The sequence below is a fragment of the Chiroxiphia lanceolata genome, chromosome 3 (assembly GCF_009829145.1).
Source record: "Chiroxiphia lanceolata isolate bChiLan1 chromosome 3, bChiLan1.pri, whole genome shotgun sequence".
NCBI classification, from domain to species: Eukaryota; Metazoa; Chordata; class Aves; order Passeriformes; family Pipridae; genus Chiroxiphia; species Chiroxiphia lanceolata.
Genome location: NC_045639.1, coordinates 102127100 through 102271278, shown reverse-complemented (window position 1 = coordinate 102271278; position 144179 = coordinate 102127100). Strand labels below are relative to the sequence as shown.

Here is a 144179-nt window from a genome sequence, read left to right as displayed (position 1 = left end):
AGATATATAAAGGAGTCCTCTTTTCAGCAGTCCTGGGACATGGAGGATTCTTCTTTCAAATCACAAGATAGGAAGATTTAAGGTGCATTTTCTGGTTATCTCATGCTATTTTTCTTAGGAAATCAGCTTCACCTGCGAAGCTAAATCTTGAGAAAAGAAACATGATCAGTTCAGAAAAAAAACCAAACCATCACTCTGTGACAACTCTTATGAGTCTGTCATGTACCTGTAATTTAGTGTCTCTCAGAAGGACCCAGATGATGAAATACAGAGATTGCAGAAGAGCATCAGCTTGAACTTCTAAACAAAAGTTTGGGGAAAAAACCCTTTAAAATACAAATAAAGTGCAGGTAAAGTTAAGATGGAAACCTAAAGGCTGAATTAAAAAAAAATAGCAACAAACTATCTAAAAACAATCTTATGCTTTTTAAAATAAAATCTCTGGCTTTTGGAACTGCAGGTATGATTTTTGATGCTTGTAAATAATTGCTATGTAAATATAATATTCATGGCATCTGCTTGTCAATAATACCAGCTCTTTGTTAAACATTCATATCTTCCTGTGTTCCCCGCGGCAAGTATGCAGACAGTAGAATGTGTGCTAAAAGTGGCAATTCAAATGTTTCTGTTAGGTGCTGGATTTAGCTGTGGCAGGACAGCTGACCGGATAGAAAGCCTTGGACAGCAAAGCCTGCTCCCTTTGAAGCTGACACCTTAGTACGGCTATTTGTCATCTCCTTTCTGCTAAACTTTTTGATGGTCATAGCTCTTGGATCAGATGAGGGTGTTCATGGTCTAACACTCTCCAGCACACACCGCCACACTGTGGTAACTCCTCCACAAAGTCCTCCTGCAAAGCTTCACCCAGAGAAAACAACTCTCCCTTTCTTTCCTCACCTGGGGCATTGGTTGGGCTCCAGACTAAGCTGCAGATTAAATCTAGGCAGTCAGAACTTACAGCCAGCACCTCACCCATGTTTGCAGGCTTGTTTACGACATGAACTCTGTGCAAAGAACTTCTTGAAACCCACTGGTAAGATCTAGCCCCACAGAAGGTTTCCAAATGTCTAATTATCTCATTTAAACCTCCTTCTGAAATACTTTATTTCTAAATTATGAAGAGGTTTAATAACAGCTTTCAGCTTCATTAACTGTTTTATATACCTGGAATTAACAAAACCCACAAAAATCTTGATTAATTGCCCAGCAGTGTTGTCTGACACAGGGTAGGGTTTATACCAGTGTTAAAGCCTTTCTGAGAAAGTGGATTTTTACATGTGGTCAACGTCTACTTTGTGAAAAAACAGAAAACGGATTCTATGCTGTATTCCTCCTTTTCTGAAAAATTTCACAGAGCAGTAATTTGGCTGAAGAGTGCAGCGATGCGTTCAGCTAGAACGGAACCCTTTAAAACTATGTGAAAACTGCAGCTTGACAGTATTTCACACATATCTATCCAAGGTCGGAATTTAACATAATAGCCACACTTTGTTAACAAACAGCTCTTCTTCTGATGTGGAAATAGCATGAGATGAGTTTTAAAATAGAGCAGCACCAGCGATGGCTATGCACATGGTTTCTAAAGCTTTATGCTACTGCCCAACACCCCTGCATTTGAGATGTTCAGCACAAGCTGGATTCCTTCTTAAATAGTCTGTTTTACATGCAAAATTCTGAACTTTTCATATTCAAAAGCCTTGTTCCAGTCAACATACATTTGGGGGGGGGGGGGAGGACAGGAATGGAAAATGAGCCAGTAATGTACTGCCACTAGCCATTTGGCCAAACTGACCAACCCATTTAAGAACATGAGTGACTTCCAAGGACACCCAGCACACTGTTAATGTTGAAATTTTAAGACATTTTCTTTGACAAGAAAGTGAAGATAAAAGTAGCAAGACGTCAAAATGAATGAATTGTGAATTACCATTTAATATTTCAGTGAAGCGACATATGAATAAAGACAAGGGTGCCTTGCTGCTAAAAATAACCTCTTGTTTTTAATGCTGATCTGCAGCTGTAATGAAAGTGTTCAGCATTTTTCAACTCTATCAATTTTTAAATCCAGCAGGTTATGTCAACCTGAGAGAAGAAAAACTCTCTCTGACTTTTAGACAAAATGTAATTTCTTTCTAACTTACTTTTGATTTTGGAAACTAAGTATATCCTCCAAACCAAAGGCAAATCAAAGGCAAGCTATCACCTTGGTATTATGCAAATCATGGAGCAGTGAAGAGAGCCCCTGGGAGATAAGAAATACTTAGTGTTAGGACCACTTCAAAGAGCGTAGGATCATCATTCTGCTCTATTGTACAAGTGGCTTTTCACATGTAAATCTGCCATGATTAAATTAATATTTGTGAGCTTAACTCTGATCCTTTCTCCTTTACTTAATGAAGGACTAATTCCACTGAAGCTGAAGGAATTACATACGTGACTGATCCCAGAATTAGGCTCCATACATGGTTGGGTTGACTTTGATTTTTTGGGGGTCTCTGTTGAGCCTGCCCTCCCAAAGCTTTCCCTTCTTCCACAGAAGCCCCTGCAACATTAAAAGGTTGGTTAAAGTGAATTTACCAATGGGAAAACATGCATTTATATTTCGACTCTGGTAGAAAGAACGTCTTCACTCAGGAGCAAAGAATATAGCAAATGTCATATTTCCAACAGGCCATTGACATTTTGGCAACGTTTTTGGCACAATTTGGTACAGTGCCCAAATATATTTGTCACTGCTAAGTAGTCTGTTCCAAAAATTTTGGAAAAAATAAATGTCTTAGGCACAGAAAAGAGAGAGAATGGAACAATATAAGGGAAAAGTGAAAAGAAAGGAACTGTGATATCTTCTTTGAATGACAAGTAAACTTTCTGTGTCTTCACTGCAAGAGAAAAAAGAGATTTGTGACTGAGAGGCATTTCAAAGGACCTGTCACAGCACAAAAATCTAGCAGAGACAAGGCATAGGTCTCTGATACAGCTACTCAAGGCAAGCTTTATATCTTTATCTCACTAGTTAACAGTGAGATTAAAAAAACCCACAGTGCCTTGTATCTGCAAAGACTATGTGTTAACACAGCTATCTTGATGTCAAAGAACATCCTTGGTTTTCCATAAGAATAGCTATGAGACCAAGTACTTTTAAGCATTCTATCAGGTTATCCAGCTATATTATTTTTATAGGCTGAGGATTTACCAAGCAGATACTTCGGAACATAAACTTGGCCTGCAGGGTAGAGATGAAGTAGAGGTTTTGTGGCAAGTTCATATTTGTACAGTTCTTGTCCTGTCTTCTCCAGCATGCAGCAACTGTTCACACCCCTAAAAAAAGATGCCAAAATTCACTGTCTTGCCAGATAACTCTCATTTATTCTTTCTGTTCTTTTTCCTTCACACCCCACTACTTTTCCAGCACCCATGCTGTAGCTCTGTAAATAAACAACATAACAAAATGACTTTTATACTCAGGCTTAAAGAATTTCAGTTAATAGATGTAATTAGATGTAATTATACATAATATTGACTAGATTTAATTCCAGAGCACAGCAGTCTTGTTATCCACAGGACCAGTTCAAGATGAGCACAGTATCACAGAATCACAGAATCAAGTTGGAAGGGACATCTGGAGGTCATCTGGTCCAACCCCTCTGCTCAAGCTGGACTACACAAGGTACAATTGCTGAGACCATGTTCAGATTGTTTTTGATTATCTCCAAGGATGGAGACTCCACAACTTCCTTGTGCAACCTGTGCCAGTGCTGGATCACCCTCACAGTAATATAGAGGTAGCTCATTGAGAACCATTTATTGGCCCTATGGTCAAAGGACGACTTCTGCTTCCAAAAGATTATTCAGACCTCCTGGAACCATGACAGCTGCGATGGAAGGTTTTTTATGACAAATGGGACTTGTTCCCAGTGTCCACCGTGAATTATGGATCTGCAGGAGTCAAACTGGTCAGATATCTATATCTACAGAAATACGTGAAACTTTTACCCTGTATTGTAAGTCCACAGCCATTACTGTGCAAAACTCCTAGTTGTCCTATGGAGTTTCAAATTCCTACAGGTTTAGAAAATTGAACCGACTCTAGGACTATTTTGACTAGAAAGGCTGCTTAGGCACTTCAGACTCCTGTAGCTACCGATATGCAGGCACAAAAATGTAGTTATCTCAGTCTTGATCTGAATCCCATCCCACCTCTGTCCACTTCTCTGGATCCCTTTCCCCACCCACGACGTGGGGCGGCCCAGTTCTAGTTCCATTTCCATCTGAGGAACCATTCCGATGTCTTGAAGGATGGGGAAGGGGAACTCCAGGGGTTTCTTCAGGGGTTTCTTCAGGCCCTGAGCCTGGAGGGGAGAGGTGCCCTCCCCTCCCCCCACGCACGTGGCTCCATGGCCAGCACAGAGACAGCACACCGGGCGTGGAGAGGAGGCAAGAGAGCACTTCCCCTGCAAGGAAAGACTGAGACAATTGGGTTTGTTCAGACTGGAAATGAAAAGGCTTTGGGATGACTTAATTGGGATCTTCCAGTCCCTGAAGGAAGCCTATAAGAAGGATGGAGAGAGATTATTTACAAGGGTATGTAGTGATACGGCAAGGGAGAATTGAAAGAAAGTAGGTTTAGATTAGATGTTAGAAAAAAATTCTTTGTTGTGAGGCACTGGAGCAGGTTGCCCAAAGAAATTGTGGATGCCCCATTTTTATGCTCTGGATTAAGCTATAAACTGCCCAGAGCGGTTACATTTTTATTTAAGAATTTTTAAAAGCCTTTTCGTTTGTTATAACCTCTAATTAGCATCCAGAGAAAGAGTCACACACTCTTCTCTAAGAGAAATTCTTTTTAATTTAGTGAGAAAAATAAAATATTTTGGCAAAAGGTTTTTACAGGAGTAAAACACAACCAAGAAAAAAGCATTTCACTGAAACATTCAGCACAAAGACCCATTCCACAGGAAACACCCACTAAAAACAATCCATGTACCACCTTTAGTAAAACACAGTTCATTGGTTTACAGTTCATTACCCACAAGAGAAGGAAAAGAGAAAAGAAAACAGATTAAAAGGAATAAAGAAAGAGAGAAGAAAGAGAGAAGGAGAGAGAGAAAGGAGAATAGTTACTGACAAGATTAGATGATTCTCATGGTGCCAGCTGGAGAGGGAGAAGAGAGACAGGAGAGGGAGACTGCATGGAGCCTCATGTATTTATAGAGTTCAGTTTTCCCTCCCAGGCAGGATATCCAGTCAGTGCCTTCCAGGCCAGAGTGAGTTGTGCTGTAGCAGTCACAGGCTGCAGGGGGGTGGTGTGGGTGGGCTACCAGGCAGGTCTGCCTTGACTGACAGCCCGGCTGCAGGGCTTGCAGCTCTGCCGTGTGCTCTGCGTGGGCTGCAGGCCTTGCCTTCATCTCTGCCCTGTGCCCTCAGCACAGGCCTGATGTGCAGGCCTTACCATGGACCTGCAGGTCCAGGCTCAGCCCTTCCCCACATGCACACACACTCAGTGAGTTGGTTCCGACCCATTTCAATAATTCAGTGAGATTCAGATCCAGGATCTCACACCCATCCCCGGAAGTGTTCAAGGCTAAGTTGGATGGGGCTCTGAGCAACCTGGTCTAGTGAAAGGTGCCCCTGCCCATGGCAGAGGGATTGGAACTAGATGATCTTACAAGGTTCTTTCCAACCCAAGCCATTCTATGATTATATGATTCCATGATTCAATGATTACATGATACTGACCCTACTGTCTGCTGGGAAGTAGCATGACATGTGCCACAGCTTAGTGAAGAACTAAACCATAGGGTCCATGACCTACCCTGCATGAGGGACATGAGGAAACTCTGTAGCCACTAACACGGGGACAGTTGCTGAGCAGAAATAGAAATGTGTGTATTTTTTGAGAAACGGAGGTACAGAGATCTCGGCTTTCATTGCAGAAGCGCTAAGAACGGGATCCTGGCAATTATGTTCAATAAGTAGTTCGGGGAAAGAAAGCATTGATTCCCTAGAAATTCCTGATGCTGGTCAGCACACAGTTCTGAGGCCAGCATCCAGCTTGTCCATCTGACACCTGATATTATCACAGAAACAGTGTTAGGCAAGGTCCCACACCCATATTACAAATGGGCCCCTGCTCATACCTGGAAGACCCCACTTCTCATCAAGTCCAATGGATGTGTGTGTACACAGGGAAATCTGGGGCTTGGCACAGGCTCCGGCTGGCACATAAGGGCAGAGGAGGTGTGCTCAGTGGGCTGATACTTCATCCCTCATCTCTTCCTCAGAAATTTCATCCTCTTGAACACTTGAGCAAAGTTTTGCCTTACTATAATAAGTAGATATCTTCAGTGTTTTCTTCTTAGCCACTGCCAAGTGCTTTTAATACCATCTTTCTGTTTTAAGTGAGCTAAGGAGCTTATTTATCCCTAATCAAATAACTGCAGCTTTTCCAGGCACAGGAAAGCTAAAATTCAGTGATTTCAGGCCATCTACAGAAACATCAACAAAATCTGAATTTCTTATTATTGAAATTATTCATTTTATCTGAATGTCACTTCCACTTATGTTAGTTTTGATCTGGTTGGGAAAGTGAGCAGCTATTGAGGCTATTAAGCAAACATTCCCTGAATCAAAACAATTGGCTAATTACTTCTAGACACATATGGGGTTTATTATGCATGAATTAGTTACTAATTCATCCATACTGCATTTTAATATTCAGCTAGCAAGCTCAGATTGGTTTTACAGAAACTTTTGTGTTTTCCCAAATTGAGACCTTTGCTACTTACTGAAGAGTTCTAAACAGTAAATAAATATTTAATGAGATCTTGGGGAAAACATTCTCTTTTAACTTGTTTAAAGAAAATAGTTTATTGAACAGCAGAGTAAAATCAAAGCTGAGCCATGTTCTCCTCAAACTCAGCCTGGAGCCTAGGAAAAAAAGAAAATGTTGCTTTAACACATAATGTAATTTGCTGGTGTCAGAAGTGAAAGGGCTGCCAGAGCCTCAAGCCAGCTAACTCCGATTGCTCCCCACTGCGAAGGGCATTTGATCATCGATCACGGTGACTCACAGGATGCATGCAAAAGAAATGAGCCATGTCATGGTCTAACCCCACCCAGCAACCAAGCTCCACACAGCCACTCATTTACTCCCCCACCGGCAGGATCGGGAAGCAAATTAAGAAGGGTAAAAGCAAGAAAACTCATGGGTTGAGATAAAGCCAGTTTAATGAAGAAAGCAAAAGATGTGCACACAAGCAAAGAAAAAACAAAAGATTAATTCACCACTTCCCAAGGGCAGGCAGGTATTCAGCCATGTCCAGGAGAGCAGGGACCCATCACACATAATGGACTTTGGAAGATGGATACCATCACTCCAAACATTCCCTCCCCTTTTTCCTCCTTCTTCCTCCCTTTTATATACTAAGCATGATGTCGTATGGCAGGGAATATCCCTTTGGTCAGTTTGGGTCATCTGTCCCGGCTGTGTCTCCTCCTAACCTCCCGTACATCCTCAACTTCCCTGCCACTGTGGCAGTACAAAAAGCAGAAAAGTCCCTGGCTCTGTGCAAGCCCTGCTCAGCAATAACAAAAACATCTCTATATTATAAACCCTGTGTTCAGCACAAATCCAAAACACAGCCCCATACTAGCCATGGTGAAGACAATTAATTCTACCTCAGCCAAAACCAGCACAGCTATGTCTTTAACTAGGAAGAAGAGTAGGAGGATGGGGACAGGAGGTTAAGAGAAATCCTGTCTCTCTACATCTATGGAAGAAAACCAGAGCTATGGGGTTGCAAAAATCAAAGTGAGAAGCTCAGTCTGGTGCAGCAGAGGAGTGGATGGCTAGGAGATAATTCCCATTTGCTTTTATTATAAAGATACTGTCTTCATTGTTAGAGAAGAGCAGCTATAAATTTTCTTGCCATTGTCACATAGAAGCATGATAACAATGGTAAGGAGGAAATGATTAATAAACCCTGGTTTTTTGTAGGAAGTCAAACTCCTCAAGAATTCCTGCTGTAGCATCTTTACTGGAAACAGTTAAATCCAGAAGTAGTTCAACAGCCATAGGAGGAAATGCAGGTCATGTCTTCAGGTACATCTGGTAACTCTCACCAGCAATAAAACACAGGATACGACAGCACCCCAGGCCAGAGGAGAGCTGGGTCACACAAGTCCCTCTCAGCACTGCATGAGGAGGCAGTTGAACTGCCTCTGCTGTGCTGTGGGGCAGAAGCCCCCAGTGTGGGATTGGCAATAGTGCTGATGTAGGGCATCCCATTCTCCTTTACCATGGGGACATGGGGATGGTTTTGCCCCAAAGCAGCCTTGTACATGTGACCTGCTCCATCTGCAAGACTGACCACCAACACATCGACTCCCATACTCCTCAGGTTCACTGTCTCTCCAGGGCTGTGCTTGCTGCAGTCATGGGACGATGGAGAACTGATTTGGACATTTATTACAGGGGAAGAAGAATGAAATCTAATGAATCAAAATACAGAATTTAGGATACAACTTCTAACAACTTGACAAACCTGACAATGATTTTTTGTTCCTGTTATGGAGCCTTGAAGACCATTTATGTCATTATTTTTATATATATGCACAGATACTTAAGGATTTTCTGTATCAGAACTTCTCCCTTGAGGACACAGTGCCATGTGATGAGTCCTTCAGTGAAAGAGCCAGTTTATGAAGGTCCTGTGTAAATCTCTGCCATGGCATGCTGCCCATCCCTGTTTCAGAGGTTGCCTCGTTGGTTACAGTGACACAGAATCTATGTGATCACGCTGTAACTCACACCTTTGAAACTTTCTAGTTTTTCACAAGTGCTTTTGGGGGTGACATCACCTTGCAATAGTGGGTTGTGCAAAAACCAGATGCCCCTTAATGCAGCCACCCAAATCCCGGGGATTTTGTGTATGATGAAATTTTAGCTCCTTCTGTCTAGCCAATGGTGAGAAACAGCACTTCTGAGAAGGAATCCAGCCCTGTGTCTTTGGATGAGACAATCTCTGGAGATGCCTGCTTCTCTCCAGCAGCATATCCAGAATGACTGTTGTATGCTGATATCAGACCAAGGCTGGTTGAGATAACGTCCACTCAGATGCTTGTGGAGAGGGCACAGAGGGTGGAGCTGCATCCAGAAACAGACTGTGAGTCATTTGGTCTGATGTGGGTATAACTTCTTCCTCAGGTGTTGTCGTGGGGATAACCCTGCTCAGCTTTGATGGCACAAATCTCAGCTGGAGGTCTATAGCCACAGAAGATTCTGACTGCAGCAGACAGTGGCCTGCAGCCTGTGCCTGGGAAAGAGGGCCTCTGGCACTAAAGCAGCCCAGTCACACAATGTGGTGCAGCAGGTGGGTGTCTTACTGTGCTCTGAGGCAGTGCTGCCTCTGGGTGCCTCTCCTTCAGATGAAGGTGCACAAGAATAGGAGCATCTTCTCAGTGGAGAATGCCCAAGACTCGCAAATTGTTCCATATTACAACAAGGGAAAACATTTTGAAATTTCCCAAGCAAAAGAAAAGGACAAAATATATTTGGGATCAGTGGAAAAATATGTTCTAAATATATCACTTCGAATTTTATACTGCAGGAAAAATGCTACATACTTAATGGTGTCTGCTATTACAATGAACATTTTAATCTAGTAGTCTAGATTGCAGTCTAGCATCGTAATGCACTGATTAAGTTGCAATGAAATGTTTTGGCTTCTCCTCATTGTAAGTATTAGAAAAACTGATTTGTTCCCATAAAACATACTTTCAATTAAACAGCATTTTTCATTGCAGGATCATTCTTTAAGAATTTTCAGGTAGCTTTACCTGTGACAAGAAGGACGCATGGATTACAGATGCTGCTGGTCTGAATTTGTCTCCTTTATAAACATATTTCCTGCACCACACTGGATTTGCAGATAAATCTTTTTTCCCAGTATAAAATAAAGCAGAAAAAAAATTCAGATTAAGAGAGATTATTTTAATCTTAGAACTGTTAGAAAATAGATTGATGTGTTGTCAGAGTGAAAAAGAGACCCAGGGAGTGAAAGCTAAGGCTGAAAATGTCAGACTTAAAATAAATCTAGCCAGGCAAGTTGAATTTCAAATTGTTCCATAATGCTACCATGACACTCTGAGCAATAATTAAGTTCTCTATTGTTTGCATTCAGCAAAGAATCTTTTAATATCCTGCAATTTATCATTCTAAAACTGCATAGCAATATAATCCTCTCCATTCTAAATAGAGCTGTAATTGTTAAAGAAATGGTAAAATGCATTGGTAATTCACCCCAAACTGCTGGCATCATTATTCCTGGGACATGGTTTGGTGATTTTTGATAAGATATTGAGATTACTTCATTAAGAGGCAAAATCTGAAGAATTACTGAACAGTGAGCAGAACTGAGATGCTCAGGCCCCCTATGAGAAGGTTTGGGGTCTCTTTGGTCCTTTTCCTTTAAGCACAGGGTCAAGGTCTGTTCTTGGTTACACTGGTGGATGACTGTGTTTATTTTAGTGGGTTATCCCAAGAGCATGCTGGTATAGGTAGAAGCAGAACTGGGCCTGTGCAGCAGCACACAGACCAGCTGCGCCTTCCTTGCCACTCATGGTTTGTGGAGTTTGGAGCTTGTTACCCCAGCTGACTGCACAGGTGAGATCAGTGACTCTGTCATGCTGAGGCAGCAGGTGATATGGAGTCATCCTCACCCAAGTTTAGACATTCAAAGTTTTATATTTTAAATTTTAGGTTTGCCCCAAAGCTTACAACTTTCTTAGGTCTTAAAACTCCAATGTAAAGCTACAGCACTTCTTCAAAGAAGGCAATGCTCAAGTTAAACAGCTTCTGGCAGTTCCTTATTCAGTTGTTCTGGACCAAGAGAGAAGGTTATCATCTCTAAAGCAAGTCATTCTCCCACTGCTAAAATTCATTCTCTCTTAATGCATGCAGATGAGGCGTGTCATTTCATACCTCCACAGAGGTGAAAGTCTCCTTCGTCCCTGTTCATACTGAGCTTCATCAGTTTCGGTGGCAGAGACCTCCTGGTAGCTTTTGTCATTGATCACCACGTGGTGCCCCTTCTATCAGGAGGTACTTTTTAGGCTGTTCCTCTTGAATTTTTTTTCTAGATGTGAAAACCTTTAAGCTGAGAACTAAGTGCTTCATCTGCATGGCTGGTGAATGAGCACAGGATGACAAATATCCCAGAACAAGGCAGGGAAAAAATGTGAGGATGTCAAAACCAGGAGAAGCTGCTAATTCCCAGATGTAGAGGACACAAGCAACCCACTGATACACAAGGCAGGGGCTTCTCCCCAGTTCCCACAGCATTATTTCTTTTTCAGAAAGTGGCTGCGTGCAGGCAGTTGCCCACCACCCCATTTCACACCCTGGAGAGCTGAGCCAGAGTTTTTTCAAATGCAGCTGAAAGCTGCAGGACCCCTGTCCTCAGGAGGGCCCCCTGATATCTGAACAGAGAATGCACAGGAGAAAGGGGAAGCACAAAGCTGCCCTCACACAGCACATCCTCTGGTCCTCTCCTGGGCATGAAATTATCTGTAGGCAAATTTCCAATAAATATCTCAAGAGACAGGGCCTTCAGAAAGGATCTGTGTGTGGAGAGTGGTGGAAGAGAGAAATCATGGGGCAGTGAGTGTTAGGGAAACAAAATAGGTAGCTGCCAAAACTTGAGATATCTGAAAATATGGACTATGGAAACATAGTGTAGTGGGTTTCTGTGGCTAGGTTTTGGTAGAGGAGGGGGCTATAAGGGTGGCTTCTGTTAGAAGCTGCCAGAGGCTTCCCTTGCCTGGCGGAGACAATGCCAGCCAGCTCCAGGACAGGTTTCCTGTTGCTGGCCAAGGCCAAGCCAGTCAGGAGCAATAATAACGCCTCTGTGATAACATAGTTAAGAACATAAAGTTATTGCGTAGCGAAAAATTCCAGCCAAGGAAGAGTGGAGTGAGAACATGTGAACAACAAAGTAGACACCAAGGTCAGTGCACAAGGAGGGGCAGGAGGTGTTCCAGGCGCCGGAGCTGAGGCCCCTGAACCCCATGGTACAGACTATGGTGGGGCAGCTGTGCCTCTGCAGTCCATGGAGGACCATCAGGGTGCAGAGACCCCCCTGCAGCCCATGGAGGAGCCCTTGCTGGAGCAGGTGGATGCATGAAGGAGGTTGTGACCCTGTGGGAGGCCCAAGATTGAGCAGGGTCCTGTCGGAGACCTGTGGCCGTGGAGAGGGAAGCCCAGGCTGGAGCAAGTTTTTCCCTGGTGGGACTCGTGGCCCCTGTGGGGCACCCATATTGGTACAGCTCATTCATGAAGGACTGGACCCCATGGAGGAGTGACCCACGGGACAGCAGTTTGGGAAGAACTGTTGCCTGTAGGATGGACTCACTCTGGAGAGGTCCATCAAGGACTGTCTCCCATGGGAGAGACCCCACAGGAGCAGAGGAAGGAAGGACTCCTCTCCCTGACCAGCAGCAGAAACAACTGACTGCAACCCCCATTCCCTGTCTCCCTGCACTGCTGGGATGGAGAAGGTAGAATTTTGGAAGCAAGGAGGGGTGGGGAGAAGGTGTTTTAAAGATTATTTTACTTCTCCCTCTTTTGCTCTGACCCTGTTAGTAATAAATTCAATTAATATCTCCACTTGGAGTTTGTTTTGCCTGTGATGGTGATCAGTAAGCGACCTCTCCCAGCTATTATCTCCACTCATGAACCCTTTGCTGTTTTTTTTCTCTCCTCTGTCCAGTTGCAGAGGGAGAGTGAGAGAGCAGCTTTAGTGGGTACTGGGCATCTGGCCAAGGTCAACCCACTACACATGGTTAAGATAAACCATAGTATTTTTAACACAGAGCTCAGTGAGTTGGAGAAAAGAACCTTTGCTTTCCTCACTGGGGAAGGAGAACATAAAAGAAATGAACTGTGACAACAAAGCAGCACATAATTACTTTGCCTTATTACTCTGTCACCTTCCTCTTTCCCCTCAGCCCTCATGAGTCATCACTCATCCCAGTGCCAGTGTCACAGATCTGCTAGTGGAAACCACATTCTGCTCTTGGGGCTAAGGACCAGGTTCTCCTCTGAGCCAGATAGGAAGAACAGGGAATGAGCAAACAGCTTCAAGTATCCTTGTCTCCCCTCCTTGGACCTTGTATGGTATGGGGAAAGAACTGAGTTGTGTACAGGCAGAGAAACCAAGGGCAGCAGCTATCCAGGGTGGCTGCAGTGCCAGAATGCAGGAAAACCAAGGAAAGGCAGTTAACATTAATGAAACTGTATGAGTATGCAGGGTTTTTTACCTCTAAATTTCCCCACATCCAGACTCCCTGGGTACTATGCTTCCAAACTCAAGCTCCCATTTGTAAGTCATTTTACTCATTTCTGCAATTATTTTTTTCCAGGAGGAAATATAGAATTGTAGGGAAAAAAAGCTCTAGGATTTTGGGTTCTTTCTCCTTAATTCCACAGAATTTACCAGACACATTAATTAATGAGATCAGGGACTCTAATAATTATTATTATTCTTTCTCAATATTGTGTTTGAAAATATGAAGTTCACTCAGACTTATTATAAATCTTCATCTGCTCCTACCTAACCATCAGTTTAAGGACACAAGCAGCACAGGTAGGTAAGATGCAATTTCCCTCTGTACATTTGTAGTACCACAGGTTTCTGAATCTCAGCAGTATCAGAAAGCTAATTCATCTACCCATTTCAAAAGCTGATTTATTACCATCTCAGAAAGAGAAGCAGCATTGTTAAAAATGCACGGTAATTTGCTGCTCTTAAAATCAGTCAACCTCAGCCAGCACTGGCTGTTACACTGACAGTATAAAAACATAAGCCTGCCCACTACACCAGCTCCAGCATCGTTGGCTGCAATCTCATCAGCCCAGAGACAAGTGTGAACATTGCCAGCCGTGTCCCCATGGAGTTCACAAAAATCCAGCTAAGAGTAACTTGAAGGCAAGCAGAGAAGTATTTAACATTTTCTTAATATCTTTCAGAGATGTTCAGAGGAACTGGAGGCTGAAACCCTGCAAAAAAGGGCAGCTACAAGCTGTTAGGATGATAAGAGATTGACTTCAGAGGGATCATGGGAACTGTTTTTGTTTTGAGTGGCTTACGGAAGGAGCTGGGAAAAGGAAGGCGGCTTTCTGCGCTGTCCTGTTTATCCCAGGGGAAATGGGTTGAGCCAGTGCTGTACAGCACTGTCCAGCCCCACCACTGTGAATCCCTGGTCTCTGCGGTCACAGAGACCATATTTCCCAGTGCCTCTTCATTTCATGGGGACACCTGAAATAAGGGACCTCTCTGATCATGGCTTTCTGCAGATGAAGATACTGAGTTCTGTTAGTGGAAGCAGTGACTTGGTATCTAACGTAGGTTGCAAATGTTGTTAAGCCTTGGGTTCAAACGGTAGAGTCAGATCACCCAAGCAACATGCCCTCAGATGACAGGCCAAAATCATTAAGATGCTTTTAACCAGGACAGTCTGCCAACTGTGATACACTACTGAGCACTGCTCCATGGCTGTCTTCTCTTAAAGTGCCTTCCTAACAAAGACATTGTGAAGTCTCTTGCAAACTGAGGTCTGTTGTCTTTGCCATCATCTATATCGATGAACTGAACAATGACAGAGCCCCTCATCTACCCCTAAAGCCAACAGTTGGTTGGCATCCTTAGTGCTAAAAAAATGTGTGTGACCACATCCCAGTTGTCTACCAGGAGAAGTCTCTGGCTCATGCTACTTTTCAGACCATGCCCAGGAATCCTTTGGGAGAGTTCTAGTTCATCTGGGATTAAATCATGCCATGTTTTTCTGTGCAAACCCATAATAATCAAGTTTAAGGGTCTGTCCCTATTTCACTGAATAGTAATTCAGATAGTATCTAGTGTGCATCTGTGAAATCTTAGCATTGAGTGGGGGTTATGGTACAAAAGTACTAAGAACTACTCTGGTAAGGGATCATTTACTGTTTCTTGAAAGTTGCAAAAAATCCAAAATATAGACCGTAAAATCATCATGTTCGTGTTTTCAGTGTGAGTCTCATCCAATCTCTGGCTGTTATCCTAGCCTTTACTCTGAAGTGAGTTTACTGTAAAATAATGGGTTTGGAGTCATCTTTCTGAATTGTGAGAAGCCAGTGAACGTAGGGACACATAACTCCTCACAAATGGTCAGAATTAGCTAAGGAGTTGTTCCTATTCAATCAAGGAATAAAAATCTCATATGGCAGCATTCCCCAGGGGTAGGGGAAAAAATGAAAAGGAAGAGTAAATTTTAAATATTTTTTTGTGCATTCTCAAGGAAATTTTAAAATATAGAAAATTTAGGGGAGTCATACTGTTGATTTTTTTCATGGTTTACTCTTTCACTGAATTTATGGTAGTTATTGGTTAACTATTCTGCATAGGTACCAAAGCACCATGGTGATGCCTGTGGCATAGAAGCCAAGATAAGGAAAATGAATTTGAGGCTGTGGCAGATTGAAAGGCCTATTGTTCTGCTATGATATCATTGATAAAATAAGTATTATAACCACGGCATTCTTGCTACAGGGATCCATCCTTCCATGAACCCTCAGGATAGTTAAAAACCTTCAGGGCAGATACACTTTCCTGTTAGCTCCAGTTTTTAGAATATTTGTGTATAATAAATGGTTATGGTTAAACTCTGAACAAAATACCTAATCAGTGCCACAACTGCATTTATGCTATCTCAGAACAGTTTCCCCCAGACATCTTCATTTTAACTATAGCAGACATTTCTCTAAGCAGCAGCAACTGGAAGGCTTCATCTCATTCATCTTTGTACTCCTGATGAATTAAGTCTAGACTACCAGTCAGGAGGTGGGGGAGAATCTGCCTCATGCAATTATCTGTATTTAAAAAGTGAGTGTAGACATTAGGACTAAACAGCAGGAAAAGGCTCTTATTCAGACTATGCAATAAAGGGCAATTACATTTGTGATTTGAGTTTCTTGTCTTTAACTTCATGAGTCAGCTTTGCCATTACTATTACCAGACAGACCAGTGGAAATATTTTGAGTAGCTCACTTCTCCTTCACTTTATGCTGAATTGGACAGCCCCCAAAAGAAGTATTCTTAATTTGATCAGATACTAAATGAGGTTTCAGATTTTGTCCATGCAGGAGGCATTAGAGCCAGCTGATTTTAACAAGAGTTTAAAAGGGGCTTGACTCAACTCCACTACATTTGTTCCAGTTAATGATGGATGTGGTTTTGTTGGGAGCATTTAGATTGACCATATGATCTTTGCTTCAGATCCAGCCAGGCTCAATTTACAGACTGTTTGTCCTTAGGAAAGCTACATTTGTGCTGAGCAAAAAGACTGAATATTCAAAAAGCGTTTCCCTAGGGTGTGAATGAGGAGCTATTTGGCAGGAATGAAAGTGGCAGCCTGGGAGCCAAGGTCTGTAAAAATCTTGTATCTGAATGCTCTCAACCCTCTGATTTCCAGGAGTGCTTTCACACACAACCACAAATGAAAAATATTTTGTAAAGGAGAAGAGGGAAAGTGAAAAAATTCCTACCAGTATTCATGTTACTTTTATTAAGTAGAAGAATTACCCTGCAAGGATTGGATTCTGCTCTCATCCTTATTTTGCATCATAAAATGCTATGACTTCTGTGATCATAGAATCACAGAATGGTTTGGGTTGGACCTTAAAGATCATCTAGTTCCAAGCCCTCTGACATGGGCAGGGATACTTTTCACTAGATCAGGATGCTCAAAGCTCTGTACAAGTTGGCCTTGAACAATTCCAGGGATGGGGCATCCACAACTTCTACAGATGACCTGTTCCAGTGCCTCACCATTCTCACAGTGAAGAATTTCTTCCTAATACTTAATCTAAATCTGTCAGTTTAAAGACATTCCCCCTTATCGTATCACTACAAGCCCTTGTAAAAAGTCCCTCTCCATCTTTCTTTTAGGTCTCTAAGGTGCTCTAAGGTGCCTCCAGAGCCTTCTCTTCTCTAGACTGAACAACCTCAATTCTCTCAGTCTGTCCCCAGAGCAGAGGTGCTCCAGTCCTTGGATCATCTTCATGGCCTCCTTTGGATCCACTTCAACAGGTCTACATCCTCATTATGTTGAGGACCTATGAGTTAGATGCAGCACTCCAGGTGCTCATGTGTTCCAGGTGGGGTCTCACAAGAGCAGAGTAGAGGAGCAGAATCCCCTCCCTTGCCCTGCTGCCCACGCTGCTTTTGATGCAGCCCAGGATACAATTGGCTTTCTGGGCTGCAAGTGCACATTGCTCTTCTTGACTTCTGTGATGATGTCCACAAATCATGTCCTAACTCAAGTCTCTCTGATTTAATAGGAATGTTTCCACTCTCTTCAATGGAGCTATTACAGAGAGAAATGTAATAAGCAAAGCTAAGACTTCAAAGTCTGTATTTAATTTACTGTCCTAATAACATTGCTTTGCTGTGAAAACTGAGGACAAAGATCTCAATCCATTAAGTGAAATCTTCCGTTAGTATTCCTATGCCAAATCAAAATCAAACAGTTCAGTTTAATCAATGAAAAGCAGACTGATGGGAGTGGTTAAAACAAATAACTTACAGACATTCACCTTCTACAACACAGAGAAATGTCCAACAAGAAGTTACCACCAAAACAATTTGCTCCTGAGGTACTACAAGAACTCACTGCACATGAGCTTAAGGGTGCTAACAACTACTAGGAGGTAAGACAAAATCCTTACAGGCTCAGAGTAAATGGCACTGTCTATGCTGATAGCCAGGCAGATTGCACAATGTGCATGATCCGTACAGCAGATTGCTGTTAGAAATTGCATACCAAGTGCTGGCAGCTGTGGAAAGCATTGCCCAGTGGGAATTAAGTACAGAGAGCAAAGTTGGGCTGGTTCATCTCTTCTCCCATGTTCTTCGAAGCTGCAGAAGCTATCCCTGGAACTCACCACAGCCAGAAAATAATATTGTCTCACAATATGGGAAAGCCACTTTTCTATATTCCTTGGCAAAGAGATGTTTCATTCAAGTGACTCAAGGTACATGTGTTCCTAGATCACTTGGGATGCAGCTGATGTTCTTACATGCATTTTGGAGACATCCCATTCATGAGACAATCTGATAAAACTCTGAAATATGCTGAAAAAACCTTCACAGAACCCACTATCGGCTTTCAAAGGAGTGTTTGCTATCAGTCCCACCTCAGCCACCACAGCTCCCACAAGGATTTTGGCATAACCAAAAGTGTGGCCAGAACAAGGTCTGACAGCCTACAATTGCTGTCACAGGGATTCTACCAAGTTTTCATGCAAGGATGGAGGAGAAGTATTTCTACCATTTCTCCATTTGAACAGCTGTGCAAGGATTGGTACATCTGTCCTCGTGTTTCAGAGCAAACTTCTGGCCCTCACATTTGCCTTGAACAGAAACCATTCTCTTAAATCCAAAGAAAAAAATTCTGGTCTTCTGAATCTGTGTATCTGTGAAAACGGAGGAGACCTATATACTGTGTGGTTTACCTACTTCATGTGTCATCCTACCACATAGCTGGCTCTAAGACCTGCTTAGAAGTGTGAAAAAATGGACAGGCATAAGACATCCCTAAATAAGACATTCTGAGGCAGGGAACAGCAACCCGTTCTAACTATTGGTTAGAAAGATACTATTTTCAGCTACCAGTTATAATTAAACAACTCATTTTCCTAAGGCAGATTAAGATCACAAGATTCCTCCAAAAAAGAAGGGTTTAGTTTTTAATTAAGTTGCCAAGGAGCTGCTCTCTCAGCCAAGCCTTTGAGATCATGAGTTTGTGGGGTCGGTCTGAGACTGTCAGATATGTCCACATTTCATGAGAAAAACTATATACTTTAATGAAGACTTAAATGAGCAGCATATTACGTATTTAATCTCTTATTTTCCTGTTGTGTGTCTTTGGACAAATAAGTAGCAGTTATTTGGCTACAGATGCTTGGAATTATGATGGTCTACTGTGAGTCATTATCTCTCAGAGGACATTTTCCCAGTGATAAGGAGCTAAGCAGGAGCACAGGTAAGGGGAAGGACTCCAAGGTGACTAGAGGGGTCTGAGAGGAAAGAGAGACAGGATGGCAGTCAGGGAAGAGCACAAATGGGCCTCTCCACATGACCTGTCCTTCTGGGACCAGCTCTCCACTGTTGCATCTCCAGCCACCCAGAGCAGCCACCTTGCACCTCCCTGTCACCTCCTCTCTCCAAAGATTGGGATCCCATGGACAAGCTATAACATAAAGGAGGACCATACCCCACATCACTTCAGGAAGGGCAAAGGAAGCGACACAGACAACTGCACAAACCCAATGTCATTGGTGTCTGCTGATGTAATGTTAGTTTTTCTCTTTCTCCCCACTCATATCCTACCCTTCATTATTTACTCTGATTTTATTGTTCAGATCTCTAATTGCACTATTTTCTAAAGCATTTGTCTCATAGTCAGTGAGCTAAACAAAGATGTGTTATGTGGCATAGTACTGCTGCCTTGAGCAGAACTCAAATAAGATGGGCTCTCTTACGCCCCAACAATTCTTCCTTTTCCAGTAATGTTTAAAGTATGTAATGATGTGTCAGATAATGAGCTACCTTATTTGACATTTGAGAAATGCCATTGTTATGCTTCCTTGCGTACTGCTGCAAGAAAGGCAGCAGTCCTGTGAAAGCAATATGCTGAAATGCAGCTCAGTGCTGCTCCAGCCCATGGGGGCTGTTGGGACCACCCCCAAACGCTGCTCAAAGCCCTCACACATGGCAAGGAGGGTTGAGGGAAGATTTGAAGCACGTATTAGAGTTGTTGTGTAGGCTGAAGTTGGTGAGGGTCAGAGAGGAGAGGCTTACCTGCCTAGAGACTAGGTTTGTACAAGGTATGGAGAACACAACCAAATGGAACTGGGGTATTTCTATCTGTAATTACCAATTTATTTTTTTTTTCCTTTTCCTAAGAGCAGATAATACACTGCAGCTCCAGTTAGGCCATAAAAAAAAATCCCTTCATTATTTCCAAGAATCCCCTAATTTTTCTAAGGAAGAAAACAGCACTCTCTTAAATATATGTTGTCTTCCAAACCCCAAATGAGCCTTCACCCTTTACTGATAATCCAGTCAGTCTCTCTACTTCACTTGATATCTTTTTTCCTCCTATCTCCTCCCATGCTTTTTTCAGTCCCCTCCATCATGTAGCTAATATAGCTCTGATAGCAATGGCAACTAAGGTTGCCAAAAGTGATGACAGTAGTCAGTGCATCCAACAATCTCTAAAAGTGGCAGGGGGAAAGGAGGGTTTTCTGCTTTCTCCTTATCTTAGTATCCTGAGTTCACCATTGGGTCTGCCCAGGGATACCCTGTGACTGAGAAAATTCAAAACTCGGACTTTGCAGATAAGATATAATTATAAGGCTTTGTGTGAATTTGCTTGTATTAGAACATTGAAACTTCAGAGTGAAGACTTTTATCTCTTCATTTGTCTTGGTTTATATCTTATCCATGTTTATATAGGTTTTTTTCTGTGGTAGTAGCATTAACTGCCAGGAAAAAAATGCTACAGAAAGAAAAGGCATTTATTTTCCTAGAAACCTTTTACACTCAACTGTCTCCCCCTTGGCACTCTGTTGGGAAGTGGGACAGCTTGATTTATTTAATAACCCCTGTGTAGTCTGTGCATTCCTTTGAAGTTGTGTATTTCTAATACTTTCTATCTCTAAATAAAACACCAAACAAACTCACCACATAAAGTGCATCCAGTCACCCTCTGAATTTTAATGCTCCATTTCTGAAGTCTCTTTTCTGCCCCATGGATTTTTAAATATATGATGGTATTATGTAACTGGAAAAAGACATGACTCAGTGACAGCTAAAACCACTTAAGCAGTCATTTGCCTCCAGACACAGAAAGCTTGTGCAAAACTTGCAAAGCACTGTTCTGTGTCTACCGACTGTAAAAAGCCAGGGAATTAAGTGGCATTCCCTGACCTAAAGCTTATTTAGAAAGAAAGAAAGCCAATCACATTTAAACCCTTAAAAATGAGAGGGCTACCTGAGTCAGATATCCCTGTAATTCAGCAGTGTCTCCAGAAACAAGAAGGTGCCCAGAATTGAAATGTGTATACATTTGATATTCTCACAGAATCCGTCAAGCAGGTGTTTCTCGAGTTCCTGAGAGGCTACATTCAGACAACTATGTTTAATAGTTTCTGATGCAGCTGTCCTCTACTAATAAGTATAATCCCTTTCTGAAGCCCTTTTCCCCTGCTGCGACCATGAGGTCCTGCAGCATTTGGTTCTACAACTCTGACTGTGCTGTAGGAAGACACCTCTGTGCAAGGCACCGGAAAAAGTCACAGCAGTGACAGCTATTTTTTGTAGCATACCCCTCACCTGCCTTCATTCATAGCTTTCTGTTCTCTTCTTCTGCTATACCTTCTGAGGTTAAGGGAACATTTGACTCCACTGGTTAACCCTAGGTGCAGCCAGTGTTTGAGTTGTGGTGACATCACTGTTCCTACAGCACCTAAATGATTATGTGTTTTGTTCTTAGTAATTCCTAATGTTCCCTTCACCTTTGAATGAGATGAGCTCAGTTGGTTAAAGCATGGTGTTAATAACACCAAGGTCCTCTGTTTGATCCCCATACATTCCCTTAACAGTCGGACTCAATGGTCCTTGTGAGTCCCTTCCAACACAGAATATTCCGTGAAACTTGAATGTCAGTGTTTCCCTGAATGCCATTAGCTAAGTCAGGGCCTGTGGCTCTGTATGTTTAGCTAGGGCCAATTCCTGCCCTGTGCATTACTTGCAGTCACTGTCACAGAATTTCACCTGTCATTTTGTTGTCAAGTGAGCCAGTATCATGAAGTCCTCATGGCAAGACGAACTCTAGACACTGAATCAAAAATTTAAGTTTAAAACAAACCAACTTTTCCTGCTGAAGTGCTGAAAATTAGAGAAACAGCAGGATGAAAGCACACTGCTTTGCAGCACTTCATCTCTGAAGGAGCTGCTGTTCAGCTGCCTGCTTAGTAGCACAATTTGCAAATCCCTTTCTCTTCTCAGATGTGAAATTTCCCATCCTGCAAAGGATCCGTGTTCATATACTTCCCAGGCTGTTAACACGGGCCTTAAGAGGGGCTTAAGTAATGCCTAAATTTTATACTGGTCTCAAGAAACAGAGCATTCAGCAAGTCCATATTTGCTCAAGAAGCTAGACACTTCTGGAAGAAACTCCTCCTGTATCCAAGACAGAGGGCAGCAGCTCCACAGAGACTCTGGCTGACACCACAAATGCTGCCAGTTGCTGTAAGCAATCTCCACAGCTGCAACCTGGCAAATGGCATGTGGAGCATCCTGACAAGGTTAGACTGCAGGAGCCCTAGAAGCTGACCAAAACCCTGTGCTTTCAAAAAAAAGTGCAATAAATAAAAAAGAGGTCACATTTTTGAGCCACGCTAGTAAGAATAATAGCCAGATGAATATTGATTTGTGTGTTAGTTAATTATTTAAAAAGTTGACACTGGAAGATATAGTGCTATCCATAGCTGAAGCAGAAAGAAAAAAAAAAAGATAACGTTTCTGTATGCAGCCATAAATCCCAGGAACTACAGACTCTGGCAGCTGTAATGGCACTAAATTTTTAAGATGGCTTTAGAAGTTAGAGGCTCTACATGTGGAAGTCGGGTTCTATTTAATTATTAAAGCCTTTGTGGAGTAATAAGAAAATGGAGTGATCAACCAGATATTTAATAGTGCGCAGGCACTGGGACATAAAACATACTCAATAAAATATATTTAGCCCTCTGTATGTGTGTGCATATTTATATGTATGCTCACACACTTTAGAAAGCCCATAACAGTGCACATTCACAGCCTACAAAGGAGCCATTTCACTTTCCAGCTTGTGCTGGCAATCAACTTTCCTATGATTAGTGTTCAGCTCTCAGACACTTCTAGGCAAGGAAATTAATAGTGAACAGATCATAGCCCATACCCATGCAAGTAAATAACCTTTATACTTTTCATGTGTAAGGAAACACTTTTTACAGAAAAACGTACTTAGTGTGACTCATGGGAATTTAAATTCAACTACTTTTGTATCTCGATGACCACTGGTATATTTTTTTTCTATCCACTTTACAAAAGTATTAGGAATATTAATTAGATCTCAGAGTAATGTTTGCTAATTGACCTATGTTACAGCTTTAGAAAGCAATTTTGTGCACTTAGTTAAAGAGACTGAAAATATGAGTTACTTAAAACACAGGATTCCATCTGCAGAAGTGTTTGTCTGTAGCGTGTGAGTTTGTGTTTTATTTTCTGAGGTTGACAATGAAGAAGCAGCTTTCATTTTGGTCAGAGGTGAAGTGCAGTAATGCAAATCTTCCTTCTTTTCCACAATACTGTTCAATTCCTCTGAACTTAAACATTCTAAAATTTTTAATTTCGTTATGATTAATTATATAACTGTAATTTTAAATAACATGACACAAATATTTATATGGAAAAGTTCAAAATGCGAATAAGTGAAATGGCTGCTTTTGTTCAGAATTTAATTTGGTTTCTTTCCAGCAAAGTAAATTGAAAATTTTCAGTTTTTCTTAACCTTTCTTTTTTTTAGCTATTACTCATTTCAGTCTTTTTAATCAAAAAACTCTAGTTCCATAACATTTTAACTAGTTTTATTAAATCTTTTAATGTACATCTCATTTGACTAGATCTAAATAAATTGCTGAACTAACAAAAAGACCAGAGATCTAAGGAAATTGTTTCCCTGAATCTAATTAGACACACAGGCTTCCTCTGGAGGTCTTCAGAGACATCCTCCTCTCCACTAAGTACTTTCTGGAGAGACCTCACTCAACTTTCATTTTTAAAAGACCGGATTATACAGGGTACTCAAAGCACACAATAATAAAGTCACAGTCGTAACGACTGGAAAGTAATTGCGCAGTGGTTATTCCAGATGCTTGTATAGAAATACATATTAAAACCCCCCAGATAAATAACATTTACTAATATTTCCTCTTATTTATACCCAGAACTTGTTGCATCAGCTCCACAGCAGTAAACCCTTGTTAATTACCTGTCTCCTCCATGCTGCTGTGAGCAGAGGATCACTGCAGTCTCTTAATAAATGGGTTTCAGCCATACCTTAAACCATTGTGATAAACTGAGAAAATGATTCGGGCTAATTAAAAGAAAATCGTGTGAGGTCAATATGACCTGGAGAGAGAAAAGAAAAACAAATCATAAAACTTAATTGGGCCCCTGTAAAATGATAAAACAAGTTATCTCCCTTTTACCTTGTGTAAGATTTATAGTGAAGAAATTTTGTTTAGTTAGCTAGATAATAGCACCTTTCTTAAAAATTTATAACTTTATATAGATAACAAGCAAACATCTGCTGAATGTCTGACTTGACAATATATTATGGATACTTATGGATAATATTCTTGTCTAAGAAAAAAGCATCTGTTGAATGTCTGACTTAATAATGTGTAATGCTTATGTATAATGAATATTCATGAATTAGTTGGAAATAAATGTAGAACAACTGTCTTCTTTGGGTGTGACAGGCACTGGGAGTTGTTGAAACCCCTCCCTGATCACTCAGCGCTGAATTTGCTTTTATCATATAATAAATTCTAATTGGAAATCAAGTGACTCTGGGTTTCTATTTATCACACCATGGACTGTACATCCAGGATATGGTTTCTTCATCCTGCAATATGAAAGCTAATTTTCATATTTTTAAGAATGTGCCTTGTGTACATGCTAAGATATTTAGAGGTCATTGGGACTTCCAAAGCATCTAAGTACTCGAAATTTTCAGGAATTCATTTCTAGTACCAAACAGCTCCTACACGACCTTCACAGCTCCCATCTGCCATGTTAGGCAATGAAATGCTGGTTAAAATCTTGCTAAGGAAAACTTTGGCCCAGAGCTGACTTTTCAGCCACCCAATTTAACGTAATTATTGTGCCAGTACTGTAGTTGATACATCTTCCAAGGTACTGATAGAGGTGAGAACCCATTCTTGTGACTAGCTGCCAGCCTGAACACTGGAAGTGATGGTGTACCATCAGCATAACTTCAAATGCCAGGCAGAAATAGCCCAAACTCATTAGTGTTGGGCTGACCTTGAAATTTCTAACTACCGCTAAAACAAACTCCTCCACCCTAACGAGCACTGGGAGATATTATTTACCAAGGATGTTTTGTGATTTTTTTCCACTGTGCAGCAGTTTTGCACCAAGGAGAGCACTGACAGCTCTCTCAGCAGGAAGGCTTGAGCAAAGCTTTAGACCCTGACTCATATTTGCAGGTGGATTCACACAGGATGGCTGAAAGAGCCATTGCCCTACTGCTCCCAAGGGCTGCTGCCCACAGAGCAGAGCAGCCTGGTGGCACGTGTGTCCCCCCTCGTGCACAGCATCGCCCTGTGTATTGACATGGCATGGAAATGCAGGCAGTTGGCACTAGTACATCAGGCTGTGACTCATGGCCTTTGGAGGTGGACAAGCCTCCTGTTCAGCTTCTCCTTCTCCAGGGATACCAACCACTGCAAGAGGAGTGGTGCAAACAGTGGGAACGGCTACAGCTATCCCTCTGTGAACAAGGCAGCAAATGCAGCTGGAGAACAGGCAGGCAGGGATGTAACAGCTACAAGACGTCAGAGACATGGCTAAGAGTAGGTTTTTAAAAGCAGCATTCCTCAGAACAAGTCAAACGTTCCTGTAGGATTTCTGCAGACAATCATATGGATTTCTGCAGACATTCAAACTATTGGTGCTGGCACACTGTTGCTCAGCCTCTTGAAAAAAAAAACAACACAACCCCCTCCACACAGGTCTGTCATTACCTTGCTCATCAAAGCAAGAACTGTCAAAGGACCTGCTGAAAGGAAACGTACAAGTATATGTCAAGCTTGTACCAATTTAAAAAATTGCTCATTGCCTAATTCATTAAACAGTAGGAAGTAGAAATGAAACTTTAAATTTAGCAGAGATGCTACTGCTAATTATTAACTACAGTCTCTCATTAAGCACTTGCCTATCATTCTAATGAACAGTATGAACAAAAGAGGATAAAATACAATCTAGTAATCAAATTGAAACCTAATGATATCCAATTGAACAAGCATGTGGTCATTTTATCAAAAGATCAATTGGTGGCTTTGTCTTGCTATTGCTAATTAACTAGGGCCTCATTGCTTGAAAATAGTGTCAATTATTCCTGTATCACATTCCTTACTGTCACAAAGAAGGAAGGCATTGTACCTGGCACTTGAAAAAGCACTGCCACAAGATGTAGCTTCATTTGCTATCTTTGTACTACTTTATTTCATGAGGGACAATTATCTTCACAGGACAAAATCTCCCCATGTGATTGAGTTTTGACGCTTCTCATGGCCAAAGGACTTGCTTTGTGTAGATGTTACATGATTTACCATTCTATTTGCTGGATTCAAAAGCAAATCTGTGCAACTCTTATCTGCCACACTCATCAAATATAAAAGGTAGATCAATATCCAATTGCTCTGTCCTGGTATTGAGCAAGTAATTTAAAAATCACCTATTCACAGTTGTGTTGAGGCCAGTGTTTCTCTCTCTGAATGATGAAATTGTTAAGGTAAATGCTGCCTATGTGGAACTCAGGATAGTAGCTGAAGGTAATGTTTGCAGCTGTCACCCTTCCCAAGAAAATGCAGATTATAATGGCACTTTTTTTTTCTGTGAGACTTAAATTAAGCTGGATCAGATCTCTTCTGTGTCTTTCTCAGTTTTTCTATCTAGTTTTGCAAATCTGAAGTGGATACTGGGGAAAAGGTAAACTTTGTGATCTCTGTGACATCCTGCTATTGCCTTGGCTAAACTCAAAGGATTCCTAGGAAAGAATATTCAAATTTGAGCTTGCATCTAAAAATACACAAATGGCAACTGCCTTCCTCTCAAATCCATTCCTGTCTCCTACCATTTAGAAAATCAATTACATATTATCCCAGTGTGAGAAACCATAACAGAGTAAAAACTGTTGGATTTAATTGATGTAATTTTAGATGTTGGAAAGTTAGTTGCCTGTCTGTCAACTGCTCAGCCATGATCACTTCACAGTCAAGAGGCAGCTGCAAAGGGCAATTCATTTGATCCATCTCAGCCTGAGAGAAACTGTTTTCTGGAAAAGCCTGGTTTTGTCCACTGACAAAAGAGTGTCTCTGGTAATCAGGTTTGACTCAGTCATTTTTTAGACAGATAGTTAAGTAGAGATGAATGCCACCTGACATGCCACCTTACATCCATCATTCATGACATAAAGATAACATTACATACTGATATCATTTGCAGTATGTAAGAAGTCTGAGTTTCAAGTCTGCACAATTATTTTCTAGGCTGCCTCTCTGATTAGTACCTCTGCACTTGACAGGAATGAACGTCCTTCGATTCTCCTTCACTTTTCAGCACCACTGAAGTACACCAGTATTTGAATCTGGGTTTCACAATATATGGGCATTTTAACAGGTAGCTTTAAAAATCCCCTATCCTGCATTGCTTTGTTTTGCAGTTCAGAGTGCACCGCAATTCAACGCTTCCTGCAGTTAATTAATGGTTATCATTTTTCTTTGCTCCAGACGTTCATTTTAAGACAGATCCAAAATGGCTAAAAGAGGACTTGAAGATGGTCTTTTCTGAAACAGATTGTTAATTAACCTTCCACTTTCCAGTGTTTGTTAAAACCTGCATTGCTCTCTTTGCTAATTCCTCTTTCTTAACCTGCCATTTAAGCTTGTGTCCTTGGCCCTCAGATCCAAACCTTCATCTTTCTTGATCTTGCAAATGGGTCAAGGGGCTGGTTCTTTAGTTCTTTGTATCCCAATTCCAGACTTGGCTACAAGGAACATTTTGAAGGCTTCTGTGAACTGTCAGCATTTTCCCTGTTTACTGCCCCTCTCCTTTATTATCAGTGAATTTCAAAGGTTTATTACTACTGTAACACCTTAATGTGTATTAAATTTTGTGATTGTCTAATCAGAATTAGTGATTTAGTACAAAACTATCCAAACGGTAACATTCTTCTTGCCAAGACAGTTAAAGGACTAAAAATAAATGAATCTGTCTTCAATTGTCTATTACAGAAAGATTACCTGTGATAATGCATTCCCAAATTATGGTATTCCTATCCTTTCCTCTAACAAGGAAGGCTGTCCTAGTCTCCCAATCTGTTTCAATGTTTAAATATTTTCTTGAAACACACTGTAAACAATGCAACACAATGCCCACCAGACTCTTTCCTTCAGGTTTTGTCCCCCCTCTCCCTCTGGCAAGCACTTAGATTTGCACCCCTTTCTACCTGGCTGCCTTCATCTAGCACAGTTTAAGCTGTAACCAGTCTTGTCACTGCTGATCTCATCACAGTCTGATCTGTTAGCTTGTGATTGACTTTACCATGCTGTCCAGTGCCTTAGGTAGCAGCTTATTGTCTAAGACATATTTGAATGTGTTTTCCATTTAGCCTGAAAAGACCATCATAGCTTTTCATCTCTAATTACTGTGGAATAATACTCTGTTCGGTTCTAGTCTGACCACATTTGTGAGTAGCAGTGTTCATGTACTAGGTCTGGAAAAAACATTAATAAAAAATGTCAGTGATAAGAAAACTGGACAGTAGGATTATAGAAACAAACCTAGGTATTAAAGAGTAGGACATTTACCTTTTGAAGTGAGTGGGAATGTCTTCATGGCTGTCAGTGCCTCTCTGCAGTAGGGACAAGATGACAGCTCCACTTACACCATGGTCTTATCTTTCTCCTTGGCCTCAGTGGCCCTACTTACAGTTGAACACTATGACTACCATCTGCTCCTCCAGGTAGGAATTTGCCTGGATTAATGCAGGTGGTCCTCCATCTGAATCAGCTGCCTGTGCTGCCATCATCAATGGCATGTAGAAGTTTTAGGCTGTGATTCATCTGATTTATTTAGATGCCTGCATTAAGATGATATGAATCACATCTTAAAACTGCCTGTCTCACTACAGAGCTGAGAGTGACAATGATTTAAATGTATATAGATATATTGTATATCTATACTCAATCAAACAAACACCTGTAGAAGTAACATCTATACTAATATTGTAAACCATATCAGAGCCAGCTGGCAGGAGCAGACCAGATAAATGCTCTCTCCTCCTCCAATAAAGGATGACAATGCATGACCTGCCCACTGGAAAAAGCCCTAGCCTGGAATCCCTTCTCAGTTCTCACAAGCACTTTGGGGATGTGCTAGTTGAATGAGACCAAAACCATATCAATGACTTTTCAAGCAAGTTAACAGTGGGAACAATCAAGTTCCCAGTCCTTGGTCCACGGCTTGGCACTCAATGTATATCCCCAGAGTGTCATAGCTACTTTTTAACAGAATCCTGACACCATGTTTCTCCCTCAGCTTTAAGTGCTAAAAAGACTCGTGATCAGGAGATACTCGTAAACGTATTGTTTCTCTTTTCTCAGGACATCTAAGAGTTTTCAGGATCAACACCTTCTCATAGACTGTATTGCTTTGTGGAACTATTCTACCCTGACTGGAGCTTTCCTGCCCACACTAACTTGTTGCCTGCTTACCCTGCCCACTTACTAATGAACCCTTCCAACCCACTGTACAAAGGAGGAACGGCTTCAATAGAAGGGGTTCAACACCCTCTCTTTTTCATCCAAAACAACATAGCTCAGTACTTAGTTTCCCTACACGAGACATGAGTCTGAAGCTGTTCAGGCAAAGAAAATAAAAGAATAAATAAGCTCCCCATATCCTGTTTTATTGTTTTGGCTGGACTGAGCTCTACAGGGCATCTATCAAATCTGCAGAATTATTGAGTCTTGGTGGGACATGAGTATGAAATAAACAACTCTACGCAGCCCTGCAGAAACCAAGGTTCTTCTGGCATGCATAGAAGTCTCCTCTCTTGCTTATACTGTCATAGAAAACTGAGCTGCCTGCGAAGCTCAAACAACTACGTGGAAGTTTTGAAGATTTAGGTCTTTGATACCCAAGATCCAGTTTAAGTTGGTTTTATGCTCAAGGGTCTCAGTCATTTGCCCAATAGAGAAAGTGTCATTTCTTTACGATAGTACAAAAGGCCAACAGGAATCTTAAGTATATCTTAAAGATATATTTATAACTCTAGGGTGTCTACCTTCCAACAAGTTACTTGGCTATGCCTTGAGAGTGGATGTGATCTTAGGCCACTGGTTAGACAATCCCATGTTAAAACAGTCTTTATAATGATTTATCAATTTTTATATTTTGATGTTTGCAGGAAAGATAATCTGAACATATCAGATATCTTGGTGCAAAGTAATAGCTTTATTTAAGGTTGAAAAAGAAATCAATCCTCTTAATTCAAAACCATTCCATTTTCAAACCTTCCTATCCATGGATAGCTCTGGTTCCTGGCTCAGCTGTGGAGTATCAGTCACTAATATGTGTCCTGGTGCCCTCAGGGTTCTGTATGGATAAATTCATTGTGATGATTTTACTGGTGAGCACTTCTTGGCTGAGGGGTTTTTTCCCTTTTTATGTATGCATTGTACTTTACTTGTTGGTAAGTGCAAGTAGTATGCTATGTGCTACAAAGAAGTTTTTCTTGTTTTGCTTTAAACAATGAAGTTTGTACTTATGATGTATATTTGCCATGTGCAGTGCAGACATCTTTTCTCCACAAATGATGCTAAATTCTTAGTTTAGAGACAGTCAGTAAAATTAATTCACTGTTATAAGTCCTGGGCTCCAGGGACTCAAGTCACTGTTGCATATGTGTTCTAGAGCAACACTGATGCAACCAAAAGATTCATTAAAACCAGTTATCTAACTATAATCTGCATTACAATAAAAAAAAAAAAAAGAGGTATCTCCCATGCTTTCAAAAAATTTGAGGACTCTTTTGGCATGAATTCAGATGCATTCTTAATCTAATGGGGGTGCTCAGTCAGTGCAGTCAAATACAGGAACAATGCCAGAGACATCAAATTCACCATCACCTTTGCACAGAGTTCTGCAGCTTCCCTGTGCATTTTAGAACAGAAACAACTGACCTGAGAGCCACATCCTCCAGATCACAGTCAGGATGCGAAGCAGGTCTGGAAAAAGCTGTACTTCTGTTTTGTTTTACTGCCTTGCTTTGTCTGGAAATGATAAACTTGTATTAAATATTTTAAAATATGTTCCATTCTTACTCAGAGAGTATAAATCCGATCTGTGTTCAAATGGACGGAGTTACTCAATTTTAACCCTGTATAATTACTATGTCAACTTCCAGATAACACAGTAAATATGTTACAAAGCAGTGATCACCTGCCAAAGCCGTCAGATCTGGAAGAGGCACTAGCACAGAGATACCAGGATGCTCAATCCATCTATACAACTCTTTGCTCGCTGGCCAGGAGTACCGCTGCCCTCTCCCATCTTGTTTCCGCTGATGACAGAGGAAGGTCTGGCCAGTGTGATGTGGCCATAGCAAAGCACTTGGTTTAATGTCCTGCTCCAGCACTGGGGATCAGGCACAGGGTGGCCCGTCAAGCACTCTCAGACAATTCCACTCACAAGTTTTATGTTCCCTGTTATTCCTTCCCCCATTTCTTGTACCCCACTCTTGTACCTCCCTCTCTCCACCTCAGCCCTCTCTCAACAAAATCATCCCTAAACATTTTCTTCTTGATACTATTGCTTAGGTCACCTTGGACATATATAGTGTTGTTGACATGGTTCTCTAGATACTGATGGACTTTCCCAAGGACCCCAACAGGCCACCAATACTCCTCAAAACATCCCTCCATTTATCTGTGAAGCTTGGCCATTTCTCATGTAGCTCCCCCAAAACAACCTCTCCGAAATCCAGCTTTCCCTCACAGTGTGAGCTGTAGCTTTTGTCAGTCTCTCACATTGCCAACTGCCCCATACAGAAATTTCTCACATCTCATCCTGTAGATTTCCATATCCCACTCAGGCAGCCTCACCTCAGGCCAGCATCCAGCCAGTGACCTGCAGTTCTAACAAAGTACATTACTCACAGAAAGGTAAGCTCATCTTGGGCCAGAAGTAGCTGGTAATTATTTATTACATTTTTTGATGTTCATTGCTGTTACTATGAAAGCTCAAGGCTATCTCTCCAAGAAAATAGTAATATTCCTCTCCAAATTATGTGAAGTCCTTTGTTAAATTAATCCTCAGCCACGACACTGTTCATTCTGTATGTTTACCTGACATGAATCCTAGACAAATTTTTCTCTGCTAGGAAAAGCTCAGATTGGGGAATCATTTTCTTTCTGACAGAGCAGAGCAGCAAGTTCATAGCCTTTGTTATTTTGAGACCTCTCTATCCACAAGAATTTCTCCTGTGCTGCCCTTGCTTGGCCTCAGGGGATTTAGGAGTGAAAAGTCAGGATTTAGCCTCTGCCCTACTAGAAACCACTTGTTCTTCCACTTCTGTGGCTTATCCCAGGTGCAGCCTCAGCCTGTAGCAGCTTACAAGACTTGCACTGACCTGTCTTGGGAGGTATGAACAAGGAACAGAAAGTAAGACCAGGGCAGGGAGATGGAGACAGTGGTTACAGCCAAGCTGCCATGATGACTCTTTGCCCACCTGCCTCAGCTAGAGAGCTCTCTTCCTTGGCTCTTCGCAGCATGAACAGGATGAAGATGTTCTGAATGACATCTCTTTATTTCCTTGTCTTCAGAGTCTATATTAATGAGATATGCAGATCAGCAAACCAAAGTTAATTATTTTCTGACACAAATTAGGGGAGATGAATCACTAATTATTAAAGCAACTTTGAGGTGTCTCTTTGCATGGCTTATGTAAAACAAAGGGGAAAGTGACAGCCTCACACAGCTCTGGTGGTGCCTGTAACACTCCTGAGGAAGCAGGAGTAGATATTTCCACAAGAATGTTTCACAGCCACCAAAATCATAGAATCATAGAATGGTTTGGGTTGGAAGGGACCTTAAAGATCATCCAGTTCCAACTCCCCTCCTGTAGGCAGACATCTTCCACTAGACCAGTTGCTCAAAGTTGCATCTAATCTGGCCTTGAGCACTTCCAGGGATGGGCATCCGCAACTTCCATGGACAACCTGTTCCAGTGTCTTAAAAAAAAATAATTTGAGTTTTCTGCAACAGAAGGTTTCCAAAACAACTGAGGAGTTTTCCATATGTGGGCGAAGTATCTGGAGGAGCTGATATTAGCCACAATGGGCAGGAATCACAGAATATGCTGAGTTGGAAGGGAACCACAAGGATCATTGAGTCTAACTCCTGGCCCTGCACAGAACCATCTGCAAAAGTCACACCATGTGCCTGAGAGTATCATCCAAATGCTTCTTGAACTCTGCCAGGCTTGGTGCTGTGACCACTGCCTTAGGGAGCCTGTTCCAGTGCCCAACCACCCTCTGGGTGAAGAACCTTTTTCTAATATCCAACCTAAACCTCTCCTGACACGACTTCAGACCATTCCCTCAGGTCCTGTCACTGGTCACCACAGAGAAGAGATCAGTGTCTGCCCCTTCTCTTCCCCTCACAAGGAAGTTGTAAACTGCAATGACGTCTCCCTTCAGTCTCCTCTTCTCCAGGTCGAACAGATCAAGTGATCTCAGCCACTCCTCATACAGTTTCTCCTCAAGGCCCTTTACCACCTTCATTGCCCTCCTTTGGACACTCTCTAAGAGCTTAGTGTCTTTTCTTCTATTGTGGTGCCCAAAACTGCACAATATTCAAGGTGAGGCCGCACCAGTGCAGAGGAGCAGAGTGGGACAATCCCCTCCCTCGACCGGCTGGCGATGCTTTGCCTGATGCCCTCCTGGCTGCCAGGGCACTGCTGACTCATATCCAACTTGCCATTGACCAGGGCCCCCAGGTCCCTTTCCGTAGCACTGCTTTCCAGTGTCTCATTCCCCTTGCTCAGAATTCATCTGCCTGAAGGTTCAAAATGTCATTCAACCAGGTTCCTGGTATAGCCCCCAAACAGAAATACATGACTTCCCTGACCTGTGTGAAATAAGCAGTTTTCTCTCTTAACTACAGAGGCAGCCTAAGATCCCTTCATCATTTACATAACTGTTTGACATGGAAGTCAAGCAGAAAACTCCCATGCTAGATGCTTCCTTTCGTGCATTTATGCCCTGGGCTTTTCTAATTACTCTAACAAATGGCTTTAAAAATATGGATTAAGTGGTTTCAGTAAAAAAGTTATTGGGTTTCGTGTAAGGTAAAATGTCACATGGAAGTTTTGTTTCGTATCTCGTCTCGTGGCTCTAGAAGTCATGGAGGAACTATGCCTAATGTGAAAAAACAAGCTATGCTGAAACCTTTATTTGTATTAATAAACTAAGCTGGAGGTGTAGGTCTGGATACTTGATTTTCTAGAGTGGCTACATCATTAGAACAATCCATGGTACAATTTTGTCCGAGGTTTTGCTGTGCTTACCAGTAGCAGTATAACTGCAGTATATCAACAGCCCAAAGCATTGAAGCCAAAAGATTAAGATTTTGCTGTTAACCGTTCTGCTGTAATTACATTGAACTTGATCAATTTGGTGGCAAAAAGAGGAAGACTAGCCTTATATGTTTAAGGCTCAAAATACAACACAAAACTAATCATAAATCATTCTCCTTTGTGAAACCTAGACTCTGGATTTTGCGTTCATTATTGGTGTTACTGCTTTCATTGTCAGTAGTGTACAGAAAGTGCCTGGGGTAATCTGGGCAGGCAACTGTGAGAGCAAAAAGACAGAGGTGAAAAGGCTCAGAGGTTCAAACACCGGTTCTAACAAAAGTGATATTTGCCCAACTTACACCTTGAGTCCTAATAATGTGCACTTGTATGCTGACTTTTCACTAATCACACTGCCATGTTTGGCCAGATGGTATGATTATATTGTTTATTTCTTATGAAGCACCTCCAGAAGCTAAGAACGTAAGCTTGAAACTTAAATGATAAAGGTAGGCCTTTAAATCCATCTGATCTATCTACTGTATTGCTGGTCTGTTAGTGTGATTTCAAAAGAAGCTGCAGCTATGCAGGGGCTGTGAAAAATAGGCTTCTCCTTGATGTACTGGAGCCTTGGCCACTCCAGCTTGAGCACAGTAGATCTTGTAGCACCTAAAATCATAGTCAGCCTTTTCTCCTCTGCCCTGAAAGCTGCAAAGCTCTGTGAAGTTCAAAGTTGCCAATAAAGACAAAATCAGAATTTTGTGAACAACTCTGACACTCAGGTCTCAAGTAGTTAAGTGTCCTTGAAGTTTACTTCAAGACTGTATTTTCTTCAATCAGTATTGAGAAAAATCAGCAAAGTATATAAATATTGTCATGGTTTGACATAGCCCCAAAATCCAATTCCCTAGCTCCATTCCCCCTCCCACATCTCAACCCAATGTGAGATGGGTTTTTCCAGACGAAACACAACCAGACTCAGAATGGGGGAAAGGGAATATATTACAATGACTGTACAAATAAATACTATAACACATTATACACACGGTCACAACTATCTCTACCATGACATATAGTATTTACAATGGATCAGATCTCTTCTCCCCTCCAAATAAAAGTCCAGGAGGGAAAGAAGGACAGATCCCTTCCAGTCTCAAAACAGGAGTCTCTTCTAAGGCAGCAGGTCTCCTCATCTCATGTATGCAGCAGTAACTGGATTGTTGTAGCTGGATCTCTGTTCAATATACACAAGGGGGTCTCCAAGCCCCTTGGCCCGTTGTCTCCAAAACGAGGGTCTTTCTCTTCTGTGGACTGCATAGCAGGGACAAGCTCGCGTCACCACGTCATACCACGAAGCTCAGGGGTCTTCATGGCAGTCCCTTTCCTCAGGGGATTCAAATTCCTCTTTGCAGAGCTCTGTGCTCTGTCTCAAGGCAGCGGGGGGGGGGGGGGCGAAGCCCTCCTCCACATTCCTTTGGCTGTCCCGGTCCAGCTTCAGGACGCCTTTTGAGCTTCTCAGCTCCTCTCTCTCTGGTGCTGCATGTCCAAGACTCTTCTCCTTAATAGGAGTCCATGTGCCTCCTTTCTCGGAGGTCTCAAAGGAGTTTGGGGGGTCTAGGTAAGTTCTTACCCCCAGAACTCTGTAACTCTGCTGCTGACTCTCTTTTCCTTGGCTCTTCTTCCAGGAGTTCTTTCTCTGGTGCTGCATGTCTCTGTTGCTCCGTCTTATCTCTTCTGGCTCTCTGCCACCGTTCCTCTGGTCAGTGCCGGCTGCTGCTTTCTCCGGCCGCTGCCCACGACGGAGAAAACATCTCCCGGCATAACTACAGGCACCTAGCCCAGCTTTACGCTGTTCCAGGTCCCTGCAGCTCCCCCAGCCTGGGGTTGGGGGTCAAAGCCCCCCTGTGGGGCTTTGAGCCCCTTCCTCGTGGCTCTACAACATGGCTACTTCTTCTAACAACCAAAACTACAACTCTTCTCTTCCATTTGCTTGTGGTATGTTTACATTTTGCAGGAGCGCCCATTGGACAGAACTTCAAAACTTCCACCCCTTGGGGGTTACCACTTTTCTTAGCCTCTGGGGGAAAACAAAATTCAAACCACTACAACATCTCACCCAAGTAACTCTCATAAGTGATGAAGAATGCTGTGGTCCTACAACTTTATATTTCACAATTGGAATACAGACCAATTTTGGTAATTACATGTACATGAACCTTCCTAAACGGATAGTATTCCCTCTGAACAATGAAAAGATGTTCTGATCTGATCACTGACAAATAACACTTCTCAGTTTCATAAGTCCTCCTTCTGAATCTCTTAGCATCCATATAGGACCCTGTTATCTTTAAACAAATGTCCCTTAACATTTAAAAAGCCACTTGCTCTAATTTTAGCAATGTTGCAAGGACATGTTCTTGCATTCCCCTTCATTACCATGTTGCCAGCCTCCTAAATTAACATTCAAGATCCTATTTCCCTGTCACAGACAGAGTTGACAGGAGAATTCACAGGTTTTAATTTGAAACATTGCCCTGTTCTCTGCAATTAAGTTTATTTCTCTAAGTTGGGTGAGAAGAAAAATGTTAAAAATGGTAGTTGTGGAGTCTTCACTCTTGGAAATATTCAAAACCCTGTCTAACATGATCTTAAGTAACTTGCATTGGTTAATCCTACTTTGAGCAGGGGTATTGGACTAGAAAATCTTCAGAGGTCTCTTCCAACCCCCACCATTCTAACAGGGCTGGATCCTTAAAACCCCCTCACAGGGAGACAAAGGACCATGAGTAAATGCTAATGAGTGAAATGCAGTGGGACAGTGACGCAAGAGATCGAGGTCACCATCAGCTTCTGTGGGTGCAAAAAAGCTTTTCCAAAACTATCAAATATTCATGAATCTAAGGAAAACCCAGGAGACCTGATGAGTACTCAGTAATCAGAATCCTTTGGATGTTCTTTCATCACAATGCATATGAACCAAACCACCTTGTCCACCTGATCAACTCGATCACCTTAGATACCTGACTGGTAGGGAGGCTACTTGGACGCATGTGTCTTGGTGCTTGAGATCATGCAGTTATGAGGATGGGAGAAACTGGCCTTTTGAAAATAAAATAACCTTTCCTTCCATATAACATCTGGCTTTGAGCTTTATAATATTGTTTCTACAATGGTGTATCATTATTTCCTACAATGACTTGCTGCAATATGAGGCAATGAGAGCTTTTTCTTTTACAGAAGCACTGTAAAAATCAGTGCACAAATTTTAATGTATCATTTTCTCAGCTGGGATAAATTAATACTGACCTTTGTTCATTTTTAAACTGCAGTTGTCTGCTTGTCTAAAAGATATGGACAAGTTCAAACAGGAATTAATCTGGTAAATCCCAAGGACCTGTTTTAACCCAGGCTGGTCCAGACTATCAGAATGAATCCCTCTTGCACTAAAGTTGATGGCTACATCAACTTACGAGTACTCAGTTAAAAATTACAACACAATATGTCTAGTTCTGCACACAAGTTTCAATTTTAATGGTCGCAAACAACGTAACTCATCATGTTAATGCAGAGCTCCAGCTAATCTTACTTACATTATCTTCAGTCAAAATCTTAAGGACTGTAAGACTCACTCCTGTTCACCCCTGTTTATTCTTCTCCTCCTTCCTTGATCTCCAGCACACATCACCTTTAGGAACAGACTGTTTTGACAGTACCAACAGTACAGTGATGAAATATGCTACATATCAAAGGTAAGCAGCACCATCTGCCAACTCTTTCAAAGCACTGCAAGGAGCAGCAGATTCAGACTGAACCAGGCAACTCTGTGGTAGAAGTGGGTGAGAAAAGGAAAGATGATATTCCCCACACACTCCCCACTTCTTTATAATGTCCTACAGTAAAGATACCTGTTGTATGCCATTGAGTGAGCCCATGATTCAAACTAATCAAGAATTTTTGAAATGCACTGAACTACAACATACTTTTCTGAACATTTTGGTTTGTTGCAATAAAAAGAAAATAATTCAAAGTAATAGGTTAGTTTAATTTAAAGACTTTTGAGGAAATTTTTCTAAGGTCCAAGATGATAAGAGAGAGCACAGGCATTCATATATAATCAATATTCTCTTGTCCTAAATGATCCTCTATTTTTTCTCCCAGAGAATCTCTAAAACAGGGCATGGGGGGTGTCTCAAGACCATCCATTTCTATTCCTTCCCTCCCTCTCCCTCCATTTGTCATATCCCTCAGACATGTCCCCTTCCAGATGTGTATCTGAATGAACATGCCTCCCTGCACAGGAACAGAGGGCTAGAGACTTTTCAAATATTCTTTTATAAAAAACTTCTGGGAAGCAATGCTTTTTCTGGTAGTATACAAGCAGGTTAGTTACGAAATAGCCTCCTCCTCTAAGGAGGAATTGCTTCAAGTTGTCATCCATGATTAAAAAACAAAAAAAGGAAAAGAAAAAGGTATAAACAAGACAGTCCTCCCGACCTCTAAATTCCAAAGAATAAGCATGTGCCACAGCTCTTGTCTCCTAGATAGACTCTTTCAGTAGTGGGAATTAGCTTTCTCATGGATGACATGTTTTAATTAGTGACAATAGCAGATTGACTGAGGTGAATAGAAGGTAAGTTACTCCGCAGACTTGAAAATTCTAGCACAGAAAACATGTGGCACAGTCAGAACTGGAATTCAGCAGGATCCAAACATTAACACAAGGCAAACAGATGTCTTTTCAGATGCTTAATACAGATTTCACATACCTCTAAATGCCATCAGTTGAGTCCAGAGAGAGAACCGGCTGGTGTCCGGAGATGAGGTGTTTTGATTACTTGCTTGTCACTCATTTGTCACTCAAATCAAAATTGCCAAACTCACAAGAAAGCTGAACCAACATATGAAAAATAAAAGGGCATCACTCCAGAGAAAGCCTGTATTCCATGTGTTAAACCAACAAGTATAGGCAGAGGAGCAGCACTGAATTAAGGCTCCAGTTGGTTCTAGTCATATAGCATACATCAAGTTTTTTAAATACTAAATAAAACAGAGGAGTAAAAAATACACATATGTATCTGGGATGACCAGCTTCTGGCTCATCACACAACCAGCCCGGCCAGGCTGGCCAGTGGCAAGACAAAAGGGACTCCTGCAGTTTTCATGGTGGTTCTCTGTTGTGTTGCAACCTTGCTCATGCTCAGTATCTCTTTCCATGGGAATTCTGCAAATTTACTATATTGAAATGGTTTTGTACTGGAAGGACTCAAATGAAACCGGCTGTTGTTCCATTTTAGCACCTTTCCTGGTAAATTCTGTATCTGTCACATCTTGTCTTTGTCACACGCACAGAGCTGCCAGACAGACGTGCCTGCACTGTAGCCCTCACCATCCGTGCACTCACAAACATGAGCATGTGGCCAGTAAGACTAAGAGCAAAATGGAATGCACAGGAGAAAGTTACAAGACCCTTTTACAAGAGAAAAGCAATTTCTTAATCTGTTTTCCACTGTAAAACATATACATATGTTTTTCTTGATACTCATTACCTTGATAATGAGTAACCTGCACTATTGGTTCTGGGGTTTGGGTTGGGTTTTATTTTGTTTTTAGGGGGGATTGTTGGGGTTTTTTTTGGGGGGGTGGGGTTGGTTTTTTTGGTTTTGGGAGTTTTTTGGTTGGTTGGGGGTACTTTATTTTATTTTGCAAGTTCACCAAGTTTTGCAAATTCGCTGGAACTCAATATACCTGTCCATGCCCACACAAGTCTATTACAATTTTTTTTTGTCAGGGATTCACCAGCTAAAGTGAATTAGATATGCTGATTTCATCCCTGTATCTACATGTTTTTTGGCTAGTTGCTCAGCCTAGTGTTGGGTGCTGAGAGACAGAAACAATCCAGAGCTGCAGCTGAGGTGGAACTGGAAAGGGGCTCAAAGCTGGAAACTGGAAAGCTCAAAGCTGCAGAAAGATCTATTCCATGGTGAGTGTTTAGCTGGAGGAAAGGCTTGGGTACGTTGTCCTGCCAAGGATTACAGTTCAGTTCAGAGCCAAGAGATAAACTCAAAGCTACAGCTGCTAGAGGCTGGAAAGTGTCTTTCCAAGTAAAATTAGGGCTGATGCCAGAAGCCACTTTGGAAGAGTGCCATCAGCCCTGCTCCTGCAGCTCTGGGCTTTCTCTCAACCCACCACTGAGGTAAATGACTGGTATTACTAGAGCTCCTATCAGAGGAATACCTAGTCCCTGACTAAGCAGGTTCTCTGGTCTATGGCTTGGCTTATTGCTAGGGTCAGGATTAGATCTGAGAGCAAGAGCAAGACCACAGCAAGAGCAGGGCTGGAATACAACAGAGAAGGCTGCAAAAAGCATCTTCCCTTGGATATGGTGTAACTGGGAGAAGGTTTGGGAAACCCTGTCCAAGGGACACTCTAGAATTAGGATTAGGTTTAGGGTCAGGTTAAGAGAAAAAGTCAGCACAAAACTACAGCTGTAGGAGGACAGGAAAGTATAAAACAAACTAAAGGCTAATGCCCTAAATCTTCTCTTAAGGAATATTTAGTCCACAGGAAGCTCTTAGCTTAGGGGTAGTGTGGTTTTTTCTCACCAGAACTTTCTAAACCTCACTAAAATCTTTTGATTTAAGAGTGATTAAAGAGGTTGTGTACATCAGCAGCAGTAACAACATGTGGAGGTAATGTCACAAAGGAGGTAAGATGAAACAATGTTGATTAGTGACAATTTGTTACAACACAGTGTCATCTGTAGAGTGCATTACGTTGTAGTACTGTCAGAAGTCTCTGTTGGGTTATAAGCACACAAAGACACACACACACACCTACAAATGTTCTGCTGAAATCTCCATCAGCTAAAAGCATCAGAGCTGCCACTGAAAGGAACATACGTGCCCTGGTCTGTGAAGGGCACGTAATCTTACACAGAGAAATGACACAGTGGCATCTAGTGGATATCATTGCATTAGCAGAAGGTCTGCCCTTCTGCCCTTGTCTCCAACACAGAGAAAACCCCTGTGGCATCAGGGGACAACCTCCAGGCTTGGCCATTCTCAGCAGCTCTTCCAAAAAACAGCTTTCATGAAATTGTCTTTAATTTCTTCCCACATCTCTTTCATCTGCTTCCACACATTCTGCAAAAAAAACTTCCTTGATCACCTGAATATTCGTACTACACATATATTTGTCATCTATTTTCATTACCTAGGATATAGATCGTTCCAGTTATTTCTCACCTTGATGCCCTTCTCTAAAACAATTTCAATTTATTGTTGGGATTTTTTTTAGGAAAGCAGTTCCAATTTTTTGTCATGGTGCAAATAAAGGCAGGCTTATATATTTATTCAGCTAATGAGAGGATTTATGTTGCCCATTAGCAAATCAGTCTAAGAAATTACAGAAGAGCAAACCGCTTGGTAGTAACTGCCCTACACAAATTTTTCCAACCCCATCCCAAAAATAATCAAATGCTTAATGAAAGATAAATAAGCATTTGAAAAAATAAAACAACTATATGAAAGCAGGCCAGAGAATCACCCAGCACTGTACCTTGAAAGAAAACAGTAACAGCAAAAAGCAGATACCTTTCCCCAGCACAGTCTCCGCAGTCTTATTCCCCACCCTTTTGTGGTTAGAGGACTTTCTAAGACAGGATAACTTTGTCCAGTCACTTTCTTAATTAATTTAAATTTTTAACCATTTAAAAAATACTGCAGTAAGCAGTTCAATATTTTAATTACCCACAGAAAAAGTATGAATATTTTTGGGGTTGAGTCAATCACCTATTTTTTTATATTTGTTGCTTCTTAATGACTAACTCTAGTTCTTGCATTAAACAATAAGCAGCTGTTCCCTGTCCACTGTCTCCATGCCACTCACAAATTAACTCCTTCACTTTTACTGTAAGTTAAAACAAATCTTCACAAGATGACACAGAACAGCTTCCTACCATCTGTTAGTCTATAATGTATCAGTGTGTTGCCCTGTTAATCTACAATGTATCAGTGTGTTGCTAGTAAGGCAAAAAATCACAATTTTTAATCACTTATTCTTCATCTGAATCATGCCTCTCCTGGAGTTATGTGGGAGCAGAAACTAGCTCAGCTTTTCTAATTCATATGATATCTTTACTTTTGCTTTATGTTTGCTGCTAGCCAGAAATAACTGAACAAAGATTCCTCCTCTGTTGAAGCCATGGGAAGCTTGCCATGGTTTGTAGTGGGTTCAGGGTTATACACAGATGTATTTCTAAGCTCTGATGGCTCAGAAAGCCAGAGGTCTGAGCCAGTCTCCCAGGTAGACTGGCTTACAGTTCCCGAGCCAGTTCTCGGGAACTGGCTTCTCAGTTCCCGAGAATCTCATTGACTTTGCTTATCATTCCCATAAGTCTTTGACCTACTTCTTCATACTTAGCAACTTCTTTCAGAATAATACTGTCTATGGATCTCACTGATGAACTTTATTCCCTGAGTTCCTGATCCTGGTTCTAACAATATATGTTTCCATCCTATTGCGACTTTGTCTGTACTTTCTACAACGTGATGGCCAATATTCAGGGTGTGCTTTGAAAAAGATGTCTCACTTAGTTTAGACCTGTACCATTTTTTTGAGTCTGAGTTTCCCTTCACTGTCTTTTATCAGTTTTCATAGTGACCTATACATATTCCTGACTGTGCAATATTTGAGCCACATGGAAAAGTCTGTGCCTTAACAAGACAAGGCAGAACAATCACAGTGGACATGCAGCCTGCTGACCAACCAAAAATACAGCCTCCCATTGTGCAGAAATACTCTGGTGCAGTGTACTGCCATCCTGGACTGACCAAGCTGAAAGGAGAGGAGCAGGACAGGGCTGCAGCAGTCTGTTCCATCAGCCAGCACCCCCAGTGACACAGATACTGCTAGAGCTGGCTGGGTGTCCAGGCTCCCCCTTCCAGCCAGACTGGCTTCCACCAACCTGACACAAAGAAACTAGTAGAGATCTACATCTATAAAACCTATTAAATACCCTCCTTCACTGTCACACTTTGTATTTTCCCCCTCTTTTTACAGTTTCCCTTGGTGTACATACAGTGCTGTATTTTTCAACTCCCTCAATATCTGCTTTCTCTTAGTCTTTTTCCGCCACTCTTCTCAAATATCCTTTAAAATCAACACTTTCAGAAGTTCCACTATAACACAGGCAAAGCCAGCCTGGCATTATGTGATGTGTTTATCAGGGTTTAAGACAAACTCTCCAGTTCTGGAGTAAAAAAGAACCAGTATAGCCCAGAAGAGCAAAAGAAAGAAGGTTTCTATATTCAATGACTTGTTAAAGCAAGACACCAAGAGGGGAAGCTGGGGTAGACTCATGAGCTGTATGTGAGATATCTGAGAATGCAGATTTCTGCAGAAATACATGTTTGTAACAAGACTTATACAGCTTCAGCCTTCCAGGGACAACTAGAAGTCACTTGATTGTTTTCAGACTTATTTACATTCCCTCTTATACATTCTGACAGGACTTTTAAGTCAGGTCTGTGGCACTGGCTCTTAGCTTTTCAATGGGCTGATGCTTTGTCTTTCTGGAGTGGAGATGTGGCCATAGAGACACTGCATACACATGCAGTGCTTGTCTAGCAGAGTTACAGTGATTAGCTGTGTCTGCAACTACACACAGCTATTAAGCAAAACCTCTTGCATGGTAAAAGCTGACTCATTGGAAAGCCTTGCACAGAAACAGTTTGTCATGCAAAAAAAAAAAAAAAAAAGCTTTAACCATGTTAGTAATGCTGTGTTAGTAATGCCCTGTTCACTGCACAGGGCAGATGGCAGGGATGGGCCTTCTGAGAGTTAGTTAAGACACAGCAGGTGATCTTCACAATCGAAGTTAAGTCTGGGTGCTCAGGGTCATATTTAGCTGAGTTCCAATACCTTCAAGGATGAAGATTTAAAAATCTCTGTGCTCCAGTGCTCAGTCACTCTCAAAATGAAAAATGTTTTCGCACTACCTAACGAGAATTTCCCTTGCTGCAATTTTCCTTGGTTGAAACATTTTCCCTGGTTCTTTCTCAGGACAGGCATAGTGGGAATTCAAGCTGCAGGACTGAGGTTCTCCTCACCAAGAAGAACAAGCTGTGCTCATGGGAGTTCACAGTGAGCTCAAAGGCCTTTATATACAACAGCTCAACTTGTATGTCATACACTCAGATCAAGCCTATTTTTCTCAATGAAAGACAGCTATGGTTACTTTGTTACAACAGGTTTTTCTCCTTGCCACAGTGGTGAAATAAAACAAACCAGTCATTGAACTGAAAAATGAAAAGAAGCTTACTGGGCTTCCATAACATTAGGTATATCCATTACACTTGTCTTTTCTTGACAATCCCAAGGCAACTTGCAAAGTACCAGACAGTCTGGCCTGCCATACAACTCTGAACGACCTAGTCAGCCCTAAGATTCACAAACAGACTGTACTTCCATGTTTAGCACAACAGTGAGGCCCATCTGCAGTAATGTCAATTACCTGGAGGTATTCCTAAATGATTCTGTGGTCTGGGGTACGGGCTTCTCCCCACTAAGTATCATGTTACTTCCTGAAAATCTTACTAGTTCAGTTGAAATGGTTTTATGTAATTTTTTTTCTTTTAACATGGAATGTTCTGATACATCTGTCAGAAGAGATGCTAAGCATTTTATTTAGCTGCTGAAAATGCTGTTTCTGTGCTGCCAAGCCTTGTTAGATACTTCATGCTAGAAGGTTTAAGGGATTGTCAAGAAAAGATAAGTGTAATGGATATACCTAATGTATCTTTCCATTATTCCCTCCTGTATGTAGCCATGAGTCACGTGAGATTATTTGCCAGTAATATCACAGAATTTCACGCTGCTCTGTTGAGACTCCATCACTATCTTCAGTGAGATAGTACAGCCCCATGCAAACTCATTACAACCCTTCATGCATTTTATCTGAAGGCAGCCCATTTATCACAGAGCCTGTATCATTTCCCTGTTTCCATTGTTATTTATCACTCTACTAATATTTGTCTGGGTTCAGGTTTTATCAACACTATCTTATGTGTATTTCCAGAACACACATAAAAATGTTGAATTGCTCCTGATGTAGAATCGTTTCCTGTAGAAACTCACTAGGAATTTAAAAAGTCACTAAAGATCTGTCTTAAAAGCTTCTAATTCTGCAACAACTACTTTAACACATGCTTTCTGATGCTACAGAAACGTTAGATGCAGCCATCCAACTTACTGTTCACACTTGTGAAAAAGAAAACACACTGTCCATATGCAGCTCTTTCTATTAGCCATTCTCCCTCTCCAAATTATCAATTTTCTCTGCTAATTTGCACACCATTAAACTATTCTTTAATGATTTCTGGTTTTGAGAATTTTATCCGGAGCTAATGTCATGTTAATTGCTCAACAGTGCCCTGACCTGTCATGTTTACTTTTTTCATCATACTAGTGGAACGTAGGAGACAGTTTAGAGAAATACTAATTGATGGTCTGCAAAGCAGCTCCTATTTGCTGTAGGAGTCAGTAAAATAAGAGACATGTTTTATCTTTAGGTCTAGGAAGTGCCACAAACCTGAACCTGCCTGCTCAGGCTTCTTGTTTACTGATGGAAATGCCAAGATGTCAGTATTTTGTAGGCATTATGATTAAAATTTTATTCCATGAGCCCGTGTTCCTCAACCTCTGAAACAACTTGAGGATGAATATGGCTCCCTCTTCTCACCGCGGTGTTAACAATTCCATGCTCTGAAAAAGCAGGACTTGAATGGTACTGAAAAGCGCTGTTTGTGAGCATGAACCAATGGGGGTGTGAATGGGGGTAAAATTTTTGACCACTACAGATCCAACTGCTGAAAAATTCTAGTTCAATGATACATGAAGTCCAGCTACTACTGCTACACTTAAAAATTCACAGCTCACCTAATCGTGTACTCCTAGCTCTGCAAAAGCCTGCCTGGATCTTTGCCCACCAAGCTCTAGTGCCCACCTTCAGTGTGCAACCATTGCGGGTGAGAGGGGCGCATGTACTACCAGCTTTTCGAGGCAGCTATTTTCAGAGCTTTTGAACTGGGATGCTGGTTTTTCATACACAATAGCCATATACATGCTGTGCTGGTGGACCCAAACTTTCCAAGCCTCTGTCGGATGCAAGCAGGTTACTCAGGGTTTCACGGCGCTTATATCAGGATGCACCAGCCGTTCCCTCCCCCTGTTTGCATTTCCTCAGTCTGCAGCAGTCCCAGTTGAGCTAATTTTTACTTTTACAGGGGAGCTTGCAACTGGAAATTTTTTTTCAAATATAGATGCCTGCCTTGATTTTCGCAGTGAGACCATGTAGACCGCCCTTGAGGCTTATGTTTGCACTCAGAGGCAGTAGCAAAGCTCGGGAACCGAACAGGACAAACCCCTGGCCTGCCTTCCTTCTCCCTAAAGGCCTGTGCGGGCTTCGGCCCAGGCCCGATCACCCCTCAGCGCTGAGGCGTAGGGGCTGGGGCACTCTGGCCAGGGAGAGACTCTAGGAAACTGCTACAAGCACGCCGAGACTTTTTTCCTCAGGACACCAAGGCTCCCCCCTCACACCTCAGGCAGACATCCACACTCTGCAGGCCCTAAGACCCCGGCTTAGCTCCAACCCCGCCCAGCCCTGACCCCACCGCCCTCCTCCTCCGCCCCTCAGAGCCTCCCGCGGCCCCCGCGCGCCGCAGCGGCTGACGCGGCCGCCCTCCATTGGCTGCGGCGCTGCGCGAGCGGCGGCGTGGCCAATGGACGGCGGACACGGCGGGGCGCGTGGAGAAGGAGGGGCGGGGCGCGCGGCGGAGGAGGGGCGGGCGCGCGGGCCTCGGCGGCGGCGGCGGCGGCGGCAGCTGAGAGTGCGGGGCAGCCATGGGGGCGCGCGGCGCGGGCCGGCTGTGGTGGGGTAAGAGCCGTGAGGGGCCGGGGAACGGCCTGAGGGGGCGGCGGGACACGGAGAAGCACGGCGGGATGTGGCTTCTTTCTCCCCAGCTTCACGGCCTCCGTTGCGGTGGGGGGAGCGGGGCCCGGGGCCGTGCGGGTCACGGGCGGAACGGGGAGCCTCCTGAAAGAAGCCTGCAGCCAAGGGGGGATCGGCCTGTTCTCCCAGGCAACGAGCGGCGGGACAAGAGGACACAATTTTAAGCTGTGGCAGGGGAGGTTTAGATTGGCAATTAGGAAGAAATTCTTCACAGAAGGGCTGATTAGATGTTGGAACGAGCTGCCTAGTGAGGTGGGGGAGTCACCCTCCCTGGAGATGTTTAAGGAAAGACTGGACGTGGCACTCAGTGCCGTGGTCTAGTTGACATGGTGGCCTCTGTGCCGAGGGGGTGGGGGTTGCTCGGTACGTTATCGGAGCGCAGACGGGGAGATACTAAACATCCTAAAGGCCTAAAGATCCCAGCAACAAAAAAATATAAATAAAACGGTGGTTATTTCTCATTCTGATAAATAAAAAACCCGCTTTGATTTGAGTAAGCGGCGGTGTTTTGCCTACCTGACTGCCCTGCCCTGGGGTCTGGTGCTGAAAGGGGCAGCGAGAGAGCGCTGACCGAAGGCAGACGGAGGTGCCTGTGAGGATCTGGTGTTCCCCTGCCCCTGCTGCCGCATCTTGTGTGCCGGGGGAATCGGTAAACGATTCCCACTCGAGCCCCTCGCGGAAGGTGCCGGGAGCGCTGCCCGAGGCCGTGTCTCGCCGGGCGCACGTGTGCAGGGATTTGTGAGCTCCGGCACGCCGAGCGCTGCTGGAGGAGGAGGTAGTTGAAGGAGGAAGTTCACAGAATAATCACCATCATCCCGTGACAAAAGCTTTTTTTCACGGATCTTCAGAGCTGCAACTTTGATGTTCAGTGAAGACGAGTAATATCAGTATGGAGCTACCTTAGTTGGTTTAATAACACTCACGTCTGTGTGATTTGCCAGCATTAGAAAACAACATTTGAAATCAGATTATCTGTTACTTTTTGCCTTAATAACAAGGACAGACTTGAATTTTTCTGGCTTAGATGCTTGTAGGAAAATGATCTTTTTCTTTACTAAAGATGAATCAAACCTTGAACTGGTGGCATAACTTTCCTTTCTATAGTGAAACATTCATGAGTCATAGTTTAAAAAAATACAGCGATACGTGACTAGGTGCATTTCACCATGTGCTTTCTTTTGTGAGTTCTCTTTAGCAACTGTTTTCGCATAAGCTAGAGCTTCTCTGTTTGAAGGGACAGTAATGGCTGAGCGATTCAGTCTTCTGAATGTATTGTGCCAGGGATTCCCTAAAAGGTGATACCAAAATACACTGATTTCAATTTAATGATCTCATTCCATCTAGAGAAGGTTTTTGCTCTCGAGAGTGACTGTAACATTCAGGGAGCTTGTTTTCTTACTCTTTCCCAGCAGCAGCTGCTACTGTAGTCACCGTACAATGCTGTGACAGCCACTGATCGCCTTGGAAGTCAGTTGATCAGTGCTGATGAAGTGCTGTTTGTGTATGGGTATACTGAAGGAACAGAGCCAATCTACATGTAAATCTAGTGCTGGAAACCGATAATGCTCACCCCAAAAGAAAAGGGTTGGGTCCTTGTGCTAGGAGAAACCATAAGGAAAGGATAGTGGCGCAGTGGGTTGTAGTGTGGCAATTCAGTCCTGATCTCTGCTTGAGTAACCTGGAAGATGTTGTTTTTGTCAGCTTCTCTCAGCTGCTGAATAGAGGTGATGGAACTGGCTCTTCTTGAGTGGGGCTGATAAACTGTGGGTGATGCTGTGCAGTCTGTGTACCATGTGCTGTAGAGTTTCTGCATCACTGAGCAGTGTCTTCCTCTCACATTCAGTCTTATGAGATAATATGTAGCTTCCCATACAAGTTATTAACCACTTGCAGCAAAGCTATTTTTTGTCTGGTTCTAACTTGGGTGTCTGGGCTCTTACTCCCCCCAGTCTTTAGTGGACTAAGAGAAGTCTTTTGCTGGGTTGATTTTGTTGCAAAGATGCTTGTCATTCCTCATCAAATCATCTCTCAATCTCTCTGACTTGGTAGAAGGAAGGATTACAAGATTTTATGTACAAAGTCTCAAGCAATAATAAGTTCCAAAAATGATCAGAAGTACGAAGTCATAAGAGAAAGCAATTTCCATGTATCTTTTCATGTCATATTTTAGTATTCTCAGAGTGCTTGAGTTGTTAACCAGAGAGATTCACCTGTCATACAATAGAGAGAAATCCATGGTAGACTAAGGTCCTCATGAGCAAGAATGAAGGAACTCATTACGCTACCAGTCCATCAAGTGCTCATCCTAAAATCAGTGTACCTGTGCCAAGCCCAGCTGGGACAGTCCTGCATTATGCGATCCTGTAAAAAAAGTGCTTGATTGCCTGCTGTGCAAGAGGTGTGAGCAATTGGCTTAGGAATTTTTATGTGGGGAACCCTGCAGAAGTTCTGGTGGTGTGGTACCAGTAGGAGGTAGGGTAGGAGCTCTGACGAAAGGTGCTCTGGAGAGCCATAGCAGGAGTTACCTAACTCCAGCTAGATTTAGGCACAGAGGTTATATTACATGGTCCTGTGGAATCGTGTTTGAAGTGAGGAGGGAAAGCATATATCTTGGCTTAACTTCCTTTTATATGTGGTCAGACTGGAATCCCTTCCCACCCCTGCTGATTTGCAGGGCGTCGGGAGATGATTTAGCCATGGCAACAGGAGAATCATAAATGTTGAACAGGAATGCTGATTGCTTTGCTTTTTGTTGTAGGCACCGTGAGCTGCACTTTGTTCCTGGCAGTTAATGGTTTGTATTCGGCCAGTGATGATGTGATAGAGCTCACACCAACTAACTTCAACAAGGAGGTCATTCAGAGTGAGAGCCTGTGGCTAGTGGAGTTCTACGCCCCATGGTAAGAATTATAGCTGTGTACTTGCTTGCTCTTACACAGAGGAGCAGCCCAGGAATCTGCTGCTGATCAGCCCAAGGTTTCATTCACTTGTTGGCAGCACAGTTGCTGGTTTGGTGGCTTCATGACTAGCAAAATAACTGTACTTGGGATTCTTGTTTTAAATGTCCTCATGAGGGAAGAAGGCTGGAACTTGTTTCAAGTTGGCAAACAGGGTCTGATAACAAAATCTTATACACTTTACTACTTCAGTTTTTCTGATGAAATTAGTATTAAAAGTGACTGATTACAGTGCAGTAGCTAAGGGAAAAGGCCCCTCACTTGCATGGTTCTGAATGTAATTCTAATGTGAAAGCACAAATCTGAATTCACACTTAGAATTTACACTTTCCATTGAAAAATACTGGCTTTGTGCATGTTAATTTAGCATCTCTCTTAGTCTCCTGTCCTACTCATGTCCAGAGCATGGAGTCTCTTCCATTTAAATTCTGGTGATATAAAGAATATATATCTTGTACAAGAGGATCTTTGTACAAATCCTCTGTGATATTGCCATCCCAAAGCTCCACATTCTGGAGAAAGTGGCCTTTCATTGCAACAGCCTGACTGTGTCTGGACCGAGAGGTTTAGGGGAAGGCTTGCTGTGCCTCTTCTAGTGTTGCAGTTTATGGGCAATGAGAAGCTTTACTGAACAGTAGCAATGAAGTGTAGAACAGGAAATTGGCAGTTCCTCTCCTTGCAGACTTGTGATGATGTGATTATATGCTGTTCGTTTTCTCCCTCAGACACCTCCAGGAATTGTGCCACAAACTCTTGCTAGTTAAGAAGTTACCTCTAGAATAATTTTTTTAGGCCTTATCACAGGTCCATTTTAGCTTGCCACAAGCAGACTAGTGTGCAAATCTGTATTTTCATGCTCACATTTGCCTCTGTTTTGGGAAGGACAGGTAGCTATTGAGATATTTGCATATACGTGTGTGTGCGCGCATGCACTTGTACAGTGTGGAGGTTTTTGAAGCCTACGTGATGGTGTGATGTTGTGACACAGCCTCTTCTCTTTATGAGTAAATCTTCATTGTCCCACAGTTTGCAGAGTGACTGTGAAATAGTTGTCAGATCTGAATGGCAATTACTGTTTTTTGTTTGTTTCTTTTTTTCTAAAAGGTGTGGTCATTGTCAAAGACTAACCCCTGAGTGGAAGAAAGCAGCAACAGCTTTAAAAGTAAGTTTAACCTTTCAAATGTGCTTATGGCAGTGGATTTAAGAGAGTTTGGCTGTTTGCCATCTGACTTGGGAACATGGAGGTGGGATTTGGTCCTTAAAACCCTTATCACTCTAATCATACTTGTCCAGCCAGAGAAGTAGTCATTCAGGCACTTAAAAAGTCAGGATTTTTGTTTGGTTGGTTTGGGGTTTTTCCTTTATAAAAGAAGACAGTAAATTGTGGAGGAAGCAAGTCAGTTCTGTCTGTGTGAATTCCCATTACTGTTTTCCAGAACTGAAAACAGCTTTGTAAGCTGTTGGGGATGAGTATTTCTTTAATTACAAAAAACTTGGTCTTGTAGCGATTTGCTGAATTCTTGTCTTTGTAAAATATATATTCCCCTTCTAAAAAAAAAAAACCCAAAGAGACAAATCTCCAAACAAAAAAAACCCCAACTAAATAAAAACCCAAAGAATTTAAAATTTAGTTAGTCAGGCTGAATTAAAAAATGGACATATATTACATGTTCTGTAATTTAATGCTTTTGGGGGGAAGTACCTCTCCTCTGGTGACAGTTCTCTTAACAGTCCTATTAACTGTCCCTCCCTCTTCATCTCCTCCCCCTCTTCTATGCCCCCAGCAGAGAGTGTAAAATATGTTAAATCACTTTAGAAGTCTTGTCTTAGGTGCTGTTTCTTGTTTTGTTTCTGCAGGGTGTAGTGAAAGTGGGTGCAGTAGATGCAGATAAACATCAGTCCTTGGGTGGACAGTATGGAGTCAGAGGGTTTCCAACTATCAAGATATTTGGAGCCAACAAACATAAAGCAGAGGACTATCAGGGTAAATGTGATGCTGTATTACATGTTACATGCCTAAAAGCTTCCCTGAATACAGCAATTATGGTAGCTGTTAATGATGTCTTGTGTGGCATTTCCTCCTTGTCTAGTGCTTATAGTAACTCAGAGACAGATGGGTGGGACTGGTTTAACCAAACTGTGTATGTCTTAGCATGGACTAAGAGTCCCACCTGCAGTTCATAGTTTTTGGAGGTTGATAGAAGTTCCAAAGAATTATTCCTTTCTTCCTATTTATTTGGATCTTGCCACAGTCACCCCTCATCAGATAAGCTGGGTTGCTAAAACGTGTGGTGAAGCAGTCCTGCTTCTTGTGCTGAAGTCAGATGTCCCACCACTAGGACTGTATCACTCATAGCACAGTCCTGCTTTTCCTGAAAAATCATTAGGGTGAGGGAGTACTGTTTGTAATTAAGTTAGAAGCTGACCTTAAACTGGCCTTTTGGTGGTTTAATCACTTACTTTGCTGCATTGCAGGTGGCAGGACAAGTGATGCTATTGTTGAAGCTGCTCTAAGTGCTCTTCGGTCCCTGGTGAAAGAACGTCTTAGTGGCAGAAGTGGAGGATACAGCTCTGGGAAACAGGTATTTGAGGGAATGTGTGTTTGTTTTTCAACTGGAGACTGTCCTGTACAGGAGGTCAGAGCTTGTGCCCCTGATTCCACCACAGAATAGTTGAAGTTGAAAGGGACTTTTGCAGGTTTTCTACTCGAGCCCCCTACCCAGTGCCGGGTCAGCTAAGCAGATTGCTCAGGGCTGTGTCCCATCAAGTTGTGAGTATCTCCTAGATCTAATACTCCATGCAGACTGCAGTCTCTGGGCAACCTGTTCCAGTGTTTGACCATCCTCACAGTAGAAATCTTTCTCTTGTATTTAAGTTAATAGAATTATAGAATGTTATTTCTTCTATTTCAACTTATGCCCTTTTGTCTCTTGCTTTTGCAGAGAAGAGCCTGTCGTTTTCTTTACTTTCCTTCACCCTCTCATCACATACCCTTAATCAGCTTTGCTTAACTTGCTCCAGTGTGTGCATTCCTCTTCTACCGAGGAACCCAGAACTGGACCCAGCACTCCACGTGTTTCACACTGTGCTAAGCAAAGGGAAAGATTGCCGCCTCAGACCTACTGGCAATTCTCTGCCTAGTGCAGCTCAGAGGCTCTTGGCCACCTTTACCATAGGAGTGCAGTTCTGGCTAGTATTCAGCTTGTCCACCAGGACCTTGAGGTTTCTCTTGCTGCTCTCCAGTTAGTCAGTCCCCAACATGTACTGGTGTATGGGGCTGTTTTTCCCCAGGTGCATCTCCTTTTGAACTTTGAGGTCCCTGTTAGCCCCATTATCCAAGTGGTTCAGGTATCATTTGCCCAGTCCTAGTCTAAACTGGATGGATAGGTTTTTTTAGTATGGTAGTGTTTTTCTGAAGTTGGCTTGTTGGATTTCTTCCCTGAAGGTAAATTGAAAAGCTTCTGGCTCCTACTGCTGTCTCTAAATCATGGTGCAAGTACTCTGTGGCATCCTCAGGTTGGCCAGGTAGAAGACCTGGGTGGATTGTACCCTGTAGTGTATATTGCACTCCCACATGTTTGTTTTGCCTGGAAACCAGGACAGAGTTTCGGATGCCTAAGACTGCCTCTTGTTTATCTTACTCGAATAAAGACCATTTGGTACAACACGACACACAGGAGGTGGCTTATGTGGGAAACCAGCTTTGGTTACCTCTTACAGGAGGGTCTGTTTGTTTCTTACAGAGCCGGGAGAGTGGAGGTGGAGACAAGAAGGATGTGATTGAGCTGACTGATGATACCTTCGATAAGAACGTCATCAATAGTGACGATGTGTGGATGGTGGAGTTTTATGCCCCGTGGTGTGGGCACTGCAAAAAGTAAATGAGGCTTTTCTTTGACAATTCAGTTCCCATTAGTGCTTGGTTTTGTTTGATATCCTTAGCCCCCCTAAAAGAGACCTTCCATCTCTGGTACACCAGAAGTGGGGTTTTTTGTAAGGTGTTTTAATAAAAATGTGTGGGCTTTTGCTCAGGGCCCCTTGGTGCTGTTTTGGCTGCACTCTTCCTTAGCAGTAAAATTCCCAGTTATCATTAGAAATAAGATCCAGGAGTTATACCTCCCTTTTATTTCCTTAATGCAGGACCTTAATCTCCTTTGGAATAACTCTCTTGTCATTCTCTGCAGAGACTTTATTTCCTTGAGTGGAATGCACTATGTAATGTTGAAGTGTGGTATACTTCTGCTAACTCTCAAAGAGCTTAGAGCACTTGTACTGTGTTTTTCAGCCTGGAGCCAGAATGGGCAGCTGCTGCCACTGAGGTGAAGGAACAAACAAAAGGAAAAGTAAAGCTGGCTGCAGTAGATGCAACAGTCAATCAGATGCTGGCAGGGCGATACGGGGTGAGTGTGCTCTGCAGTGGTTACAATTTTCTTTCCCTCTCTATTAAGTCAGATTTCTCTTCAATGCTTACTGAACTGTTTCTTCATCTGGTACTATTAAAAGTTTTTTGCTAAAAATAAGTGGTGCATACAATTTTTTTCCACAAATAATTAATTCCTGAATGTCAGTAACAATAAAAATAACTGGGGAGAGAGGAAAAGAATAAATTTGGATGTTGCCAATGAAAAAGGTCATCTGTTTCCATAAGATCTTGTATGCCTTTATCATCTAAAGTGAGAGGTCTCTCTTTTCAGACTGTTTGTATGCTGGCTGGGCATCTCCAGAACCCACACATGTACCCGTACAGCTTGGAACCAGTTAGCAGGGATCATTCTGACAATATTGGCTGCACAGATCAGATGTGTTGCTTGCCCAAAGTAAACTGATACTCTTTAATTTTTAGTACAGTCCACAGAGCTTACAGCGTGCTGCTTATTTTCCCTGTAAGTGCACATGGCTGACAGCAAAGAGGAACACTGAGCGAGTTTTACTGGAAGTGTAGCAGAGGGAGTTTAATGTCCACTTGTTGCCATGTAGTCACAGTGCTGTCCCCGCACAGACAAATTGGGACACTAATGTCTAATAAATATGAAGAGTAAAGATAGTCCTTATGATACTTAAACCTGTCGAGCTTTGTGCATCTAAATTGAGATTAAACCATTGCTGGTTCATCAGCCAAACGCTGAAGCAGTGTTTCAATGTATGTTAACCTTGTTTCGAATTGTTGCACAGATAGAAAGCTACAAAAGTCTTCAAGTTAAGTCAGAACATGCTGTGAGACTTGATACATGTAAATCTTAAATCTCTTCCCTTGCTCTTAATCTAGAATACATTGGACAAGCAGATAATTTCTACCGTATTCAATTCCACCATCAATTCGTGTTTATTTGAGCTGATGGCTTAAACTTGTCTTGCAGATTCGTGGATTTCCCACCATTAAAATCTTCCAGAAAGGTGAAGATCCTGTTGATTATGATGGTGGGAGAACTAGATCTGATATCATTGCTCGTGCTCTGGATCTGTTTTCTGATAATGCACCACCACCTGAGCTCCTGGAGGTACCTCTACATTATTTTCTCAAATTGCTTTTCCATCATATTCTTGGCAGCAATTTTAAGAGGACTATATTAACTGTAAATAAAACTGCCTGTGTGGTGCTTGTGCACTGTTTTGCCCCAGACAGTAAAGGGTGACAAGTCTTAAATAACAGAAAACTAAATGTTTATTTCTACTATGAATTTGTTGCTGACTGGAAGATGATCAGAACTGATGCAGTGAAGGCACAGACAGGATGGTGCCAGGGTGTGTGAGTCCACTCTTCAGTGAGTGAAAAGGTTGGGCTCATTGCCCCATCTCTTTCTCACAAAAAGAGGGCAGGGCTTTGTCATTTGTAAGCTGTCCATTGGGAGGTGCATGGTAAGCCATTTTGCTTGCCCAAGAAACCCCATCCCCTGTATGGCAACTTCTGGTTTCCACTTTCTGTTGGTACGTTTGAAATGGTGATTGTCTCCAAAGTGAGGTGCACACAAGACAATCCATTGGGATGCAGAAAGGAAAAAACCTAAAACATTTGTAGGATTAATAAAGATATTTTTAAATGCTTAGTTCATATTTCTCATCCTTCTAAAATGTCTATTATGCTTTAAATATTAATATAATAGTACATATTTATTTATGCGTATATGTATATAATTGATTTACAGATACTAGGGCTGCATGCTTAAAAATTTTTTTACTGGTGGGGTGCACAATCAAAGGTTGGAGACCACTGGTACAGGTCACTGGATCGATTCCTTTTGAGGCAGATCCCACAAACCCAGTGTTGCTGTTACTGTTGATTGAACAATCTCACATGCAGCAAAAGCTGCTCACTGCTGGCTCTCCTTGTGCCAGCAGGCATTGCACGGTCCTGGGGGTGCTCTTCCCAGCCCCGGGCAAGGACAGTGATTTTGAGCAACAAGTGACATCTTACTGTGCTTTCTGTAAGCCTTATTTGGTACCACTTACTTTACTGTTGCTACAAGTCTCTACAGAAGATTTTGTGAATTGTAGATTTACTTTGTAAATTATTCTTGTGCTGCGGGACCATTGAAGTAGGGGAGACTCATCCACTTTTGTGTCAAGTTGTTTCAATGCTTATTACCTTGTAGGATGGAGTTATTATAAGGCTGTTGGAGGGAAATGCAGTCACAACTGAATAACCAAGTCTCATTGACTTTCTGCTGCTCTCTTCTAGATAATTAGTGAGGATGTTCTGAAGACTACCTGTGATGCTCATCAGCTGTGCATCATTTCTGTCTTGCCTCATATTCTTGACACAGGTACACATACAAGCAAGCAGACTTCTGTATGAATTTGTCACTTAGAGCATGTAGTTGTGGTTTTTAACTCGTCCAATTCTGTCTAACAGGAGCCTCAGGGAGAAATTCTTACCTGGATGTCATGTTAAAAATGGCTGAAAAATATAAAAAGAAAATGTGGGGGTAAGTGTCATTGTAGATTGGTTATCTTGGAAAAGATGTGAGCATTTGTGGAGGTAATGGGCTAAAATTTGTATAATAGCAGTTTAACTACAGATCAGAGTTGTTCCTAGTTCAGGGTAGCATACTGTGGTATTTCACTAATTACCGGGGGAGGGAATGCTGTAACTTTAGAATAGCCTGCTATTTTTTTTTCTTTTCATCCACCTCCAATTCTGCCACAGTTTTCTCATATACTGCAGATTTCCTGCCACATATTGAAGCATTAATGAGATTAAGCAACTTTTACTCTTGTCCTGAATACTAAAATATTTTAGGGCAGTTTCTTTTAGTCTTTTGCTGGTGGGAGAGTCTGCCAGTATGAATGTTGAATTCTCAGGGGAAAAAAAAGGTAAATTACAGTTTATTAACAAGTTTCATGCTGTCAAAGAAGCAGGCCATCAGGCTTTGCCACCTCCTCTCAGGTGCAGGTGAGGATCTCTGGAACTTAATTGGAAAGTGAGAGCTGTTCTGTCACACAGACTGCTGTGAAAGGGGGCAGAATGGCATGAAAGCCTGGGGGAAAAGGCTGAGATTGGCTGATTCCAGAGGTTACTCAGGAGACTTGCTAAGCATTGCAGGAACTGAGACCTGACCAGCGAGAAACAAATACTGAGTGTCCTTAGCTAAAAGTTCTTTATAGTGATATTTAGGCAGGACTTTGTCATGTTTGGATCTGTGACTTGAGTAATTTTAAACCTTGCTTAATACAGGCAAAAGTGCAGCAATTTGTTCACTTTAGTAACATAGTTCTTTCCCTGCAATGGCTGTTCTGATCCAGCTTTCAGTGGCTGTGAGGATGGGACTGGCCTAGACGTGCTGCTGAGGAGGGGCTTTCTTCTGGTGCAAGGTTCAAGATCGGGACCCTGCTATTCCCTGCTGATATCAGTAACAGTTGCCAGTGTCAAGGGCAGCTCAGAGCCCCGCTTGAACTCTGCAGGGTTGCAGAATTTATGTGACTTGAAAATTATTGTAGTGCCTATCTTCATTGTTAATATTCTGTTTTGTCTTTTCCTCAAGGTGGCTGTGGACAGAAGCAGGTGCTCAGTCAGATCTTGAGAGCTCTCTGGGGATTGGAGGCTTTGGGTATCCAGCAATGGCTGCTGTTAATGCTCGCAAGATGAAATTTGCCCTTCTGAAAGGATCATTCAGTGAGCAAGGGATTAACGAGTTTCTCAGGTATGAAATCTTTCAGTGACTTGAATCTTTCTGTAACTGGGGCTGTGACTCTTTAGGCCAAAATCAGACTCTCGAGGATCAGACAAAACTTGCACAGTTAAGAGAATTATGATTAGAATGATTTCAGTGAGGATTGCAATAAAGCAGTCACTACCTTTTTGTGGTGTACAAAATTAAGTTGGCCGTTTAGACTTAAATGGTAGTTTTGGCATGACTTTTGACAGAAGTGGGCTTTGATGTTGAAAAATTCTGTTTCTCTGTAACTCAGGAAATAACTTGGTAATCAATTCTATTTACTTCAAATGGTGGATTCTGATTAGTCATAAGTAATTGGCAAGTTCCCAGTTTGGGTATCTAAATGGGTACTGTTGAGGTTCTGTATGTTACTGTTTATATTCCTTGTTCAGACTGGTCCTGTCTTCCCCCTCCTACCTCCCATTCTCCTGCCACCTGATAAACTGATTTGGGTTGCTGAAGCAATCCATCCAAAAATTCAATAGCTCAGTGCTCAGCACAAGTTCCCTGAAACTGCCTCTTGTATAGCTTGGGCAAGAACCAGTGCTGAGAAGAATGGAATGGGGAAGGGAAATGGCGAGGATGACAGAAGCTGACAGCAGCACTGGAACTCTGCTTCCAGGTAAAGCACTGGCTGCCATAAAGTATGCAAGAGCCTTTGAGAGCTTACATTAGCAGTGTTATTTCCATGTCTTTGCTTGGAGAATGGCATAGGACAGACAGAATTGCAAAAGCAAATGCAAATGCAACAGCGTCTCCCCACCTTGCCATAAGAAGCACATTAACTGAATGCTGTTCCTGCTGGATTAGTGGAACCAATGCTATATTCTCTTACCTGTTGATCAGACAGGTAAGATCTTACCAAGTGATCAGACTTTCTTCTCAGTGCCAAAAAATAAACATTCTTAGGGCATCAAGTAAAATTCAGGATTCAGATGCAAGAAGAGAAAAATACCAGACAGTTTGTACTAATTAATGCACATTAGAGAAGCATCTGCCTTTCTCAGACATGGCAAATTCTCTTAGTCTATAAAATCCATCTTAGCAAAGCCTCTCCTGGGGAGGGTGGATGGTACTTCCAGAACACAACAGTCAATTTAACAGCTTATATTGTTGGGTAATTGGTTTGGTATTGTCTTTCCACGCTTCAGCTCAGCTGTGCTGCCTAGAGAAAGTATAATCACAGTTGGTGTGGCTGGCTGTTAACTCGGCTGCTGTAGGCAGCTTCTGTAATCTAATAGGCAGTCTCAGCAGCGTTGACTACAAGTAAGGAAACTGGCACTGTGAAGAGCACAAAAATTATGGAATCCACCTAGGGAGGAATGCTAATTCAGTCTTATTTGCCTCTGAAAGAATGCAAAGGGATTAGCTCCTCAGGGTTTTAATGCTGGGCTTTTTGAGCAAGCCTAACTAGCAAGGGCAGGATGAAGTGTCTCAGAGGCTGGTTACCTTGTACCCATTGGAAGCCGTGGAGGCTTAGTCTTCACTAAAAAAGATATCTGGTAATTTTGAGTAACAGTTGCAGGTGACTTCCACAAATAGAATTGTAGGCTCTCCTTGGAGTTGCCTTAAGTGATAAACAACATACTGTTAAATGTCTGTACTTATCCATGATTGTTACACTGCTGAAATATGAAATAGTGTAGGTCACGGATGTCTTTGGATCCAATTGTAAATTTTCAATGCTGCTTTAAGGGCTCTGTCATTTTCCGCTTCTCAATTTGAAAAGTTTTTGCTTCCAAAAGACAGTTCAGATTTGCTTGAAGAGATGAAATCTTAAAGTTGACTTCCTTTTATCTGAAGCAGGCACTGTTCCAGGTGGAGGAAGGCTGGAGAAGTTTCTGAACTTTAACTTTTACATGTTTTTTCTCAGGGAACTCTCTGTTGGTCGTGGCTCTACAGCACCAGTGGGTGGTGGAGCTTTCCCCAAAATTCATTCAGTTGAACCTTGGGATGGCAAAGATGGTGAGGTAAGAGATGCTCCATTTCTAAAAGTGCTGATGAACTGCTGGGTTCAGAAGTGACAGAATAGAGTAACTAAGAACTGTCAATGTGAAAATTCTTGTTCTTACAAGCTTTTGGCAAGTTTTGTTGATGGTTTTGCATTATCTAAATCCTGCCAGCAGACCAAATGCCAAATTGATTGTCTGACTGTGGACCAGATGCTCCTGCCTAGCTGATAGGATGTGATCTGAAAATTGAATCCCTTGAGGAAGAAGTATATTAGCAGTGCTGAGTAAGGGAGGTGGTAGTGCATGCATTCAGGACCCCAGTGTTGTGGAGACTTTGGTTCTGCGGTATGCTGACCTTGACACCAAGGTCTTACTGTCAGAAAGTTCGTCAGGTAAAGCCTGTGTAATAAATAACACAGTGACTCAGTGGACATTGTTAAGGTTCAGCATTGCTGTAAAAAACAAAGTTACTGCAGTCCTTTGATCTACTTCAGACAAATAAAAGCACAGAATATGGTAGTAGTTTTGTTACAGAGCTTACTTGTATTGCCTTCATCTGGAGTATTTTTATTAGTAGAAAACAATCCTCAGTCTAAACTCTGATCACTTGTCCTGTGCTTAATGCACTTTGTTTTATGAACGAAAGAGATGACGGGAGAGAGCTTCACTCTCAGGATGAAGTAAGAATATTTCTAAGTCAGGGATCTCCTGGCATTAAGTACTTCTAAATACATGCTCAAAACCTTCCCTTTTTCACAGCTTCCAGTTGAAGATGACATTGATCTCAGTGATGTGGATCTGGATGACTGGGATAAGGATGAGCTGTGAGATCTTCAGGAAACTTTTTTTCTTGGGAGAGTTTGCGCAGCAGTTTGCAGCCTGGATCACAAACAGACGGATATTCCAGTGGCCTTTATGTGGGGAACAGCACATGACAAACTGTGCTGTTTGATGCACTGCAGCAGTGGACTGTACGCATCTCAAGAAAACATTGCAGAAATTCTATGAATTGTCATAACCAGTAAACTTGATTGTATTCTGTGTTACAAATATTTTGAGGACAACATGGATATTTCTTTGGAACATCTTGGTTTTTATTTTGTGGATAGTGTGCTGTTTGAGTGTTACTGGAGGCTGTTAGTGTAACCAATGTTAAATGTAATTTTTTTTTTTTCATGGAGGTGGAATCTGGTCAGCTTCTGTTTCAATTAAAGAATAAAATATTTTTTGACACACAGTGTTAGTCTTGTATAGAGTAAGAAAGGTGCACATGATACAGGCTGTCCTATTCTGGATGACTCTTGAAAAATGAACTGTAGAATAGAGAGGCTTGTGCAGACGGGAGTCCTAAGCCACCCCCTTGCTGTGAGATCTTGACCTAAGTGAGTTTGGCCTAAAGCCTGATTAGATGGACAATCTTAGTTTAAATGCTCTTTAGTCTTCCTTTTCTTATTGCTTCTCAGGGGCTTTCTCTTTCTTTGTGCCAGACTTCATAAGATCATTAATACAATGGAAGTGCGGTTGCTGCTGCAATGGGAGATGCTGGGAGCTGTTGGTCGTTCCCCTGGATTAGTAGTGAAGCTAATCCCCATTTTAGGGCATGAGGATTTCCAGGTGCTATTAGAAAACCACCCTGGTGCTGTCTCCAGCAAATTGGGTAATGTTTCTTCACTTCCCATCTGACATTGTTTTGATCTGAAATTGCTATTTCCTTGGAAGGGGAACTGGGAATAGGGATGTTTACTGCTGCTTTTTTAATAAAAATACTATTATTTTATTGCTCTCCATGTCTTGTATATTGGTGTCTAGTGAAGTGACCCTCATGTGATGAGCTTGTTTGTAAGTGAGGAATGAAAGAGCTGAAAGTTTCCCCTTCTTTCAAGGAAATAACCTAATATGGATATTTGTCATCAGATGTCTGTAAGAGATTGCCTGTAGCTCATCCCTGTGAAAGGCAGTGTCAGAACCAGCAGCAACTTTGCTGATTTGGTGCAAGAGATGTGTCTGACTCTTAAGTCATCCCAGCAGATGAGATCTAATGGAACTGTTTTAACTGAATTATCTTTGCAAAAACTAGACTCATGAGTACTTGGGACTATAAGTCATACTACAGTAAGCTCCTCAGCATTTTTGAGGATCTTTCCTCTTAAACTTTTGGCATTTTTTTTGTTAAATTAAAAGAACTTTGGACTTTTCTCTGATGCTTTCTACTTTTTCTGTTTGGGTATTTTTTTGTTAGAAAAACAGGACTGTATATACTTAGTAGACCCATTAGCCACCATACTTTTTAAATTGTTTTATTTCAAGTCCTGTAGATACTCCATCTTTGTAATTTACCAAAAAAAATAAATACTACCATAGTACCTCCTGCCTCTGAAATATTTTTTTGTAAAACTATGAATAAGGAATATTTATATTGAAGTCACTGTAAAAATTATTGGTAGGAAGATCATCCTGCTACAGCATCTGCATTTTAATTTGACTTTCAGCAGCTAAAGATCGTTTTACTATAACATTAGAGTCTTGAGAATTAATAGATGAAGCTTGAGCAATTTTTCTTTAACTGCAGTCAAGAAGACTGAGGTCAATCTTGAAATAGACATAAGGATAGTATTCTTGGTTACTCAGTTGTAAGCCAGGGATGTCCATGCCAGGCTGGAAAAGGAAATAATATGACTTTAGTGGCAGTAAACAAACTGTTGCGCAGTTCGAAGCTACAGGGGATTGCTTTTGTGCTCCTCTCCTACATTCGTCACTGGAATCTGGTCTTTGCTTGTTTCAGGCTGTCTAACATAACTAGCATTGAGAATTTGGGCTTCATTGTCATGAACTTGTAGCAATTTTGTGTGCATCAGCTCTAGAGCAACTCATCTCTAGAGCAACTCATCTCTTTGTCCTCCCTTTGCATAGTGGGAATCATGCTTGCTGGTTTTAGGCTGTTATGAAGGCCTGCTAGTTTATTTATTACTTTAGCCTAAAATGTTTCTGCACTCAAGATCTGGGAAAGGTGAAAGCAAGTACTGCTTGCTTAAGGCCTCGGTTATTTATGAATGACAGCCTTTTACAGGGGACAGAGGTGTCACAGTCCTAGCGTTTAGCTCCAAATTAATTTTTCTTGCTGGTGTTGATCTGAATGTTTATAAAGGACTTTAAGCCTTTTATGCAGAGGAACTGCCATAATTGAGCAGACCTATTTTGTTCTGGTAGCTGTGAACATCAGATGCTGCAACAGAAAATACAAGCAATCTCTATGCATCTGCATCATAATCTGAGCCTAACTGTTACCCTAATCCAGTCTGTAACCACCAGGGATTAGAGCTGCACCCAGGGCTTCTAGCTCCTAGCACTGCAAGATGTGAGGACATGCATGCTGGAGCCCCTGGGCAGTGGAAGTTTCATTTGGCTAAGCTGAGGCAAGCTACAGCATGTGCACTTGCAGTTCAAATACATACGTCCATTATACTTGCTGCTGCAACTTCATCCAGGTGTTTGAAGACCACGTTTAGGACATCTCTCAGGCGTTTTACAGACTTCCTATTTGGCTGCAACAGCATTGCTTGGAAATTTACTGGAAGGCCATACCTTGAAACACATCAACATACACGATCATCTGCTGCGAAGGGACACAGCTCTCTGCTCCTGCCCTTCTCCCTCCTCAGCCTCCAGGCATGCCAGCTGATGGTGGGTTGCAGAAACAATGCTACCTCCTGATCAGAAAGCATTTTCTTTTTGAAGCCAAAAGTCAACTAAATAGTGTCTTTGTTTTCCACTTCCCTGTGAGTGCCCCCAAAGAACTCTTTTTCATCAAATTTGTGTGTCACCTTTTTTGTGAACATCTGTATTGTCTCCCTTGAGCTCCTGGAATAAAGTGTGCAAGGGACACACCTTGACCAACACAAAACAAGGTGTGTAAGGGTTCCACCCACAAAGGAACTGCACCAGGAAGAGAACTGTATGTTTTGACTTTCACAGCAATCTCTGCCTGCACTGTGTGTTTATTCACTTACCTCAGGACAGATTCAACAAAAACTCTCAAGGCTTTCACATGAATCCAAGCCACAAATGCTTCACTGAAGTTCACTTTCAGCCAGCGCAGTAATGGGCCCTATGAGAACAGACACAACAGTACTGTGATCCCCTCGCTGAGTGAAGCAGCCCTATAACTAACACACCACTGAGGTCATCATGGGCTGCTGGGACAGTTCCCAGGCACCTGGTAGTGACTCCCAGTTTATCAGAAACTCAAATGACTTTGGGTAAATCATGTTATTTATCCCATGCCTCAGTTTTATGGGCTAAATGGAGCTCACAGGAGACTGTTGGAACCATAAAGCCATTTCTGAGTGAGAGATGCTTAGGCATGCTGGTAGCAAAGGCTGCATTTATGTAGGCCATCAGCTTGAGGGGCTACTTACATATTGTTGTTTCTTATCAGAAGCTAATTTCATCAGCTCTTCCTTTTCACATTTCAGCTCCTTCTCATCATAATAAAATTCTCGAACCATGAACCTACAATTGAATGACATTTGCTCTCACAAACTGTAGTCCAGGCAAAATGCACACTCATTTCTTTTGCCTCTGGAGAAACAGGTACAGAAAGTTGTAGCCATTTAACAAGCTAAAGTATGTGGAGGGTGGGAGTTAAAGTCACTCCTAGAAAGCCAGCTTCCTGCTATCAGTAGCGTGAGACCAGGAAGGACAATTCCAGGATCTGTAGTTTGGTGCTTTAGGAACAGGATCATTGATTCTGCTGCCACAGCTCCTTCCCACCCTACCTTGTCAGTGGCTTAGGGCCAGCAGCATCCCAAGCAGTCAAGAAGTCATAAAACTCAGTGATGGATTTAGCATACTGCACACAGAATAAGCTTCACCTTATCCTCATTATGTCTCACTAGCCTGCCCTGACTAGCAGTCAGTTACTTACCTGTTCTCCCTGGCTTTAGCCTTGAAGTCATCCATCACTTTTCTAAATAGGGTCACGGTGAAGAGTCCTCCCTCTGCATCCTCAGCAATCATTCTGTGGGAGAGAAATCCACTGCTGTGATTTGTCATGGCAAATCCCTCACGCCTTTACCTTCCTCACCTTCCTCTTTCGCAGTTCTCTTTATTTTCATTTATGATACTGAACACCACCCTGCTTTTTGAAAACTGTTGTGGCTGAAACAGGGAACAAAGACTTTACTAGCACTGGCCACACTATCTCCAATGTAAAACTCAATGAGTTAAGTTCCTGAACCCACTGTAGTACACACATTCTGCCTGTCTGATTTGTCTGTGTTTCCTGGTAGTGTTCCCCCACCTTTCCATGCACTTGTGTTTTTGAGACAGGCAGTAGCAAACAGCTTGCTTCCACTTCTTCCAGTTCAGGTCATAGCACTGTCAGCTTTTGTGCCCTGGATTGAACCTCGTGGTCTGTGTGAGCTGAGCAGTGGAATATTTAGGGTGAAAGGATAAGTTAATATGGCATTTGCTAATGCAAATGATAGTATGCTGAATTATTCTATTATACAGTAAGAAGCAATTAAAATGCAAATTTAGTGTTTGATCTTCTTGCAAAGTAGTTTCCATAAAGTTGTATGTGATTGCGTATGTTTGAATTATGCCTTGATTATTGTAGCAAATTGTCTGTTTTACACAAAAAAGCAAAGGCAATGGTTGAAAGTAGAAAGAACTAGATTACTTGAAAAAGGAACAACAACCTAATTGTAATAAAATGATTTTTTTCTTTTCTTTCATCTGCACTTCCCTTCAACAGAGTGATTTGTAGTTTCAATTGAAAATATGTTAATGTGGAGCCTATGCATTAGATAAGTGATTCCTTCCAGGACCCAGCAATTTGGCTGAAATATAGCAGGGATCTCTGGAACAAACAGGGAGCTTAATTTGGAACTTCACTTACTTGGTGGAGCGAGGCACTACCATATCTGAGAGGGATTCATAGGTCTTCTGCCACTGTATGTAGCTTGACCTTTGAGCAACACAAAACAAAGCACAGTAAATAAATACTATATACTGGAAAGCAAATGTGTTGATATATGTAGTTAATTAAGCTAATGGCTTAGGGTAGAAGGGTTGGAGTTCTTTGTGTTGGGTTATGTCATTAAGATACACTAAGCCTCTCCTATCCTTTCCTCTCCTAGTCACCAGCTGAGATGTTTCCCTCAATGCTACACCCTCAGTTTTCACTTGGGTCTTAGCTTGAAGAAGGGTTCACAACAGGAAGCTGATGGTGGGAAGAACATGGCTTTTGGCACATACTTCCAGGCTGTCACACAGTGTCCCATCCTCCAGGATCCCTACCATGGGTAAGTGTGGTGCATCTGCTGTGTGCAACCCCAGAGCTGATCCAATGCTAGACTGTAATCATGGTGAGTGCCAGCACTGGGAGAAAGGGATCTGCGGGATGGTAAGAGTTTGCAAAGCAAGAAGTCTGTTTTTAGGAGGAATCTGAAAGAATGTGCAAATAATAAACTCAATAAACTTATCTCAGCTTTTTTTAACCTGTGATACATACAGAAAAGTGATGGTGCCTTATGTGTGTGTTGGGACAGGGCTATATGGAGGGGGAAACTTTCGTGTAGGCTTCTGAGGAGGACACTGAATAACTTTTGCGACTGATGGCAGTGGCAGTCGTCCTGCATGTAGGCACTTGCAGATGCAGTGTATGGCCAGCAGAGGCTGTGAGTTGGACAGGTTATGGCTATGCTCCGGTAAGAGTCTGTTTTTCTTTTAGCTCATAGTATTCGGGAGGTTGATTGAGAACGCACTCGTAACCATTAAAAACCCACATCCCAATTCTGTCCTGCTACAGTTTTGGAGCAGTCTTTGTCTCCTTTTGTGCCAGCACCACTCTTGGCAGAAACCATTCTTCTTTGCTAACAGCTCCACCAGTGTCCCAGCCACAGCGCTGATGAGGTGCCCCAACCTGACTCAGCATTGCCTGGATCCGGTGCTTGGGCCTGAAACTCAACACCACATCAAGCATCTGTGCACACACTATTGCCTTACTTTGGCACCACGACGAGCAGTGTGATAAGATACTCAGAATCCAGAACAAAGTCTTCTTTATGCACTATGTCTGCCAGGGTCCGGGTCAGCAGATTTCCCCTACGGTGAAAAAGGCAAAGTAAAAATAACACTAGCAGGAACTCAGCAGCAGCACACTGGAGGTATTGTGCTGTGGGTGGAGTTGTTAATAGTGTATCCTGGGGTAGAAGAGGGCCAAGAAGGAGGTGGCTAAAGGACACAGCTACACCTCTGAAATGGCCATTTCATTATTTTTACTGCAAGAAAAGGATCAAAAACCAACTAATACTAATGACAGAATATCAGTGACTAGCATGAGGCTAGTTTATGCCCTTTATATGAAACTATACCATTCTGCTGCCTTTGTTTCTACAGTAGGGGTGTAGATGCTCAGGAAGGGCACATCTTCTTCCAGTCATTGCCACTTCCTGAGGGAGACACCTGCTTTCTCAGGAAGCCTGTTGAACTACTTGTGTGTCCAGGCTTCAGGCAGAGCAAGCCATGTTAGTACAGACCTAGGCCATCAAAGCAACACTGGCATATCTGGACTGCCATGGCCAAGCACACTTAGATACCTCCTGCTGAAGGGCAGTGAGAGCAGCAGTCTCATGCATGGGTGGGACCTGCAGGAGGTCTTCACAGACTAAGCCCACTTGATCATATTAATTCCTAAGAGATGTAGATGGCCAGGGCTGACTGGACATGGCTGGAAGGCACCAAGTCTGTATGACAAGAGAGGAATCATCCTTCCTGTCACTGGGCAAAAGTGAAAAGGACCTAAACCAGTAGTTTCTAAATATTAATTAAGTGGCCAGTAACTTATTAGGTGTTTGTTCAACTCAAGTTATCTGGCACAGGTAGACACCAGAGTTGTCAGCATATAAAGGTGAATGAAATGGTGAGAGGAAGATAGGCCTTGACCACAAGGTCTCCGTTCTTCCCCCTCATCACCTGGCTGGAGGCCTGGCCAGCAGGATGCCAACCTGGCTGGCTGCAGGGTCAGGAGGGCAAGGACCTGTGTCCTGTGCCCGGATCCTGAATATGAAACAGTGGCACATATAAGCATGTGTTGGGTGAGGGCTTGCACAGCATCATCTAAGTTGCTTTGAATTTACTACTTACTGGATTTTACTATTCTCCGCAGTGATATCCTAGAAAAAAACCCAGGTATCAGCACTGACAGAGGTAAAGACCATAAGCAGACAAAGACAGGAGAGAGAACATTTGGGAAGCCCGAACAGTGCATTACCTGAACCAACAGAATGAAACAAAGAAAAGAAAAATATAAGTGGGATGCCGATGAGGTGCAGCAAGACAGCAAGACAGAGCAGGACAGAGCTGTTTCCTATGGGAGCTCTGCAAATCCTGTTCAGAACACAGGACACAGCTCTGTCTGGCAAAGAAATCCACCAGCTGACACTGCTCATCTAATTTCTGACTCCCTGAAGTCCCATCAGAACAATACAGTGCATTTAGTTTTGACTCTTTCCAAGACTGCCTTCTCACACTGCCAATAAATCCCATTAGGAACGGCACTGTCCCTGAGCTGATTTTGAGACATGCTGATTACACCAGCTTTCCTATCACTGACTTTCACTGTGTCTGCAGCTACTCAGCATGCCCCAAAGCCAGAAAAGTGTTCCCACCAGAACACACATGGTCCTCTGCACAGCAATAGGTGTGGGCTCACACTGCCCTCAGTTCAGCCATGCAGCATCCCCAATGCAAAATACTTACATAGTTTTTTTCTCCAGGTTTTGCAAATTTCCTTTAATGTTGTTGTACACAGCTGATCGAGTCTTCAGGTCTGTTTCTATTTGAGTCACTTGCTAAAACAAAGTAAAAAAAAGTGACTCAACACAGTGGTGGTGGCCTTGTTTTCACCTCCATCCCATTGCCACTGCACCTTAACACAAGCACACAGCTGTCAGCCCCCCTAAAACCACTTGGATTGTGGGCAAGAGGGAACCGGTGTCAGACCTCCCCCATGGCAAAGGCCTCTGCAGAAAGTAGGATTCAGTCAGCTGTTGCTGTAAGTGTGCCGAAGCTGTACCTAAGGGGCAAGTTCATGGTTTCATTTGTTACCTACATTGAACTACACATCACACCTTTCTGAATGAACTGACAGTGTAAATAATTCATCCAGCCTGCAGGCATTTGATTTAATGTCAGACCAACAATTTCACAAAAAACCCTCCAAGATGGAGAATAATATGACAGTATATGAAAAAAATAAAGTTTTACAATGAAGGGGATTAAAGTGCACAAAACACATCAATATACTGTAGTAAATCTGACGAAATGCCATATACTTACAGATTGGTTAGGTTTCAATGTACGTATTATAATTGCAGTAGAAATTAAAATAATATAAACTGCTTCCGTATGAAGCGTGTGCTTCTGAGCTTGTTCCTGGCCAAGCCAAAGGCAAAGTTTTCACTGATTGCAGTGAGAGGAGGGATCACAACCTGCCAAAAGACATGCTTCCCCATGACAACATCTTAAAATTTGTATTGCAATTTACCTTTGCTAATGCTTCTGATATATTCTTCAGCGGCTGCTTTATGGGATATTTGGCCATGTCCCACTCAAACCGTGTCAAGTAGCTAATTAGGTCAACTGAAAATGCAAAGAGATGCATGAAAGTAGATAGTGTATCAGACAGCCAAAGTTTGGGTGGTAGTCCCCAGCTATAGCTTAGGCATAACTTTGATTATTTTTAGAGACAGGAGTGAACCAGAACCTCTGAATTCTTATAGAGATTTGATCTAAATCAAATCCACACAGATCACATGCCCAATCTAATCACTATTCTAAACATGCCCAAACTTAGAAATTGAACCAGAAATCTTTACTGCCTTACACCTAGTAGTATAGAAAAAGTGTAAAATTATCTGTATCAGCAGGACACACAGTTGTAGAGACATTCTTCTTCACAGTAGAAACAGTTTTGTGTAATCTCAATCTTGATTTCTGCAATATGCCTGAATTTAATCCCAGCAAGAGCTATCAGAAAAATACTTCATGCCCAGGACAAGCAGTAATAGTCAGGGTGGTTGAGAGCTTCATCAAGGGTATTAAGAGCATAGCAGATGTCACTTCTCTGTGATTCAATCAAGTGCTCACTAGAAATCAAACAAATTCAGATGTGATGACAAATTTCTCACTGATTTTGTGCACAGAAGTTTCCATCTCACAAAAAGCTATAGAGTATTTATATAAATGGATAAATCCAGTCACAGCATCCAACAACAGAAATTCACAGCAAGGCTCTGCGCATGCAACCCCCAAAACAAGGCACCCTCGGACCATAGGGAGCCATAGCTTCTTCCCAGAATCAAGAGGAGACGACACATACAACATCCAGCTCCTAGAACAGGATCGTCCTGTTTGAAGATCAGGGCTCCTGGATGTTCGAAAACAGTAAGGCTTAGTACATTATGGTACCAACTAAGGAATTCTCCTCCAGCAGCTCATGAAATCAAACAGCTCTTTGCCTGAGTCCTGAAAGCCCTTTGGATGCTGAACACACCACTACACAGTGTTCTTGCACAACTTTATAGGATGAGGTAAAGTCATGCATCCTGCCACAATAAGCAGAGGGGCTGGAACTGCCCCCTAAAGGTTAAGAAGGCAAGGGGAAGGCAGCAGGCATGGTCTCAAGGTCTAGACAAAGAGGCCAGAGGCCCTGTCACCTGAAGGGTGAGCTCCCTTCCAGACCAGGAGGGTAAATATGGAGAATATCTCGGAAGTTGCACTGAGGCAATAGGGAGCAAAACAAGCTCAAGGTGCCAAGTAAAGGATGTGCATGCTGAGGTCCTTAAGTGCTCTTTGCTGCCTTGTCCAGGGAGTGTATTCAGTTCCACAGTGAGGTTTGAGCACAATTTCTTGTGGGCTGGACTTTGAGGGTAAGGGCAAAATTTTATGAACCAAGGTGCATGAGAAGGAATGTGAAAAATTGTGTCATTGCCATATTACCAGGCTGAGGGTACTACCCTGTTTTGTGTGATACCAAATACCCTTGGCAGGAGAGCACTATCTTTTCCATGGGCTTCTCTCACCCCACAACAGAGTCAGTTTACCCTATTAGATTTCCGAAGCATGGAAAGTCTTATGCTAGGAGGGAACAGGCTTCTTAGCAAGGGATAAACTGCCTAGAAGGCAGAGAGCACTGGCACGGTGGTGTTCTCCTCCTCTTTCTAAAACCACATCTGTGTCAATGTCCCCCACATCCAATCGGCAGGAGTCACAAGGCAAAGATCTAATGCTTCCTGCTAATGTCTAATCAGGAATGAGCAAATTCTCCTGCACACAGAGGAGAAGAAGGCAGGGAGAGCTATGGCACAGCTCTCGTGTGCACAGTTCTCCAGCAGTGCTTGCTCATGTTCTCTGTGGGGAAGGCAGAGAGGTCAAAAATACTTCAGCAACAGAGCTCACACACCATTTTCAAGCATGGGGTACACAGCACAAGGATTTCACCCCGCTGCCTCTCTTCTAAGCTTGCGTGCTTAGGCCTTGCTAAATACAGTGGGGATGAAACCTGCAAAGAGCACGGCATTACCGGGCTGTGCAGAGGAACATTGTATTCACAGGCTCTTTAAAGACACACACTGACCTATTTATAGCTGATGAGATATAAAAGTTCCCCAAAGAACTTCACATGCCCTTTCTATCCTCACATTCCTTAATTCTCAGCAGAATCCGGATGCTGGACAGTTAAACACAGCATGAGTTCTCAGTCCAGGTTTTCAAGCTCACTCCTGAGCAGTACTCTGGCACTGGTGCAGGTTAGTTAAGCAGCCTGATCTTGGGGTGGCAAAACCTACTGTGAACTACACTAGCAGAGCTGAGTGTAAATTGCCAAACACTCTTAGAATCCTGATGCTCATGGAATGGCATCCCTCATTTATGGGACCTGTCAAGTCACTTCTAAAAGACTTCACACAGCTGCCCACCCAGGAGAGATGATTCCTACCAGCTCACAGCTGTCCAGGAACTCCACAGCCTGAATCTCTCAAAATCTAATTTACACACTCAGCTCTAAGAGGCAGTGTTAGACACTTTCCCTTCAAAACACTTAATTCTTCAAAATTGTTATGCTTCCCACTTTGCTTTGTTTTGCGTTCACTATAAAGAATGGAGTTATTCTACCACTTATTCAATTTTAAAATTCATTTGGGTTTAACATTACCATAAATGGAAGAGAATTTGGTATGAATCTTTGAAGATAAGCTTTAATTACATTTCACATTTTTTATTCTGTCATAAGCAAGAAAGCTTGCTTATGCTGTTACGATATATTAAAAATTTTTTCTTACCCAAATATACATTTCTCTTGGTAAGAGAGAAATTTCCACATGGCTGCTTTCAACTGTTGCCCACTGAAAAACTCTGTGTGTGTACGCTCACATAACTAAAAGTGCTGTATTTTTTAGTACTTTGCATTTTTCTTCATACAAATCTAACAAAAAATTTAGACACACAGCCACCACCTAACTGCTATCAGAATTATATACAACTGAGCTAAAATCAGTGTAACTTAAAGTTTGAGTTGGGATGGTCTAATAGTCTGAAACCGGACCATGAAGCAAGAAATCAGGTCTTATAATTTTGTTTCTAATTTCACGACCTCAAGGAAGTCCTTGAGTTCACAAACTCAAGGAAGTCCAAAAGGACTTTAGAGTCCTTTTGCTAATCAAAAAGGAAAGGAGGAAGACTTGGTGCAGCAAAGTTGCTGCTGCTTATGAAGACTGACACTGGAAGATATTAGGGGAATCCTCACATGCTAAAGATGACTTAATTTTTTAAGATGCAGTGAATAATCTTGGAAAGGTTAATGTCCTAATTTAATATGATTTGCTTGGATGACCAAACTCAGACAGAGGAGAGAAATTAGTAACACACAAGTAATTGTCATATCCTAATACCACACATGAAGAGCTGATATGAAAACAAAATGGTGTAAAAAGGGGAAACAAAGGAAATTAATGAAACCTGTTGTTTCTCAAGTCATAGGGATATCGTGATCAAGCTACGAGGTTGTTACTTGAGAAATCCATCGTAACCTGATCACTGTATCTCTACAACCAGACCAAGACCTGTGTCTAGCACTAATACACACAAATGCATGCATGTGACAACACCACAATCATCAGTCAACATACTTTTGAGACATTTCATTTTATCCTTTAGCCCTGAAACACAGTAAGTGGGATTATTGTATTTTTTAAACAGCTACACTCATCACACATCAGTTTTATGTCATGCAAGGACATTTCTAAAAGAACTTCCTTCCCCATCCTTTACCCATACAGGTCTGAAGTACAACATTGTAGACAGTCAGAGGGTGATGGAGTGTGCACTCTTAAGTTTATTCAAAAGCATCATTCTACAAGTTTGTAATTAGCATGTGTAACACACCCAATTTTGTTGTACTTTCTCAGGATAGCTGGGGAATGCAAATCAGTAACAGATCACTGACAGATGTCACACAGCCATACAGAATGAGATTTAGGTGCCCATAAGAGATCAAGCCCAGGCAGGGCACAGAAATGTGCTAGGTCATTTTAGGAGTGAAGGAGGATGTCTCTTGCTTTCCTCTTCATCCAAAGTTAGCTTCTGCTAACTTTGAGAAAAATGGGAGCAGGCTAAACATGTTCTTATAAAATGTTGCTGTGGCTGTCCTTTCTGAAGTGTGAGAGTTTCAATTCCACATATTCATATTCTAAAACAAACAAAGGCAGCATCAATGCATTAAAAATCCCACATTCACAGCACCTACCTCCATTGGCCAGAAGATTTTCTTGGACTTTATCTTTTGAGTCCTCTATAACTTCTCCTATGTACTGGGCTATTTTCTTTATTACGCTTAGGTGTAACAAGAAAACTGTGTTAGTGAAATTGTAACAAAATTGTAACAAAACAGCTATCACAATAATCTAATAAACACAGAGATGCCCAAACAAAACACCTGAAGCAAGGCAGGTTACTTTGCAATTCAAATGATGATAAAAAAAATCTATGATATATTGCAAAACTAAATTTCTTATCTCTTAAATACATTGATTTCTGCAAAAACACAGGTAATATCATTTATCCAGTGCTCTAGACTGATCAAGATTCAGTCTTCTCTACACTCTTTACATTCATAGCAGAAACCAGAAAGGCAAGAAACCCATGTTTAAAACCCCAAAGATGATGAAGGAACAGAAGGCTACATACAGACAACATTGACTGAAAATTCGTTCCCTAGAATGCCAAAGAAACTCTAAGGGTTGCTGACAGAAGGTTCTTATAAAGTATTCGGGGGTAAATGGCAGTGTTCACTTGTTTGACAGGGAGAATTTACTTCTTGTTCTTTTTCTTTAGGGGATTCTTTCTCTCTTATCCTTTAAGGTATAGGAGAACTAGACTGAAATCCTTCTGCCCGATTCAGAGTAGTGATTTGATCAGAGCCCCTCCTGGAGAACACTATCTCCACACAGTTACTTATTCTTTGCTGATTTAAAAAAATGGATTCATGAAGTCCCTCCAGCAGTAGATCCCCCTGTTTCTAGTCAAAGTACCTGTCTCATACAGGCTAAGAGACTTTCTGGTTGTTCAAGTATCCTTCCGCACTCAGAGATATTCACAGAATTTGGCTTTCAGTTCCCTAACTGTTCCAGGTTGACTACACACTGTAAAAAAAAAAAAAAAGCAGCAGCTACAAAGCAACTGCCTGATCATGAAATTGGTGGAGACATGAAGTGGACATAATCCTTGGCACAGTGATAGGGAGTGTAATGGCAGGCTTCTTATCCCTTTCTTTCCTTCCTGAGGGGAGACTACTACAGCTGCAGATGAGCTGCAGACTGAAAGGGCACCTACAGTGTTTGGACAATGTATCTTGTGACATCCTGTGGTTTTCAAGAGCTCAGGAATAGGACTTTGGGCCAGGTACAGTCTTCCCTGGTATGAGGAAAACATCAGAGAAAAGGATTTTCATTCACGTGCTGCAAAGCAGTTACATCTATCTCTATTCCTGTGAAAAAACTTACAGTCTTGGGAAAGGTTTTCTAGTCCTGTGACAGGGAGGAAAAAGATGAGATTGCTGATGCTGCCAAGAATGCAGTAGTTAGAATTCATGCTGTTTGGGATCATTCAGTCTGAAGAAGAGAAGATCTTATTGTGACCTTTCAATATATAAAAGGGGCTTATATGACAGCTGGAGAGAAGCTTTTTACCAGCACCTGTACAGCATGTGTTGCCCACACTCTGGCTGTGGGGAGGTTGAGGGATCCAGAGAGTGGTTCCCTGTCAGCTGTGACCTTTCCAAGCATTTCTGAAAATTTCAGCTGGTAGATACAGCTGGTTTTTGTCCTCTTTCATGATGCTCAGGGAGCTCAAAGGAACTTGGAACAATAGTTGGTAAGACCAATAGAAGGAGTCTATAGATCTTACGGAGAAAGTCCATGGGGAAGTGTATAAACCAGGAGATTTTCCAAAGTAGCTTTCATTACTGTTTCACTCAGTGAGCAGCTTTCACAGTCAACACTTAAAACCTCTGCCTTTAGATGAGATGAATCCCACCTTGAGGAAACATCATGCTCAAATGATGCTTTAAAAAGGAAAGGGTTTCAGCTAAACTGCTTCAAGAAGTAGTAGTAAAAACCCATAAAAAGAATAACTCCATTTAACCTATTGTTACGTCTTGAAAGACTTTCACATTTTGCTTCTGCAAGTGCTGCAATGCCATTACCTTCCAAAAAAATAAGTCAAAGTCTTTAAGTGATACTAAAAATGAAAAGGTGCTACCAGCCAGGCCTCCAAAACACTACAGGGAGCAGAAGTCCTACAATCTAAGGCTGCTGCCAAATGCTCTGCCAACAGAGAACAGGGAGAACCCCCAGTTAACAGTGACCCAGAGGACTGTCAATATGAGAGAGCTCCATGCTACCACAGGGTGACATGGAAAAACACTCTTCCTCCCTGAGTAAATAAATAATAAAAGTATGTGGAAACAATAGCTCCTGCAAGCTCTTGCCCCTTCTCTGCTGTCCTGGCAGGAGGCAGCGCTGACAGGTTTGCACTGCCTGGCTTTACTGGCAGCTGTGTTTATCCAGCAACAGTTCAGCAGGCAGCTCTTTCAGAGGAGCAGGAACATGACTGCTCAGGTCATCTGAACAGGCTTGTAACCCTCTGGATGCCATTTACGTCAATCAAGTGTGAGTGCTTGGCATTTTAACCCCTGAATCACAATTCAGACATAAACCTTAGGCATTTATTTAATGCAAAATGCTTTTGTATTGAGTCCTTGTGGGACTCAATCTGCTAATACATTTGATTTTTTTCTTGTGTTGATGAATCTGTGTTGATTATTAGCTGTTACTATTCTAACGCTTTTTCATTATTTTTCAATGCATCCCTCTTATTTTTAAATGTTGTTGATCCTTCTTTGTTACCTATCTTGATAGGCAAATGGGACAAAAGGAAGAGTCCTTGCCTCAGCAGATAACAGTGGAAGGGCCTCACTGTTGCTTGCCTATCTGCTACCCTGACTAGAGACACCTTCCATGAGAACAGTTAGCAGATATTGGCACTGTCTCTTCCCAGATTTACCCCCATTCCCATTTCCTTCTCTACAGTATGAGCCAGAGGCCTGAACATGTTTACAAGGAATATGGGGCAGTATTTTCGGCAGGGTCACTATGGAGATGCTTTTCTTGATTAATTAAGTTTCTCTGTCCTGCTAAAAATCCTGAAAAAGCAATATGGTTTAGTTTTAGGTAGTCTTTCAATGCAAGATATGAATCATATTCTATGCTCCTAGAAACATCAATGTTGTATGCAGTCCAGAGTGATCAAATGTAATCATCCTAATACAGACTTCACATAGCACCAATAAAACTAAAAGAAATATATTGTAGCAGACCTACTTTGACCCAAACTGCCCAGCCTAGATGCCAACAGTTTCTGTCAGGGTTTCTGTATATGTTTGCAATTGCCTGATAAAAACCTGTGAAAGGATTGAGCATATTCAGATAAGCAAATCCTTTTCAGTCTGGACTGGGAGAAAAAAAGGCTAAAAGCCCCAGAGCTAACACATGACCAAAACTACATGTGTTCATAGTTGCATGCTTCCAAAGCAAAAAATAGAACAAACCAGAAGAACCCAGCAGCTTATACTTTCATTGTCTCAAACTCTACTTTGTGCCATGAAGCGTCTTACAACTTGGCATTTTCTCAGCTTGCTACAATATATTATTCTTTGTACATCCAGGTCAGTTTGGTCCAAAAGGCAAACTTGGCAATGGTCAGCAAGTCATGGTCAGATCATGCAAGTCTTTGCTTGAGTAGGTTTTATACAATGTGAATCAATATTCTGGCTTTCAAGGAGTTTAAAAGCCTGAAAGAGAGAGGTTTGGATTTTATTTAAAACAACTTAATCCTTAGAACTCCTATATCTGTTTGCAAAGGGACAGAAGGCTCTACAGAAATACTCTGTGAAAACAAGATCAGGAAGGGTTTCATATTCTCTAAAAGCTGTTTTATTAAGTTTCTGGATGGGGGAGGAAGAATGTTCTTAAACAAACAAACAAAAACCTCAACTTTTCAAGCAGTTTCCTTTTGAGAAACAGCTTTCCTAGCACTGCCACTCAAATCACCGTGCAGAGAAAACTATCACAGACTCCATTCAGCTAAATTTTAAGGAATCATCCTTTCCTTAGGATGACTTCATGACAATCAACACAAGGGTTAAACGAAGCCTACCCACTTTAGTCCAGCTGTAGTCCAGGCTGAACTGAGTCAGACTGAGGTGAACACAAGGACATACCATCTCATAAAAACAATGTCTGTTTCTCATTTGTAGATAGTAAATAAGATCTATTTTACCTTTCAGCAAAGCTATCAAGTTTTCCCAACTCATCTGACAGACCAACAAGAGCATCCAGTGTCCCCACCTGTGCAAAAGATGAGAATTAGGTGAAAGATGCACAACTCTGCCTAAGGCTTCTGTTGGCAGAGCCTTAAGGAGACTGATTTGTGCTTAACACTCGTGAATTCAATAGTTTGGTTGAACTTTATCTACTTTGTGGAAAATAGTAGCAATTCCTTTACCCGGGACCTAGGGCATAAAAAGCCTTTTCCAATAAAGGAAAAAAATACGTGTAGTCTCAAGATCACACATCACTGTCTTCCTGTTTTCATTTCATCCTCTATCATTCACTGAGCTGCATAGTCTTTAACCTGATAAAACAATGACTAGAAATGCACAAAAATAATGCACACATACAAACGAGTCAGATGTACTGAGAGAACCTAGAGAAGCAGCACTTAGAGACCCTAAGACAGAGGGTTTCTGTCTGAGTTTTTGCTATTACCGAAGATTAAGTCTCTCACAAAGCCACTTGCGACCAGCATCTGCTTTTTGTATGACTCAGTCACCATCCTGTATTTATGGTTTTGCAGTATACTGCTAAACCTTTTCTTCTAATGTTGCCAGCTCAACATTATGAAGGGTCAAGCTGAGGGAGAAGAAAAAAATTTTATATAGAACAAATAGCAGAATGTGAATGGGTGTCTTCAGATACTCCAAATGCTTTACTTCCTTTAGCACAAGCAGACTCACACTACCACCAGTTGGGTAAGGTCCACAGATGATAAAAATAAGGTCCATAGATGGTAAAAATAATATCGATCTCAGGTGCGTATGCAAAAAGCAACATTACCAGTCTGAAACATTTGTGTGACAATTCAGTAGGTTATTACTTGAGAACAGGCCATGCTCCCCTGTTACTTGGATCCTTATGTACTTGGAAGAGCTCAAGTTATAACTGTTAACAATCTTTTTGGATTAAAGGCAGATCCTGGGTGCACTAAGTGTAGCATTGTTAAGTGATGGGTGATGACAACTCCCCAAGGAATCAAGTTAGACATCTGTGGTAGCTCTATTGACTTTAATACAGCAGATCTTGATTTCCTCATAGCCACCATTGAAATAGAAATAAAAGTGCAGATCTCATAAAATAATTTTTAAAATCATGGATTAATACCCTTTGAATTTATATGATATTATGAAGCTGGATAATGCAGCTGAATAAACACACACATCAATTTCCCAAGGACTAATGTGCATTGTAGCACTGCTTTCTCTGTCAGCAGTGTTACTGCTGTGGTTCTAGCTACTCCCTTTGCATTAGCAATCCATCATGTAAAGTGCTGTATGTCTTTCATGACTAGGAGCAAATTGTACATGGAATGTAAGAGATTAGTTATTTAACTTATGCATTTTTCCTTCTGATACATGTACCCTTCCAATGTGAAGGTCAGCTTTGAGCACAATGACTTACTTTTCTCTGATCAATTTTCAGTTGACTGAACACAACTCATCCCCCAACCACAGTCTTCTTCTACTCTCTGCATGTTATCCCGAAAGATAAATCCCATGTTTATCCTAAAGGATAAATCCCACAGTTATCCCAAAAGTCTTTAGCCCTAGCTAGTGCTGCTGTATTGCCCATACACAAATCCCTTCTTCACTTACCTTTAAGTCTGGAATATGGAATTTGCTGTTGCTGGACAGGTTGGATTTAGATGTCACAGTGTTCATTCTCTCCCATGCCTGCAGATTTGTTTTATCTCCTGGAGCAGAAATTAGCCAGAACTCTGACATTATCTAGTATTTTTCCTTCACTCCTGCTCACTGCAGAAACTCAAAGCAGGTAAGTGGTTGAAAAAGCACTGCACAAAGTGTGGTCTTCCCTAAGAACAGAAAGAGTTAGAACAGATCACTGATTTATTTTTTTTTTTCAGAAACACCAGGAGAGTGAGTCAGTCCTATGTCTCAGGCTGAAATGGAACATGACCTTCCCCAGAATGTCACGGAAAGAGTGTGACTGTTCTTTCCTTCTCAGGGTTGATCCATCCAGTTTCTGAATGAAGAAATGAAGCTTCCTCCTCCCTTTTTCCCTCCCAGCCTGTTCCGTTTGCCTTGCACTGTACATCCAGTCACCACTGGGGAGTCTGGGGACTTCACCAAACCACCCAAACGTAATAAAGCATTTCTGCTTGATAACTATTCATTCTCAAATTGTTGGATACTTGTAGGGAAAACTGAAAGCAAGACCTCTGCTGAACATAAAGGCTGCAAAAGATGCCACTGGCAAGAATGGAATATTGCTTTCCCCTGTGTTTTTTCTTCCCCGGCTGGATAGGAAGGAGCTGGAGAAAGGCAGGTCCTGGAGTACAGAGACGGTATCGTCACACCACCGCAGACAGAACAGTCGCGAGAATCCGGAGGGGGGACAGCTACTGTGGCGTGAAGCGAACAGATGAGGGCAGGAGAGCGAGCAGCGGGCACCGCACCGCAATCCCCCGTCCTTCCCGAGGGCTCCCCCGGGGCACCCCCGACTCACGCCCTCGCTCTCCGGTGCACGGGACGGGGCAGGTGTGACACTGGCCCTTGGGCACCGACCGCTGTCAGCGCAGGTGTGGGGAATGTGGGGGATGCCGGGTCTCTTCCCGCTGCCTCACCTGCCCGCGCTGCTCCCTGTGCCCGCCGCTCCCGGCCCGGCGGCTCCCGGCGGCTCCCGGCGGCTCCCGGCGGCTCCCGGCGGCTCCCGGCGGCTCCCGGCGCGGACACGCTCGGAGGCGGCCGGGGCAGGGTCGGGGCGGAGCGGAGCGGCCGCCGGATCCGCGAGTGAGTGCGGCGAGGTGAGGGCTCCCTCCTGGGCCACGGTGGGCTGCTGTGCTTGGTGCTCTGTCACAGCTCTGACTCCGACAGCTTTGCATCTTTTCACTGTCTTTTAAAGTGGCACAAATAATGCAGAGGTCATTAGTTTTGTGTCGAACACTGACTGCCTCTAGCAAGCCTGAAGGTTTTGGAATAACTAAAGAAACCTATAGGAAACTCTTGTTTATAGGACTTCCCTGGGTGCTTTATTTAACAAATAAGTGGTGCAGAAGCCCACGAGGTAGTGATGCTTTTGTTCCTGGTGATGCTTCTTCCTTGCTATATAGCTGTGGTGTTTAGTCCTTACCAAGTCCTGAGCTTGTGTTATGTTGCCTTAAGCTTGGTTAAGACATTGGGAGTGTTTCATAGGTTGGGTGGAGGAATGTTCTTGAGAGGCATCTAATGCAGGCATGTTCTGAAGGAAGCAAGTGTTTAAACACCTGCCTCTGAAAAGCATCTCTGCGAGAGTCTAAGCCCCACACAGGCGGTTATCCAGCTCTCGTCTTCCAGTTGAGTGGTCTAATCCCTATGAAGTCATACAGCACTTAGACAATCTCTTCTATTACTAAGGGCTTATTTTCTTCAAAAGACAGTGCATTATTTACTCATGTTTCTGTGTATCAAATGTAAATGAAGCCCCACGAGAAATTAAACAGAAAGATGCTCCTGGTTTTCCACATGACCTGTTGTAAACGGAGAGGGTTTGAGATGCTGGGGCCAGGCAGATCTGGTCACGCAAAGAAGAGCTCTTGACACTTTCAAGAATCTTAAATGAAGACCTCTAATGAGTTTGAGTATCTTCAGCACTCGGTAGAAGCATCTGATGCAAGGCATCCTGCATCATTCCGTGTAAGTTGTGCTTTAGGTAGCTAACATGCAGGTCAAGGTCTTAGGCTATAAATTTATAGACTCTTTAGATTAGCCAACGATTAATCTTCCTGTACTTCTCTTTAACATTTTTAGTGATTCATAAAAAAGCAATACATGTGTGGAGGAGGAGAGTGTCTACTCCAGAAAAAGACATTGAGATTTGTAGCTGAAATATCCAGTCTGTGGAGGCTTTTTTGGTTTATTCTTTTTCCTTTCTAGGCTAATTAAACATTCAGTGCTCATAACTGCTATGATTTTAATTCTTTTCAATCACAGACCCCTAGGGCACAACAAAGGGCTTTCCAGAAAGCCAAAAATTTCCAAAAAATGAACATATGGGTGTGTGAGATGGTATTCATAGAAACAGTGATTATTGTCTAATCTTCCTTTTTGGTTTGTTTTTTTCTTTAGACTATACATTTTAATAATGAAAACAGAATAAACTGATGCTCAAGCATGTACATCATATATATCTACCCCTAGACTAGTAGTCTGAAAGGTATAGTAAACCTCATCACCCGGATAAGGCAGTTCTTTCCCACCTCAAACCAGTTTTCACTGGATCCTTGCTGCAGTTTCAAGCTCTGGAAATGCCTTGCATGATTAATTTTAGAAATGTCACATTCTCATAAGCTTCTTAAATTTAGAATTGTGTAAGTTAATGCTAGTGTGAAGAGAACAGAAATGTTTCTCAATGCATTGGTGCTAGATTTTGGGGTGTACGCATGGATGTTATGACTAATAAGGTAAAATCCAAGCTCAAGGGTTGTTGGATTTCTGGATTCTACAATATATGCTATTTCCTTCCTAAACATTTTTATAGTAGCAATGCAACTTTTCTTATTTTTTCATATTTCACATTTGTTTTGTTACTATTATTAAAGTGAAAATATTACGCTACTTTATTGTTTTCATAGAAAATGATTAATTAGACATGATGTTAATACCTAAGCGATGTCCTGCTGAACGTCTTCTATTGTCATATTTTCTAGTTTTATTGCAACTTTTTAATCTTTATTTTTTACCCCATTACATATTTTTCAGGCTGGATGAAGCAGCAGTGGAGGTGGAAGGGAAGAAGCAGGCAGCACCACATACTGTGGGACAAGGAGAGTGTGCTGCAGTCTGGTGGTAACACAGCTCTGACAGCTCATGTCTCCTCAGCCATTTCCCTGGCTGGCCCTGCATGTGGTGCCATGTGATCTGAGAGCTGTCTAATTCCCTCATGATCATCACGTGGCTTTCTGTTTCCTTTGATTCATCAAGGCAATTAACTTTTCTGTGACTCTGCCTCTCTCTGTATTTATGAGTACTTTTTCAGATGTCACATTAAGGAACAAAATTCTGCCTCAAAACAGTCATTAACAGTACTGAAATATCCTACTTGAAGTATCTCCCAAACAACTTTCTCAAACAGATAACCAAAATTAATTACCTAGACAATTATGACACTGATACTAGTGAGAAAGCTTGCTTTAAGCTTGCAAAACAGCAGCCATAGAGCCGTAGTTCTCTATAAAACAAATTATACAGCTATTATGAGCATTACCTGTTCAGTTTTCTAATAACATGTGGGGTGTTTTTCCCTCTGCTCAAAACCAATCTTTTAAATCCTACTTCCCAACCCTCCGTGTTTTACTATTGTTGCAGCAATATATTTAAAATTGTAGTCTAAAACATTTCAATGAAGAATGTCCTAAATAATTTCATAATTTTCTGTGTACCTTTAATATTAGTATACAAAGTACTTATCATAATTTCTTAGCTATGTATCTATTTCTTAATTATGTTAAACAATATTGGAATATTGATTACTCGCTCTCTGTGCATGTGAAGTGCAGCAGAATCTTCTTGATGAACTTTTTTTTATATACTGAACATGAAAAGTGAATGTACCTGACAGCTTGTCCTTAACATAATCATATGTATGTATCTATTGCAGGGGCATTGTCTAGTTGTCATTAAAACCAGGAAAGGTAACATTCGGTTTGCTTATCACCACTGTTCAGAACACTGCACCACCATGGCCAACACCAGTACTGCACACAGTAAATTCTGACACTAAAAAAAGAAAGAAAAGGCAAGTAACATGATTTGCTCTTTGTTGAATGCATCCTGTATCTCACCTATTTGCAGTCAGTTCATCTACCTGCTCATCTATATTCATTTGAATGGAAAATCTAGAAGTATATCATTACAACATGCAACAAAAATTGATGATATACTTTTTTAAATTATGTAGTCAGTGTAACAGGCAGATTTGGCTACTCTTAAGTTATATGGATTGAAATTTTTAATAGCCCACATTCTAGTTCATTTTTCCCCTTTGATTTTCTAAGAAGTCTTAAATGAATGACTGGCCAGGCTTGAATTTATCAACTTTTCACGCAAACTAAATTGACTGAAAAGAATAAAAATATAATTTTAAGACATTTGAAATAAAACACTGTTCCCTGCTGTGCAGTCAGAACCTCTGGGTTCCACCGTTCTTTGTTTGCACTGATGTCAGCTAAATGCACCTAGGGAATGGACGAGAGGGTCAGGAATCCTCGGGCAGTCTAAGCTAAAGAAAGTCACATAATTCTCCTGACTGTAAGAATCTCCAGTGTTTTATACCTCCAGGAACTCTTTGTAGGTTCAGACTTCCTTACTCTGCCTAATGCCTTTTGAGGTGCCCTGTTGGGCCTTCAGCTGCTGTTCCAGGGTAACACTGGCCTTCTGTCACACCAAACAACCCCGTGCAGATGTCTGGCATTCCTTCTGAATAGTGGACAAGGGAATTCAGCTTTAAATGTCTATTAACAGCTTGTGATGCTCTAATTAGATGGTGGAACCTAGATATGATGGAGCTTACCCCAGTGGCTGCTGCACCACATTGCTCCTCACGCTTCATTAACTGCATTTACCAGGGATGAGATTCAGCTGCCCCAGCTTCTAGTGTCACCAGAGATGTCCCTGGACATCCTCCCTGGCCTCCAGATTATGCTGCAGAGGGCGTGGTTTTTCCATAGGTCTTGTGTCAGCCCCATCTAGGTGTCCTGGACACTATACAGCATCTCAAAGGCCACTAGAGAACCTACATTTAAGCAAGTGAAGCCTTAACACTCTGAAACTGGAGCTTAAACACCTAGCACCCATTTAGGTGTGCTCATTTCCCAGGAATCTCAGCTATAACACCCTCTAATACAAACTAGAATAGAGGCCTTTCTAGTCATGATATGGGTATCATCATTGTTGCAATATATCATCCAGGGGACCATGCATAAGAATTACTTGAAACAGCTTCTGTTTGCATCTTGTATCAGAATTATGTATAGTTAAGAATTTAGTTGTGATTTTCACTGTTTCTTGAAGATGTGTATAGATCGGATATAGATTATTTCAGTCTCTTGTAAATTGGAACAGGAATGGTTGGAATTATTTTCATGTCTTTTTTTATGGTTGCTGGCATGGTTCTGATGAGCCAAATCCTGGATTCACTGTTTTCCATGGATAATGGACACAGTTCACCACAGGCTGAGAAAATTAAGCTCCTCCACCAAGGCTGCCAAATAACTCCAGTCTTCCTGATTTCACATGGAGATCATCCAGAACGGGACCACAGCCGGCCTGAGAGACACCTCAATGGCATTGATGTTTGAGGTTTTTTGCAGTAGAATGTACCATAGAAACTACATATAGCTGAGCCAAGTGATTTAAAGGGATTAATCAAGCAAAGTAAAGAACTAATGAAGAAGGGAAATGAGGCAGCCAGCCAAGCAACACCAAGTTACTCTATAATCAGGTGTATTGTCTTAAAGAACTGCATAAGGCAGTCATTTAGGACTCTGGGGGCTCCACACATAGATAACCACCAGAGACTCCTGATGAAGCCCCTCATAGACCTTGTAAGGATGTGTACATATGCTAGTAAGTGTTGGGAAATGTCATAAATATGTAACAAGAATGTGGGGAATGAAAAATGAATAATCATGTAATGCAGACATGTAAGCTGCAGTGAAGATACCTCTGGGTGCACTTTGGCAAGCTGATTCCCAGGGCACCGGGCCTGCTGTGATCATGCAGTGCATCATAATAAAGAATGCCTGCTTCCTAAAACTCACGAATTGAGTCTGGGAGGTTTCTTTTAAGAGCCGATTTTAGGCAACAGCAGCACCATGACTCGCGTGACGGACACCTCAGTGGCACCACAGCCTGTCAGATGCACACCCTGATGGCACCACGACCTGCCTGGCGGACACCTCAGTGGCACCACGACCTGCCTGGTGGACACCTCAGCGGCACTGTGGACACCTCAGCGGCACTATGACCTGCCAGATGGACACCTCAGTGGCACCGTGACCTGCCAGATGGACACCTCAGTGGCACCGTGACCTGCCAGATGGACACCTCAGTGGCACCGTGACCTGCCAGATGGACACCTCAGTGGCACCATGACCCGCCTCGCTGACACCCCGATGGCACCACAGCCTGCCTGACGGACAGACCGGGTCCTTCCCGTGGGAAGCCGCAGCAGCGGAGCTGTTTCGCTGCGAGCTGCGGCGCGGGCAGAGCTGGCTGTGCCGCAAGTTTGCTGTGCCGCAAGTTTGCTGTGCTGCAAGCTCGCTGTGCTTCTCTCGCTTCTCCCCCGTGTGAGGGACGAGCAGCGCCGCCGATCCCGGGCCGCCCGCCCCGCGGGTCCCGCCCGCCGGCCGGAGGCAGAGCCGGCGGAAGCGATCCCGCCTTCCGCTTCCCCTGTGCCCGGGAAGGGGCGGGCACGGCCGCGGCCATGCAGGTCTCCAGCCTCAACGAGGTGAAGATCTACAGCCTGAGCGGCGGCAGGAGCCTCCCGGAGGTGAGGGCGGCGGGGGGGATGCGCCCGGCCCGCTCCGTGTCCCGCAGCGGGAGCTCGAACCGCGCGGTGCCGGCGCTGGGCTGAAGCCCGGCCGGGCCGGCCCGCCTGCCCGGCCCATGTGCGCTCCTGTTGGGCATCCTCACCGAAAAACAGCCATAAGTGTTGGTTTAACTAAAGATGCAGTTTGAGCGCGTTATTTCTCTGAATGTAGGTCTGTTGTTCCACAGACCCTTAAGCAGCACGACTTTTTAAGTTTTTTTGGTGTGCAATCGTTAAACTTTTCAGTGGAAATTTGTAAAATAATCAAGAGAAAAATAATTAGCGCGCTAAATGTCTTATACTTCAAATGCTTGGATAAACTTTAAATGATTTTCATGTTTCTGTGTGAATAATGAGCTTAACACTTATGTGTATATTTGTTTGCAGTGGCTTTCAGACAGGAAGAAAAGAGCTTTACAGAAGAAAGATGTGGGTGAGTTTTGCCCTTGCGGGGTCCTCAGCTTTACACATACACAACATTCAGGTCCAGAGCAGATACCTCATTGATATGAGGAAGTTATTTCTAGCTCATATTCTAAAAACTACAAAATTAAACCTACAAATAGTTACTTTGACTTCATATATAGCTTTATGGGAACAGAATATTACCAGGGGTGTTTTAAATTTCAGACATTAAAATATTTGGGTTGTGGATTGTACAAAAATGTGATGGATGAATTCCATGTATAGCTTATGATGAAGTCAGCTGTAAACTCCTCTGTGTTACTATGCTAATCTTAGAACTTAGATATAATCATTTTAGCCTAAACTTGTCATAGGAAATAAAAATGACTATTTGGAAGTGTAGAAAGTGTTGTATAAGAAACTTAACCAAGAGAAAAATGCATAGTTAACAGGAGATGGAATACATTATACAGCATATTAATTGTGTAAAATGTGTGATGAATATTTGCTATTACATTATATAATAATTTGTTACATAGTTACCTCAGAATAGTAATTTACTTGGCACAGAGCTAGGCTGCTCCTCAGTGTTAACAGACTGTTAATCTGTTTATAATGTGTTAGTTAAAATATTTAAAAGATAAAATATCTTTAAAACATATTCCTTATATTCAGTTAGCTCAACGTGCTTCCTTAAGAAACCATTTTAGTTTTTTGGACTGATACAATTGTGCTAATCTTGCAATTTTTTTTCTTTATAGATATCCGTAGAAGAATTGAACTTATTCAAGACTTTGAAATGCCCACAGTTAGCACAAAGATTAAGGTATCAAGAGATGGACAGTATATTATGGCAGTTGGTGAGTTAACAAAGTGTCTCTCTGTAGCAGAGGCCAAAAGTCCTAGAAAATCTTGACTGCAAAATGACTTAGGGTTTCAGGTAGAATTGATAAGAGTTCATTAAATGTAACACTGAACATAGTGTTGGAAGTTTACTCTTAAGGTGTGATAGAATGGCTGTCTTGGTAGTGGTGCTGTGGAGCAGTTCTGTTTAGAATACAGAATTCTTAGAAACATAAAATGGTTTGAGTTGGAAGGGACCTTTGAAGATCATTTAGTCCAACCCCCCTGCCACTGATGTTTATAACACATATAAAAACCAAATCTGTTTATAATACAGTTAAAAACTAAGTTCTGAATTATTTTTGTTCTATATATGTAAATTTGCTTTAAATAACTTCTGAATATCATTGTTTGAGTGTTGTTTTATAGAATGGAGGATAATGCTGCATTTTGTAACTGTCAAAGCAGAATCCAAACAGGAGTACTTTAGTAGGCATTAATAGCATAAGGAGCCTTGGTCTTTCAGACTTACTGGAAGGTATTATTAATTCTGTTATGATGTACCTGATAATCAGAAGAACCTGCATAAAAGTAGGGTGCTTGCAAGCACCAAAGACAAAAATCAAGCCATAAGCTTGTGTTCCTAAGAGGCATATTTTTCCAGTCACAGAGGCTTTGGGAGGATCAGAATACTTATGGTAGAAATACAGTAAAGCCTATATATGTAAGATACTATATGTTTTTTAAAAAATGGTTTAATGTTACTTTTTGTTTAATGTTTCTTTTAAATTAAACATCAAATTGTTCTTTCAGGAACTTACAAGCCAAGGGTCCGCTGTTTTGATACCTATCAGTTATCCCAGAAATTTGAAAGATGCTTAGATTCTGAAGGTTAGTATAAACTATGGCTGTTAACACAAGATGTCTTTCATACATAATTCAAGTTGGACTCAAGTACGGATTTCTCTCCCTGTGCTGGGGGACAGAATGTACTGTAGGGGAACACAAGAATCTGGAGTGAAACATCCCCTAGTCTTTATCTCTCTATTTTTTCCTTGTCATCCCACTTGAGAGTTCTTTCCCCTCTTGGAACGAGTGGTGTGGGGAACGTAAGATTTACCTTGAGCCAGTGTGGGGCTCAGAGGGTGAATGTGGCTGAAGTCTGTGTTCTGTTTAGTGAATGTGACATGGGTACAGTGCCTGGGTGGTTGCCAGATCTCCCTTCCTTCCCCTTCTGTGAAGCAGTCAGGTAGGAGAATGCACTGTGGTTGCTCAGTTTTCTCCCTGGAGCCCAAGCTCAGTAGATGAGTTACAGGATAAAGGAAATTCCCTGAGGGGTAATTTTCGTTGGTTGGTTTGCTTTTTTTGTTTGTTTTCTTGGAAACAAGGTACTTAGGAATAGATGGTAGCATGGCCAAGGCCCTAACAACACCTTGTTTGCTATTAATTTGGAGGGAGAACAACTGTGGTGAGGGAAGCAAGGAGCTACAATGGGAGAGGAAGAATTTTAGAGTGCCTGAGTTTGGGTTTGTTTGGTTGGTTGGTCTTTGTTGGTTGGTGTGTTTTTTTTTTAAGACAACCTATGACAGAAAACAAAAACAGAGGTGACCAAAAGAATGAGGGGATAAGCATATTCATTACAGAAGAACTGAACTGGTCTAACTCTGATGTGCATGAAAGTGCTGTGAAAAATAAAACTTGAGAACTGCTGAATTAGCTCAGGAAAAGGGTAGTAGAGCAGTTTTTGTCCTCTGCCTTAGGACTACAAGGAGTGACATAGGGTGAAGGAACAGTGCTACAATGCAGTAACAGGGGAGGTGGTAGGGCAGGGTTTCAGAGAGACTGGGGAGAAAAGGTATGGCAAGAGCGAGACCCACTTTGAAAGATGGAGTCATTGTAATACTAAATGCTTGCTGGTAATTAGAGCTTAAATTAGACCTTAAAGCTTTTTTTTTGAACTGTCATCTTACTAGACTGCAGAAGTATGTTTCTTTTGAAGTATAGCGTAGGGTCACTTCAGGTAACTTTAAATGAGTTATCTCATTTATATGGAACCAATTTAGCTGAAGCAGCTGCTCCCTAATGTTCTCAATACAGCTGATTTAAAACTAGGCAAAGTTCAATATGTTACAGTGTTTAGCATGAATAGTAGCTTTCACATTTGTGATTTTTTTGAGACTTAGGACTTTTTTTTGTGGAAGAGTTGACCCTTTAGAAGGACAGCATGTGCCAGTTTATGCGTATGTGTCCAGATTCACGTCATATTTTGTCACCTTTGATGGAGTACCAAAGCTCCATGGGCCACACACTCACCAAAAACCATTTGATTAGACCTTCCCTGCACCAATAAAATACATGACTGAGCAATGTGTTGAGGAACATGTCAAGTATACAAGAACGATAAAAAGATTACAAGATGCTTCATATATTTCTAAAGTTTTAGAAACTACTTACTGTTTTGCAAATGAAGCTATATAATTAAAGATCTTATCACAGTGCCTGCTTTTTGCATTGACACCTGTGGGGAATACTTACATGACTAAAGATTAGCATGAGTGTAAATGTTTTCAGGATTTATGCCAATGTTTGCAAATAAATTTGCTTACTTAGTTGACTTAAAATTCTCTTGCTCTCTCCTCTAGTGGTTACATTTGAGATTTTATCAGATGATTACTCAAAGGTATGTCTAATGTTTTCAATGTATAAATGAAAAAATTGTTTAGTATGTATATTAAAATGCATTTTCATATATAGTAAAGGTATACACAACACAACTTTTGGAACAAAAGTTTTTTTAAAAAAAGCAAACAGGATAAACATTTTTTGTAGCTTTAAAATGTTGTTTGTTTTCTTTTCTCTTTGTGTTATAATTTGCTTTACCACTTCTAAAGTCTTTTCTGTAGTATAGAAAAACTTCAAATAATGATCTACCCTGCAAACAAAATAAGGTAAAAAATGGAATTAGCTCTTCTTTGTAGGATAATGTTTAGTCACAATCCTGTGTGATAAGTGGTACATAGATACACCATTTTTGAGATGTGGGATAGCTATAGGTAAGTTAATAACCTGATTTGTCAGTGTCGTTGTAGACATGATGATTATGAGCATATGAATGAGGCAAAAATTGTGGAGACAAGTAATGTCCTTTTTTAATTTTTTTTTTTTTAATTTCATTTATTTTTAAATTAAGTGCGGTACCTGAAGGAATCACCTGAGTTCTTAGGATCACGAGCCATTTTTCAGGCCCAGTACAGTTAAATATGAAATTTAAGCGTATGTAATTTCATTAGGACAAACCGTTTTGTTTTGTTTTGTTAAGTGTTTATTTTACTACTTTTTTTTCTGTGAAGAGACATTACCATTTCAGGTACAGGTTTGTTTTAATAAATACTCGGTTTAATCAGAGACAAGAACATCTAACCTTCTAGCTTTTCGAAGTGTTTCCTGTGAGATTTCCAAGGAAGTGCATAAGTAGCAGAAGATCATGACTGGTACTGAACTGTACTTGTCTGTGGGAAAATGTTTCTGGTTGTACAGACCAAACAGTTGTTTGTGAGACTGAGACATGCTGTGTTCTCAAATATGTTTCTGACTGGTTATGAACAGAACGGCTCTCGTGTGTTTTTAACTATTATTGGTACTATATTTTGGACTGAAGCCCTGTTTCCTCAACTTAATACAACCTTGTTTTCAATTTTATTTTCCTAAAACTTAACAAATCCTCAGAAAGAAAACTTAATTTCAGGTAGCTGTCATGATGTTGTGGACACGTTAGAAAGAAGGAACAGTATTTGAGAAATTATACTTGAAATTCTTAGAATCATGAAAGTATTGATTGGAATTGGACCTTCACATGACATTTACTGCTTGAACAGTTCTGTCAGAATCTGCAAGCATGGTGGTTCCACAAATTTACTGCATAAATTGTTGCCATGCTGCACTGCCTTGTCATAAAGAATTTTCAGTTCCTGTCCAACCTACCCAGGAAAATCTTAAATTTTTACTGTTGTAAAGATGACAGATTTAAAGTAATTTTTGTACCTCACCCTTCCTGAGCTTCTCATCCTTATTTGTATTGCTAACAATGTAGTTCAGCAGTAGAAAAATTTAAATTTTCATTGTCTGCTGTTTTTAGAAGATGCATCTACTACACATGCTAAACTTTAATAGCATTTTTCTAATCTAAGGTAAATAGGGCTGAGGCTCAGAGTCAAAAGTCAGCCTGTGATTATATGTATCATTCGTGGCATGAGTTGGGCAAGGTCAGCTCTGCCTCCATCATACAATGCCTGGGCATGGTTTGAGGTCCAGCGGGAGTTAACAGGTGGGGTGGGTGATACTGTCTCTGGAGTGGGAAGGATTCCTTCATGTGGATATGTTAACTTGCCATCAAGACTATAACAGCAGGTTCTGGCCTAGTTTATTTACTGGTACAGATTGAGCCCTCTGATAATGCCTCTCTGTGAGGTTTTTGCAGGACTGAGATGTTTTGTCTAAGTTTCAGAAAGAAACAATGTCCTTCCTCAGTTAGCAAACAACAAAAATGCAGAAAGACCATTGGTGTCATTTATTGGAACACTCTGGGCATCAGGTTGTGTAGTTCATGTGCTTAGTACCTGTGAACGTGCTGATATCTGCATAGCATCGTACCTGGAAGAAATTACTAACTAGTATCTTGAAAGAAATACAGATGTTAATTTTGGTGCAGCAGAATACTGAGGTAACTGTACTGCTTCTGATTGCAGAGTCACTTTCAGGGTATCACATATACTCTTATGTATATTCATATAATGTATATTAAAAAAACCTCTTTGCCATGGCTAGTGAAAATGATGAAGCACTAGTTGATTCTACCATTTTAATAGAACTTGTTCAGGTTGTGATGAGCCCGTGTGAGCTTGAAAAAAAATCACTGGAATTTGTGCTGTAAGGCAAGTTGAGGAGATTGCTGTCGTTTCTCTCTCTCAGTGATTTCTATTTTATTTTCAGATTGTCTTCTTGCAGTGTGGCAGGTTTGTGGAGTTTCATTCACAACATGGCCATTACTACAGGACAAGAATACCAAAATTTGGTAGAGATTTCTCTTATCACTATCCATCTTGTGACCTGTACTTTGTAGGAGCGAGGTAATAAGTGGATTATTTTGTTTCACTTTTGTTAGCAATGTTTTCCAAGAATGAAGTAAACATTAAAATGCTAGAAAAGTTAAAAAATGGAAGAAGTGGCAATTCCTTCCAGATTAATAATGGAGACTGTGAAGAATGGAAAATGTAGGAAAAAATGCAGTTTCTTGTGCTGTTCTAAGGCTTTTTTTTCTTCAATTCTTAAACCAGGTACATCATGTATTTGCAAATTTGTATTAAATATTGCAAGTCAGTGTACTGTTCTAAAATGTGTTTAGCATCTAAGTAAGGAAAATTAAATAATTCTTGCTATTCTGATTGGTGTTTTGTTGCTGTAAGGTGTGATTTAAATCACGTAATTGAGTTTGTGAAAAGACATAGTAAAAATAAAATGAGGTCTTTAGGGTTTCAAACAAAATAAGTAGAAATTCAAGATGTAGCTTAAATCATAGGAAGTTAAAAAATCTTGAGAAATGAGCTAATGTATCCTTTCACTGGAAAAACAATAATTGGTAGGATATTGAAGTATAATAAATATGCTTGGTGAACATGCACATTTTTCTCTGTATTTTTAACACTGCAGCATAGATTTATCTTGTTGTAGATTGTGAATTTTGAAAATTGTGTATTTGGCAAAATTAGGCTGTGAATAAGAATCTTTGCAATGCCTCAGAACTTAGAGCAGTGCTTTTCAGTATTTGTAAGAGGCAGGAGTAATTCTGGATTTTTATTTTGTAGTTCTGAAGTATACAGGCTAAATCTGGAACAAGGAAGATTTCTGAACTCCCTGCAAACTGAAGCTTCGTAAGTTATCTGTAATGCATGACATCTGTCTGTCTTCTTTCCACCAGGTGGAAGCAGACTACTAGCATGCTCACCATCAGTACTATCTCTGAACACTGCCCAAACGCATCGCAGAGTTGAAAGGGAACATATGCTGAGTCTGAGTCTCATTTCATTTTATGTTCTGTAATTTTTTGTTCCATTTTTTATGTTTAATTGAGTTTTCTCTTGTGGATATTTTAAAATTGCTTAATATGAATTTATAATAGGCAGTATATAACTTGATTTTAAGAGCATTTCATTAAAACTTTGCCATTACTGCTCAATTTAGCCATCATATAGAGATCTACCCACAGGGTATGTACTTTCCTAGACATGTCTTTGTCCTTCTGCTCTTGGAGTAGCCCAGAGATATTTTTTTATATCTCTAGCATGTGTCTGATTCTTTTGAAAACTGTACCAGAGCAGGAACTGAGCTTCTTTTATGTGGGGAGAGGTAGATGAGAAAACCAGACTTGACTAGATAAAGTTGCTAGTTGGTGGGCAACAGCTGGTGTTCAGTGGGTAGGATAGCTTAATGGACAAAGAAGTATTTGGGAAGGCACAATAAGGAACTGAGCAACAGGAAAAAAAGGGGGAAATTCTGGAGTGGGAGGGATAAGGGTGTAGTGTAAAATTCAGATTAGAGAGATGAGGCTTGAAATTGTGAGAAGGTTTTGAGGTGGGAGAGTTGGATGACTTACAGAATTAGAGGTGGAGAGCTTTGAATGGAAGAAGTTGGAAAGCACTGGTGTAAGAGAGAAATACTTGTACTTTAGAAGAATTGTTGAAACACGGGGCTCTGGGGTGCCCTGTTGAGAAACAGGATACTTGGGTGAGAGAAGGGAGAACAGACCCTTCATCAGACAGAACGTGCTGGAGATGTAAGCCTTAAAACATAAGTAATCAGAAAGATCTTTCGACATAATTAAAAACAGAGAATCATTTAGATTGGAAAAGACCTCTGAGATCATCAAGTCCAGCTATTAACCCAACACTGCCAAGTGCACCACTATACCATGTCCCCAAATGCCACATCTACACATCTTTTAAATACCTCCAGGGATGCCCCTTCGCAGGGTAGCCAGTTCCAATGCCTGGCAACCTTTTCAGTGAAGAAATTTTTCCTAATATCCGATCTAAACCTCCCCTGGCACAACTTGAGGCCATTTCCTCCTGTCTGTTGTGTTGTTTAAGAATATAGTGGAGCAGAGCAATATGACAAGGCTCAGTGGTATGTGGTGGATATGGGCATAGAAATGTAGAATCATTCAAGCTGGAGAGAACCTCAGAGCCCAGGTTCCTGCTCAAGGCATGGTCACGTGGAATTCAGATGAATTTTCCCAGGGGTGTCTAGAAAACTTCAAAAAACTTCAAAAACTTTCCAAGCCTTTATGGTCAACCCATTCCAGTGCTTAAATTATTCTTACAACTTAGAAATATTATCTCGGCATCCCTTTAAGTATGGGAAGCTGCTGTTACGTGGCTGTCTGTCCCTCCCTCCAACTTTTGCTTTTCCAGGCTGAGCAATAGTGTATATGATTACAGAAATCTTTTTAGCTACTCATGTGTTAAATTATTCTGAGGTCATTAAACTTGCTCTTTTTTCTGTTTTAGAGAGAGTAATGTCTGTGACATAAATCCTGTACACTTTTTGTTTGCTATGGGGACGGCTGAGGTAAATGTTTGCATTTCTTCTATGAAAAGGGCAGTACTGTTTGTTTCATTTTTATATTAGTTTGCTTGAGGATAAGAAGAAATCATAAACCTAATTTGTTAATTTGATTTCATTTGCTATGTTAGAGATAGATCTGTTAAGATGACTTTTTAGAGTGTAGTGCAGATAAAATATCTGAGTTACTTGGTTGCTTAGATGCTTGAGATTTCGCAGATGGGAGAGAAAATAATGTTACCTTGTTTTGCAGTGTAGCCATCTGTAGAAATTAGCAAGCATGTGTACCCTATTAATCTTAGGAAAATTAGCATTAATTATTTTGATTCAGATCACATTTTAAAAAATAGAAATGAAATGTGTGCAACATGTACGTAATTATCGGAACAACTCTTGTCAACCTAGGAAATTTTGTTAATTATTCATATACTAAATAATTTATAATTTTATTTAAACATTTTTAGAATACCAGGCATCTGTTGTGTATGCTTGAACCATATTTTCTGAACTGTTTAGGGTAGAGTGGAATGCTGGGATCCTAGAACTAGAAATCGAGTTGGGCTGTTGGACTGTGCTTTAAGCAGTGTGACAGCAGACACAGAGTGAGTAAAGTCTACCTTTTCAAAGTGTACTCTTTCGGTTTTTTTCAGAAGTTTTGCTTTTAGAAATCAATCCCATTTTGCATTAAAATGACCTGTCCATGGTCTTCTCATTCCTAGTGTGAATAAAAGGTTTTCTTAGTCATAAAGCAGTTCTCTTAGTCATTGATCTGAGTAGTATTGGCTATTTTTCTATACAAACGCAAATTGTGAATGTAAACACTGCAGCTTTTTGAAGTAGTATTTCTGAGCGATACCTATAAATTATTTTACAGTAATTATCTTAGCTTTTTTTAACATTAAAAAAAATTATTTGCAACCTTTATTGAAGAATGCCTAATTATAAGCATTGTGCTTTGCAGGATAGATGGTTTGCCATCCATTTCAGCACTGGCATTTGATGGAGCTTTGAATATGGCTGTTGGAACATCTACTGGACAGGTAAATTTAACTTCGTCTACCATGGTTCTTAGGAGATCCTGTCCTTGCATTTCCCAATCCAAGTCATGCATTGAGTGCAGTTATTGTAATGTATCTATTACTGCAAGTATTTATAAGACTATAAATTATGTATATAGAGTAGCAATAGTCATACTTCAGCTGCAATTCAATTTTGTCAAATGGTCTTTCTTTTCAGAACACTCTAGGGACCACTTAAAATCTTCATAACCTACATACGATATAACTTCAGATTTGCAGTTTTCTTATGACGTGAGTCAAGTATATGGGGAAGTTGCTGCTTTTTGAGACTATCAGTACTATCTCAATGCAACATATGTGGTCTTCCTTATATTGATGGTGGCTAAAGAAGCAGAAGTGATTGTCTTCCAGCTGCTGCTTTTACTGTCTTATCTTGATATGAAGAATCATTTCAAATTATTTATTCATTGTTGCCATCATATTTATAAAGTGAAGTGTGGGGATTATGTCCTGCCTTCATCAGTATTGTCATGGGTTTAGTAAACTAGCTTGTTCAAGAGCAGATATGTGTGTAAGAATTGTGTGTCAGACAAGTTTTATTGGAGGTTGTGTTTTTGATGAAACCAACTGCTAATGTTATTTTCCCCCAAAATTATTGATATTCACACTTTACATGTGAATGGGTCAGGGTCTTTCTCAAGTCCCATAGGAAATTTTGGAGATAAAAATACAGGTTTCTGGAATATGGGGACTGTACTCTCTACTTTCCTTAAGATAAATTTCACTGAGAGAAAGTAATACTGAATCTGTAAGAGAGTCTGAAAATTTAAATTGTGTAAGAACAGCACAAGAATCTGAAAGTGAAATATTAGTAATTTTGAAATACTAAGAGTCTTGAAAATGGTTCATTTTATTCCATAGAAATGAAAAAGTCTTTAGAAAGATGGTGAGGTCTTAAATTTGGTAATTTTTCTAGATTGAAGCATGCTGAGGTTAAAACACATTGCCAGAATAAACTGACCTCACTTAATAAGTTGTTTTCAGAATTTAAAATTATTTATATAAATCCTCTCCATATATTTAGGTAACAAAATCTCAAGTTTAGTTAAATATTTAGTGAAGATCTGGTGGTTGTAACTTCTTCATGATCTTACAATATTATAAATTTAATCTATCTCTTATTTTTCAAGGTTTTATTATATGATCTCCGGTCTAGTAATCCATTAATAGTCAAAGATCACCACTATGGCCTGCCTATTAAATCAATTCAGTTTCAGCATCAGTTGGATTTAATTATCTCTGCAGATTCTCGAATCATAAAAATGTGGAACAAAGATACAGTAAGTGGTTTTAGGTTCTTGCATTCAGATTTTTTATTTTTTTACTTTATTTGGGTTTTTTGTTTGTTTGTTGTTTGGGGTTTTTTGCACAGTTTGAATAAGAAAGCTGAAGTTCAGTGTAGGAAGTTGAGTTTTTAATGTGTCATAATTTACATACCATTTTGTCCTGTCTGACTACATCACCATCTGGGAAGTTATTCAACAGCCTGTCAGGTATAAAGATATGGTCTTAGGGCATTTTTAGCTGTTTGTACATGTCTGGCCAAGAGGCTTTCAGTAGAAAGATTTAAACATAAAAAGTAGTGTCTTAGCCATTGCCCTGGTTTGTATATTTCTCCAAGTGTGCTTGAATACATCCAGTTACTGTTTTTCATTACAGAAAACATGTTCATTCCAATTCCCTGCTCAAAAAAAGGGTTAATTCAAAGGTAGATCAGTTAGTTAATGGCCTGTTAAAATTAGACGCTGCTTATTTTCACAGAAACCTATTTGGATACTGAAGCAGATACTATGCCTGTATCCTAATAACATTAATATGTCTTATGCCATTTTAATGGATTAAGTTGCAGTAGGCAACGTCTTATCCCTGCCTTTTGCACCTTTAAGTGAAATCGAAATCTCTAATTTTCATAACACTTTCAGTATATTATGGTGTCGTTTTTCTTCTTTGGGTCAATGGAGCTTGCACAGAATATGTTATCCCAGAGATTCACACTGATACTGTTGTAATGTGGTTCGGTTTGAGGGGCTATATGTAGTCATTGTATTCCTTCTAAAAAACATGCTCCATGTATGCTTTTCTAACTTTATAGTGAAGCAGACCAAGAGCAGTTGTAGTAGAGGCTTTTTTTCTGATTCTTTCAGGCAGTCATTTCAGTATTGTGTTGCTTCATGAACTTTCAGCAGCCTCTTATTTTTTCTGTGAGCACAAGCAGTATTTTGTAAGTTCCTCTGCAGTTAATTTTTATTGTTTGAAAGAGCAAATAAATTATTGGTTATTATTTAAAACATCTGCAGGGGCCTCTCTCCATTTTTCCTAGGTATGTATATTTCTCTTGTTGAGAATGAAACACTGTAAAGTTTGTCAGGTGGCCTCTGGTAGGAAAAGGGAGGGTTTCTTACTGCTGGAAGGCAAAGATAGCTTTGGACTCTTTCCTGGAATATGTTCCAGCTGGCTCCACCTCTCCTAGATGCTGGTTCCTGACTATCTCTGGCTGGGAACCAACTGCAGAGGCAGACTTTGGGGTGGAGAGCATATGGCTTTGATACCAGAATAGCCCCATGCTGAGACGTGCCTTGGGGTGGGGAGCACGAGGCTTTTGTCTGCTGAGGCCGGGGTGGAGGAGGACTCTTCTTAATCATCAGGGAGAGACCAGAGGTGGGGTGGGGTAACAGCGTGTAACTGGGAGGGAAAGGAAGGGCCCAGAAAGGTAGGTGGGATTGCTGCAGGGAAGAAGAAAAAAGAGGAACAGGATCAAAATTTGCTCTGTTCCTGTCCTTCATTTAGAACTGTGTAGGCATGTACTCTCATGCTTCAGATTATGTGGCCCAGTTCTCAGAGACTCTTCCTTTGCTGGCTGTCTTGTATGTTGGCTTATAAGAGCACCTGTATTTTGTCTGGGTTTTTCAGACTCTGTTCCAATTTTATTATTTTGAGAATGTTGTTTCCTGCTTTTACCTCTTTCTTAAATAACCTTTATAGCTTCAATTCTGATCTAAGATAGATATCACTGGATGCTGTACTACTTTTATATTAAGACCTCTTTAATGCTGAGTTTATAAATTATAAGTAAAGTGCTGAGCTATATTGCATTTCATGTAGACATTAGCAGGGTGGAAGAACTAAGCTCCAGATTCAGATTCCACTCCCAATCCGTTGTTTCAGCCAATCATACTTATAAAAGTAAAATGATTTAAACTACCACATTCACAGCTGAATAAAGTGAGGGTTATGCTGACGGTGTGCCAGGAACTTAAAGACTTCAGCCCCCCTTTTGCATAAAATAAAGTAAATCTGACACATATATTTCAACACACAAGTGTGAGCTGAAAAATTAGAAGTACCACTATACATTGCTGTATCTTCAATAACCAGTAGGCTGTGCTTCCTTGTAGGAGATTGGATCAGAGATAAAATACAATACTGAGTTCTTGTGTTTTGTTCAGATATTTAATAGCATTTTATTCTTCTGCAAAGTCTGTTCCATCTTCATTTCATCATGTTTCTTAGCTTCTATAATGGCAATTCTTAAATGTTTAGATTACAGAGTTTAATTATATTGTTTGGAATTTTTTATAATGCATTTTCTTCCTACAATTTCCGGGGAAATATTTACTTCAATGGCACCAGAACATGGTATCAATGATGTCTGCCTGTATCCAAATTCAGGTATTTTAAGTATATTAATATCTTGTTAAGTTCAAAAGGAAAAATGTGTGTTAAGCCAAGCTGTGATCTTTTTTTCTGTTTAGGTTAGACTTAGTTCTACTTTCCTCCTTATGACAGAGCTAGGAATAAGGATTACTTGCCCATTAGTGTCCTTGTTTCCTCTGTCTCTGTATTATATTGGAGCCTCTTGCAGTTAGAAGCTGCTGTGCTGTTAATTGAGTGATTGACCCTCTTTTACTCTTTCAAATATCTCGAGTGATTAATTTCATAAGAATAGGAATTTTGGCCTGTTGTCTAGGCTAAGTCCCAGATGAGTTAGAGCTTGCTTTCTAAAGCTAGGAAAAATCTCTTTACAGCAAGTTTAGAGATTTGATCTTTCTTGATTTAGATACAGCACTTACTGTGCCCTCCCTTACGTTTAATAATTTGGTTTTAAGTGTAGATTCCTAAGTACATAGATTTGCATTCTTTTGTGACTGTTTCCAGATTTGTTTCATCTCATAATGTTACGTTTAGAGATCAAAACTGAAGGTCGCTTTTAGCCAAGGTTTCCGGGACCTATCTTACAGTAAAAATATTTTACAAAGTGGTGGTTGTATGTGCATGTGTGCTTTGGTCGTACTTCAGATTGTAACTGGCCTTAATTTCCTGCTCAATCGGAGTTGCTTTAGTTCTTAACTACTGTGTGACACGTACTTCCTTTTAGAAAGCAGAACTGAAAAAGATGAAATAAGTTAGGACCACTAGGATGGCAGAGAGCAAAATTCTTGAAACAGAGAATGCCTGTATTGCAAGCTCTGCTATTATCCTAATTTTAGAGAGAGGTAGCAGTGAGACAGAGCTACTTGGACTTTGATTCATACTAGCAGCTCAAATTTAAGATTGTAGATAAGTGAATTTGAGATTCTAACAAGTTAAAACTTATCTTTGTCTTTTCTGCCAACTTCAGTTAGAATGTGTTGGTGGGGTTTTTTTGGTTTGGTTGGGTTTTTTGTTTGTTTTTTTTGTTGTTTTGTTGTTTGTTTGTTTGTTTGCTTTTTTTTTTTTGTAAGATGAGCACTTAAATACTGATCCCTGATGAGATGGTGGGAATTTTTGACCTTATGGAACACGGTATATGTTGTGTGACCTGGTTGTATGTATGAGTTCATATGGGTGTATTTGAGAATAACTGCGTGGTAACAGGGTGGACTGTGCAACACGGACATAGACAAACCTGATCCCTCATCCATAGTGGCTACAGAGAGAGGTCATTGCAGCAAATTATCATCAGCAGTTCACCCAGGTTTCACCTTCAGTGACCTTATTGGTTTGATCCAAAAGAGAACCCAGGAGCAAATTATCCATGCAGCATTGATGATGCAGAGCTCATCACAGGGAGTGAAACAGAAATAAGTTATTTGACAATGTAAAATCTTAGTGTAATTTAGGTTGGAAGGTACCTCTGGGAGTTGTGTATTTCCTACTCCAAGTGGGGCCAACTTAAAGTTAGATGCAACTTTGAAGTCTATCAGGTTGGTCAGGTCATAACCAGTCAAGTTTGAATATGTCAAGGATGGGCATTACCTCTGTGGTATGTGGACATGCCTCGTGCTTTTGCAGAAATGATTTTCGTGAGACTGCAGGAAGAATCTTGTAGTACAAACAATTGAATGCACATATCTCCCTAATGTAACTATTGGATATTCCTTTTCATGTGTCTGTGATCTAGATCTGGATTGTGCATTTCAGTCCTGTGTCCCACATCTCCTCCTTAAAAAAGTTCTGCTTTTCTTACTGTTCCTTCGTCAGCCATGTCTATAGGGGGACTGGCTTTTTGTAAGAACTGTCATGGGATGAAAACCAGGTTGTATTTTATAGTCATATGGAGACAGCGGGGAAAAAACTAGAACGTGTTGCAGTGGAAATTGAGAGATTTAAGCTAAGGGGTTGGTACATTGCATGTTTGTCATAATACTGTTGGACTAGAATTTAAGATGCTTAGAGCCACCTCATGCTCATTCAGAATTTAAAGAATAATAATGATTGAACATCTGAAAATAAGGAAATACTTTCAGTAAGATGAGCTTACAGTTGTGGAAAGTTGGAATATAACACGATTTAAGTGTCAGTATGGCTTTGGCTCCGTGATCTTATTGGTGCCCCAGCATTCTCAGAGCACTAGTGAATGCATGGCAAGGAAAGCTAGGAAATCCTTGCCTAGCTTGTGTTTTAACTCTTCATGTGACCTGCTGCTCAGAAAGCCCAACCCCAGTCTCACCCTTATGACAGTTCTAACACTTCATTGTCACAATTATAAAAAAATTAAGAAAAGTGAAACTACCATTGCAACATAAACCATTCTGAATTCTTTCTGAAATAATGAGTACATCAGTGGACAAAGGAAGTGTTACAGGTGTTTGTCTGGACTTCTGTAAGGCTTTTGACACAGTCCCCCACAGATTGAAAGACATGGATTTGATGGGCAGACTGTTCAGGGGTTGAGGGGTTGGTTGGATAGTCTCATCCAGAAGGTGTAGTGGTGAACAGCTCAATGTCCAGATGAGATCAGTGACAAGTGGTGTCCCTTAGGGGTCCGTGTTGGGACCAGTGTTCGTAATATCTTCATCAGTGGCACAGACGTGGGATCGAGTGCACCCTCAGCAGATTTGAGTGCTGCTTTTGACACAGCTAAAGGATAGGCGGCCATCCAAGAGGACCTGGACAGCTCGAGAATTGGGCCTTTGGGAACCTCAGGCAGTTTAATAAGTCCAAGTTTAAGGTGCTGCACTTGGATTGGGGAAATGCCTGGTATCAATAGAGGCTGGGGATGAATGGATCAAGAGCAGCCCTGCTGAGAAGGACTTGGGGGTGCTGGTGGATGAGAGGCTGGACATGAGCTGGCAATATGTGCTTGTAGCCCAGATAGCCAAACTTGTCCTGGGCTGCATTCAAAAGCAGTGTGGGTAGCAGTGTTTCTGCCCCTCTACTTGCTGTGGTGAGACCCCACGTAGGGTCCTCAGCACAGGAAGGACATGACCCTGTTGCAGCAAGTTCAGAGGCCACAAAAAACAATCAGAGGACCACAGCGCTTCTCCTGTGAGAAGACAGGCTGAGAGAGTAGAGAGTTGGTGTTGTTCCGCTGGAGAAGAGAAGGCTCTGCAGAGACCTTATTGTGGCCTTTCAGTATTCAAAAGGGGCTTATAATAAAGATGGGGACCAAACTTTTAGCAGGGCCTGTTACACTATGATAACATGGTTTAAACAAAAGGGAGAAGATTTAGACTAGATATAAGGAAGAAATTCTTTATAATGAGGGTGGTGAATCACTGGCAGAGGTTGCCCAGAGAGGTGATGGACTGCCCATCCTGAAACTTTCAAGGTCAGGTTGGATGGCGCTCCTGAGCAACCTGATCTAGTTGAAGATGTCCATGCTGTTGCAGGGGGAGTTGGACACATGACCTTAAAGGTCCCTTCCAAACCGAACTGTTCTATCAGTTATGGTAAACTGTAGATCAGTATACTGCGAATTATTCTTTTTTTGGTGGGAGTTTCGTTGTAGTTGTGTTTTTTTTTAACTAAACTGTTTTACCAACCCCACTTCCATATATTACGTTACCAGGGAGCAAACCCTTGTGTGTATTTGACCAAACTACATGATGACAAATTTTAGTGGATCTTTTAATAGTGTTGAATATCTTTCTCTAATCCACATGCACAGAATGGGGCCAGGGGAAAAAAGGTTTACCACTTACTGAGTGGCCTTTAGTCAACTTCATTAAGTTGGCAGAATATAAATAAAATGTGACAGCATCTTCAGTTGTAGAAGTCTGTGCCTCGTTTGTTTCAATTCCAAAGTCTGGTTTTGTCCTCCTTTAATTATTGGTGGAAGACTCTCAAAGAGGAGGCTTTCCCTTTACTGTCATCTTTGAAGCACCTGCAGAATTAATTTCTGTCTTTATTCTAGTGATTCATATTCAGTCAATGGAGTAATGCTTTGTCTCATGAAATAGTAGTGAGCATGCTGTTAAGGGAGCATGTACCTATATATATACACTACACTATTGTACTCTGTGTATATATTTATATATATATATACTATAAATTCTTGCCTTTTCCTTAAATTGCCTGCAAACCTTTCCAGATATAGTTTAGCCTCAGTTTGCTGACTAAGCTTTCACAAATATCTTGATTTGCCAGGAAAGCAAGACCCCTTTTTCTGACATTTTAAGCCCAGCTGCATTGTGTATTTATAATAAAAGGATTAGGTAGGAAGGATTACTCCAACCCATGTTAATTGCATTCCTCTAGTTGGGTGTAAATTATATTTCTACCCTCTGGGTGTGTAGTAATTGACCCAATTATTCATAGTCTCAGTGGCATATGTTACCAGTTCTTCAGATGAGAATGTTATCTAATTTGATGACTCTTCTTCATATTCAGTCTCTTGTATTACCTGGTGATCAGCTTGGAAAGATCTTCATTGGAAAGACAAAATTGAGATAAACATAGAAGTGTATGCCAAATATACTTATTACACTTTTATGTAGAAGGAAATTGAGAGTATTTCTGATTTTGAATTGACATGAAATCTTGTAGCAATAGGAGATTTTCCACAGATTTTAATATTTCTACTGTAGTTTTTTTATATTAAAATTTATATTATTTTATATTCAGTACTTAAAACCCTTATTCACGTTGTTTCTTGGGTATATTCAAGATATTTCAAATTTTATATTTGCCCTAGTTGGCTAATATCAGTAATATTATTCCTTTTGAAGCCACAGTATCCTGTCTCTCATTTTGTGTTGAGAAGGTGCTGTTGCCTTGATTTCCCAAGATGAAATATGAATGAAGGTGTAAACCATGTTGTGATTTATGGCTTTGTTTAGGACTGTGGGTCATATGTTTAAAAATAAAACAAAAACCCCAAACCCTCATGTATTAGTAATACAAGTTTATGCCTAAGGTAGGTTTTAAGTGCAATACTAACGGGTTTGCTCTAAACAGTATTATGGGGTGAACTGTTTAAAATTGTTGTGAAAATTGTCAGCCCACATTTGTCAGGGCTTAGTGTTGCTTGAGGTGGTGCTGAACAGTTAAGATAGAGGACGAAGGGGAATGGATGTGTAGGAAATGAAGCTTTGTTAGTTATGCTGCTATCAGACATTTCTTTCCATGGTGTTTGCATTATAGGTCTCAACTAATGTTCCATTGCAGGCCAAGAATATGTATTGTATTAGCTTTTTTTTTTTTAAAAAAAGTAGTGTTATCCTTTTATGACCAATATTTTTAAATGTGGAAATCTCTTTTTAGGAATGCTAATGACTGCCAATGAAGCCCCTAAAATGAATATCTATTATACAGTAAGTAATACAAATTGTTGCTGATATTGCTCTTTAAAGACACAGTTGTTTGGTGCCATTTAGGTATTTTTGTTGAAAAATTACTTGGCAAATTCACATCTACATTCTCTGACCTGTCACAATAAAGTAAATTTAAGTTAACCATAATTTATTAATGTAACATATTGATTTGCTTAAAAAGCAGCCTGTAATTTGCCTTTTGCAACCGGTTCCAAAACTGACTAGTGACCACAGAAAATTCTGGTGGAGCTTTACTGGAAAAAGTAAGGGTTTTTATAGCTGAGAGAAGAACTCCTAAATAGGAACTATGTTTTTCAAATAATAATTTTGCTTTTTTGTGAAATATTTCATTAGTGTCTTTAATATGTGGTATATAATGACACAGTCATAGCAGTAAATATTTTCTCTTCTGACAAAGAAATGCTATTGTGTGGCTTCAAGTATTGCTCTTGACTGTAGCTTCTGGTCAATGCCCTACTTCATTTGCAGTTTTTCACTGGATAAGCTCTTCACTTGAAAGGCTTAACTGTAGGTTTAACTATATATTATATCTCTGCAGATTGGGTTTAGGGAGACTTAACAGCAAGCCTTCTGGTGTGTTAGGGGATGGTACAGAAAATTACACCTGTGTTTCACCCTTGGTTTAGTTTCTACAGTGCATTCTCTAGGGGATTTTTTGTCCTGGTAGAAGATAAATAATAGCATACCTATATAAATTTTACACAGAGAATAGCTGACCAGACTCTAAAAATATGTACACTTCTTCTTAAGTAATTTTTGCATTTTGGACAAACTGTAAAATTTATTAATATTGAAATATACATTTAACTGCATTTTAAATTAGCCAAAAAGTCTTTATTCAGATAATTGGTTTTAAATTAATTTAAATATAATTTTCTTTAGTTCGTGTCTGGGTTGTCCTTTTGCCACCTCCACCATGTATGATCTCTCTTACATTTAAGATGGAGATTCATCAGTTTATGCTTCTCCTTGTACAATAGACACTATATACCTGTTGTATATTTATGTCCAAACACAACAGTATACCCCTCTAAACAATTCTACAGACTGGTTATATTTACTTATATTATTAGATTTTTGCATTTAAAAAAAGGTAAAACTTTATACATGAGTTCTATGTGTGTCATTTATGTCAGGTTGTTCTTTGGATGTAAATTACCTATTTCTCTAATTCATCTCTAACCAACTTACGTCTTGTTAACTATTATCCAAAGCTGTTCCATGCTTTGGATAACAAAGGGGGACAAGAAATATTTATGACAAAGTATTAGCTGTTGTTAGAAGCTGAACACTTTATTTGCTTGACCCTTTGTAAGATTGAGAGAGTAGCTCTCCAAGCAATTTTTAATCTATCGTTACTTTAATTAATGGATTAGGGAAGACAAACTCCCATATTTTCAAAGTCTGAATTTTTAAAACTAGAATGGACTAGTTACTCAGTTTAAGTAATTCAGATGGAAAAAGCATTCCTTCTGTCACTAAAGGTAAGGTTCAGCTTCTCTCTGAAAATTGTGCACTGAGGTTTTTTTAAACGCAGGTGTGAATGATACATGAACTCAACAGCTATAGTACATTAGAGGTACATGTCCAACTTCGCCAAAAAGTTATTTCATTGTCTTGATTGTCACCACTGATGAATGTTTGTTAGAACTTGTTCAAGCTAGTATTATTTTGAGCATTTTTGCACATATTGTAAATCAAAATGAAAAATACTTATTTTTTGCTCTCTCAAAAATCTCACTCTCGTAGAATCCTCCATGAATACTGAATTCATGTTTCTGGAGTCAGACAAAAGCACTCCGTGATCTCAGATCATACTGAGAGACGTTATTGCAAACATGAATACTGACTAATACTATCTAGTATTTTTGCAGCATGCAGGCTATTACAATGAAGATTATCATAAATCTTTCCTTTTACCGTCTTCCTGTGTCGCTATTCTCTGTTTATTGGTACCTGAGTCTGCCTAAACTTGTTTGGATCATACCTTTTCGTGAGTTTTACATTCACAGTGACACATGAGTATACAAGTGGATCCAAATGATGAATATTAAAGCATAAATCCAAATAGGAGTTCATTTCTGTAATATTGTTGTGTACAAGAAAATTTAAAATTTAATTCAAAAGCTACTGTCCAGATTAAATTTCATTTTTGGATAAGCTAAACTTCTCCAGTTTGTGTCAATGGCTTTGAGTCTGAAGGGTGCTAAATATACCTTAAATACTGTCATGACTTTCTTAGTTGACAATCTGTAGTTCATTTGAAAATATTTAATACTTATTTTAGAAAATAGAAAAGTTAAATGTAGTGAGAAGGAGTTACTTTGAAACAGAGACAGAAATCTCACACTCTGGTCTGACTTTTTTACCCTGTCTGCATTTTTACAGGCAAGACTGAAGGGGCTGGCATAGACAGTGCTGTATAATTGAAGGGTTTTTTACTGCATTTCCTAAAAATCAAGTATGTAGCTTTGTAAATCTGTTTTTGTTGGCAGTTTTGGGTTTTTTTAATCTACCTTTTAAATGAAGAAAATATAAAATGGGGCAGTTGTGTCAGCCTTAAACTGCTCCAGGGCATTTGTTATTAAGGAAAGCTCAATGTTATTAACATGTTCATGTTACAGTTTTATTCCTTGATCTTTTGGGCTAGTTATTTGAGCTGAGAGATGCACACCTGTCCTTTCTGTGTCGGTCGATTATTAATACATGGGGTTTTTTCCATTCTTGGAACACTTAGTAATTTCTCTGCACTGCCAAAGATGAGTTTAGTTGAATGGGTCTTTGGAGCAAAACTTTAAAGAACCTGATCTCTTTTCACGGTCTTTTCTGGCCTTTTCTAAGAACTAGGATTCACATTTTTTTCAATTAGTAACTTAATTTTCTATTTGTTTGTGTTATTTTGAGATAGATATGTATACAGTTAAAACTGTGTCCTCTGCCTTTGAGATGGTGACAAGAATTAAGTTATAAGTCTTCTTGAATTCCACAAAAGAAATGCCTGAGGGAAATGTACTATTGTAAAGGACAGTTGTGTTTCTTGGAAGTCCTTCTGTGTAAATAAAATCCATTTAATTGCCCTAGCCCCTCATAGCTCTGTAGTGCTAGTAATTATGCTCTTGTTTTAAATCTTCACTGGAACAGCTACAAGGAGTTGCCATGGCTCTATGGTCAAGGAGGATACTTAAAATCACAAATGTGTGGTGATGTGCTCTATGTAAGAAAAATTCAAATGGGTGCAGACAGACCCAGCATCCTCTGTCCTTGATTGAAGTTGGCCAGACAGTGTAGGACTAATATACCCTGCCTCTCAGCAGGTTTTATTAGTGTGGGCACAGTGCTGTACTAACACAGCTACATGACTGCTGAACTAGAGCTGGCTTGTGTCCGGCCAGCTTGGAGTACGGTCTGACTGAGCTCATGTCTGACTGAATTATCTGTGTGCGTGTGCCCATTCTCTCCACTGTTAATGCCAAGGCTTAATTTCCATTTCAAAACCAAAAAATTACTCTCTTGAACTTCAGGATTATAAAAGATTTGACAATGGGTATCATAATATTATCCGTAAGTGAAATCGCATCAGCTTTTCCTGAAGAATTTTCATCAAGGTAGATATGACAGTTAAGACTAGAAATGTCTGAGAACACTATGCATTTCTTGTAAAAAATCACTGCAGTTGTTTCTTTTGTGTGCAAAACTTTTAGTAGAGGAAATAGAAGGTCATTTTTTTGTTTACTAGAAAGGACAGGCAGGTTTGCTTTTAAATGGTAAGAAGATACCTTACATAGCTACAGAGTGCAGAGAGTGAGCAAAAGCCAAATTAAAATGACCGTTAAAATGAAATGTTTGTTTTACATAGGTAACATCTTGAGTGGCTTACCTTAGAGACTTTGTTTTGTTTTATATTTTGGGCTTTAATGAGGGCAAGTGCCTCTGACTGGAATTGGGCTGTTTGCCAATAGTTTAATAGCTAACTTGCAGTTTATGCAAACATTTGGAACCTACTTCATGCCAGCTGGCTTCCTGGTACATCACTTTGATGTGTGCCTCGGGAAGGTTGAAATGAAAGTTGTGTGTGCCTTGGGATAGTTTTTAGACTACTGACTCAGAAACATAAGTTGAGTCAATAGTGCAACCTGGTCCTGGCCAAAGAAGTGAAGAGAGGCAGAAGTTCCACTAACATATGGTGGTCCACTGGCCTGGGATCTTAGATGAGTCAGATTCTCTTTAATTAGGGCCATTGGCTTCCATGACATATAATGTTCTCTTTTCAGGTTGTACAGAAAGCCCCCTACATGTCAACTCCTGGATGCTCTGGTTGGAAACAAGGGGCATAGATGTTTCTCTGAGTGTTTACTACTGGTTACACGAACATGTCTGATCTTAGCACAGACGTTGCAAATCAGTTCTGTCTCCTTTATTGGTCTTGAAACTTTGGGCTACATTCTGAAACTGAAACTTGCTCTATTCATTAGCCTGTTAAAAGAAGAGAGCAATTAAACATGTAATTAATTGAGTGTAATATTCTGTGTTCTGGATTTTTTTGCTTTCCTGCAGTCTTGGCAGAACATTCCCTGTTGAGGCTAGAAGCAATGTACTTTCGGTGGAGCGAAGATATTAAGCTCTTTAAGAAAAAATAAATCCTGAAGCATCTCTGGCTTCTTTTCAGGTGGTTTTGGAAAATCATTTGATACCCCAGCACTCTTATAGTTCAGGGCTGTAGGAGTTATAAACTGGAAATGTTTCAAGAGCAGTATTTCTTGTCTACTCAGTGATTGAGTTTCTACAAGAGTAAGGTAGTATACAATACCCACTTTGAATATATGGATCTCTTTATGGCTAGAAATATTATTAATTTTGTCCTCTTCAAATTGGGTGTTTTCTGCTAAACCAACTATTCCTGATACTTCTTTCCTTTCATACATGATAATAATATTTCAACATATTTTGTTTTTCTTTTTTTTTTTTTTTAGATACTCTTCTAGCCTGGTTTAATTACTCTTTATCACCATCTTTTTGTTTTGAATATGCCTCAAAAATACTTATTCTTAAAAAAAAATACAGATTTTTCCGTAGATTTAGGAAAAAAAATTTTAGAAAACCTTAGAAAAACTAGTTTTTCCTTAGTAATTAACCCTGAAATAACATAATGACAGATTAAGGCAACAACTCCTACTGGCTTATATTTTTCATTTTCATACACTGGATATTTGATGACACAAATCGGTAGAGGGAACTTGTGCTAAAGGAAATGTAAGCAAAGGCGGTTTCTTAGTACCTTAGTTCATCCCCTTTATTCTTTCTTGATAATAGGTTGGAATAGTTTTGGAATGTAAATTAAGGGTGGACATGCTTTGGTTCAGTTGTGGGAGTCCAAGTTAGCTGCTTCTAACCCTATTTGTGCCTGAATTGACCAGAGTTGTGTTCAGTTCACTCACAGACAGAAAAAGCATTTATCTGAAATGGATTAGTGGTTTCTGTCGTTCTGGTGACAGTGTTCTCGTAGTACAAGAGGTTATGACCATCAGATATCAACCTTTACAGTCTGTCATTTTTCACTTTAAAAGATGTGGGAGGTTTCTCATGTGTTGCACTCTCCACACTTACCTCTATGGTTGTAGCCTTTCAGAATGGTTTTATCACTCTAAGACTTATGTTCTCATCCTTTCATTATTTTGGGATCTACTGATTCTCTTTTTTTCTCTCTTGGGTCCTTATATATAGGAATAAAAATAGTGAAAAACACCTATCCAAATCTTGTACTTATGCCCTTAAGACAATGTTCTGTGTGGTCAGCTACCATTCAGATGGTTTGTGGGTGCTGTTAGAGTTACAGTGAGAGATCTGAACTGACTTTTTGCTTCTGCATTGTAAAAGCTATGAAGGAAATGATACAATTTTATATTTGTGTCAGGCGTTTTGACACCAATAGAACAGATTTAGGACTAGAGATACTAGAGTATGAGATTTTGATTTCTTTTAGGATGTTTTCATGTCTTCTGAATGGCAGTATTGGGTCATTCTGCATTAGTGCTTCCTCAGATATCTTGAAGATCTTATGTTGAGGCTCTGTTTCCTAGAAGACAGTTGTCAGAAGGCAGTTGTTCATCTCCTTCAGTACACCCCTTACCTAAGAAGTTTTAGGTAAAGTGCAAAGCAGCAATGAAACTGGTTTGTGCTAAGAGATTGTTTCTATCCTGAAACAAAATATAGTGTAGAAGAACTTTTCATTCTCTGGGGGAAAAAAATACTGTAAAATAAAAATATGGTAGTTATGACGTAGAATGGAAAATGTTGGTCTTAACCTTAGTTTGCTCATTTTGAGAACTGAAATGACTGGAAAGCAGGGTTGTTATGAAACAATGTGTTACAATTGTGCTTTGGGGCTGCCAAGTGTCAAAATAAGAAACTTCCATTAATAAAGAGACACTTGAGGATATCTTTGGCCTCTGAGCTAATTATGAGTTTTGATATATCAGTCTTGTAGAACTGTGTTTTTCATCCAGAACAGTCTCATCCTTCACACAGAAAATCGTGCAAACAGTATAAAAAGAATGTCTGTTGAATGATACATTAACTATTTCACAGTATTTACAAGCATAGGAAAAAAGTTGTTTATCTTCTCAAGCAGAAATGCGAGCTTCCTTCTTTTAACCTAAACACTTTCAAACTGAAAAATAACATGCTGGACTTATTCCCAACAGAGGATATCCTCCATTTCCCATGTGTTGGCTGAGACACACTTATCACATGTATATAGAAGGAAAACACCAATGTGCAGTAATCCAGAAACAATTTTTGGTCTTCCTGTGAAACTTGTTTTAGATGTTTTTTGGTGCTGATGATATAGTAGTTCGACATCATGTATAGATTGTGAAGGTGTATGAACTCTGTTCAGTGCTGTTGTGGCTGATAGCACTTCTTCATTATTTTTTGAAGAGACAGCAGCATGCTGACTGTTAAGTCCATACTTTCTTATAGCTTACATCATACCCTTCACAGAGCATAGAAGAAAACTCTTAAAAGCAGAAGTTGTATGGAATTATATCAGGTTATTGCTCTGACGGTTGATAGAAGACTCACGTGTTTTTTAGTGTTGTGACTGTTTCTTGAGCAATTGGTAGTAATGGATCCTCTGTTCTTGAGTTCCTGTTTTAAGAAATGGATTTTGAGGGGGGAGTGCACTCCTCTTTTTTTAAGCCTCAATTATCTGAAAGATACTTTTTATTTCTTAAGCTGCCCTGTTCTTTCCTGTGGGCTATCTATTTACTTGATTTCTGAAAATTTAGAGGTGCAGCTGCCTACCTTCAGTCAGTGAAGAGAGAAGCAGTCACAGATAATGAAAAGATGTAGTTGCTAAAGGAAGTTTTGTACTGTACTATGGTCTATTAGCATGTAATAAGAACTAGTGTCTTTATTAGCTTTCGAATCAGAAAAGGTAAAGCATGTGAGGATTTTAGCTGTGATAATTTCAACTAAGTCTTTATTATATTTGAAAGCAGAGGGTTATCTATATTGTCATCTTCTGTGCTGTACTCAGTAGTGAACCAAATGTGTTATGATTATTTTATGCAGAAATAGTAAGATTTATGAAGACTCAGGATTTCTATCACAGAAACCTGAGAGGTAAATAAAACATGTGAAAGCTTTCAAATATTTATTTGAAATATGTTTCCTACTCAAAATTATTTCATAAGCTATATAAAGTTTCTTCTCTCTAGCATTATGCTCTGTAAAGAGGTTGGTTTATGCTGAGCTTATCTTCGTTATCTGTCTGGAGCAGTTGCATGTTCCCAACAGGTAGTTGATTTTCCTTCCTTTTGTGTTTGTCTGGCAGTAGTTGTATAAACTCACAGAGAAGTCTTCCTCCCAGGTTTGCAAAAAGCAATTAAGCTGCAATGGCAGGGAGTTATTAGAAGCCCACACATTCCTAGATTTCCAGTAGTTTGTCAGTTAGGTAAGGTAGGCATACAGCTGGATTTGCCATTACCTTTACATCTGTAGCGTCCCTCAGATTTACCTAAAATATGGGTCATAATGAAGTACAGTACAGTCATTTAAACAAAACTTGAAGATAATTTATGCTGTAACATTCCTTGGCATCTGGCTTATACTATAAAATCCCTGTTCCCAGCCACTTAAAAACATGAGAGGCAAGATCCCACACAATGTGACAGTGGAGGAATTTTCCTGTCCCAGTGGAGAAATGGAGAAGGAGACTTGCGGAGACTTTGCATTTCTGGCTTATTTTTGGTGGTTCTTACTTTTTAATTTAGTTTGCCATCAGAGGCTATTGTATATATACTAAAATTAATGCATGTGTTATTCTCATCTCTGTTAGTAGTGGAAGTTTTGTCCATTGATGGCCTATGCCCTTGGTATTGCAAGAAATGCCATTATGGTTTGAGAAACAAATTTCTGAAAGAACTGGAGCAGTTAGAAGCTGTTCTTTCCTTGTTTAAAAGAAAGACCAAGGCAGTTATAAAGTCTCCCAATTGCCATTACCTTTTCTGTCCCCCCTGTAGTCACAATTGTAAATGCAAGGGGAGAGCTTTGTGAGGAATTTATTCTTTGAAGAGTATCGTGATCAGTTGGGTGTTTTTGTTAGCACTTAATCAGATGTGGTAGGAAATGGGAGGTGTGGATGGCCAAAGTAAAATGTGGTTCCTGCCTTCTGTTGTCAGTAAGGCTGATCAGCTGATCATACCTGATCTGCACCTTTTTCTTTTTTTTTCCCTGTATATAAAGAAACAGATGGTCAGCAAATGTTCATTGGTAAATAAAACCTGTGACATGAGTCTCAGCTGAACTTATTTGCACAGTATTTAAGTAATTTACCTAAGTGTGTCTATTTTTACAGCAGATATGCTATAGAAGCTGCTGTATTAGAATAAGAACAGACTTTCAGGAACTGAACTGATTAATTTCTAGCTGATATTTTTGAGAAAGTGCTTGAAGCAGGTCATGCTTGTAACACATGCTTTGAGAAGTCACTCCTTTTACCTTTTGAGCTTCATTTGATTAGCTGACTTCATGTGAAAATAATGGGTTCTTGTACTTCAAGTTTCAATTTGTTTTTCTGACCTCAAATTCTCAACTTCAGTTGTCTAAAGATCTAAAATTTGCAGGGAGTTTGATAAATGAAAGATCCTTAGCAATACTGATGAAGTGTTTGGTTTATATATGTCAGCATGTCAGAACATGATAGGGACATTGGTGAAAGCATCAGACTTCTTACTCTTAAGGCCACAGCTGGTATGTCACAGATGACTTGAGAAGTGTTCCTTTTTTTTCCTGTCTTGTGAGGAAAAGAGCTATTTTGGTAATCTTCTTTACAATTTTAAGGAGTAACTTTATTTGCTGAGAAATTATATGCTGTTCCTGTCTTGAGGGCGCTTTTTCCCAACATTATTAGAACTGGACCATTGTCTCCTTCCAAAGATGGTTACTTCAGCAACAACATGCACAGTGAGAGCAGACCTGTGACTGGTTAACTGACTGTAATACCTGTCAGATCAGAGTATATGAGATTTAAAAAAAAAAAAAAGCCTTGCCACTATAAAGTTAAACTGCTTGAATTAGAAAAAGAGGTACTTACTATCTGATACCTACCAGGGCAGAAAGATTTAGTATCTCATTCCTAGAAGATGCATGCAAGTTCCTGCAGCAGTTTTTATTTAACACTGGGAAGATCTTAAAAGCAGTGTTTCCTTTAACATGCTCTCTAAGGAGTAAAACTTCCAAATAGTTGATTTGGCAGCTTCCATAGTGCAGTGAAAGGTAGGAAAACCAACTACTCAACCACTCTGATTAATGAATCTGCCAAAAATGTCTGGATGTGCTGGAATTAGGATGAGAGAAAGAGCCAATTCATTGTATAGTTCAGTGAAATTTATGAGTATGTGGGCTTAAAACCAACTGCAGTGCTGTTGTCAGCAGTATGCCGAAAAGAATGAATGTGGTGTTTAATCTCTTTTGGTCATACCTGTATTCCAGTGAGCTACTTGATGTCTGTAAAAGCAGCAAATCTATACCATATGATGTAGGGTGATTGAAAGCATGAAATGATGAAAAATATATGGGAGATTAGTTTGGAGTTTATTCCTCAAACCAATTTAATTTGTAGAATTAAAGAATTTTGTTCAGTACATTAAGTAGAATTACTCATGAGATTAACAGGGCATAATTGGAGTTGATTGTAGAGCATTCACAGGAAGAAAGAAGATTACAAAAGAATGGCACAATTCAAAATGACAAATTGTTTGGAGCACATTGGTTGCTAAGATAAATGCTGTGTATGGAAACGTAGTGGATAGAAACATAACAAGATAATGTGATCCCAAGGCTCCTTTCTAACAAGAACTGATCTCCTGGGCTCCCTGAAGATCTTGGACTGCGCATGATTGAAGGTCAAAAGCATAAAAACAAGGACAAAGAGCTGCAGCTTTTCATGTCTGCAAAGTAGAAATAATCCATCTGTTTTTGAGAGTTACCAATTGCAATTGATTTAATGTTAACTCTTAATAAGGTGCAACGAGGCATTCTTTGTTCTCTTGACTTTTCAATGCTTCTAGATGGAAACTTTTCAAAGTTACTACATATTGAGATCTGTCTAATTCTTAAAATTAGAGAACAAAACATTGAAAACAGTACTCTTAAAATTAGTAGTAATTAATAATTCATGTAATGGCATTAATTAAACTTGGCTATACAATTAGGGAGGTATTATGTTAAAATGCAATTGTACATTTCAATCACTGCCACACTGGGGATCACTTTTTTTTACCCCCTCCTCATTAGACTCTGTAACTATTCCCAACGTAAATGACGTCTAAGGTAGCGGAGTGTGAATATGTGACATAGATGTGCATTGCTTCGCAAGAATTGCCTGTTAAGGCTTTAAATGCTTTATATGTGTTGTTCATTTAAAAAAAACAAATAAGATTTTATTATTATTATTTGTCTCTTCAAAGAATTATTTTGTCCTATATGTAAATATGTATGTGAAGTCATCGAGTCATATGTATAAATAATTTAATTTAAAGAAATGATAGTCTAGAAAATAAGTGCTTTAAGTTTCATTTTGGTTTAGTTTTTAGTGGGAACAGATAAATGTGAGGAGCTTCCTTGTATCATGGAGTCATATCTTATCACAATCAGACTGTATAATCTTTTCCTTGAATATTTGAGATTATCTGAAAACTAGTTGTTAGTTGTTCCCCATTATCTCCATTTAAAAGGCTGATCAAGAGTTGCTTTCCTCTGATGCTTAGCTAACCTCTAATTTACAGCGTGGCTGTGATAACTTAGTACGTATTTATTCTTGTGCAGGCGTTACTGTATCAGAAATCCTTCTTGCAGACCTTCACTATACTTGCTGCACTTCATATTCCCGTTATACTGGAGTTATACAAAAGGTCCACTCAGTCATTAATAATTTTACCAATACACTGTACCTAGAACTCTGTTGAAGGCCTTAATGTGCTATTTTGTTGTAAACTACCATTATTCAAATAGTATGGCAGTCAATGATTTAATTAGTACATTTTTGTACCTGGTAATGGTTAGTCTAACTTAAAATCTATAGAAGGTACCATGATAAACAGCTGGAAGATTTTGAAAGAAGTTTTACATCTAAAATACAAAAGAGCAGTAATATGATATATTTTCATGTTTTTGTACTAACTGTAACTATGGTATGGCATGATACAGTGTTAGAGAGTTAATTTTTGTGAAACTGAAGTTCTGTGAATGTGTGGTTGCTGTCTCGTACAGCCGTGGCAGATAATACTTCTGCATTCCAAACCTCTGGAACTGTTTGGTTGAGTGATGTCCACATACCTTAAGTTAGTCTTCTAGAGGGAATTGAGGCAGTCTAAACTTCAAATCTGGTGAATTATTTTCAAATCTGATTAGTGCTGTCTGTGAACTTTGCATATTTTTGATTGCTAAATACATCAATGAAGACTGGAAGGGATTTTGGCTGTTTGAATCTTAATATATTTCGACATCTTGTTTACTGCTGAAGAGTTTGTCGCTGCTTTGTGAAATCTTCCAGGGACTTACTATTAACACCTGCAAAATAGAACCTGTCTTTACTCCCTGAGAAGAAAAGAGCAACTGTTCAGTTCACTCCTGTAGAATTGGTCTCAGAAACCTTCAAACAGATATTAATGATACTTGTTATTTGATTAAATCTCTTGACATCTGACTGGAAGCTTCTACACATCCTGGGCTTCTTTTAAGTTGTTGAGCATGTTTAATACTAGTTGGGATTAGGGCGTTTTTCTATGGCTCTAAAAGCTCTACAGAGCTGGCTGTCAGATTGTTGAGTGGCAGTTTAAAGTGTACAAGTGCTGTCTGGCATTCCAGAGTGAAGATAAGGAACATAGACTGGGAATATAATACCTATGCTGTCATAGAGTTCATTAATTTCAGGGGAATTACAGACCAATGACAACATGGTATTTTCTACAGAAGTGCTCAGGAATTAGGCATGACCGTAAGAACATTACTGTACCATGTTAAGATTTGTGGTGCTACAAGATTATAGGTCAAACATCTTGTAGAATAGAATACAAAGAACTGTGATTTTTGAAGTTTTTACAATATTTAAAAAATATTTTTCTGTCAACACTTCTCCATTTTTGAACGGTTTGGCCTTGGACTTGTCTCTGCTAGTTGTACACTAGACTAATTGCCTTATTTTGTATTTTCTGTGTCTAAAGTTAAAAATATTCTAATGTGTACTAAGAAAAATTAGACATTAGATAGCACAATACTAATAATTATGAAGTCCACTTTTTACTTCTTGTGGCTTAGAATAAGACGAAAGGCCATGGTGAGGTTTGTGTTACTGGTGTGTTGTAGTGGTAAGTTTGTCCTTGCTGTGGGGAGGAGGGGGCCAGCATGACTCAGCTGCCACTGTCTTGTGGGTGTGTGGTGTGGGACACTGCAGGATAACCGTGCTTCAGTCACCTCATGGGTGCTATTTCCAGTTGGTGAAGAAGGAGGGGAGTAGAGCACGGAGCATCGCGCCCTTTGCTGGGTAGGGCCCAGCCTGCAGGTGAGGCTTCTCTGTTGTTAGGCAAAAATATTTTCAAAGCATCTTCTTGACTTTGAACAGCAGTTGGCAGAAATTGTCTCAAGAAGCGGTTATCCTGCAGAAAACGGAGTAATAATGAAGACAGCAAAAATACTGGTTTGATCATTGTTGGTGAGGTGTATTGGGTTTCTGTGGCCAGGTTTTCATAACCAGAGGACTACAGGGATGGCATCTGTGAAAAGCTGCCAGAAGCTTCCTCCATGTCCAGCAGAGCCAGTGCCGGTAGGCTCCAGAATGGACCCGCCACTGGTAGATTTGTACCTCCCCAGTCCAAATTGGCAGAGATGCTAATTGACCTACCCAACCTCCACAGCTTCCTGGCTGTTTTGGTGGTTTTAGCAGGGACTGCACGCCAGGCTGAGATGGTGCCAGTGCTGAGTGACAGGAGCTCCAAGGGGTCCTGAGTGGTCCCACCTGTGCTGCCGTGTGCCTGCTGTATGGACACTCATGAACTGGGGGAGGTCAGGACGGTTTCACTTAACCCACCATGTCATTGGAGGCTCAGTGCACACCAACCCTCTCAGTTGTTGCATTTGTACCTGGGCACAGGAATAATGGAGCCTGCCATTTCAGAATGCTCTTAGCATCCTGAGATTACTGGTGGTCGACAGTGGAGCATTACACTCTGGAGTTAATATGCAGTAGCAGTTAAATTCTGCAAAGAATTACTGTTGCAAAAGAAGGGCATTTGTTTACAATTTTGTCAATGTGGCTGGTATTGTTTGCTTTTTCTATTTTTAAATTTCTACCTAAGCTTTAAAAAACGTTCCATTTTAAAGTGCAAATCAAAGCTCCTAAGATGTCCTAGAATAAGTAGGCAAGTGGTTTTTCACTGGGGTGGGAATAAGGGAAATAAGGTAATCAAATATACAGACATCTCTGTAGGGTTTTCCTTTCTGTTGCTTTACATGTGAAATTTGAATAATGGTTGGACCTTCTATTTTTTCCTGGTATTCTGCCCCTGTTTTTTTCCATGTTATCTCATTTCCCCCACTTTGTTTTCTGTGATCTGTTCATGCAACTTGCTCCACAGATTATAATGATTAATCAGGTTTTTAGATTTATGTGTTTCGTGCCACAGATTAGATCCGATGAAAGGTTTTACTCTCAATATCAAGTTTTGAGTATATGAATACTTGGAACAGTGAGTGGAGTTAAGCTGAAGAGCAGATAAACTGTTTTCCCTCATTAGTGCAACCTTCTGCTTTAGTTACTTGTTCAAAGATTTCCATCAATCAGGATTCCGTTGGGAGATTACCCTGACTGGTTGTATTGGCCTGAGTTCTGATGAGTAAGCTGTGCTTTGTAAAGCTTGAGCAGTTGGTGACGTAGATGTGGAAGCGAAGAAAAGGTTTACTGGAGTGATAGAGGTCTTCACATGATGTGTCAGCAAGATGGAACAAACTTTAATGGGAATGGATGTGAGTTGAGGATTCTCTGATCTCTAAGAATCTTCAGCAGAGAACTTAAATTTTATTACAAGAGAAGTCTTGTTTAGTTAATAAGCAGTTTGATTTTTTTTTTTTTGTAAGAAGGACAAACGGCTTCATCCAAAGCGAAACTATATGTAAACTTAAGAGAAGGTTCCTTCATCCCAGTCATGCTTTGATGATCTGGTAATGAAGCACAGATAACTGATTTCTTGAGCGGCATGAAGCCATGTAATAGTTCTGGACTGCTTTATTACTAATATAAAAGCTTGGTATTTAAAGATGTGGGTTTGAGGGAAATAAAAATTAAAATCTGGATGGAGACAAGATAGAGACAAAAGTTTCTGTAATGTTGGGCAAGAAATCAATCTGAATGTTATATATCTGTTCCTGGAGCAGACATGGAGATTTGGTTAATTAAGTAGGTAAAGTGTTTCCTGTTAGTGACATCTTGGGTATTTTCTTGGAAGCTCTTAGTAATTGAAATGAAATATGCAGCACTGTAAAACAAAGTGCAGTTTTTCATTTGGCTTGTAATGGTTCTTAGCTAGGGCTGAAATCTTAGGAAGATAAATTATATTTAAAACAGAGACAATAGTGGGCTAGAATAAAATATTATTGTCTAGAGTGTTACAGGCTACAATGGGTAGAATGTTATGGTCTAGAACACAGTTTTACAGTTTTCATGTGTAGTTGTCTTCAAGAATTTTGAATGAGTAGAAACACACTTTTTAAGTTAACAGCATGATCTCACACAGTTACCACACAATCATGTTAAAAGAAACTGTATATTTTATATATATGAAATCACTTCTAGTCGTTTCCATAATTTAATAGGATCTTAAAATGTTGTTGAATCACAACCATTCCTATGATCATGGGAACTGCAGTGTTTTTAATGTGAATTTTTAGCAAACAAATCAGAAACATCATTAAAAGTCCCACTACAGGAGTTGGCTGGTCACTTAATGTTCTAAAATGTCCACTGATTAGCTCTAGAGAGAAAAATGTAGTGTTGGATTTTTCCATTCACAACTCACCTACTGAAATAATAGGGCTGGAACAGTTGAGAGGGCTGCATGTGTCAGGATAGAGAGGAATTTCAATCAGAACAGCGGGAGGGAAAAGTAAAGGGAACCGATTTGTTAACTCAGGAAATTGGAGGAAACTTATATGGAAAAATACATCGATAGTGCTACAAAATATTCTGCAAATAAGTCCTTTGCCTCATGGTGGAAATATGCAAGTTTTTTCAATATTTCCCATTATCTGTTCATACAGTCTGGGTTTATCCTTGAATAAAAATACATGAAGTATTCCTGTGATGTTTTAATTAAAATGATTAGGGCAGAGTAGGATTTAACATGGTTGTGTAGTGAACCTAATGACTTAAAGATCCAACAGCACTTTACAGATTAGTTGCTATCTAGTGCCATTAGTTTGTAATTTTATCTAAAATGTTTGGCTCTGAGCTTTTAATAAATTAATCAGACGGACCACTTGAAACAGTTCAACTTGAAGCCTCTAGCCTGGTTGGTCTCAAATGACCTAAATTAAAGTAACACATAATCTGTAGTATTTATTGGTAATGTAAGCAATAGATTTGTGTTCTCTGACTGCTGCTCTGAAGGTCTGCAGTGGGATTAATTTCAGCACAGTAGCCAAGAGCATAACTTTAGACTTCTTCTGTAATAATACACGATGTTACAACTTTCCATAATATCCACAGGTTTTAGGACCTGCCCCAAAATGGTGCTCCTTCTTGGACAACTTGACTGAAGAACTGGAAGAGATCCAGAGAGCACAGTTTATGACGATTACAAATTCGTTACCAGAAAAGACCTTGAAAATTTAGGTAAAACAGTTGAATATGCTCTTTAGCTGACTTCTTTGTTCAGTTTTTGATCATTTGCACACGTAAATTTTGTAATGTGATGTGTGAGCACTGTTAGAAATTCACTGGCAGTGGTTTCCTTTAGTCTTCTTGGTTATTAATATTCCAGACCGATGGCTCTAAGTTCCTTGGTTCCCAGCAGATGCAAGATAGATACTTGTATTTCTCAGCTTTTTATCCCAAGAAGGTATTGTATTTGCTGATTTAATAGTCTAGGAATTTGTGGTGTGTGGTTTCGGACGCTGCATGGAAAGCTAGGAAGATAAGTTGGTTTAGTTTTCAAAATATTTTTGAGATGCTCAAATACAATGTTGGAACTCACAGCAAAATCTACCAAAGGCTACCCTGTATGAATGTAGTAATTTCCAGAAAGCAGAAATCATTCTAGGGCTGATAGAAACACAGTTTCAAGGAACTGGAATGCTGAAAATCATATAGCAGAGAAGGTAAGCAAGCTTCTCCCAAGGTAGTTAGTCCTTTTTCTGTCCATTACATGTTTTGATTGCAATGTTTTGCTCCAGTTTGCTTAATTTACCTCAGACTAGGAGAGTTGGGGTTGACCTAAGGCAAAGCTCTTTAATTAAAAACATCTCTCTATCACACTAAAAAAGAAATTGTCAAACTCTTATGGACTTTAAAAAAAAAATCCTCTGGAATTTTTCTTTGTAAGCTCCTATGGAACATACTGCATGTGGGCATTTTTTAGAAGTGCTCAGTAATGTATTATGGCAAGAAATATGGATTTCGTTGCTCTGAAGAAGCTTAAATTTCTTTCTGGCCAAAGCGATTTTTTTTTTTTGTGGTTTTACTTAGTCTTGATGTAATGAATGTGACTGATGGATTGATGTGTTGCATTGGCAGTGCTTGTTTGTCTTTAATCAGGCAAGTGAAGTGGCTAGCTTGGAATAAAAGTTCTTTATATATGAAAGCTCTTTAAAATGCTCTGGAACCTTTTTTCCAGGCCTTGCTCATCTAATTGGATCAACATTGCTCAGAGCATATATGCATGGCTTTTTCATGGACATAAGACTTTATCACAAGGTAAATAATGTTGATTCATGTCAACTTTTATTCTTAACAATAAAATATGTGTGGTGGGGTTTTCTTTTTTCTCTTTGTGGTTTTCATTTTGGTTGCGTGGTTTTTTTTCCCTAAAAATAACAGACTGTGTCCTATACTAATGGTATTTTCTTTTTACTTTCTCCTGCCTGTTCAAAGGCAAAAATGATGGCCAATCCTTTTGCCTATGAAGAATACAGAAGAGAGAAAATAAGACAGAAGATAGAAGAAACACGTGCACAGAGAGTTCAACTAAAGGTAAATCCTATAAACAATTCGTATACTTTTGGGAAAACTACTCATAAAGAGTAATATATTCCTAAGTGTATCTTAGAGATGTGATGACTTAGGATTTGGTTCTGTTTATCATTAGAGACACAAAGCAGTTTATAGAATTTCTGGAATAGAACCATGAAATTCCCAAGTCTGATTCCAAAAGACTGATACCAGACTATACAAGAGCAACTCTTATCGCATTTGCCACTTGATCAGTTAACCCACTAGTACAACTTGCAGTTTCTACTTCTGTCATAATACTAAATGACTTAAGCCATTAAAACATGATACTCTGGAAAGAGATGTATGAAAATTGTGTTGTGTTTGTAACTGGTAGCTTTCTAGATGGAATTTGTTCAACATACGAAGAGAAAGGATTGCTGTTAAAGTACTAAAACTGATGCATTTCAAGTTAAAAATTTTGCAGAAATCCTACTTAAATCTTCTCGAATGCTGTTGCTTTACCAGTATCTAGAAATATTTGGAACCAGTCAAGGAACTTTTCAGCAAGAGTTGTAAGAATGAATAAGAATTCTCTCTCACCACACTTACAAGTGTAAAGCATGTCGGTTACATGTGTCAAAGGCTAATTTATTGATTAATTGCTTTCCTCTTGTTAGAAACTTCCAAAAGTCAATAAAGAACTTGCACTCAAACTGATTGAAGAAGAAGGAGAAGAGCAACAGATGACTAGAAAAAGGAAACAGAAGGTGAGCTCTTGCTTTGGAGACTTCTCCAACCTAGGGCACAGAAATAGCAATGCTTACAGGTTTGAGTTGTTGTTGTTGTTTGGCCAAACAGATTAAAAATTCCATTGTTTCTGTTTCTCATAAATAGTTTGTTCTGGTAGGTGGCTTTAAGGTGGACTTCACTGTAGCTGCAGCACAAAAAGACCATGTAGTAACTTAAAGCTAAAAATGATGAAATACTTCGAAGATGATACGGGTTTCATAGGACTCCAGAAGCTGGTTAATGCAGAGTCAATACCAAGGCTGTTCAGACAAGACCTGTTGTTTACATTTGTTGGTATTTCGGTGTGACCACAACAAGGATTGATGTTATCTATGAAACTAAAGACACAATTGCCATTATTTGTGTACACAGTTAACTGTATTTTATAGATTAGCCAAAATGATTTGCTCTTATGCAATAGCAATTCTTCTTGGTGTTAAAAATAATCCATTTCTATCTTAAGAGAAGTTTAGTGGAAGAAATGGGTTAATGTTTCATACCTAACAGGAGGGCAGGCTTTTTATAGGTAGCACTTCATAGGTGCTCATTCTCACAGGAATGTTGCATTCATGAAAGGCCAACATTAGCTGCATGTGGCATCTAATGAAATCTTGTGTGTTAGGGTTAGTAGGAAGTATGAACTACTGAAAAAGTAGATGGTGGTGAAACTTAAATGCAGACTTAAGCAAATGTAACAATGAAAATGAGAATTCAATAATTGGGGGCTGATTTGTTTTGGAGTACATAGAGTTTGTGTTACGGCAAAAAAGGAATATACATAAAAATGCATGTTCTGATTATTTTCCTGAAATGGCATTAGAGTCTTACAACAAACAATTTTTTTTAGCCTTTGGGATTTAATTTTTGGCTGTGTGGCTGAAAGTCACACAATTGCACCAGTTTTGTGTTGAAATTTACACTTGTAACAGAAAACTTGTTTTCTGTATTCTTAGTCCCACCCTCCCCTTTCTGAAGTAACACTGAAAATTTAATGCTGGGAGGAGATTAATATGCTGATATAAATTTGACAGTGTTAAAAGATCAGCTTTTTTAATAAAAAGTTTTGAATGCAGTGATTTTAAAAATGACAACAATTGGTCTTCACATAACCTGAATTTGTAGCTTGAACTATTCCTAATCCACCAATAGCAAAATTTACACTGAGTTCATTTTACTTTGACATGAATAAAACTGTCTTCTCCATTTTGTATGTGAAGGTAGTGAAAAAAGGTGTTATAATATGTATAGAAACACTTTCTCTTAAGTATTTACAGTAAAATAGTACCACTGCATAAAGACATTTACCCTGATAATTTGTTTTACATGTTGTAGAATCACCCCTGTCAGGCAACATATTTGCCTTGGAGGTACTGCTGATTAGTCAATAGATAACAGCATATCTCCAGACTAACTGGCTGAATGTATGAGAAACATTAATTCAAAAATATTAGTAATTGTGTATTTAAGGTGTCTGTAGCGTGCATTAAAAAAGTCTTGCTTACAGGTAGCTTAGAACGATCTTCGTAAAGTACAATAAGCATATATCTTGATGTTTATTTGACCTGGAAGGATAAAGCAACCGGCATTTCATATGCTGGGTTTGAATTTTTTAAAAAGTGTTACGTATTTTATTAATGTATTTTTCGGAATTGTCTAACTGCTCATGCTTTGCTTCTCTTCCAGAATCTGCCCAGCCTTCTCAAAGATGATCGTTTTAAGGTCATGTTTGAGAATCCAGATTTCCAGGTGGATGAGCAGAGTGAAGAATTTAGACTACTTAATCCACTTGTTTCTAAAATAAGTGAGAAAAGAAAGAGGAAACTAAAGATCTTAGAGGAACTGGAAGCAATAGGAGAGGTAAAATATTTTCCATTTGGATTAAGAAAACTCCATAGATTTTTTTTTTCCTTTGTTTCAAGCATTCAGACTTTTCACCCCGGAAAGACTGAGGCATGCAAGAATGTTTTATCAGCTCCAGTAATTAAGTCTAATTTATAATTCTAATCTAGTTTTTAGATGTGAACAATATTGTGTCTGCATGAATAATCATTTGAAAAACATAAAATATGTAGATAGTAACAACTTCATATTATATTTTCAGCTTCAGCTGCTATTACTGCTTTTAGTTCTCTTCAGCTGTATCTAAAAGCTGTCATGTACTCTAATTGCAGGAATGGTTTGAAAGGAAAATTAGTTGATGATCTCTTATTTTATACTATTTTTGTCTGCAGGAAGAGGAGGAAGAACCAGAAGGAAAAGCAAGTGATGTAGAAAGTTCTGAGAGTTCAGATGATGAAAAAGGCTGGGTTGAAGAGGTCAGGAAACAGCGCAAGCTTTTACGCCAAGAGGAAAACTAAAGCGGCGGGAAAGGTCCAAGGAGGATCAGCAAACATTACTGAAACCTCAGTTTTTTGAGATTAAGAAGGAGAGGAATTCAGAAGCTTCAAAGACTCTGCCAAAAAACAAAAATTAATGAAGTAAGACTAATGTTCCTATTTTAATAGCTGGGGTGGGCAATTCTTAAGTATTTCCCTGCAGTGCAGGCTAGTGATGTTTTGGCTTGGAAGTAAAGCAACATCTGGCAATTCAGGGATATAACCTCAAGTGACATAGTTGTTGAAAGCTTTGTTTTGTAGTTAAACAACTATACTGTTTAAAGTAGGGCAGAGAGGCAACACAGATGAGATGAGTAAGAGATTAATATTTTGAGTCAGATTGGAGGATCCATTATTAAGTGTTGTGAAGTGCTGCTTTCACAGGTAACAACACTGATGTCTTGTGAGGGTTATGTTTCTCCACCAGTGTCAGTATGAGGTTGACAGTCTGGATGTTCCTTATCTGACCTTCTAAAACAATGTAGAATGCTGCATGAATAGTCACTGTTTTGGGGGGTAGGATCAAGATGGTGAAAGAAAAATTGTTTTGTTCAGGTATTTTTATGGCATCCAGAAATTTTCAAAATCTACACTGTCCTCATTGTCAGGACGTACTATTTCTGGTTTTCATTTTGCAATACAAAATACCAGACTAGGACGGGGTTTGTTTAGGGTTTTTTGTTTGTTGGTTGGTTGGTTTTTTTGTGCTTTAAATTGATGAACAGCCAAAGTAACGGATACTGTATAAAGTGCCTGTCAGACTAGAGAAAGAACACATCAATGTAAAGGCTTGGCTTTGAGGTGCTCAATGCCTGCAAATCTCATTGATTTGCTTTTTTCAGAGGTGGGTTGAGCCCTTCAGAAGATAAGCTTTCATAGCCCTTTGTTGTTTGAAGCACAGCCACTAATATTAAAACCTCTCGAGACTGTAGGTAGCTTCAGAGTTCTTGCAGCACAGTGGATGCAGAGCAGGATTTTGACTAATGTTGGAATAGGTTGTTGTGCTGGATGGATCTCGTAATAATCATTACCTTTTGTATGTAGAATGAAATTATAGCTAAAGAAAAGAAAGTGAAATATATATATGATGGGCCTGTTTCTTTATGTCACGGCTGACACTACAACCTAGTTGTTTCATGATGAACTTTTCTGAAGACACGTAAAGAAATGCTTGATAAAAATTCAGCCTGTCCCTACTCTAATTATGATATAAATGGACTTCTAATTATTAGTGAAGTGGTGTTCCTATGGTAGTCAGGTAGTCTGAGTTCCATGTTGTACCTGTAAGACCTTTTTAAGTAATAGTAGTAGTCTATAAATTGAGATTTATAGCAGTTTTGCATAACTGATTCCTGTGTTTTCCTTAGCTGTTTTTTATCACATGGGAATTTTATTTTGTTCTTTTTATTGAACATACCCACTTATTCTGGACTCTAACTTTCTTAGATTTTTCCATTAACTTTCTTCTGATTATTTTTCTTTTTTAGTTTGTTCCAGAAGATAAAGCATCTTTAATTTTGTCAGTTTTTCTCCTTTGTCAGGAGAAAATCATCTCTGGACATTCTGACAAAGTATTATAGGTTAAGAATATTTTTTTACATTATAATTAGGTTTACAGTTACGTTAGCTGTAACTTGGAATGAGCCTGAGACAGTGGTCAAATGACGCTGTATTCTCAGTGCCATTGAAATACTTCATTAAAAGACTGTGTGGCTGCAGCCTACTCACATGCTGTTCTTTTGCACAAATTTAGCTGCTAAGGTCTAAAGAAAATTCTCAAGGGCGCTTACTTGAAGGACTAAGATTGCATTTTATGCAAAACATACAAGGCTTAAATGTGAACAAGGGTGTGGAAAGTAAAGTAAATAAGCCAAGACAGGTGTAAGGAAGAGAAACATTCAGAAAAAATTAGTACAGTGTGACACAGGCAAAGTAATTCTTTAATGTGGTTTTAAGGGAGAAAGATTATTACTTCAGCCAGGGGAAAACAAAAGCAAATATCACAGGCCCATCCAGGAAGGAATATCAGTGGTAACATAAACTATCAAAAGACTTTTAAAAGATTGCTTTTAAAGAAAAAAGAATCTGTCTTAAGATTTGCTGCTAATGGATACCCTCTGTGTGGTAGGTGCATAGATGGGATATAATGTAAAATGTAATAAAAGGAGAAAAATTTGAGAACAGAAGAGAATGACCAAAAAATGGATGGGATAGCATTACATCCTTTGTTTTCTGAGTTGCTGTCATTGAATTGTCTTGCATGGGGTTTTTTTAGTCTTTGTCTAACCAGTTAGCTCAACATTCACTGACCCTTTTGTGCTCATCCAAGCATTGTTCTTAGTGTGGAGTTTGGTATTCCTCAAATTAAAAATTAACAGCTGGTATCTGTTTCGTATAACATATACTGATATGATACTGTAATCATAATGATTTACCATGTGTTACAAGCTACCTTTTTTGGCTAATAAGCATTTTTGTGTATTAGAATTTTATGAAGAAAATAATATATTTTCTGCTGGCCTTATTCAGTGATAAGTAGTCAGCATAAAAGTAATTCAAGTAACATACTGAAAATTGGAAAGACTGTAGTGGCATGTACCATCTGGTGAGGCTGGCATGTTTGTCTTTGATTTGATATATCCAAGTTATGGAATGACGGTCTGTGACCAGTATAATTAAGTACCTTAATACCCTCACTATGCATTTAATGGCTAGGTGTTCTTTTTTTCTCTAATCGTATAATGTTCTACCTGAGGAAACAGTTTATGACTTATATAAAACTGGGTGTTTCTTTTGACATATTCCTGACTCAGCACGGCTCCAAGCCCAACTTCTAAAGCAGTGGTGCGTACTATAAATTTCTTCTTAGACCAACAGTCTACGCATTTCTCTGTGCAGGAAATCTGCAAAATTTACTCATGGTTGTAAAAAACGCCTTGTCTCAAATCTGTCTGCATTTAATTTTCCCCTTTTGCACTTGGACAAGAAAACCTGCAAATCCTCTGCTTACAGCATAAGTTTCTTGCCTAGTGACTTAAAAGGAATGCATAAAAGGAAAGGAATTTTATCAGTGTGCTAAGAGCTTTTTTGATTTACTTGATGTCTCTTTAAAGAGTACGTTACTGAAGTTAGAGCATATCAAAACTAAAAACTACAGTAGTCATATTTTATAAAAAGTATGACAGTCCATGTATGTGCCTCCAGAGGTGGCAAAGGAAGCCAACAAAAGGGCAGTTGACATTCCTAGGTATTGCTAAAGTAAAACAGCAGGAAAAGTCCTGGAAAACTCTCCTCCTAATAAAGACAAAAAAAGAAGTGCATTGGTAATTTTTTTGTTTGTATTTTACAGTAGAGCAGGGGAATTTGCTTATAATAACACTGTAAATGTATCCCTTAAATTAATTTGTTGAGGAAGATGTAAAAAAAACCCAAAACAAACAACCCAGCTGTTGTGTTTGTGTATCAGTGCGTGCAATTCGCTATCACTTGAGTTCTGCACATTTTCAGATAAACAGACACATACCTGTATTTCTGCAGTAAAATTGCAACCCCACATTTTGCTAGTATCTCCTCATTTTAACTTTTCTCCTGACTGAAGCAGTATCTAGGCAGTCATGCTAAATAATTGCTGGGTAGTAGCCATATTTCTCCAGTTCATTTTCAAAGGCGAGAAAAATGAGACTTGAACATAGAAATCCCACTACAGTGTTGGTGACTGATCTTCTGCCACAGTTAGCTCTAAGGCTTAGCTTGTCTTTCCGATTCACACAGATGGAACAAGTTTTTACATGTACTCAATGAAAAATATACTACCAAAAAAAATACAATCAAAGTACCTAGTCATGAGAAATAAAGTAATTCTTGACAGTAATTTTTCATGATTAATCTGAAAAGTCTTTGTTACATAAAATGGCTCATTAACCAAAATCCAGTGGACTTCAGAGACTTAAAGCATAGGACACAGTCCATGAGTCCTTCATCCACAGTAAATGCCATTGACTTTAGTGGCTGCTAATCGTCTGTGTTTTTATGATGACTTATTTTCCAGTTTCAAACTTGTACAAAAAATGTCTTCTGGCCCTCTTCAGAAAGTGCTAGTGAGGCACTAATAGCATCTCAAATTGCAGAATCAAATTTTATTTACAGTTAGGAGAATATTTTCTAAGCACATGTAGAGTGAGTTTGATCCTATAAACCACGTTGTATTTTAAGATGGTGTTAGTTAGTTGTAGGACCTACATTATAGGAGAAGGATGAGCTATGTTAGGACTCACAGGTGCCTTTAGGGAGGCTGGCTGAAGCCAGCACCATCCCTACATGCCTACCTGCCTGCCTGCCTCACCCCTGAGCTGGAGGCTGTGTGGGAACAAGGTGTATTTCCATGCCTCAGTTTTTCCAGGTTACGACCCAACTTAACTGAAGTCAGTAATCATGATACCGAGTATCAGCTTGCAACCTGGAGCAACTGGGGCACTTCCATGTCTCTTGCCTTTGTAGGGTCTTTAGCTTCTAGTGGAGAAGAGCTGAAAACAGTATCAGTTTCAGCCACAAGTACCTCCTTCACAGAAATGCTGGACTTGGGTGCCTGAGTTAGAGGCTCTTTGCCAGCTTGCTTACAGAAACTCAGTGATAATCACTGTGCTTGAAGTCATGTGCTCCTGTGGAGCTCCTCTCTGGGGCCAGGGTCTGTCATATTTATCACATTCACTTATTTATATTTCTCTTTTATGCAGAAAAAGACTGTCGTGGGCATAATGTCTGAACAATCATTTGTATTTGGATTAGTTTTGTCTCTGTCAGTGCAGTGATTCATTCTGTGATGAATTTATTCTGATTTATAGTCAAGATTACTTCCTTTCCTCAAAAATGTTTCCAATTCAGAAATTGAGATTTCAAGAAAATTTTATATGTCTAGCCCTACTTTTTTAATTAGTGCATGTATCTATTACCAGAGTTTAATATCCCCAACTTTTTCTGACATTTCGTAGAAAACTATGGCAACAGAAGGATGTAGTTTCTTTCTCAACTAGAGTTATGTTGCTTTTTTAGCAGCAAAACTAGTGAAATTTACATAAATTTTAAAAGTGTTTCTACTGGAAGTACTATCTGGAGGAAATTATTTGAATTTGTCTTTTTTTTTCCTGAATGTTTATTTTATTAGTTATGATATTTTAGTTTCAGAGAAATTGAGGTTAGTTTTGACTGCATTATCAATCTTTATTATAGTAAAAAGATGGCAAATATAGGGACTAAATGTTTATTTTTCTCTGCAGGAAAACCCTTGAAGATCGTTTAAAGCTTGAAGAAAAACTTGGCACACTCAATGTGTCTGATACCACAGTAGGCAGCAAACAGGCAACATTCAAATTAAAAAAGGTGAGCTATATATATATAATTTTAAAGATAATACACAAATAACTTTAGTTTTTGCATGAAAGAACAGGAACTTTAAAACCGTCAAGCAAATGTCCCTCTTCATTTCTTTATAAGCTGCCAACTCTCCAGGTTCTTGCCAAGAGAATGAAAGCCTCCGGTAGTACTCAGTGTGTTTATCCCTTATAACTCAAGCAACACTCATAAAATCTCATGTTCCGGTGGAAAATAATGGCTTGCGTCTTTTAATAGTTTATTTGCAGACACACCACCAGAAGCTTGTGACCTTGCCTGACTTCTGTGCCAGGACTGATCAGATCTTGGTCTGCAGGTCCAAATGCAGGCAGGATGCTGTAGGTTGCTTGCTCTCGGCATGATAAAAACAGAGCTCCCAACTGCCTTTGTCATTGAATTTGTGTAACACACATCATAGGAATGAGTCCTGGTCCTGTTCTAGTTGTCGAATTCCATTTGAAGTATGTGGTTGACTGCTGCCTATCTACCTTTACCAAGGCTTTTGATTTCCCAGCCTAAGATTTTTGTAAACTGCAGACACGCTATTACTTTATAGTGTGAAGAGAGTTCAATACATGTGTGTATCTGCTACTGCCGTGGAACATGTAGGGATTTTTTACTAGAAAATTGCTTCAGAACTGAGGAAAGGACACGTTATAAAATCTTAAGACCTATATATAATATACTTGAGCGGACAAAATTTACTTCAGTTAAAAATGGTTTTCCTCAGGTAAGCCTCTTTGCTATAATACATTTCTCCTTAGCAGTTGTCAAATATATTCTCACTGTCACAAGAATGGCTCTGTAGTTATTTGGTTGTCACATTGGTTATGCCTGAAGAAAAAAAGATTTATTGACTCTTTCTACCTTACTTATTTTACTTGATTATTATCTGCTTGCAGATGTCCTTTTTCATCTGTTTTTGATTCCTGTGTTTCTGGAATTTAAAATGTGTTGACTGTGGAGTCAAGTCACAAATTCCTCTACAGTGCCATGTAGGGTAACCATTCTGGGGATTTTACCAGCTCTGTAACTGATATGTTAGTGTCTTGCAGTTAATTAAATGGGATTTCCAGGACTTTGAAAGCACAGTCTTTTTTACAGTAGCTTTAACTTAGAAAATGTAAAGCCACAAGGTTTCTTGCAGGCCATAATGCACAATGAACTGTCACTGTAACAGTTTTGTGAAGATGTAGGGGTAAGGTGGAAGAAGACAGGCACAGCAGTGGTTCAGAATGCCATTTTTACTTGATTCCATCAGATAAGATATAGCTTTGAGGGTTTTTTTAATTACTGTGCTGCTAACATCTATGGATTTTCTTTTCCTGACTGTTAACTGATACTGCTTTATTGAAATATGTACATTGTAGTCATTTGCATAAAATATTTTTAAATATCTGATTGAAAGAAAAATAATGCATCTACAGTGGAGATATTTCTCCTATCAACAGAATAACGAAGTAAAACTCACAAGTCTTCTCTTAAAGAAACAGACCCTGTGTATATATTTTGAAGTCCCAAGGAATGGAGCAGGTAGAGCTAGGAAGAAGTCATGCTATGCAGTCTTTTACACTCCTTTTCAGAGAATAAAGAGTTGTAGCTGACAAGCCAAAAAAGAGATTTTGGTGTTACTTGAGTCATCAACTTACACTTTGTGATGCCTTTTCCTTAAAGGGCAGATGTATTTACGAGTAGGTGGAAAGATTTAGTTTGGGAGGGAATTGTTCTTCCCTAAGGTTGGTATCACTCAAACTTCTAGTCAGTGGAACTGAGACTGAACTTGGCTGCTGCAGGTGTGGTATGTTATCAGCCTCCCAAATGCCTAGCAACCACTGATAGATCCAATGATGAAATTGTTTGTCGTTGATATTTCACAGTTTAGTTTTCAGAGGATTTGAATATGGTTCCTACAGTGTGGCAGCTTAGTCTTCAGTTTTGGTATGCTTTGTTATAGCAAACAGATCTAACAAAATATCAGGGTTTCTAAAATACCTAAGTACTTACACTACTAGGAAGGTATGGAAGACATTTAAAAAAAAAGCAAACAAAAAACCCAAAACCAAACCGCAAAGTCTCTGATGCAAATCAAGATCAGTCCACTATCAGTACAACGTGAACTTAAGTGAGATTTTTCTAGGCTGTTTCAGAAGAGGTATAGAGACAGAGAGAAATTGCTTATATTTTCAAATAGTGGGTTTCTTGTTCTACTTGCAGTGAAAATGGGAATCAGTAAATTTTATCAAAGTCTAAAGACCATTAGCTTTCACTGCCTTCATACTGATAGGGGCTTATTGCTACATTTGGTAAATTGGTTCCTACCTCGCCTCAACCAAATTTAAATGGTCTGAGAATGGGAGATTCAAGGAGAGGTAGGCTGGCATTTGAATGCTGTTGATTATAGAGTGAGATGCAGTGGGAATGCAGCTGCATACACAGTAGTAGTGATTCTGTCTCACTGTCAATTCAGTTGTTCTGTGCTGATGTTGAAATTGCTGGAATTACTGGAGTACTTTTTAGCATGGACAGTTGCCTGAGCTTGAGTAGTGCCAGTTCATGCTAGGTTTAAAGAGAAGCCTTAGTCTTCCAAAGAAAATAGTAGTTTATGTGGTACATAAATTAAACACTTTCAACATGTTTTTGATTAAGGGGAGAAACATTATTGGAACACCTGCCACAGGAGCATTAAAATTGTTTTCATGTGGAAAGTGTTTCTAGAATTGCATGCAGCATATAAAACACTTTCAAGAACTCCTAAGTCAGAACACATTTTAAAAAACCTGTATGCTTCAGCAAATTTAACTAATTATGCTGTTTTTTTGAAATAAATTTGTGCAAATATTGAACACAGTTAACATATTGAACTAGTTAACCAAAGTATATATTAAGTAGCCTCAAATTGGGATCTGCCTTCTTGAGGGAACTAAATATAAATTCTGGAGTGTACTGTTAAACATTGTTTTTTATCTGAAATACATTACTTTATTCACTGGATTTTGGTATCTTTGTGTTAAACATTTGCCCTGAAAAACTTGGAATAATAGCACCTGGGGATACCCAGAACTACCAAGTACCAAGACAAGATATCATGAGGAAATTTGTGGTGACATTTCCATGTTTTCCTAATGGAATTCTGACATGATATATTGATACTGGAACAATGAGGTGCAAGTTTACAAGAACCTGAGTCTATTTTTGTTTTAATATTCCAGTCAGAGCAGCAAAGGAAACAGCAGGAAGCTGAGAAGCGACACCGTCAAGAGAGGAAAACTCTCAGGCGTTCTGCAAGTCATCTCAAGAGCAAACGTGGACGAGGACGACTGTTTCATTGAATTACTTTGTGTTATTTTTCAAGAAACTTCTTTGTCTCATCTTTCATTTGAAAAAGGGGCTTTTTCAATTTTAGACAGAGTACCAATGAACTTGTATTTGATTCATTGAGGAACACGAAACCAGAACTTTCTAAGCCCTGTGTTAATTACCGAAAAGTTTATGAAAGTAAAAGTGCTGACCAAAGGACACTATGAATATGGTCCGGTGTGAACAGTATTTGTGCTGAAATCACCAGCAACTGGTTATTGTGTAACCCTGGATGTTTTCTCTATAAGAATTTATGTATACAGTGAGGCTACCTGTCTTTTATTTAACTTAAGAGCTGAGGATTTTGGTTTCTGAAATCTTTATTTGTGACTGCTTAGATAGAAGATCAAGAGTAAATTATTTTTTGTCTAAAAACTTATCTTTACAGGGGCTCAATAAATTTTTCTGGTTCTTGAAGGATGACACACAATTCTGTTTTTCAAAAACTGGCTTTGGCTTTATGTTGCCTTTAGTTTAAAAATGCCTTTTACACGTGATATTTTTATCTTTAAAAACTATATTGTAATCATCACTTCTGTCCTTTTTCTCAACTAAAGGATGAATCTCTCAATACCTATTTTTTTACCTCTAGTTGTCTGATTTCTCTATTGCCCATAACCTTCTCATGTTTTTTATTTAGCACAGAACTACCCGATATTCCATTGTCAGTCCACCCATGCTGTAAGCACTATTATTACTTCTCCTTAGGCACTGAGAAAATGTGAATGTAGTTGTGTTTGCTTCAGGGTGTTTCCCTCTTTTTGGAGGCTTGTCTCTTGACATTCAAGCCTTTGGAATCCAAATGCAGTGACAAGTTAAAGTTTGTACTAGTGCAACTTCTTTCCCCTGGAGCATTTTATTATCTCTTAGAAATTATCTATGTGCAATTCAGGTGTACTGAACATGGAACGATTAACATGGAAAACTTGCCTCCATTGTGCTTGATATTGGGAGAGTTGGGGACTGGGTACAGAACTGTCACTGCAAGAGCTGGAATTTGGCACAGTTTGTTCCTTCTTGTGGTAGGTCTGAATCCCACTACGTTTTAAGGCATCCGTATTTCAGCAGTGATTTTGTGAGCTATCAGGAGCAGTAAATAAAAGATGTGGTTGGTCTGCAGGGTAGTAGTGAATCAGTTTGAAATGGTTAACTTTCAGATTAAAAAGTGTATTTCTTCTGGTTTGAGATTCTTCTGACTGACAGTGGCTTTGGTCAGCGTTTTGCTTTTCATGCACTTACATTGTGCTGGCAGTGAGGCAAAGCTCCTCAGTGTCCAGTGCTGGAACTCTGGAACACGGTGAGTTGTAGTTGGTGGGCTGTACGAAGCTGCTTGGCACTCACTCAAGCACAAGAGCTTTTTGGTGAAATGGGAATAAGAATTCCTTGCAAGCCTTTCTTTTGAGGCTTTAGGGGGCAGCAAAAGTGGGCAGCTCTTTGGCAAGACAGTCTGGGAGCTCAGGGTGATACCAACAAGGGCAGTGACCTCCCTGATAGGAGGGCAGTCCTGCAGTCACCTGTAGGGTGACAGCAGTGACATTCAGCCAGCAGAGCAAACAAGTTTGCAAGGACAAGGCAGATCCAAGGTAAAGTGAGCGGATCAGAATCTGCGAGGTCCATGGCACACCTGCATCATAGCTTGGGTGAGTACTAAGGGTGATGCAGCTCCCAAGCAAAGTCAGGCAGGCCTTTGGCTAGGCTCTTACACAGCTCTTCTCATAGCACTCTGGCCCCCAGATGTTTGGCCATACCATTATCAGAACTGGCTTTCATCTGGGGGAGGATTCCAAGTTTCAGTAGAAGCTGGTATATTAATGCAACATTATTGGAAATGGATTAACTGTATCATGCAACCAAAGCAGGCATTTCTTAAGTGTTGGCCTGGTTACATTAACCTTTTTCAGTTAATCTTTTTTCCATACTTCATTTTCCGTACTACTGGAATCAGTATTTATCCAGAATTACCATTCCAAGAAGGTGAGCAGGTGCTGTGATCCTTTGTGACGTTTAAGGTTCATACTCTTAAGGTAAGAGTGATCAGATGCTGTAGCCTCACGGAAATCCTGATTGTTTCATACATATGAGAACTTAGTGGTGAGAATCAGTTTAAAATTCTCTATAAATAAATGTACAGATAGAGGTTAAATGTGAGAGAAATAGTGAGATAAAGGAATGACCTGGATCTGAGATGTCACCTGTACTTCAATACTTTTTATTCACAGGTAATATGATTTACTTCAGTTAGCCATTTGTCATTCAACAAACATTGAACCAAAAACTGTTTGTGTGATGTTCTTTCAAAAATGCTGTTACCAAGCCAAGAATCATTCTGTGCTCCTGTGGATGGTATAATTGTCTGAATCAAGAGCATCCCCCAGTTTAAAAAACAAGTGAAAGAATTTGACTGTACCCCACACTGCTCATTTTCAGTATCTGAACAAAATAATGAAATGTGATTTAAAAAATATTCCCCTGCATACATAGCAGGTGTGCGTAAATGTATATATACATTTTATACTCATGGGGTTCATTTATGTGTGGAGCTTAAAGTAGGTATGATTTGATATGGCCAGCATCAGGAAGAGTTGTGAGGGAGGATATAACAGTTTTCACTTTACTCTGTCTTGTTTTGCAGCAGCCTTTTATATTTGTGTTCTCCATGTTTCCAGGTGTGAAAATGGAGAATTTAATTAATGCCAGGAAGAAAGGACCAATTTTCAGATGTGGGAGGACAGTGAAGCGTACAGCCTTACCTGGGGAGGTTGCACAATGTCCATGAAAAGACTTGTGATGTCAGATTAAATATCTGCAGGTATAGATATCCCATACCTGTAAGTGTAGTGGAGCCTTACCTGAGGAAGAGGATGGCTTAATAAACTTCAGAGGACCTCTCCAGCCAGATGACTCTATGAATGTGGTAGGGCTAAGGAAGGAGCATGCATCATTAATTGACTGGATTAATTTCCCCCTTTGTCTCATCCTTCCACTGAATCACTCACTAGCTGTAAATCTTTTATCTCTTTCTTAAAGATTAAATACTTCTTTTGGCATTTTTCCATAGCTAATATATTTTGTCTGATCTTGGAAGTATCGGATTTAAGCTGAATGAAAGCACATAAATCTATTAATAATTTTAGCTCTTGATCATTATCTCTGTGTTTCAAAGCCCATTTTACTCAACAACTGACTCTGTGATGAACACAAAGCAGTCTTGTCACTGAAATGAACAAATTTACAGTGAAGCATGCTGAAAATAATCAGATTTAGCAGAGCTTGTAGTTTACACAACCAAAGAAAACGGTTCCTGCATTTAAAGACTCTCTAGATCATAAAGATCATAGAATGGTTTGGGTTGGAAGGAACCTTAAAGATTGTCTAGTTCCAATACCCATGCTATGGGCAGGGAACCTTCTACTATACTAGACCAGGTAGCAAAACATTCATGGCCCCATCCAGCCTGGGCTGCGAAGATGGTGAAGGGCCTTGAGGGGAAGCTGTATGAGGAGCAGCTGAGGGCACTTGGTCTGTTCAGGCCTGGAGGAGACGGAGTGAGACCTAATTGCAGTTTACATCTTCCTCGTGAGGGGATGAGGAGGGGCAGGCACTGATCTCTTCTCTGTGATGACCAGTGACAGGACCCAAGGGAATGGCCTGAACTTGTGTCAGGGGAGGTTTAGGTTGGATATTAGAAAAAGGGTCTTCACTCAGAGGTGGTTGGGCACTGAACAGGCTCCCCTGGGAAGTGGTCACTGACAGAGTTCAAGAAGCATTTGGACAATACTCTGAGGCACATGATGGGACTTTTGGGGATGGTCCTATGCAGGGCCAGAAGTTGACTCAATAATCTTGTGGGTCCTTCCAACTCAGCATATTCTGTGATTGAACACCTCCAGGAATAGGGGAGTCCACAACCTCTCTGGGCAACCTGTTCCAGTGCTTCACCACCCTCAAAGAGAAGAATTTCTTAATATCTAATCTAAACCTCTACCCCGTTTCAGTTTAATGCCATTCCCCATTGTTCTTATCACTGCAACTCCATGCCTGCGTGGAAAGTCCCTCTCCAGCACTTGTTGACCCCCTTTATGTACTGGGAGGTGCTCTAAGGTCACCCTGAAGCCTTTTCTGCTCCAGTCTGAACAACACCAACTCGCAGCCTGTCTTCACAGGAGGGGTGGTCCAACCCTGGTATTAACTTAGTGGCTCTCCTCTGGACTTGTTCCAAAAGGTCCACATCATTCTAATATTGGGGACCCAGACCTGGATGCAGTGTTCCAGATCAGGTCTCACAAGAGCAGAGCAGAGGGGCACAATCCACTTCTTCAGTCTGCTGGCTATTCCTCTTTGATGCAGCCCAGAATCATGTTCGGCCTTCTGGGCAGCAGGCATTGCTCAATCACAATTGAGCTTTTGTCCATGAACAGCCCCAAATCTTTCTCTCCGGGGACTAGTCTCTGTCCATTCTCCTCCCAGCCCTGTAGTTGTGCTTGGGATTGCCCCAACCCAGGTGGAGGGCCTTGTACTTGGCCTTGTTGAACTTCATGAGGTTCACATGGACCCACCTTCAAGCCGGTCAGATACCCCTGGATGGCATCCCTTCCCTCCAAAGTGTCAGCTGCACCACCCAGCTCAGTGTGTTGGCAAACTTCCTGAGGGTGCACTCAATCCCATTGTCCATGTCACTGACAAAGGTTGTAAAAAGTTACCCTTCTCTCGTCCACCACTGCTGTAACCCCATCAGAAACCACCAGATTTGTCAGGCATGCTTTGCCCTTATTGAAACAACATTGGTTGTAACCAATCACCTCATTGTTTTCCACATACCTTAGCACAGTTTCTGGGAGGGGTCCTGCTCCATGATCTTACCAGGCTAGATGGATAACTGTGAACCTTGCTAAGGGATTCATGTCATTCTGTCTATAAACTGGGTATTGCTAATTTCCATAGCCATTCTCCCACCTATAATTTAGGGCGTTTTTTCCTCTGCCCCATTCCTCTCTTTGATGACTCTTCTTGTGTTAACTCCATTAAAGTATCACTTCCTACCTCCTTTGTTTTTTAATTTGACCCAGACTCTTAATTCACATGGGGGCTAATAGCAAATTTCTACTAGTAGAGCGAAAACCTACCATGTATTTGCCCTGTAAGTGGCATTTCCATATGAAATATGTGTACATCCCCTGGTACAGATCAGTTTACACTCATGTATCAACAGAGCTAAGGTAAGCGGATTTCTGTTCGACTGAATGAAAACTGCAATGAATAAATCATCTACACCGGTGTTAATTCAGAAACGTATCTGTCTGTTGCTGACTTTTTCAGGATCTCCATCTTCTATTCTTTGCTTAGTGTTTTAGACTATGGCACATGTGCAAGGAGTGAAGACCCACCCGAGCATGTTCAGAAAGGAGTAATTTTTCTCTTACCATTTGAAAGAATTAAGTGCTGTATTTCCTTTGACAGTTATATTCAATTGGAGTTAAGTACAGTAATTTTTACAGCAAGATCAGGTATGAGTTGAAAAACACTGTAGTTCCCAGTGGGGTCATGCTGACATTCAGGTCAGCTTATTTGTGAAGGCAGGTCCTGTTCCCATTTAATTCTTCACTGAGTGAGGGCAAAGTAAAAATCCTATTTCCCTCATTAAAGAGAAAACGAGGCAGTTGAAGTGGAAATACCAGCCCAGCCCTAATCAGAATTATACTCCCAATTCCTGGAAACCACCCTTCCTTCCCTACAGCGGTTTCTGCCAAGCTGCTCTGTCTCTCCTACTTATCTTGTTTGAACATATTGTGGGGTGCCTATTTCTACACTCCACTTTTTTCTATTAATATCAAGATCTCTAGTGTGAATTTGTACAGATGCAGTACAGATTTGAGAATGAACACTAAAATGGCAATAGTGGACTCATTATTAGGCACATATTGAGCAGAATGAATCTATATGAGCTTGGAGATGTGGAGAGCTGTGACACAAGAGTGCAGGGTGGGGATTCAGAGAGCTGGCACACTCTCCTGTGCATGTTGGTGGCAGCAGGCAGAGGGAATGTTGCTTTAACCTCCCAAAAATCCCCTTCTACTCTGTGTGCATCTGTACTGCTGTGCTAGCACTCCTTCAGTAAGGTCTGGGTGTTTTGGGTGGGATTGTTTTATAATTTTTTCAAGATTTTTACCTACTGCATTAGTATAATTGCAATGGACAGTTATATACATACAGTTACATTACGTACAATTACACAAAAGGTTTAGCATTCAAAAGCATTCAAATGATGTATCATCTGACTTTAGTAATGAATATTATATCCTTTCCATTGGCCAACATTTCTTCTGTAAATGCACTTTCTTTGTATTTTAAACCTTTGTAATATTGCAGCTTCATACCACAAGTGGAGTGCATACAGCAGGGGTAATGAAAGACCACATGCTTACCTGTAAGGATTTATTGTCATACAAATGACAGTGCTGTGAAAAGTAATTATCTTGTCTATTGGGGTTTTGCTGATACTCTTGTAAACTGAGTCAAACGGAAGTTTGCAACACTTTCATGATAGCTGCTGTGTTTTTCTTCTTTCACAGATGTAAATGGAGATTGCCTAACAGAACTATGACACGGTTGCACTTAAAATGAGGCAATATTTAAACAGATCTCCACAGCAAATAAATATCCCTATCTGAGATATTTTAGACAGTTGCAACAAATCACTTTTGCACAATGCCATGGTAACTGCCTTGCTGCAATTTAAGTATTACTAGAAGAAGAGTGTAGATGATCATTCTCCAGTGCTTAGGAGAGAGCCTGACATTGTTCAGTTTACAAGTATAGACAGAGCCAGGAACATCGTGTGTAATATCTCATATATGCCTGTAGCTGGGGACTGGTATCACTCAACTGCAACTTAGCCAGTAAGGGAGGACATTAGAAGTATTGGTAACTTTAGAGAAAATTATTCTAGGAGAATTTGAAAGTGATGATCCATGATCAGCCTCTCAAACCATGAAAGGTTCCAGTAAAAACTGGAAGATGGAAATTTCTCCAGAGCAGAGATGAGGCATGAGGCTGTGTCAGGTATTCAAGAAATGCTCATTGTCCCTGGAGTGGTGGGAACAAAAGCTGATTTCAGTGATGGCATTTTGGATAGATGTGAAGGCAGGGCTGCTAGTATGTGGTGGATATGTAATGTGACCAAAGCAAGAGGGATTTTATGCCCGAGTGGAGAGAACAGTGTGCCTCAGGGTGCTGCAGAATGAAATAACCAAACAGTCAAGGCAGGTAGCTCCTTCCCTCCACTGTTTTTCTGAAGAATCTCTCTTAACTTTCCCTTCTTATATGATGTGTACATGATGTCTACTGAAATGATTTCTATAAAGTAATGCCCAACAGTGGATGTCTGTCATGGTCTCTAGTGATGCTTACATGCTTCCTCTTAGCCACAGAGAAGTAATTGACCTTTCATGCTAATTAAGATGTACTCTTTCCCTTGGCTCTGAAGATCTGGGGAATCAGAGCTCTTTACTTCAAAGAGGCCACCACTCCCCATGAAACTGAAGGAATTTCTCATAGAAAAAATTACTTGGAAAAAGTCACTGTTTAGTAAAGCAGTCAGTAAAGCAACTGGTAAGAAAGGGAGAGAGGAGGGTGGAAAGTCATTCAAGATCTGGTCAAATGTTTCTCTTAAAACACTTTCCAGTTAGGAAAAAAAAAAAAAGAAGAGCTTATCAGTGTAAATGTCAAATTTTCAAGAGCTGAAACTAAACTGTTCTGGTGTAGGCTTTTCAGTAAAAACTTCAAGTATTTAATTTTATTGCCACTTTCTCCTAGAAGGTACAGTCCTGTCCCAACTTGCTATGGTTTCTTGCACTTCAGGGTCTTTTAAAAACTGGATTCCTACAGCCAGCATGACAAGGTTGCTACAGCTGGTTAGGTAGAAAAGGTAATGTAACTCTTTCAAACATTTTTCTGATTCTACATACCCCCCCCCAACATCTGGAGTTATTAGGGTTTAGATATTTGGGCACAATCTAATCACAAGGCCTGAAGTGCTGGGCTGTCTGAACCCTTGGCCATCTTCCCTTTCTTCTGGGTAGGCATCTTTTTGGCACCTTTTGTTATATTTTCTCTCCTCTGCCCAGCTGAGGAGGGCAGTGATAGAGCAGCTTTGGAGGCACCTGACATCCAGACAGACAACCTCTTACTTTCTTCAGTCATCTTTAGCTGGTTAGTTTTAATAGCAAATCAGTTTCTGCACTAAGTAGGAACAGTGGGAATGAAGATTATTATCAATGCTGATTTTTTTTTTTTCCTAGTGTAGTTGGGATTTCATGACAACTAACTGATAGGAGCTAAGTGGAAATGATTTCTTAGGAAGCCTTGGAGCTTCTGACTTTGGCAAAACTCTGCTTCTGGCTTACTTCACACATCACTTCATCTGTCTCACCATACTGAGTAATGCATCATTTTAGGGCATCTGTATTAATAACATCAAGATACAAACGAGGCTGAAGAATCAGATGGGCTTAAGGAT

The 144179-nt window shown here is 40.3% G+C and overlaps 3 protein-coding genes and 2 long non-coding RNA genes across 7 annotated transcripts in view; 2 read left to right on the top strand and 3 right to left on the bottom strand.

The window, feature by feature from the left end:
• LOC116784426 overlaps nucleotides 1-5847 on the bottom strand; it is a 15380-nt gene extending 9533 nt beyond the window's left edge. Inside the window, exons 1-2 of the long non-coding RNA XR_004356070.1 lie at nucleotides 5813-5847; nucleotides 3194-3318 (exon numbers count right to left, since the gene is read on the bottom strand). This is a non-coding gene — a long non-coding RNA (uncharacterized LOC116784426). The remainder of the gene's footprint in view (nucleotides 1-3193; nucleotides 3319-5812) is intronic.
• Nucleotides 5848-47370: 41523 nt separating this feature from the next.
• On the top strand, nucleotides 47371-62955 carry PDIA6 (protein disulfide isomerase family A member 6). Its single transcript, XM_032682073.1, has 13 exons — nucleotides 47371-47455; nucleotides 50289-50430; nucleotides 51592-51649; nucleotides 52345-52471; nucleotides 52963-53069; nucleotides 54231-54364; nucleotides 54773-54887; nucleotides 55845-55985; nucleotides 57164-57248; nucleotides 57338-57410; nucleotides 58467-58625; nucleotides 60514-60610; nucleotides 61352-62955. The coding sequence occupies exons 1-13, from the start codon at nucleotides 47422-47424 to the stop codon at nucleotides 61418-61420; spliced, it is 1341 nt and encodes a 446-aa protein (XP_032537964.1). The 5' UTR covers nucleotides 47371-47421; the 3' UTR covers nucleotides 61421-62955.
• Nucleotides 62877-81175, bottom strand: ATP6V1C2 (ATPase H+ transporting V1 subunit C2). 3 transcript variants are annotated; one of them, XM_032682076.1, is made up of 13 exons: nucleotides 81131-81175; nucleotides 80142-80359; nucleotides 78491-78558; nucleotides 74400-74485; nucleotides 70143-70237; nucleotides 69356-69447; nucleotides 67601-67699; nucleotides 66492-66560; nucleotides 65517-65609; nucleotides 65008-65101; nucleotides 64600-64697; nucleotides 64045-64174; nucleotides 62877-63247 (listed from the first exon to the last, which is right to left on the bottom strand). In XM_032682076.1, the coding sequence occupies exons 2-13, from the start codon at nucleotides 80268-80270 to the stop codon at nucleotides 63152-63154; spliced, it is 1149 nt and encodes a 382-aa protein (XP_032537967.1). In that variant the 5' UTR covers nucleotides 80271-80359; nucleotides 81131-81175; the 3' UTR covers nucleotides 62877-63151. The 3 variants fall into 3 exon arrangements, with proteins under 3 accessions (XP_032537967.1, XP_032537966.1, XP_032537965.1); XM_032682075.1 differs by lacking the exon at nucleotides 81131-81175 and adding an exon at nucleotides 80464-80929; XM_032682074.1 differs by lacking the exon at nucleotides 81131-81175 and having other exon boundaries at nucleotides 80142-80929.
• Nucleotides 81176-81480: 305 nt separating this feature from the next.
• On the bottom strand, nucleotides 81481-84945 carry LOC116783968. Its single transcript, XR_004355904.1, has 3 exons — nucleotides 84816-84945; nucleotides 84096-84260; nucleotides 81481-82012 (listed from the first exon to the last, which is right to left on the bottom strand). It is a non-coding gene; the product is annotated as an uncharacterized LOC116783968 (long non-coding RNA).
• A 1987-nt stretch (nucleotides 84946-86932) lies between these two features.
• On the top strand, nucleotides 86933-136081 carry NOL10 (nucleolar protein 10). The gene is given in 25 exon segments (XM_032683623.1): nucleotides 86933-87033; nucleotides 87460-87505; nucleotides 88239-88337; nucleotides 89134-89211; nucleotides 90963-91000; nucleotides 93310-93446; nucleotides 94182-94247; nucleotides 95883-95943; nucleotides 96454-96539; nucleotides 96899-96977; nucleotides 98147-98296; nucleotides 100619-100685; nucleotides 105981-106030; nucleotides 119367-119369; nucleotides 122313-122373; nucleotides 122376-122438; nucleotides 123439-123518; nucleotides 123696-123794; nucleotides 124433-124522; nucleotides 126228-126401; nucleotides 126776-126890; nucleotides 126893-126964; nucleotides 126967-127021; nucleotides 132193-132295; nucleotides 135517-136081. Coding segments are annotated over 25 exon segments (2058 nt in total). The 5' UTR covers nucleotides 86933-86967; the 3' UTR covers nucleotides 135637-136081.
• Nucleotides 136082-144179: the final 8098 nt, after the last annotated feature.

What these genes read in the sequence shown, in the direction of transcription:
- ATP6V1C2 (XM_032682076.1), bottom strand. Translation starts at nt 80,270, where the DNA reads ATGTCAGAGTTCTGGCTAATTTCTGCTCCAGGAGATAAAACAAATCTG. An exon ending in CTTGATAGCTTTGCTGAAAG is followed by an intron (nt 74,486 to 78,490) that starts GTAAAATAGATC and finishes GTTACACCTAAG; the next exon opens with CGTAATAAAGAAAATAGCCC. An exon ending in CTGATAAGAAACAACAATAT is followed by an intron (nt 64,698 to 65,007) that starts GTAAGTAGCCCC and finishes CTGTTCTCATAG; the next exon opens with GGCCCATTACTGCGCTGGCT.
- PDIA6 (XM_032682073.1), top strand. Translation starts at nt 47,422, where the DNA reads ATGGGGGCGCGCGGCGCGGGCCGGCTGTGGTGGG. An exon ending in TAAAGCAGAGGACTATCAGG is followed by an intron (nt 52,472 to 52,962) that starts GTAAATGTGATG and finishes GCTGCATTGCAG; the next exon opens with GTGGCAGGACAAGTGATGCT. An exon ending in CACCACCTGAGCTCCTGGAG is followed by an intron (nt 55,986 to 57,163) that starts GTACCTCTACAT and finishes GCTCTCTTCTAG; the next exon opens with ATAATTAGTGAGGATGTTCT.